A 144,179-nucleotide genomic window follows, 5' to 3' on the forward strand; every position below is an offset into this window, starting at 1 on the left:
TTCAAAAATACAAGGTTCTCAAAAATTATTACTTATGCTATTTTAATAAAACAGTTTATGTGATATAAAGAGAGGTTTATATTGAAGTAAGAATTGGAAAGAGATTAGAAAAATTTAATCTAGCCAAGTTTAGGCTGATTAATTTGTTCACTCAATGGATATTTCTGGAGCCAGAATTTGTGGGGGGAAAAAACCAACAGTGCATTTCATGGTATGTAGAATCACTTAACAAACATTGCTTGAGCCAAGAATATTTATGGTATGATTCAGGATACAGGCACCTCAAGGATTTAGTTTTTTTTTTTTTCCTGTAATGGTAAGAATTGCAAATATATACAAATCGATGCATATGCCAGGAAGTATGCAAAATATTGTGTATGCAAGATCCAAATTAATGCTCTGAATTAAACCAACAAAATGGGTTCAGTGATTACCTATGATTTTTCTGATGAGAAAATTTGAACCTAGAAATTATGTAAATTTCCCAAGGTCACTCTCCTCTTAACAGACATGGATTAGCCCTCATCCAATCAGGCGTCAGAATTTATGCTTCTAGTGAGTACACAACGCCCCTCTGTATCACTGAATTAGATTCAATAATTAAAGGGCACGACACAAGGTCCTGATACTCCGTATGGAAAGACGTACGCTGCCTTGGAGAGAAGACAAAGGTGTCGGAGTGGAAGCGTATTTGAGGTGGATATGGGAGCAAGCCAGTCTGAGCTGGGGCATTGGCACAGAGGAACTGACCACGCTTAGATGCCAAGGCTAGAGAGCAGGATGACCTGTTCAGAAAGGAAAAGGGTCCGGGGCGGTTGACGCTTTACTGAGAACCCCAGCAGGTGAACAGACAGATCGAGACCAGCGTGTGGAAGGCTCTGAAGCCAAGATAAGAAACTTGAATAACTTTCCCAGTAGGCACATTTACAAGCCAGTGAACCTTTTGTAGGGGACAGAAATGAGACGTGACTTGGATTTTAGTGGATGACTTTAGCAGCATCCTCAAGACAGAGAGCTGAGAACTTCTATGCAGGTAGAGCACTTAAAATGTTATAATGTTATTGACAGGGCATAAGCATCAAAGGAAGGGGTCAGAGCTGTGGAAATGGAATCTTTCCAGCCGTAAAAGTGTTATACATTTTTAAGCTCCTAACCCATTTCCAAATTTCTGAAACTATAGTGTTCTCCTTTAGATCTAATTAAAATGTAGCTTTATATAATTTGACAATATTCCATATTTCCTTCTGTGGCAATTTAATGTTCAAGTAGTAGAAATATCTGGAGTGCATATATTAAATTTTGGTTCATCTTTTCATGGTTGAGTTGTAAACGTTCTTTATATACTTTGAATCTATGCCTCACATCAGATGTATGATTTGCGAGTATCTTTTCTTATTCTGCGAGTTGTCTTTTCATTATTTTAGACAATGTTTTACTTCCTATCATGAATTTTATAGCATGGATTTTATAAATTTCAGTTCTTATTTATATTACTCAGATGTTAAACCCCAAATCTAATCTAATTTGGGGGGAGTGTATAGCCCAGTGGTAGAGCACAGGTTGAGCATGTATGAAGTCCTGGGCTCAGTCCCCATACTCTCCACTAAAAACATTTTACACACATAAATTATAAATTCAAATTGGAAACCAAAGAAATTACACTTCAATTGGTACTCCATGTTTGGCAGTCTTTTCTGAGGTCTTTGTGAAATAACATTGTGAGTGTTCTACTGTCAACAGCTGATGAAAATACTTTTAGACTTGTATGCGTTAGTAAAGCTAAGAGAGTGATGAAAGGAAACATCTGTTAATCACTTCCATAATTGATCATCTCAATATTAAATTACAAGATGCATAACTTGGTCTCCACGTATCCTGCAGTACAAAATAAACACCGAAATGCATAAAAATTTCAAAACAGTAAAATCGTGCCCCGATGTGGTCAAGCACCAAATGCAACACAGAGTGTCACTGCAACGGTCATGTTTTCTTTTTTTGATTATTCACACTGTCTTTCTACTCTGTCTCAGGAGGAGTATGAAACATTCCTGAGTCATAAAGCATGTAAAGAAAAATCAGCATCTCCCAGAAGATCAGTTTATCACATTAACATATTTCTTATTCATGAAGTTTGATCTAATTGCCTCAGCATAAAAGTGTATTACTTTTACGGATCATAATGATGCATGAATGTAATTACATTACTGATTTTCACATATTAGCAAAATAATGTCTGTTTTTAGCAGTGAAATAGTGTTTGATTTCTTTGAATTGCAACCTACAAATTACATGCATATTAAAATTATTACATTCATTTCAATAGCTTATGATACTATGACAAGTGTAAATTATAAATATTTTTATATATACTGTTTTCCTCTTAAATACATGGTTCAATGCATTTAGGTGACTTTATAGTTCACATAGTTTACCATCAACATAATTCCTGTTTCCAAATAATTTCCTAGATTACTGTCTTTATTAAGCCTTTAAAATTTCCTGTCCTTCTGTCCAAATTCCAGGCATACGTTATCCAAAAGTCAAATAGCATATTGTCAGTCAACCAAACTGAAAGACATCAACCCTTCCAAAATAGCCTTTCAGATTATTACTTCCATCAGTTGCATTATGATGCCATTTCTCTGAAAAAACAAAAATGTTATAAACGATTATTCCCCTTAACATTTTTATTTGAATCATTTTTTGCTTACTTTTTTCTCCATTATAATTTTATATTATACTTAAAATATAAAGACTTATGATTGATAAAAATTCACTGTTAAATCTTTTATTTGTAAATATTAGAAAAGAAAGTTATTTTTGCTATCTCAACTTTTTTATAATTTTCTTTTAATTGTATCTGTGTTATTAACCATATAATAATCAATAATGCAAATTGATATAAAGTAACATGCATTTACAAAATCAAACAAGTTAGACGGAAGTATCATTTTAAGAATTACTTTTATTTATTGGCATTTATTTTGAAATATTTTCAAAATAGACGTGATCCTTATTTTGTCTACCTGTAGATTCAATACCCTTTAACATAGCATTTATATAATCATATCGTACTTCTTAAATTTTAAAAAATGTATCCTTTACTTAGTATTTATATATATATATTTAGGATAAATATATAGTTACCATTCCTTCTGATTCTTTGAATGTCTTGGTATTACTTTGGCTTAACTACAAACATAACAACATTAGTGGTAACACAATTATAGAATTATAATATTTTTTCTTAAAGCTTTATAGCTATTTCCATAATATTTGGTGGCTAGTCAGTCTTTAATAGAAGAAGACAAGGCTATTCTTTGTTTTCTCTATAGAAGTAATTTTATTTATTTTTTTTTCTGGTCCAATTTTAAATTTAACATTTTGAAATAGATATAGATATATATCTATTTTGCATTATAATTAAGCTTTAAACATGGTATATTCTTTTACTTATCTTGATATGCCTATTTCCCTTCCCTGGGAACAAATCTGGATATCCAACAGTTTGGCACATTTTCTTGGTTGTTCTCTGATTGCTTAGAGTCAGGTCATACCCATGCTTTAGCTACTGCACTGGATGACTGAATTTCTAATGCTATTTCCGTCTTTTGAGCTGCAGTTTCATTAAATTTATGTATTATTTATTGTAGAAGCAAATAAAAGCTTATATTTGTAGGTAAATGGCATAAGTTTTAGTGGAATGTGGAGGTCACAATACAAATGTTTAGTTGATATAGATCTTTACTCTAAATAATGATGTAATTTTTTGATGTTAAGTTGCCTTCCTGCTTTCCTTCCCTCTTCTTTTCTTTCTTTTTGATTGGGTTTTTTGGCTCTAAAATTTATTTTTTTGGCAAAATCTTATTTGAATTGATACAGAGATGAAGGATACACACACACACACATAAATGTCTATATAAGCTCTGCTAAATAATCATAAAATCTGTTTCTCGAATCAATTCAAAATATTTTAAGAATGCTGCTTTCCTTGAATTAAACTTAATTCTTCTCACTTATTTATTAAGCAGCATTCCTTTGTCATGCACTGACTACAGCCTTGTTCTTCCACTAAGTAATTGTGTTTTATAAATTTGCAAGCAACCAGAGTGATTTCAGAATTTGTTAAAGATTTACAAAAAATTGACATGATCTTAACCGCATGCTGCTATTGCCAATATGCCCGTTAGAGTGATGATTTTACTAAAAGCAATGTCTAACTCCTTCACATTCCTACAATAATGGCCTTATTATTATACTACAAAAGATGACATCTTCAAATAAAAATGTCTAACTCTATAACAATATTCCATGAATTCACTTATTACACAATATTAACAAACTACTTAAAGAATGAATCAAAACCATATAAGATATTATTTCACATGTATTGGAAAAATAATACGATGAAGTAAATTAAATCTAATAGTGTTAAAATATTCAAAGCCTTTCTAATGATAAAAACTTTAAATATAAAATATTCTACTTCAAAAATGCTTTCAGAGATGTTATAAATGGTGAGAGGATTATATATCATATAAAGTTTTCTGTTTATGAATTTGATTATAGCAATGGAACAGTGTAATATTAAATTTAAAAAAATGCATATCAATTGAAGATATAAATTAACCTCAAATTTGGGTTGTAAATAATTTTATATTTAGCTTTCAGTTTTCTTTATGCGTTTTTATATAATTTCAGGAAAATAATTATCATATACAAATGTACAGATCTGAGTTTTTATCTAATACGTCTCAATCTCAAGAGTTCTAAAACCCCTCCATTTCCTTCTTTCCTTCCTTCCTCTTTCCTTCCTTGGTATAAAAGTTAATTGTTGGCAATATTTTATCAGAACTTATAATGTGAATGAAGGATGAAAGATATATACATACATACACACACACATATAGTGATGATCCAACTTGGAATAAATATTTCCATATTTCTATGAAAAAAATATGAATGAATTTAACTATAGTATGTAATTCCTTATCATTTTTCATAATATACAGTATATGTACTTATAACTTCATACAGTGAACTTAATTGTTGAATATCAACCTTCATGCATGGAAGAGTTTTTATGTTATTATAAAGTATACTTTAATAATTGTGATAAAGGAGAATTACATGGTGTTAAGGAATTATGTTAATGTAATGGGCTTTATGAATTCACAAATTAGCTGAGCAATGAGAGTGATTGGAATTAGATAGGCAAATCCCTTGAGGGGAGTAGGGGATTGATCTGTAAAAGATTATTTCTAAGAGTGAGAATAGCATGTGTATGACCCTGTAGCATGAGGGAACATAGTTAAGTACGAGGATTGTCAGAAGTATATCTATGGTAATGATCCTGAAGGTGAACAAGGAGTGATTTGAGGCTACTAACAAGGGTAAGGCCAAATATGTAACAGTCAACATATTATAGCAGGCTGTCCGGCGAGCCGGCCCTCCGCCCGCGCCGCGGGGTGAGCAAGCGCCCCGCAGGGGTCTCGGGCTCCCAGCCCACTGCCCGGCCTCCCTGCCACCTGCTATGCGTCATCCAGGGACGCCCCTCGCCGAGAGAGACCCTCAATCACAAGTCACCCGCCCTCCCCACCCTCCTCGCCGTGCCTTGCAACCCCGCCCCCGAACCGCCCTCCCGATCCCCGTGTAGTACCCCCCGTCCCTCGCCGGGAAGAACGGCAGTAACTCCAGCAGCCGTGGCGGCTCTTTGAGCCCAAGGGGCGAGCGAGGCAGCCATTGGCGGAGGCCGCTGCCTTCTGCTGTCAATCCCGCGGCCCGGCCCCGCCCCACCGGCCGAGCGTGGCAGGACGCAGGGCCGCGGGGACTGTCGGGACGGCTCCAAGATGGCCGCGCGCTTGGGGTCCCCACCGGCTGGTGGCCCCGAGCTTCGTTCACTGCCACCGCTGCTGACCGGAGCCGCTGGTCGGGCCGGCGACTCCGGGGGCTGTACACGCGGGGCGGGAGGCCGCCATGGCGACCCTGGAAAACCAGGCGAAAGCCTTCGAGTCCCACAAGTCTTTCCAACAGCCGCTGCCGACGCCTCAGCCCCCTCAGCCGGCACCGCAACCGCCGCCGCTTCAGCCCCTTCAGCCGGCACCGCAGCCGCCGCCGCCTCGGCCCCCTCAGCCGTAACAGCCGCCTCAGCCGGCACCGCAGCCTCTACCGTCACCGCCGACCGCCCAGCCCCCTCAGCTGGCACCGCAGCCGCGGCCGCTTCAGCCGGTACCGCCGCCGATGACGCCTCAGCCCCCTCAGCCGGCACCGCAGCCGCCACCGCTTCGGCCCCCTCAGCCGGAACAGCCGCCTCAGCCGGCACCGCAGCCTCTACCGCCACCGCCGCCCGCCCAGCTGTGGGTCAGGAGCCGCTGCACAGACGGTGAGTCCCTGCGGGCCCCTCCCCAGCCCTGCGCGGGTCTCCGTCCCTCCCTCGGCCTCCCACGAAGGCCCCGAAGCGGTCCGGGCCCCACGCCTCTGCTTTCCCGGCTGCGAAACTTGGGAAGGAAAGGGGCTGTGGTTGTGATCCGAGGCCGCGCGTCCTGTTCGGCTTCCTCTGAGCCACTCCCCACCCCTCTCCTCCTCTGGGCCAGGTGTAACATTTTGTCTTCCCTTTTCAACTGACGGTTTAAAACAGTGTTTCAGATAACTGTCAAAACACTGTACATGCAAAATATTAGGTTAACTTAAGGGAAGGAGTAGGAGAGAAGGGGGAAAGGAGCGAAGTTCACTGGTCACTTCTGTGGGGGAGGGTTAAGTGGTCACAGTGGTGAACGCGTAACTGCTACATGGCCCCGTGCGCTTACCATCATAGTCGTTACTGTTACTAACCCCAGACAGTTCTGGTATTAAGGAGGCATGACCACAGAACATGTGCTCATTGAGCTTAATTTTACACAAACAGTAAGTTTTCCACGGAATCAAGACAGGCAGTAAACGCCAGCTGCAGAGGACAGCTTGTGCAGGGCTGGAAAAGAGCATGGCATGATCAGAACTTTAGTTTGACTGGCTTGAAATGTAGAGGGAAAGGGAAACTTCACACTGATGAATCAGAGAGGAGATAGCTGTTTTTTATTAAACTAAAATGGTTGAATGAGCCTTGTTGATTAATGATTTGCCTTAGCAATTTGAATTTGGATTCTGCAAGTATTTTATAAGTTCTGTAAGAAGCTTGTTTTAAAATTTCAGAACTCTTAAGGTATTAGAAGTTCAGTTTTATTTTATAAGAATTTTTAAAAAGTGTTTATTTAACTCAATTAGAACAGAGTTCCTTTAACATAGGAGACTTTATTATCTCATGTATTAATACCCTCTAGAGGTACACAATGAAAAATGTGATTTATAAACAGATACATACAGACACAAGGAAAACAGAGCATGTAGCTTCAGTAACAGTTTAAGAGAAAAGTCAGAAACAGAAATCTTCCCTGGTCAAAATACCAAAAAAAAGCACCTGGGGCTTATATCCCTTAATTGATTTGAGCTCTAAATGGACAAATACACATTTTTTTTTAAAAAAAAATTGGTAAGAACAAGATTCTTTTTCATGTTGAGTAATAATTTTGGAGTTTAAATAAATACCAACAATAGAGCTATGAGGGAGAAAAAATACAAAATACTGATTTTTTTATTTGATTTCACCGTAAGGTGCATTCTTAAATACATAGGAGACAACTGTCATGATTTGCACAACTCGCTTGCAAATAGTTCAACAGTATTAACAATGATTGAATTTAGGTGGTGGGCATATGGGAATTTATCATCGTATTAAACAGTTTTCTGTACTTCTGAGACTTATAATAAAACATTGGAAGGAACCTGTTAGACATAATGCTCTATGTGAAGTAATTTGTTCCCTTTGTGAAATTCTACGAAGGTTAAAATGCATGTTCATAACTTCAAGAAAGTCACAAGCATTTATGATGTAATCAGAACTACCTGAGGATCTGTGAAACTTGGTGAGTTGGTGAATTTTTTAAAATGTCTTAAAACATTTTGTTTTTACAAAGATTACAGGAGTAAGAGAAGGTAAATCTTAATCAACTCTTAATATTTTTTTCCTGGTTGATGTGATATAATTAAATGTGGGGAAAAAAGGTAAATTCTAAAAGGAGACAGTACCTTGATGGTTTTCTATGGAGGAAACTCAAGCAGGAGGAAGTTTAATTTAAAAACATAAATTACTGCTCTTTATAATACATTCTAAGTTGTCATTCTTTTGAATGCCTTCCTTTCCAGACAGATGTGTTATTCTGGGAGATCATCAGGACTTCTGGGTATTTGGAGGTATTGACCTAACCAGTGGAACTGCTGATTTATAAGAAGTTGTCCAGAATTTTGGAAAACTGATTAGTAGAGGTAAATAATGTTTCCATGGCAAGTGATGACAGAAAGTGACTTCAGTGAATTTTCCTTTGTTTTTAGGCAGATGTACCTAACCATGTATGTTAACAATGATTACAAGCTGAAGACTGAGAAGAACTGCCATTTTTGCCAGCTGGGATGCAGAAAAATTTGGACTTCTGGGTTCCACAAATGGGCTGAGGTAACTAAGACAGTAAACATATCTTCTTGGTCAACATGTATCTCAGGGTAATCACAGATGTGTTCCATTACCTGATACTGTTTTAATTTGGATAAAAACAAGAAAATTTAAGAAATAGAGTTTGTTTTTGCTTTTACATCAGTTTGGCAAAACAGAACAACCTCTTAATTACTAAGCACAAACCAATTTTTTCATTATTTTTAAAATATTTTAGTTTCTATTTATATTGGTTTTGTGATAAGTAAGTAAAATCTGTAAGCTCAGAAAATAGTCAAACCTAGGAAGCTGCTTCTGACAAGTGAATTAGCCTATTGAAAATCTGATTTAGATCCTTGGCATTAATTTTCAAGTTTTTACAGTTTCCTTGGATTTCTTCTATCCAGGAAAACAACATGCTCTTTTTAGATGACTATACTCTGATTATAGTCTCTCCTTTATGGATTCAACACTAAATTGTAACCATAGGTATATTTTACCTTTTACAAAAGTGCCTAGTTGGGAAGTGTAATACAATGATTTTGTAAATTGAATTACTCTAAAATTTCAAGGATTTATTTTTAATTCAAGTATGATTAATTTTCATTTGTCACTGGCTCTTAATGCTTTATTTTAAAGTGTCTCTCATAGACCCCCTTCTTTCATCTTCTTCCCTTAGTCTCTCTTTCCAGTAACTCTAAGTTCTTACATGTTCAAGGTAGGCTTGTGTATTTTTTTAAAGGCAGGCGCACCAAAAAGCACTTTCCTGTGACTATCCTCTGTTTTGTTCATCATTTATGAGTCCAAATTTTATAGAATTGATTTAAAGAATGTCATATCTTTCTTATTATTGTGAATGGTTTTTAAAATGCTTTCCTTCTGACTCATTTCTGCATACTTTAAAATAATAATATGAATCAAATAAGTATGGGAATAAAATCACAGTTACTTGTATCACATTTGATTCCATTTATATGGCAAAGTCTTATTATTATGTTGTTGTTATGAACATGCATTTCATAATACACTTATTTAGATGAATCAGAGCTTATTCATTAAGGTCATTTACTTTTAGAAATATGTAATTTCTTGTGAACACATGTATATAGAAATACATGTGTCTTTTTATAATTTAAGCAGCTTAAAATACAGATAAAATAAATCCAAGATACAAGATAATATGCCTTGCATTAATTTAAATTCATGTGAGTTAAAAGACAATTTGAATATTGTTTCCCATTTTCTACTAGCTTCTTGATCATATTCAGCAGCACATTTACCTTTACATATAATTAAGGAATCTTTTTTATTTCTACTGTAGCTCTGTCATAATGGAAACTCTGCCGCAGAATCAGCTGTCATCTATCCCATGTGGTCAAGTGCAGAGGTGAAAATTCTCATTTGTGGGATGACCACTCACAGCTTTAAATGTTTTTACTGTAACTGCTTTTATAAGGTATCAAGCTAGAGAGAGAGAGAGAAACAAAGAGAAGAAAAGAGTTCTCTCTGCATATTCCCATGTTGTGTGATGGCATTAGTCTTCTTCTGCTGTATTTTTCTAGAATGTGTGTGCGTGTGTGCATGTATGTGTGAGAAATGTCTTGTCTTTGTCCTAATAGCCACTCTTCTCTCCCTCGAGATTTTCTCTATCCTCCCCTCCTATATTTTTCTTTTTCATCAATATCTTCTCTTTCAAAAAATTCTTGATAAATCAAATTTCCAACTTCCTCACTTTTAATATGGTAAAGTTACTTGGATCCCCAACATCAAGGGATCTCATACTTTAATGTCTGTAAGGATTTCCAGAGACACCTTTTAAAAATACAGATTTCCAGGCCTTACTTTGAGCAGTCCTCTTCCAGTAGATCCAGGGTGAGGCTGAGCATCTCCGAGCCTTCCCCCTTCATATTATGGTGCAGGGGATCAGGGGCAGTTTTCCTCTGGGTCTCCCTGCTGTTGCTATGAACAGCGGGTACAGCATCACTAATATTTTTCTTTCTTCTTTTAATTGCATTAATATTATCAACCAGTTAATAGCATTTTCTTAAAATTATGGTCAAAAGCATAGGTGTTTGATTTATAATGGTATCTGCAAACCACTCTTTTACTGAATTAATTTGTTTTGCTTGTATTTCCAAAATTGTAAACGCTGTGAGTTAAGTGACTGCTTTGCTTCAACTACAGGAGAATGTGAAAACACTCCAGGAGAGAGAGGTTGCATATATCAATGCAGACTCATACACAGAAGGTAAATTTTATTTCAGATTGTCATTAAATAGTATACCAGTATTTAAGTCTATCAACTCCAACTCATAAACTAGGATTATCCTCTTTCTATGAGATGCCTCAATAATACCTCCATTTCTCCATTTTACCAGAGAGAACATTATTATGATTCAAATGAATCAATATGATTCATAACTAAGCTATTGATCCTAATTTCTTTAGTATATTTACCATTTGCCTATCTTGGATTACTACTTAAAACTTTAGTACTTTTGACATTCTTCCTGTGGAGCTATTTTTAAAAGTTGGGCTAAAATATTTCATACAGAAATAGTTCCTGTATGTATTGGAACAACTCTGAAATAAGCACCCACTACAAACTTCCTTTTGACCCTGACATGTGGCATGTGCATCTGTAGGCTTTCATCGTATTATGGTTATTTCTAGGTAAGTGTCACAGGACACATGTTAGTTACTGACATGCTCTAGTCTAAAGTCTTCATATTGAATTGAATGAATGAATAAAAACATGAACATTATGGCCTTACCACTTCCTTTGCCAAAGACCCCTAGGTACTGCTGCCGTAATAAGCAATGACCCTTTTACTGCAGGAGCTGCAGCCTTAGCAGCAGAGTCTGCCTCTGCAGTCTCCTATCCTGAGTGTGTGCTGCAGCCTCTCTGGCTCCTGAAGAGTTATTTCCACCTTGTGTTTTAGTTTTAGCCAGACTGTCTGCCTGTCTGTCTATTTATCTCCCTACCTATCTATCTATTCTAAAATTTTATTTATTTCTTTTTACTGAAGTACATTTGATTTGTAATATTAGTTTCAGGTGTACAGCAAAGTTACTCAGTTATATAAATATACATATAAATATACATATACATATACATATACATTGTTTTTAGATTCTTTTCCATTATAGGTTATTATAAGTTACTGAATATAATTCCCTGTACTATACAGTAGGTCCTTGTTGGTTATCTGTTTCATATATAATAGTGTATATCTGTTAATCCTGAACTCCTAACATATCTCTTCCCTTCCCCCTTTCCCCTTGGGTAACCATAGTTTCTTTTCTATGTCATGAGTCTATTTCTGGTTTGTAAATAAGTTCATTTGTATCATTTTTTTGTTTGTTTACATTCCACATATAAGTGATAGAATGTGATATTTTCCTTTCTCTGTCTGACATACTTCACTGAATATGATAATCTGTAAGGTCCACCCTATTTTTAATTCTCCAGGAATGATGCCTTGAATTTGAAATCTGTTATATATTGTTTATAATTAGAAAATAAAGTTAGAATTAAATACAGGTTTGTAGTCCATTTGGAGGTATTAAAATTCTCTCTTATTTATTTTGCAGGCAATTATACTCTCAGAGTTGACTGTACACCCCTTCTTTTCCAGTTGGTATATAAACTGACAGAAGAGGTATGTAAATAGATCTGTTGTAATGATTTCTGATGAGTAGATAAATCAATAACTTTTGTTTTCTAAATTACTAACATTTAAACTGGTGACAGACATAGCTGATTTGTATAAACAAGAAATCAGAACGAGCTTTAATACACTACTTATGTGACATAACTATGAGAACAGTAGTGCTAGTCTCTGTTCTAATAATAGTTCCTAATAATTGTATACATTTGTTAAAATGTGCAGGGTCTATTGTTTCATGGGGCAGAGTCTCTTTGATATAACAGAAAGAATACTGAGCTGGGTTGGGGAAGCCTTGGCTGTGAAGATTGCCTTGGCTATTCATTCATTCATTCATTTATTCATTCAGGAAGTATTTATTGTGTGGTTACTATGTATCAGGTCCTATGAAAGGAACTCTAGCAGCAAAAGTGATAAAAGGACAAGGTTACTGAATCCAAATACTTTGTAATCTAGAGAGGCCACAGACCTGTAAATGAGGACTCATACTTCACTTGAATATTGGATACTATATACAGTGGAGGACAGTTGCAGAAGAGAGAAGTTAAAATCCTAGGGTAGCTGGTGAGGTTGGAAAGCATTAGAAGGTGTTTAGAGAAGGATTAGTGGTTAGGCTGTAAAATGGAAGGATGTGAAAGTGGGGAGAATGTTTCTCCTCAGAGGACACAGGACCTAATAAAGATGTGGATGTGTGAAAGAACATTTCCTGACCTCTGGGTAATGCAATATAACCTCAATGTAAGGTGTTGGTGAAAAAGCTGGTAAGAAACGGGGCCTGACACATAGGCCTAAATGTTCATAAATCTGGTGATGGTGAAATTAAAGAATCTTTAACAAGGTTGTACATTATCATTTTTATTCATTAGAAAAATTACTCTGTATCAGTGCAGTGAATACGTTAAGCTGTAGTAAGTCTAAAAGCAAAATGGAAATAATTCCACATACTTGTTTAGCACACAGGAATTTATAAATACTAGTTATTGATGTAAAAACTACTCTGAAAATGCTACTGCACTCTGAATCTCTAAAAATTATGTGATCTACTCATTGAGTATATTTGTGCTTCATTTAAATAACCCCCCATTATAGAATTTAACTGTAGAAATGTTTCTTTCAAGTAGGTATCACTTAGATGACAGTGGGAAGTAGATGTCACATCTCTGTGGTCCTGTTTCCCAATCACCCTTCATCTTGTCCTGTCCTTTTCACTGTTAGTGTCTTTAACATCTCATCCTCCCAAGTGAGCATCCTCCCATGCCCATCACAACTCCCACCATACTGGGAAGCTTAGGTCCTTGATTCTTTTATTGAAATGTCCCATAAAAACATCTAAAAGCATGCTGTAAAGACAGCCCTTGTTGGGGAATCCTTCTCAGGAGATACATTTACACTCTGTCCTATAGAGGAGGCTCCTGCCTTTATAGGAGGGGTAGTAAGAATTTTAGGGCCAAGAAGGAGAAGCTTAGGTCTATCCCCTTTGTACATTTATTTAATAAGTATTAAATGTGTAAGTGGTTACAATAGTGACAGGATAAATCAAACACAGTTTCTGCTATTAGTGTGTTACCTGTGTAGCCAGGAGAGACTATGATCAAGAATTTTCAAATCCAAGATAGAGATTAAAATCACCAAAGGGTATACAGATAAAAGTGTGGGAAGCAAAAAATAAGTATCTTAGTTTATTATTTTACATGTTGGAATTAAACAGCCTGCTTAATGGGAAATTGCAAACTTTTTTCCCATTTTAAAGCCTCTTTTATGTTAATTTGAATTGAATTTTCATGCCACTTTAGTTACAATATATTTGTCTTTCAGAGTTTTTGTTTTAGGTAGTTTTTTAACAGTTTAACTGGGAAATTAAAATGTATATTTAGAAGTTACATTATCAGGATGAACTACTTAATTGTCCAGAAGAGAAGAGTGAGATTTTATAATCTTGTTTGATTTGATTGTCAGTGGAAGAATCAGACATCATTCATCTGGAGAAATGCTATTGGTTGCTGAGGGCTCAATCCCGAACTGGATGATTTGATTTAGAAACATTTGGCCCATTGCCTTCACCACCAATTCGTCCATCTCTGAGTGAAGGTGGGAATCCTTCTATTTTCTACAAATGTTCTTTCTAAACACGTGAGCCTTGTTCCACCTTTGGAGCCTTGTGTAAGTCGGTTTACCGTTCTGCACCTGAATATTCTCATATATAAAATCAGTTTGAACAAGACAATCTTTATGAAACTGTGCTCCAGTGTGGTGCCTCAGCGTCTGGTGCAGGGTCAGGGTGGTGGACACTGAATAGGCAAAGCTCTAGCTTCCACACTTGACCCCACCTCTTCCTCAGCTGAGGAGTGTCTATTGTATTTCTTTTATATAGAAGAAGGTTCCACTGCTGTATCCTTCCCCCACCCTTAAAAAATTAAAAACCACTGGACTAGACCATCTCTAAGGTCCCCACTTAGCTCTAAACTTTTCACTACTATATATATTAAATGAGGTTTACAAGGAGCAGTTGTGGGTGATAATCACAAAAACTGTATTTGAAATCTGAAAGCTTGGTTTCTTCTTCTGATTCAGAACTTTTTAAAAAAATTTCTTACTTTTAGCAAGTCATTTAACTACTTCTTAGCTTCAATTTTCTGCTCTTTGAGGACACAGAATTAGATTCTTGAAATAGACAGTCTGTATTCTTCAGGTTTCTAGTGTGTTTTAGAAATATTTGTTAGGGGAACTAGAACAGACAGGGCTTCTACTTCAGCAGTGCAGTTATGTTTTTACCTTTTTATAATTAGAGATTGAGAAATCATTTCATTTGAAAATAAAATGATTCCATTTATTTTTTAGGAAAAGTTTAAAAACCACAGGATTAGATTATAAATTGCCCTTTATTTCTGAAATTTAATATATTTAGTTATACAGATTAAGTGGTACAATGAAGACTGCAGTACAGAATTTCTGTCTCTTATAATATAGTGTGTTAGTTTTCTTTGCTTCATGAAGGAGCTGTATGTAGCTCATTAATAACAACACAGTATATCTTTGATACAGTTCAACTTTTCTTCTTCTTTTTTCCTTTTTCTTCTTAGTCTTTCCAAATTAGGATAATTGTGGTCTCTGACTTTTTTCCAGTTAAATTTTTAAAATACATTTTTGTTTTTTACATTCTACAATCACTTTTGACTTTTGGAATTAATATAAGATAGAGACAGGTATGCAGACAAAACCAAACACTAAATGATAGTATTTTCTTCTAGGAAGTTAAATTTTGGTTATAATTATGCTGGGGGGGAAAAAAAAACAAACTTCCTAAGACAGTGGAAACTACTGATAACTTTTAAAAACTAAATCAGTTTATGTGAGTCATGCCTCCTTTCATAAGCATGTCAATATTAACAGGAAGTTTGTTGGCTGTGATTTATTCTGTGTTCCTATTTTACAGGTTTATTTAATGCTTTTGATGAAAATCATGACAGCCACATAGATTTTAAGGAGATATCCTGTGGGCTATCAGCTTGTTGCAGAGGACCTCCGGCTGAAAGACAGAAATGTAAGTGTGTTAAACATCACAAAATTTGGAAGCTATACAGAGAAAAAATTAGCATCCATTCATGTGAAAAATCATCTGATTAAGGCTTGAATTTTCATCCCTTTTGCAAATAGCAATCTCTTGCTAAGGTTTTACTGAGGTCAGTGTAAAAGTTCAATCATCTATTCTTTTTTACTGTGGAGTAATTTAAGATCTTTGTTATTAATAATGGTTGATTTTCCAGATAAATGTGCAATTCATGATAAATGAACTACATCAGTCATGATGTGTTTGAAAATGTTAAGCATATAGAAAATATTTTCTGGTAGTCTATATAGAAAATTTGTCTTGCTTAACTTGAATTGCAACTTATTTTCTATCACTGTGTATATTGATATTTTATTAGCAAAATTAAATTTATGATAAAACAATTTTATTAAATACTAAATTTATCTTTTAAGCCTAGCTAAAATATTATGGCATAATTTATAAGCATATTACATTCCTAAATCTTAACCATATTTGTTTAGAAAAATGCAGCAGTTTACATTTAATTGGAACCTAATTCTTACATATTCACTAGGGTCATTATCTCTGCATCTTTCTAAAATACAGCTTCACAAATACTGCATATTTTGGGTATGATACTTAATAGTTCAATATTCTTTAGTAATGTAGTACTGTGATGCACTCAGTTAACTTAATAGCATAATTATTACATGGGTGTGTGAAGTAGATAATTATTTAATCTTAAAAATTTAGATTTCTTTTATCTTCCCTGATAGTATACCATTACTCTAACCTGGCTTTGTGATACATTATTTGTTCACATTAAAGTTCTGGTATTAAAGAGGCTGAAGTCTTTGTTTCTCAATTGAGGTTAATTGTTGTCTTAAATTTTTTTTAAATTTATTTTTTTGCCAGTGGACTAGTGGAAGTTAACCAACTAGACTAACTAGCAATTTTGCTGATATTGTTGTTAATTAGCAAAGTGCTGATTCTTTGGGTTTTTAGCTTGTTGTATATAAACTTCATTGAAGATTTGAAATTGTTCTTAGGCAAAAATATTGGGTGCACATTAATTACATTGGAGAGGCAAAATCTTTATACAGTCATGTCTCATTATCTGCTGAGGATTGGTTCTGAGACCCCCTCAGATACCAAATCCATGGATGCTCATGTCCTTATGTAAAATGGCATAGTATTTGCATATAAACTATGCACATCCTCCTGTATACTTTAAATCATCTCTAGGTTACTTGTAATACCTAATACAATGTAATTATTTGTAAATACAATTTAAACGATATGTGAATAGTTGTCAGTGCATAGCAAATTCAAGTTTTGCTTTTGAGAACTTTCTGGGAAAATTTATATATATATATATATTTTGATCTATTGTTTATACCTGTGAATGCAGAACCAATGGATACAGGGGGCTGACTGTAGCAGCTTTTTGTTGATTCTTAATGTAGATGGAATATTTTCTGCATTGTAAGAATCAACTCTGAAGTGATCAGTTATAAATATTAGAAATTAATTTAAAAGCTTTAATTACCTTCTCAAAATCTGAGATATTGTATAGTAACTTGGCCCTTCTTTTTCAGTTTGCAAGAAATTTAACTTTAGATTTAGGTGAAGGATAGAGTTCTCTAAGCTGGCTAATTATATAAGGAGAGAGACTTGTGAAGTGTACAGGAATTCCTACAAGTTCAAAGGACTTTAATGACACAATCTCCTCCAAATATGAACTTAATCCAGAATGTAGTTGTTTGAGGAAATAAGTAATTTCATTAGGGCAGCTTGTAATAAAATGTATTATACTTCAGAATATAAAAGTAATTTTCCTCCATAAGAGTTTCTTTTCTTTAGTTTGCTTCAAGGTATTTGATGTTGACGGTGATGGAGTTCTCTGTAGGGTTGAACTGAGAGACACGTGGTTGCACAGAGGTCTGGAAGGACAACTGCACCGATGATACCCTGGTAAAGTCTGATTGTATACATCTTGCATGTAAACTTCCAACAGGAACATAGAGTGAAGAATTTTTTAAAAGAGGTTGAGAAAAAGATTTCTTACTACTTCTAAGTTCTATATTATGCTACTCAAAATATTCATAGCCAAAGATGCAAAATTGGGAAGAGAATTTGCCTTAGAAAATTTAGTAAACTGTATGTATTATGTAAAATTAAAAAATGAAACCACTGGAAAATTGTCATAAATTTTTAAGGCAAACAAGCAATCTATTTCTGGAATTAAAAAAAAAAAAAACTTGACCGAAAATATTTTATACTTCAGCTACTGTCTAATAAAAATGATACCTTCTCTTTCCTAACTACTGATTTGGGTTTCTGGTTTTAAAGGAATTACTTGTGGATCTATCCAACATTGTAGAAGACACATAGAATGCACATGACACCACAAAGGTGAGTCTAGCAGAGACTAATTTATTCTCTTCTAAAAATACATTATATTCTGAATTGGTATACATACCTTACATATACATACTTGAATCTCTTCTACATCATCCCTGCTAAATGCTTATTTGGACCTGTGGTTACAATAACTCCAAGTTGTCCCTAAGGAAAGCCCATTTGACCTTTAAAAAACTCCATTAAGTGTTATTTACATAAAAACATATTTTATAAACTAGGCACTTTGTAAAAATTAAGTAGAGACAGCCCTTGCCATCTGTAGTTTATAATCTTTACTTCTCCCAGTTTAATACATTATGGTAAGACAAAACTTATATTGAGCAAAAGAAGCCACAGAATAAAAGAACACATTGTACAAATTAATTTATATGAAGTTCTAGAAGAGAGACAGAACTAATTTTAATAAGTGTTACAATAGTGATTTTGGAGATGGGTGATTTAACTGGGAAGGACAATAGGATATCTGGGATGTTGGAAATTATTTTTTATCTCAATCTGTGTGGTGTATATAGTTTTTAAATTTTTTTTCAATAATATTGGTGATGGTCTGTCCTAAGTTCTTTAATAGCAGCCAGAATAAGTGTATAATAGTAGAAACAAGCATGTACTTTACAAAGAATAAATCCTTGAATTTTTTTAGTTTCACAACATTTATTAAAGATATTATAATAGGTTTGCCTTAATGTCTATGTATCCCTGTGAAACTGAAGATAATCCATATATGTGAGACACATATGAGTTAATTTGACCCTTTCTATTCAAATGTTGATGTGTACCAAGTTGCAGATGGTAGGATGTAGACCATAGTGGTCTTCCACAGGCTTAGAAAAATAAGTAACTTTTTTTTCAATCACAAATCCAGAAGAAATCATCATAGTCTTATTAACTGACACTCAATAGAAATAAATAATAGAAATGAATTTTTCAGCGCTTGATCTTTGTTTGGCAATTCAGATAACCGTCTTCATTTACTTTTCTGCCCAAATCTAAGGTAGCCATTTCTATTTGATATATATGAAAACAGAAAAACAGGAAAGTTTCTATTAGGAAATACCTTATGTAGAGATACAATTTCCATCGCCTTTCTTCTGGGTGTTTGATAAGTATGGAGGTTATCATTCTTGTCTATTTTTATATAACACCGAGTTTCTTCTTATGGCTGTACTTTTGAACATTAAAAAAAAAGATCATTTAGCTTCTCCATCTCCGTGTAACCATAATAATAAAATGGTAAAAATTTAGAATAGAATTTGGACCTTTCAACCAAACCTATTACCCATATTCACTGGTGACTAGATGGTGACAATATTACCCATTATTTTGTATCATTACATTGGTGTTAATATACTTCAATGGAAGTTGCACCATGAAAGCCAATAATTACCATCACAGTGCTTTAAAATCTTTTCTTGTAATAAATGGTAATATATATTGAATGAATACATGAATGTCATTAATAGTAAATATTATTAAATATCTTTAAATAATAAATCATTAGATAATAAAAATATAATTAAGTTATAAACACAAAGAACATTATTATTCATCTAGGATTGTTAAGGTGATTGTTCAAAACATGAAGTAAGAAGCATTTGGTTATATTTTTGCCTGCCAAGAAATATTGTCTACTGTATATAAATGTAATTTTTGGTACACTTTGACACCAAAAATAAAAGATACTGCTTTACTCAACTTGTGAAAGTAATGTTAAATTTTATTTTGAGGAAATGTTAATATAGATACTCATTTATTATATATATTTAATTCTTTTAAATCTCTTAAGAAGTCTAATAATATTGCCAGATGTTTTAAAGATCTTAGAAAATTGTTAGGGTCAAAGGGCATAATCCAAAGAGTTTGGAAAAATGCTTTCAAAGTTAGTAAATAGTCCTTTTTCTCTACCCAGAGCCTTTTGTGGGTTCTGTTAGTAAACTTCACCTTGAACCGGAAGATACTGTGAGTTATTTCCCAGGTCTTACTGGAGGAAGAAGATTTTTGGTGATAAATTGCCCATGTTATGACTGACTACTTCAGAGTTTGGTTACTTTTGAACTTACTCTTGCTGGCCTACTTTCAGATGAATACACAGCATCTACATTAAATCATTAGTTTTCTTTCAGACAAATGACCATTGCAAGTTTAATAAAACAAATTTAATTCAAATAATATAAGAAAATGAAGATTTAAGGTATTCTTAAATATTGCTTCTCTTTCAGAATGGCCATCTTAACTCTAGAAGAATATCAGATCTGGAGTGTGAAAAATGTTCTTGCCAATGAGTTTTTGAATCTACTTTTCCAGGTATGTTTAAGGTAAATGACAGAGACTGAGGGCAGTGGTACCAGTAGTTCTACATCTTTTCCATTGTGTAGTAGTTAGACAACTAGACTACAAACCGTATATTGTCAAGAGAACTGCATTAACCTGTACACCACCTGCAGATGGTAAGTTAGAACGTGCGTGCTTCTCAGAGTCACAATGTGCATGATAGGAAAGTAGAGTATAGCTGATAATGTTTATCTTAATAACTCATGATAGAGCAGATTGTAGACACATAGAAAAGAATTTAAAATGTAAAAGCCATTATAATTTGCTATTTTTCTTTACTTTTTTTTAAGACCCTTCCTAACAAGTAAGGCAGTGTGGACAGAGACATAGATCATAAGTTGGCAGCTGTAAATTTTTCACAATGTATACCATCTTTCCAGTTAGGAGGTTATTTTAGATGCAGAACTGTTTCTTAATTTTCTTTCTTTCTTTTTTTCTTTTTTGTAATTTAATTCTTTAGAAGGTCCAATAAAGATTGAAGGAGAAAGGAGGAAAGAAAAGCTGTCAGGGGTGAACATGAAATCATAAAACTTGCCAGATTTTAAGTATTTTCCCAGTTAAAGTAGTTCTCTTTGCTCCAATTTAAAGAAACAACTTATAGTTTCCCATTTTTCATAGTTCTTCAAAAATATATGTTGATTTAGTAGTATTTTACAGGGGGGAGGGGTGTGAGTAGGGACAGACTGGAAGTTCAAGATTTGTAAATACTGACAAGTATATATAGAATAGATAAACAAGCTTATACTGTACAGCACAGGGAGATATATTCAAGATTTTGTAGTAGCTCATGGTGAAAAAATATGAAAATAATTATACGTATATTCATAAAGGACTGAAAAATTGTGCTGTACACCAGAAAATGACACATTGTAAATGGACTATAACTCAGTAAAAAAATAAAAGATAAAACTGTTAGAACACTATAAAAAAAGTAGTATTTTAGATTTTCCTTATTTTATTCTCCTTTTCTTATAAAAGCACCCCTATGAAGATCAATAAGGCTTGATATCTTTATATCTATCGTGATCCTCCATTGTAAATAGAGTAACATGCCTGTGGCACAGCTATGTTAGAATAAATGAAAATTGAACTCTTCCTGACAGCTAATAACTAATGTATATTTAAAGCATATGAAATCTGATAAGCCTATGATGCCCATTTAAATCACTCAGTTGCTCCACTGTCAGTTATCAGCCAGGATCTAATTTGATGTCTTTATAAAATATAAATACATATAAAAATAATATAAACCTACTATAAACAGAAATGACTTGGTTAGTAATATGAAAATTGAGCAGCTATTTTTATCTCATTTAAAATGATGCCCTCAATTACTTTAAATTATCATTAATTATATAGACATTTTGACCACTTAAGTTTGTGTTTGAGTCATCTTGCAGCTCTTACATAGCAAAGCATTTTGAACTTTATATTGCCTTTCCTATTTTCTCATGCTTATCAGGGACTTGCATAGGCACTATTTTTTCTATGACTCTATACACAGATGTATGCCTGAAATTTTCTTTTGTGTCTCAGTGTTTCTAGCATTATATTACTGACAGATTTTTTGTTGGTTAGCAATCTAATTTTTTTCTTGGTATATATAGTCCTTTCAGTCCTTTCAAATATATATATATATATATGTAGTCAGTTTACAATGTTGTGTCAATTTCTGGTGTGCAGTACAATGCTTCAGTCATACATGAACATACATATATTCATTTTCATACTCTTTTTCACCATAAGTTACTACAAAACAGTATTGGATATAGTTTCCTGTGCTATACAGTATGAACTTGTTTATGACTTGGGAGTTTGAGATTTGCAGGTACTAAATATTAACATTACATTTTATGATGCTCACTTTATCCCATATTCAGACATGCTTTTAAAACTTTATGTTCACTTAATATATAATTAAGCAGACTTACTCTAAATTGTTTTATTTTCTGTCTGTTTCTAAAATAGAATTAGCTAATAAATTCAGTGATAAAAGCTTGAATTATACTTTTATTTTATTTGCCAAGATCCCACTCCTGGCTGACCATTTTGGGTATTTAAGTATAAAGTAAGTAAATGTCAGTAGAATTAGGAAACCATTCCTGTGGTAATATTATTTTCAGTCCTTTCAAATAAACTCAGTGCCCAATATTTTGCAGAGGAAGCATTCTAAACATGATCAGGATCTTCTATCTTGTACGTTTGTCAGAAAGCGTGAAATGTTAAACAGTTTGATAAACAGAATAGTGCACCACACTGGCCCCTACCTATATCCATGTTCTAATCCTGAAATCTGTGAATATGTTATTTTACATGGCAAAGGGGATTTTGCAGATGTATCAGGTTAAGGACTCTGAGACAGGGAGATTAGCCTGGATTATCTACATGGGCCTAGTCTAACAACAGGAGTCCTTAAAAATTGAAAATCTTTCCCAGATGTGGTCAGAAAGATATGACTTTGGAAGAAGGATTAGAAAGCTGTAAAGCTGTTAGCTTTGAAGATAGAGGAAGGGCCATGGGTAAAGAAATGTGGGTGAACTCTAGAAGCCGGAGAAGAGAAGGAAATATATTCTTCCTTTGACTTACAGAAGGGCATACAGCCCTGCTGACATCTTGATTTTTAGCCAAGTGATACCTGTTCCTGACTTGACCTACAGAACCATAAAATAATGTTTCTGTTGCTTTAAGCTGCAAAATTTGTGATAATTTGTTACAGCAGTGATAAAAACAAGTATAGGGGAAGTAATCCAAATTTATGGATTGGAGGGCTCAACATTTTAAAGATGTCAGTTCCCCTTCAACTGATTCAAAGATTTATATGTGCACATCAAAATCCCCAAAACTTAATTGTTGTTACTGTTTTTTTGTAGAACTTGACAAGCTGATTCTAAATACATAGAGAAGCTTGAAGAGCCAACAATAGCCAAGCTGATATTAAAGAACAATGTTAAAGAACTTATTATAAAACAATATTAAGTCTATGTGATAACTACCTAAAGTTAGACATATAGACCAATGGAACAGTATTGAATTAAACCCTGTACCATACATGAACAGTAATTTTAGATAGATTATAAATCTAATAAATTTGAAACATAAAGCACAGCATCTGGGGGAGGGTAAAGCTCAGGTGGAATGTGTGCTTAGCATGCATAAGGTCTTGGGTTCAACTCCCAGTACCTCCATTAAAATAAATAACCTAATCCTCCACCAAAATAAAGCATCTAGAAAATAGTGTAGGAGATATTTTAATGTCTTTGAAATGGCAAAGAGTTCTTAAATAGGACACAGCACTAAACATAAAAGAAGAATTTTAAGTTGGACTTCAGTAAAATTCAGAATTATTTTTATCAACAGATACCATTAAGAAAGTGAAAAGCCACACGGTGGGAAAATATATTTTCTATACCTATATCCAACAAAAGACTTATATCTAGGGCAAATAGAGAACAAAAACCAGTGGGGAAAAAGGCAAAACCTCAATATTAAAATGTGCAAAAAAATTGAACAGGTGCTTCATAAAAAAAAAAAAAATCCAAATAAGCTATGAAAAGGGGCTGACCTCTTTAGTAATAATAAAAATACATACTAAAACCACACTTGGAACACCATTAGACATCCACTAGAATAGTTAGTTGTTAAGTGATATGAAGCATTGGTGAGGGCAACATGCAATGGGGACTCTTACACATGGCCAGTGGGAATATAAATTCTTACAAATACTTTGAAAATAGGCTTTTTGAAAGTTATATATATATATATATATAACACACACACATATATACATACATACACACACACACACTCCCTGTGTACCCTTCAGAAGCTTCTACATCTGAGCACAAAAGGACATCCAGAAAATTCTCATAATCACTATTTGTTATAGCCCCAAATAGAAAATGACCCAAACACCTGTCAACAATAAATACATAACCATAAGTGGTGGCACATGCATACAAGTTGTATACTTTAAAGCAATAAAAATAAATATACTAGTTTACAGAAAACACTAGTGGATGAATCTTACATAATGTTAAGTGGAATGTACGGGACTAAAAATTTCAAAAGCAAAAAAACCAATCCATGGTGGCTGAATTTAGGATGGTGTATCCATCAAAGGGGTGCCATAGTATCTGGGAAGAAACCCAAAGTGGAACAGCAATGTTCTGTTTCTTGACTGGATGAAGGTTACATAGATTTGTTTACTTTGTGAAAAATCACTGAGCTGTATACTTAAGATATGTTCACATGTAAGCATGTATATTATATTTGCATTTTTAAAAAAAAATGTTTGCTTGCAAAAAAAGATATCCAAAGCCTAAGTATTTATCAGTAGGAGAATGGATAAAACAAATGATAGTATATTCAAACAATGGAATACAATTCAACAATAAAAAAGAATCAACTACTGATACAAGGATGAACCTCAAAAGCCTAATTTATACATTTCATTGTCAGGTAAATTTTAACTCAGAAGGTAAATAAAACTATAAGCAGGCATGTGCCCTGGGGGGAGGGGTGCTGAAGCCTTTGTCTCCTCAGACCTGTGCCATTACTGGCACATCTCGCAAGAAGAGAGGCAGGGCTCAGCCACAGCTACCATCTCCTCCTGTGCATAGTGCCCGGGCGGGTGCAGGGCTGAGACCTGAATCTGCACGTGGGGGCCCCACAACCTTTTAGGCAGGACTGAGACTTGTTTATAGCCTGAGGCAGAGAGGATTTTTCTACCCTGACACCTCAGAGAACTTGTGCCGCCAAGGGAAACAAGGAGCTCAGATTTGGCACAGAGCGTAGGCGGGGCTGTTCCGTGGTCTTCCCTGAGCCCACCTACAGACCACCTACCCGAGGCAGAGCAGGCAGCTGCACAGAGCAGCAGAGCGACCAGCACCAGGAGAGGGCAGGTGGGCAGCCACCCACCTTCCTGGCAGGAACACAGCACCTGACCACAGTGCTGGGACAGGGTGTGATCTGCCCACCTGCTTCCCCCCAAGCACAGCATCTGACTGTGGCATCAGGAGGGGGAGTGACCTGCCCACCCACTGGGTAAGAGCTCAGCTCCTGACCTAGTCTTAGGAGGGGGCACAATCTGCTGGCCAACAGCCACTGAGAGCAGCACAGATGAGGGTGCCAACAGAAGGCCTATGAAACAGCAAGCTGAGTTCATGAAGCAGGGCAAAGACACAAAGACCTCTCGATAAAATCATTAAGGGCACACCATCTCCAGGATAAGTAGGTAACTTCTACTCCTTAAGCCACGGTGCCAGAGAGATATGAGCAATGTGAAGAAGCAGAGAAACCACTCCCAATGAAAAGATCAAGAGAAATCCCCTGAAAGCATGAACAAAGAAATAGACATTGATGGTCTATTAGATCAAGATTTCAAGAAAGAGTGATCAAAGTACTGAAGGAACTAAAAGAAATAGTGTTTAGGTATATAAAATGTATCAAAAATTAAATAGAAACTATAAAGAAGAACTAGGTAGGGTTAGTAAACTCATTGGCTGAGATGAGAGCTGACCTAAAGGCTGTGCAAAGCAGACAAGAAAATACAGAAGAATAAATAAGTGACCTAGAAGACAGGACAACAGAAAGCACCCAATCAGAACAGCTGAGAGAAAAACAAATGAAAAACAAAACAATATACGGGACCTATGGGGTAATATAAACTGTGCCAATGTATGCATAATAGGAGTTCCAGAAGGGGAAAAAGAACAAAGCGGATTGAAAAGGTATGGGAAGGACTCATGACTGAAAATTTCCCAAACCTAAAGAAGGAATCATATCCAAGCACAGGAGGCTCAGAGGGTCCCAAGCAGGAAGAACTGAAACAGACCCACACCAAGGCATATCCTAATCAAGATAGCCAGATTCAAGGATAAAGGAATGATCCTAAAGGTAGCAAGAGAAAAACAAAGATTGAGTTACAAGGGAACCCCCATAAGGTTTTCAGCTGATTTTTCTACACTATTTACAACAGCTAAGACATGGAAACAGCCTAAAATGTCCATCAAAAGATGACTGGATAAAGATGTGGGATATTTATATGATGGGATACTATTCAGCCACAAAAACTGACTACATAACGCCATTTGCAGAGATATGGATGCTCCTGAAGAATGTTATTCAAGGTGGAGTAGTTCAGAAAGAGAAAGAGGAATACCATGTGAGATCACTCATGTGTGGAATCTTAAATATATGCAAGATCTTGTGGTAACTCACAGCAAAAAAAAAAGTGACAATGAATATATGTAAGTTCATGTATAACTGAAAAATTGTGCTCTACACTGGAATTTGTCATAACATTGTAAAATGACTATTACTCAATAAAAAATGTTTAAAAATAAGTAAAATAAAATATAACCTTTAAAATACTGTATAATGAGAGGTGTGATGTTCTAGTATCTGTTCTAAGTAGTACGTTAGAGACACATAAGAATAGCCAATGGTCAGAAAGATCACATATTATCAGCTACCACGCCATGCAAATTAATGGCATTTAGCAGATATTCATATATGTGTGTAAATATATAAAATAGGTATTAGTCTATATGTAAATCAAATAAAATATTATATTATAATCTAATGTAAAATTATATCAGCAAAAGCACTGTGCTGACATAAGTGTCTTGGTGTAAACAGATTACAATTTTTTATTGAGTTGTCATAATGGGATAATATTGTGAACCAAGTGGAAATTGTAAAAAAAAGTTATCCAAAAAAAAAAAAATCCTGACTACATGACAAGATGCAGTTACTATAAGGCCTTTCCCATTATTTACTATCAGTGTCAGAAAGTCTTGGAATAAGTTAGGAGAATTAAAAACTCTAACAAGACACAAGAATGCACTCTCTGTTAAAGAAAATAAACGAAAAGAAAAAAACAAATGAATAGACAATTAAGGTCCTACAGATAAAAATACCAATTTTTATGGGAAATAGCCTTAAAATAAAAAATAAGGAGATTATATTCTAATTTCACCTTTTGAATTAAGATATACAAAATTTAGCTGAATACCTTCGTATTTTGCACTTATGAAGAAAAAATGTATTTGCAATGAAAAAGCAGCCATTACCCTGCCTTTTGAGTATTCTAAAGTTTTATGTTTGAATATATTTCATCTTAAATGATCTTAAGCACTATGCACTGGTTGGTGTTTTAAAAATACCACTGTGTGTGGAACTTCTAAAAGTGCTTCAAAAATTTTATATTTTTGTAATAATTTAGCAATGGCCTGGATATTATTTTTAACAAGACAACTCACCATGGAATACTGCAAGATTTTTTCAATGAGTTTATATTCACACATGTTTAAGATTGTCACTGTATTATGAGAAAATGTCAACCGTGGCAGTATTTTGACTTGAAAATGAGATAAGCTGAGAAGCATATTTTAAGTATAAACTAAATGATTGCATTCCTTTAAAGACAAGAAAGTAAAAGCATGATATACTCTGACTTTGACACACTTAAAATATAAAAATTAACATAATGTAATTTTACACACTTCTCTTTAACTCTCAGTACTTTCTCAGCCCCTTTCCCATTACACCCGCGTCCCCGCTCCTGACCCTTGGTGTACACACCTCCGTTCACACGGGGGAAGGGGGGACCCGGGCGGTGAGGACCAGGGGCGCGGACACCCCAGCGGCCCCGATGGACACAGACACTCACCCGCTCCCGGCGACCGAGGAGAATAGTCGAAGCGGGCCCGCCAGCGCACCCGTCCCCTCCTGCCCTGTTTGCCGGGACCCCAGCTCGGTCAGGTGCACACACACCCCGGCAGGAAGCGGGCTCAGGCCATGGGAAACCGGCGTAACTTCAGACAGAGAGCGGGGAGCATCCTCCCGCAGACACGCAGGCAGCGCTGTCCCGGAGCCTCCTTGGCGCCGCCCTCTCAGCCCTGAGGAAAGCAAGCTCCGCCCCCAGGGAAGACGCTGGCTGCTGACGCGGACTGCGCATGCGCACCGCCACCTAAGGCACGCTGGCTTCGTGCGCCCCCTTCAGGTCCTCGAGGGCGGTGCAGAATACTCGGAACTCAAGTAGAACACATGACCCCTCCCAGCCGTGATGCTAAATCACTGGAAATCTCAGTGCCCTGGCCTCTTTTTTAATGGCACTGGTGATGCTCTCATCCAGCCATGCCTGCTCTCTTGCCTGGCACATGCCTCAGTCCTTGGAATCCCGCCTGATTCAGATTCTGTTCTGGAGGAAGGACAGGTGCAGAAGAATCTCAAAATTCCAGACTTAGAAGATGACCAGGAACCCAAACTCAACTCTGTCAACTCCCTGGGGTCCCCTGAGGAGTGTGGTTTTCTCAGAACCATCTTCCCTGTGTCAGGAGCAGACCAAGCCTCAGGTAGCTTAGAGAGGCTATCATGCAGCACATGCTTTGGATGGTTCTCAGTTCAGACCTGCATGATCTTGAGACCCTTTTGTAACTCCTAACACTCTGTTTTCTCATACCTATAGTGATGGTTATTGATGACTGAGTTAAACCTCTTACAATGCTGAGGTGCTATTGTTCCTTGGATAACAGAATATTTTGAAGGGATCAACTGTTTATCACTTCCCCCTAATGAAGTATGTTTTTAAAACTAGAAATGTTTCAGGGGGCACTCAGGTCCTCCTCTTGCACCAGTTCCTGAGGTGTTGGCAGTTTCTGCTCTGAGCTCCAGATCCTGATCCTGCCGGTGGTCTATGGTGATGCCAGTGTGTACATGCTCTTCCTTTTGCACCGGTGTGGAAAGGAGACAGCCCTTCCCCTACATGAGGCTGCAACATGCTGACACTCAAAGCAGGCACAATGAAGAACCAGCTAGAGTCCCCGGTACCAGCTGTCCCAGGTAGAAACGTCACCTTCACCACAGTGTTCCTGTGCTCCTATCAGGCCTTCACTACTCCCAGCAGGCCATGCATGAGCAGTGTGACAGTGTGACACCTGCACAGCATGGTGGTGATGATCCCACCTTATCTGTTTCTTTTTGGAATGTCCCCACACCTCTCTGAGCTTCACTTTGCTCTTCTCACAGGCAGAGTTGTACAGGCATGAACCTCACAGGGTTATGGTATGTAGTCACGGTAGCTGCTCACCCAGTGGCAGGCTCTGCCGAGAGGGCTGCTGGGAGTGCTGTGTGTCTTCACACTTGTCCTTCACTCTCCCCAGTGAAAACACTCTTGGCCTTATCCTTCCCTGGTCTGCAGCCTTTCTGTGCTTGCAAAAGAGCATGGAAACAATCTGCAAAGAAGTTTTGAGGTTCTGTCCATCTGGTCCAGGAAACGCTGACTCTCCTAGATGTGCTGTTGGGTGGGCTCTCATGGGAGGGGCTTGGGCAGGACTTCCCTTTGCAATAAGCTGCCCCACCCAGGCCTTTCCATGATCCAGACTCCTGGGGCCAGGGTGCAAATCCCCAGCTCCCCACTTGTCAACCATGTGACCTGGGCAACTTTCTCAAACCCAAGCTTTGTCCACCCAAGGTCAGCAGAGATGGGGGATAACAGGATGTCCCGCAAGAGTGTCTGTGCAGATTAAGTGAGGTAGAACAGACAGAACAGTGGTGGGGCCTGGCCCATTGGTTGGCAGAAGGGAGCTTAACATGTGCAGCAAGTTCCACGGGTCACCCAGCAATCTGCCCAGAGGCTTAGCCACTCCATCGCTATCATGCATCTGAAGTCCACTTAACCACATGGGAGAGAAACAAACACATTTTCTGAGTGTAGCTACCACAGGGAAAATTGCATCTGAGCGGGGAGTAATACCAGAGGGTGATCAGAATGTCGGAAGATGCCCCCTGGGTTTGAGCAGACTGGAGCTGCCCTCCAGAGCCTGGGGTTAGTGAGGATGGGCTTGTAGAAATGCCCCTCTCCTTTACCCATCAATGCTGGGTCCTGCGGGTACTGAGTCCCACAATCGGTGTGCTGCTAGGTCCCTCAGCACAGAGAAAAACCCAGGGGTTCCCACAAGGCTTCGGCCACATCCTCTGCTTCCTGAACTCCCACTCTGGTGACCCCACCTGGGATGCAGAGATGAGGTGAGGCAGGGACCTGTGCTGTCAACATCACTGCTCTACCCTGGGAATCTGGCACACAGTAGGTGCTTGGTAAGACATTGTTGAATGAACAGCAATACTGGGCCAAGTTTGTGTGGGTGTCTGTGCCCCCAGATCAGGGACCCCTCAGGGCCCACCTCATAAGTGACATGAAAATAATGATCCCACTAGGAGCAATAACAGTTCCTCAGAATAAATGGGCTTTTCCAAGCACTCTCCACCTGTTGCAAAGGCCTCCCAGCAGGGAAGTGGGCTGTCAGGGGCAGCACTGCACTCTCCACTGTAACAAGGAGAAAGCCAAGGGCCACAGAGAGGAGTGCCTTTCCAGTGTCACTGCTCACTTTCCCACCTTTTGGGAGACCAGGAGGCTTTTCTACTACATTCTGGCTCTGAAGCCCCAATACTGTGTGGACATGCCTCCCTCCCTGGAGCAAGGAACCACTAAGTGACCTGTCACTTGTCACCAAGCAGACAGGCTCATTCCAGCTCATTGTGCCACCAGCAGGTTGTGCTAGAAGCAGAATCCTCTGGGAGACATCACACTCTCCCAAGCTGGAAACAGGTGAACAGCTCACAGGTTTCCTGAAGAGGATGGTCACATGGCCTTGATCTGGCCGATCAGCATTTTCCATCCTCTCTGGCCACTGTGATTGGCTCAAGGCTGGGCACCAGCCCAATCAGGCTCCACGGAGGTCAGGCCTAGTTGCTGGAATCCTGGGAGCAGAGAAGTTCTATTTCAGTTGGGAGTTGAGGGGTGGTGATGTCAGCCTGTGGCAGTTGGTGACTATCTTGCTTTCATAAAGGCAGAGCCATGTGAAGATGACACCAGTGGCAGAGCCCAGAGGTGGGGAAGGATGACTTTTGTTGATGTCACTGAGCACCAGGTACAGACCTGCCTGAAGCTATCTCCCTGTGGACGTCTCAGTTAGGTAAGTCATTCTCTCCTGCCCTGTTTGCTTCTTAAAGCCACTTTGGTTTTCTGACACTGGTTTTAAGAAAAAGTTTGACTATTCCTTCAAGCTGGCTAAATGGAGACCCTGGAACTGCAACAGTGAGGTGACAGGCAACAATGTGGCAAATAGACTCCAGAGGCCTCTGTTCAAACAGGGGATTGTAAATGACAAGGGAGAGTACACATGGCCTCAGTGAACAGATTTGCTACTGGTAGCTCCCAGTTCCTGGATATTAGAGTGCATTCACTCAGCCAAGTCTCAACTCTGCTGTCACACCTGCTAACCCACACCACTCCTCTCCCACCTGCCGGGCCTAGGGGGGCTGGACACCCCCGGGCACCTGAAACAGCCCAGGGCTTTGTGTTGTAATTTACACAGGCTGCCCCTAGTTCTGAGGGTGAGGGTGACTGGGTTCCAGTTTACAGAGAAAACAGACTAGACGTTCTCACTGGTGAGATGTGGGGGTGGGACCCCAATCTACCATCTGACCTATGACTTCGGAGTGGACAGCCTCCCCACCCTCAGCCAGGATGCTTGCTAAGCCTCGGGGCTCAGGAGTCCTGTTCCCTCCATCACCCCTCCTGGAGGTGAGAGTGGGGGGCTCTTCTCTATACAACATTCACCCCTGCAGGGGCACACGTGTGACCTCACAGTCTGTCATCCCTTCCTTATGACCTGGACCTCCTTGATGTGTGAGCACTGCAGATCATGGGTGCACACGTGGGCAGGTGCACCATGACTGAGAGGACAGCACTCCAATTTAAGCCCCCTCCATGCTCAGATGATTACATCCTGGAATTGAGGGGTTCCCAGGGGTCAGGTGGCCAATTCTGGCCTTAGGGGCAAATTCTTATCACCCAGGGGGCTAATGTTTAAATTAAATTACACATTTACAATTCAATAGTCAAGCCTCTTTCTAGGCAGCCTTGTAGCCTCTCAGCTTTTACCCCTCGCTGTGACCATGTTCTAAGCTTCAAATTGAGTGCCATTATGGACATGAACATGTCCCTGTCATGTGTCACCTTCACAGTAAGCGGCCACCCCAAACTCCCCTCCTTTCCCCTTGTCGATATCTCCACACAGGGAGTAGGGCCCTTTTGATGCAGTTGTGCAAATGTGTGAGCTAAGGGTTTAGAATGTCCAGGCTAGGAGGGGTCTGCTCCACATGGCAGGGCAGGTGGGCTGGCAGGGGGTGATGGTTCACTTGTAAAACCTCAGCTGGTTTCAGGCAGTGACAACAGACTGGCAGCCAAGGGCTCACCTGGTGCAGAGTAAACGGATTAAATGTGTTCACCCAGACGCCTTGGGGGTGGCAGCCCTGGAGTACGACTACAAGTGAGGAAGGTGGAGGGTCCCCAGTGCCTGGACCTCCACCTTCTAAAAATCAGGACTGAGATGTGGCTTTGAAATCAGAACACTGGAGTTCAAAGCTTCTCCCACCACTTTGTCAATAATTCAAAGCAAATGAGCCTCAGTTTTCTCATGTGTAAAATGAGAACTTTGAAGCCTCTCCCTCTGAGGGTGTGGAGGGAAGTAAATGCGGTGACAGCAGAGCATAGGAGCTGTCTGGGCTGAGCCTGCATACAGGCAGGCCTTTGTTGCTGCCATGACCACTGTCTTCCAGGGCAGGGTCTGCACTCTCTACCTGTGAAGGTCCAGACAGTAAACATTCCAGGCTTTGAGGGACCTACAGTCTCTGTCACAACTACCACCCTCTGATGTTGGAGGGCAAAGGCAGTTCCTGCAGTAGGTAGTCCAGGCTCGCACCCCCGCTTCCTGACATAAGTATTCCTGAGATACAATTTTCACATAACTTTGTTGGCTTTAGGTGTGCAGCAAAATGACTTGTTACATGTGCATATTGTGAAATGATCAGTTCATTAACTATACTTGACGTCTGTCATCACCCATAGTGACACACTATTTTCCTTGTGATGAGAAATTTTAAGAGGTACTCTCTTAACTAACAAATGCACAACGCAGTGCTGTTAACTACAGTCACCTTGCAGTACATTATGTCCCCAGGACTTGTTTATCTTCTAACTGGAAGTTTGTACATTTTGATTATCTTCCCGAATTTCAATCACCCCCTGACTCACCTCTGGCAACCACCAACCTGATCTCTGTTTCTATGTGTTTCGGTTTATTTTGTAGATTCCACATATAAATGAGATCATAGGTATTTGTCTTTCTGTCTTATTTATTTCACTTAGCATAATACCCTGAAGGTCCACCCAAGTTGTCACAAATGGCAGTATTTCACTTTTTTAATGTCTGAATAAGATTCCATTTTATATACATATATATGCATCACTTTTTCTGTACCCATTCATCTGCTGATGGACACTTAGGTTGTTTACATATCTTGGTTATTGTAAATAATGATACAGTGAACATGAGGGTGCAGTTGTCTCATTGACATAGTGATTTCATTTCCTTTGGATATATTTCCTGCAGTGGACTTGCTGGATCATATGGAAGTTCTAATTTTAAATTTTGGGGGAGCCTTCTTACTCTTTTCCCGAGTGATAGCACCAATTTACATTCCCACCAACATTGCACAAGTTTCCCTTTACTTCACACCACCACCATCACTTGTTATCTCTTGTATTTTGATGACACCCACCCTGACAGGTGAGAGGGGGTATCTCATTGTGGTTTTGATTTGCATTTCCCTGATGGTGAGTGATGTTGAGCACCTTTTCATGTACCTGATAGACATCTGTGTGCCTTCTTTGGAAAAATGTCTATTCAGTTCCTCTGCCCACTTTTTAAATCAGATTGCTTGTTTTTTGCTGTTGAATTGTAAGAGTTTTTTATATGTTTTGGGTGTTAACCCCTTATCAGATATATAGTCTGAAAGTACTTTCTCCCCTTCTGTCTGTTATCCTACCCTCTGCTTTCTGGATGACAGGGGTCCAGGCACTTGGGAATCTCTGCTTCTCACGTGTTTCCAATGGTGGGTGGGTGAGGGCTGTGTTCTGATAAAAGTGTGCACAACCGTGGGTCACTACCCCTTAGTTTAGAAGGTGGGCTCTGAAGAGTGCAGTGTGGGCAGGGATGTTTCCCTGAAGTCATCATTTGGATGGTCATGTGCTCTGGAACTCACATCATCTAGCCCGGGTGTGATGGGGCAATTTGCAAAGGGAGGACCTTGTAGCTAAGACACTGACCAGGTGATCTTGTGTCTTGTTGGAAGGACCTGGAAACAAAGTTGTGTGGAACAGGGACTCCTCCAGGTCACAAGGCTCAGTTCAGACTTCTGGGATGCAGAGACCTGCTCAGAGCCACTGTCACTGAGGAGGGAAGGGCCTCAGGCAGGAGGGAGGAGTTGCTGGATTTCACTTGCCCTGTTTGTCAAGTTTCAGCTCTGGTGATGTGTGGAACATGGGCTTAGCTTTGGGAATGTAAGAGGAGAGGTTCCTGGGGAAGGGCTGGCTTTTTCCTCTGATTGAGGTCCTACTGTGTGCCAATCACAGCAGTCCTCTGAGTCAGGGCTGGAAAGCCAGGCACAGAGAGGTCAGGGAGTTTCCAAGTCACACAACATTAGGGGCATCATTAGGGTCTGATGCAGACCTGACGCCCAGCCCACATTCTCTCTCCTTTCTCAGGACCATCATGATCCCACATGTCAGAATCACCCAGAGAGGCCCAGGTATGGGCACTGGGACCTTTCCTGCCTAACATGCCAGGAGCCTTAAGAGGGACGACAAGACACTTCCTGAGTCCATGATGCCCAGAGGCTGCTCTTAGCAAGAGGCTCAGCACACACTCCTGGATGAATCCTAGCTCTGTCCTGAGTCACTCTGTCCTCCCTGCCTCAGTTCTTCTGCCCACATGGGGCTGCAAACAGCAGCCACTTCACAAGGGTCTATGGAACCTCCAGGATCCCGGAAGCAGCGCCCTCACACAGGGAGCACGGTCTCCTTAACTTTTCCTCACCTCTTTGCTGGATGTAGAGTCCCAGAGGGGCACTGGCTTGTCCCAATTCTCACCCCAGATCAGGGTCCAGCAGGGGGTGGTGTCCAGGCTGGACTCTGTCCTCTGCCCCTTTTGGGGACCCTCATTCATTGCACCTTGGCTGCCTGGACACTGTCTTCCAGGGGCCACTCTGTGCCTCCCACACCTACCTAGCATCCACCCACCCTGGGTTACTCCAGCGCCCTCTGGCCCTTGGCCACACACCTACTCCGTGTTGAGTGGAAATGAGGTGACCGACATGCTGGGCCTCCTGGACAGTCTGGAGGAGCCCGATATCCCCAACCTGCCCACCACACCAGGTGCCCAAGTTGGGGAGAGGGTGTGCCTCCATTCATACTCTGATTTGCTCAGATTCTCAGCACCTACTTTGCTGGGTGGATATGGGGGCAGAGGTATGATGTAAAAGCAGGAGACATGGACAGCAGACCATGAGAAGGGGGCTAGCCCAGGCTGGTCTCATAACCCCCTTAGATTTGACTTTATCATCTTTAAAGTGGGACAGACTCTTGTGAGGTGAGCAGGATCCTGACCCATAGCCAGGCACTGTCCTAAACACCTTAGAGAAGCTTACTGACTCCTCATGAAAATCTGTGGGGCAGGGACAGGCATTATCACCCATTTCTGCAGAAGTAACTGAGGCGCAGAGAGAACAGCTGAGGTGACCACCCCAGATTACAGAGCCCAGGTCATCTGGTTCCAGTGTCCAGGCTCATGGTAATTGCCCATTCTGGGTTTTCCTCCTCCCTTCATCCTCCACTGGGACCCATGGCCGCAGCCTCATCTCAGTGTGATTGTTCATGGGGAGCAGGGTGGTTGCACTGAGGGCCCGTTTCTCTGAGGACTGCTTTCCCAGAAGGCTCAAGGGGTTGACTGTATTCACTACTGGACACCCAGGCCTGGGCCCAGGCCAGCCACACTGCAAAGCCTGAATCAGTGATTGTTGAGTGAATACCTGAACCTCTGCGTGTATCTGCATGTTGCCCCCATTTCCTCATCTCCACAGCTGGCTACCCGGCCAAAACGTTGTGTAATCAGGCCTGGGCCAGGGACAGTCAAGGGGACCAGAGCTGCTCAGCTGGGGACAGGAAGCCTCAGGGGCCCTGTGGCTGTCCCAAGCACCTCCTGGGGCAATTCACAGGGAAACCCAGACAGCTTCCAGGAACAGCAATCAGGTCCCAATCCCAGGGGTATAGGGTAGGTCTTGAGGGGTGTTCCTGAGACTGACTTTGTGTATGAAGGGGGCCTGGGGGTCAGGCTGCTTTCAACGTCCATTCCAGGCCCACACCCCTGCTGGCAGCATGGAGCTAGTCATAAAGGACACAGGTCGTGGGGCCAAGGATATAGCAGGGCTCTGCTCCCTCTCTGTGGCTCAGTGTCCTCATCTGTAACAGAGAACTAGTAACAGGGCCATGGGAGGGCTCACTGAGACCCTCCTCTGTGGCTTTGGTTGGACACTGCCCTCTCTCTGCTCAGTGCCCTTCTCTGTAATAGAGAACTAGTAACATTTTTCTTAGCCCGTTTTGGCCCCATTTTTCTGAGTCTCTTTCTACATTGGGCCCAGGGCTTTCACAGAGATCACAGACTTGGGATGTAATCAGAGTGTGGTCACAGCCCTAGTGGTCTCAATTGAGGCCAGAGGAGCTTCAGGGGGGGTGGGAATCCAGAACTGCTTCATGGAGGAGGTAAGATCTGAGCTGTGTCCCCAAGGATGAGCTGTCATCTAGCTGAGGCCTGGCATTGAGCAGGACCCATGTACATGGTTAATGAGGGTGTGAATGAATGGATGGGCACCCCTCTAACAGAGAGTGAGGGGGGAGTCCCCTAGGCCAAAGCAGGAAACACAGGGCACCCTGGGGGAGCAGAGGGCGGGGCTGCAGTGTGATGCCTGCCTCACCCTTTATGGGTGTCTTGCCACCACTTTAGCGTGTGTTCTGGTGGATTTAGAGCCCTTTCCTCTCCTCTGCTAAAGTATCCTGCTCTTCATTCCCAGCAACATCCGCCTGTGTCACCTCAGTGTCCCCAAGTGGACCTGGACCTGTCTTGTGGGAGATTGTGAAGAGGGATTTGGTGTGCATCCCAAGAATGATGTGGGAGGGAGAGGATAATAGGGACCTCCATAGGGGATCATGGGCTGGGAGACATCGGAGGGGTGGGGAAGGCAGAGCCTCAGAGCTGTAGGATCCTGCTAGTGGTGGCTCCTTCACGAGGGGCTTCACAGGAAGGAAGCAAACATGGGGTAAAGGCAGAGCTCAGTTTGGGGCTTGCTGACATGGAACAGCTCATCACAGAGATGTCCAGAGGAGCTGGATGTAGGGAACGAAGATGCCACTGATGTCAGAGTCAAAGCCTGAGACCCAGATGTGGTGGGGCGGTGGTGCAGGGGAAGGAGCTTGAGGATATCAAGATGTTCATTCATTGGGGTCCTCAGGGTGGGGACCTTCATGTTCATTTCATAGCCACCTGGTGCCTGACAGAGTTAGGCTTAGGGAGGTCACTGAGTAGACACGTGCCGATAACCTAGATTCTCCTCTTTCCACATAAAGTCCCTGGTGTGAAGCCAGCAGGCACTCTTCAGAGTCATACACCCTCACCCATGGGCTCTCTGTGTGCCTAGAGCCCAGTGGCCCCTTACCTCCCACTCCCCACTGCAGGACCCTTTGCACACCTGCATTTCCACAAGCTATAAAACATCTTCTCTTGCTGTGTGTTTACCCTATGAAACCTCATTGCCCCAGGAAGAGAGAACTCACATCCTTCCCTTATTAAATTGGTAAAGCCTTTTGTTCAGAGAAGCCCCTGACAGATCTCACAACCAACAAGGTACCTGTGCATGAATTGATCATGCAGCCCCCTCCTCCTTGTGTGCACAGCACCCCCCCAATAACAGACCCCACACACTCAACATTGGCTCTCGTGTAGGCACCTCTTGCCTGTGTGGCCTGATGTTGCCTATAGCAGTGTCCCTATTGAACTTTCCTAAACCCTTCTCAGACGCTGGTAATTCTTTACCAACCCAAGTAATTAGCCTGCCATTGTGCCCACAACACCTGAAACAGAGTTGACTAAATTATGCAGACTGATGATGCAGGTTAATTTGCTATAAAGGTGAAATCAAGGTTTACAAATGAAAGCAACATACATACTCAAGGCAGGACTAAGAACTCACACGGATAACTAAGACCCTCCACATACATCCCACTTTGCCCTTAGGGCCTTTGGGATGGCTGCTCTTTCAGCCAGGCTCTCTCTCCCCCTGCTTCTTAAACACCTCCAGGAATCTGCTCAAATGTCCTCCCTGACCTTATTTTTCTCCATGGAACATATCACCTCCGGACATTGTATATATTTTACTTAATTTTCTCTGTGTCCCCCACCAGGCTGTCTGCTGCATGTGGATGGAGACCTGACTGCTTCACTACCTGCTGTGCCCGGTATCTGGAACCCACCCAACACAGTAGGACCTCAGAGATTGTGTGACGGGTGTGTGATCACTGTAGGCCACAGACAAAAGCCTTCCCAGCAGTCATGGTAAGAGTCATTCATACTCTACTTACTGAGCCCTACTGTGTGCTGGTTACTGACCTGGGTGGGAGGCATGCAGTGGATTAGACACAGTGAGCACACACAGCATGTTAGGAGGGACCTGTGCTCTGGAGAGCACATAAGGCTGGGGGAAGTCAGGAGTGCAGGAGTGGAGGAGAAGAGGGCCAGGTGGAGACAGTGGTGCCAGAGGAGACAGAGAGGTGGGGCCCAGGTCGTGTAGGGCTTTATGGCTCCTGTGAGGGCTTTTCCTCAGGGCAGCGGAACCATGGCTGGGTACGGAGCAGGGGCCCGTGTCCTGAATGCTATGCAGGAAATGGAGCAGGTGTCTGCTGGGGAGATGTGCTTGGAGGAGGCTGTCCCTGTAGACTGTGCAGGCAGAGAAGGCTCCTCTGAGGAGGTGACATCTGAGCTGAGCCCTTGTATGGACCGTGTTTCCACCTTCTGTAGACTGGATGCTTTCATCTGCCCTGCAGCCCTGTGCAGGACACACCCTGTTCTCAGTCACCTGGACTTGGCCTCCTGCCTCCCTTGTGGGCCCTCCCACCCCAGAAGGAGTCCTTCTAGATCTAACTCACTACCTCCTCCACTGGACTTGGACTCACACTGAGCCACTGTCCACCTGCCCAACTCACCCAGAGTCAAGTCCAGAAACTTGGGGGAGCCCCTCCACCACAGAGCCCATGAACTTACTCAAATGGCCAGTCCTCAGCCTGCTCACATGCCTCACACTCCCCTCCTGCAGAAACCCTGTGACAGATCATGTCCACAGCACCCTGCTCCTCCGATCCTGACCCCAGGCTTTCCCATGGGGTGTGACCCCGCATGGGTTGCAGTCCCCTCCTCCAGTCTGGTGAGTAGAAACTACCTTTTCTTTTTTCTTTTGTTAATATATTTGTTTTTTTAATTTTTATTTTATTGAGTTATAGTCAGTTTGCATTGTTGTGTCAATTTCCAGCATAGAACATAATTTTGTCAATTGTGTTTACTCTTTCAAGAAACCATCTCTTGGCTTGATTTTTTCAAATGTTTCTTATATCTCTATTTTATTTATTTCCTCCCTGATCTTTATTATTTCCTTCCTTCTGCTTACTTTTGTTATTTTTGCTCTTCTTTTTCTAATTCTTTTAGGTGGTAAGTTTGATTGTTTATTGCAGTTGTTCCTCGTTTTTGAGGTAGACCTGATTCTCTCGCTATAAACTTCCCTCTAAGCACTGCCTTTTCTGGATCCCATAGGTTCTGTATGGTTGTGTTTTCATCATCATTTGTCTGAATGTGTTTTTTATTTCTTCTTTGATTTCATCATCCACCCATTTTTTTTTAAAGTAGTATGTTGTTTAACCTCCATACTGTCATTTATTTCTCCTTTATTTTTCTGTAGTTCATTTCTAGTTTCATGGTATTGTGGTCAGAAAAAGTTGCTTCAAATATTTTCTATCTTCTTCAAATTGTTAATACTTCTTTTGTGACAAAGTATATGATCTATCCTAGAAAATGTGGTATGTGCACTTGAGAAGAATGTATGTTCTATTTTAGGGAAATATAATGTTCTGAAAATATTACCCAAGACAAATTGTTCTATTGTATCATTTAATTTCTATGTTGTCTTATTAATTTTATGTATGGAATATCTGTCCAGTGATGTTAATGGATTGTTAAAGTCTTCTACTGTGATTGTGTTCCGATCAAATTTTCCCTTTTTATCTGTTAGTATTTTCTTGTTATCTGTTATGTATTTAGGTGCTCCTATGTTGTGTTCATATATGTTAATGAGTGAAATATCTTCATCTATGACTCCTGTAATCATTATAAAATATCCTTCTTAATCTTTCTTTATAATCTTTGTTTTAAAGTCTATTTTATTTGAAATCACTGTTGATATTCCTGCTTTCTGGTCATTTCCATTTGTGTGGAATATCTTTTTCAATCCTCTCACTTTCAATCTATGTGTGTCCTTCTCCCTAACGTGGGTCTCTTCTATACAGCGTATTGTAGATACTTGCTTTATTATCCACTCTGCACTCTATGTCCTTTGATTAAAGCATTTAGTCCACTGACATTTATATTAATTATTGATAGAAATGTGTTTATTACACTTTGAACTTTGTTTTGCAGTTCATTTTGTATTTCCTCTTTGTTCCTTACTTTTTCTTTTTGTGGTTTGATAATTTTCCTTTTTATTATCTTGGTGTCTTTTTAGTTTTGTGACTCTATTGTAACTTTTTGGCTTGTGGTTAACCTACTTTGTACATATATTAACCCATTACTATATCTGTTTGTTTTAAACAGATAGTAATATAAGCTCAAACCCATCCTACCAAGAACAAAAAAGAGAGAGAGACAGAGAGAAAGAGAGAGAGAGAGAAACCTGTATATTTTCTTGCTCGCCTCTCCCACCCTTAATGATTTAGATGCCCTCTTTTATGATTTCATGTTTATTCTGTTGTAATTCATTGTAGCAATCACCTTTCCAATTATGGTTTTCTCCTTTTTGTAGCATCCTGCTTCTTTTCTATTTAGAGTAGGTCTTTCAATATTTCCTTTAGCATAGGTTTAGTGTTGCTAACTTCTTTTAGTTTTTGCTTGTCTGTGAAGTTCTTTATCTCTCCTTCTATTCTAAAGGATACCCTTGCTGGATAAAGTATCCTAGGCTGCATCATTTTTTCATTCAGGACTTTGAATATACCTTGCTTCTCCCTTCTGGCCTTTACTGTTTTTGTAGAGAAATCAGCTGAAAGTCTTATGGGGGTTCCCTTGTATCTCATTCTTTGTTTTTCTCTTGCTGCCTTTAGAATCATTTCCCATTCTCAACCCTGGTCATCCTGATTGTAATATGTCTTGGTGTGGGTCTGTTTGGGTCCTCCTTGTTTGGGACGCTCTGTGTTTCCTGTACTTGGATATCTGATTCCTTCTTTAGGTTTGGGAAGTTTTCAGTCATGATTCCTTCAAATATCTTTTCAATCTCCTTTGTTCTTTCTTCTCCTTCTGAGACCCCCATTATGAGTAGGTTGGCATGCTTTATGTTATTCCATAGGTCTCTTATATTGCTTTCATTGGTTTTTATTTGTTGTCTCTCAGCTGTTTTGTTGTCCTGTCTTCTAAGTCACATATTCATTCCTCTCAATTATCCAGCCTACATTTTACATCCTTTACCTCAACTCTCATCTCAGCAAATGAGTTTTCCAATTTTCACTGGCTCCTCTTTAGAGTTTCAATTTCGTTATTTGACATATTCTCTGTCTCTATACACAATCTCTTTTAGTTTCTTCAGTACTTTGATCACTCCTTTTTTGAAATCATCTAGTAGACTATCAATGTCTATTTCATTGATTGTTCTTTCAGGGGGTTTATCTTGTTCTTTTAATTGAGACAGGTTGCTCTGCTTTTTTATCTTGCTTATATCTCTCTGGCACTATGGCTTATGGAGTATCAATTATCTACTGTGGTCTTTTAAGAGTTTACTTATTTATATAAAATGGATGCAGAAATAAAACTAAGCACAAAGAAATTAGTTTTAAAAGCAGTATAATCAATAACAGAAGAACATATTGAAACAAGATAACAATTGAGTTGGGATGAATTTTTAAAATATTAAAGGAAGAAAAAATATTTGACAACAGAGTATAATCACAACAGAAGAAAAAAACAAGGATAAAAATGAAATTAGACAAATTGAAAGATAATAATAAAAGTATTTTAAAAGAAAATTTTAAAAGGGATTAAAAATAGAAATATAAAAATTATTTAAGAAGTAACATTTAAAAAGTAAAAGAAAATGGAACAGAAAAAGAAAAGAGTATGTTCCCGTGGAGATTGTGTGCCCTTAGTAATTTTATCAAGAGGTCCTTCTTAAATATGTGTGGTTACCAAGTCTTACTTCTGTGCCTTTTGTCTGTTATCCCTTTGGTTAATGATGTGGCCAATAACCTGTTAACCAGAGCCTACCCTGGCTATTGAATGGGGACTCCTCTTTGTTTTGTGGTTGTCACAGCTCCTGCCCTTGCCTTGCTTCATGAACTCAGCTCGTTGTTTCCAGAGACCCTCTGGTCACACCCTTGGTCTGTGCTGCTCCCAGTGCCTGTAGGTAGACATGTCACATCTCCTCCCAGTGCTGCATCTTGGTGCTGCACTCCTGCATGGTAGGTGGGCAGGTTGTGCCCCTTCCCAATGCCGTGTCCAGGTGCAGCAGTCCTCCACAATAGTTGGGTTGGTTGCTCCCATATTCAGTGCAACTCCCCACTCCACATCTGTTCCACACTCTGTGGGTGGGCTTGAGGCAAATGGCCACACCAGCCCTAGTCCCTGCTCTTTGCCAGAACTTTGCTCCTTGTTCATTTGTCTTAGAGGTGTGAGTTCGTAGAGGCACCAGGACAGAAACTTCCTATATGTCTGGGGATGTAAACAAGTCTCAGTCTCACCTATGAGGTTGCAGAACTGCCAGGTACATATTCAGGTTTCAACCCCATGTCTGCCTGGGTGGGTATGATGGCTGTGGCTGAGCCTCATCTCTCTTATTCTGAGAAATCACCAGTTATGTTGCCATGAGTCAGCAGAAACAAAGGACGAAACACCCCTTCCCCCAGGCAAGCCAGCAATATTGCTTTGCTTTATTTTTTTTCTTATTTTATGGGAGGCCCAGGCTGTTCTGACCTATATACAATCCAAGCAGATGTCCACAGCACACTGCAGTCCCCCAGGGTTACCTATGTACAGTCATCCAGAGTCTGCCTGGATCCAGCAGCCTGTCCCTTCCCATCCCTGATTCACTTCTAGGTTTGGGGGTTGTTGTCACACTTTGTGCCCATTTAACTTAATTCTGTCAGTCAAGGGTGGTTCTGTACACATCTGGGCCTCAGAGGTTCCCTGTCCATCCTGCTGACCTCTCCATTGGAAAGAGGGAGACCCAGTCAACCAGCACTATCCCTCCTTTGCTGCTCCCTCTTCAAAGGACCAACCCCAAGCCATTTTGCATTTTCTTCCTTCTTTTTTCCTTTTCTCCTACCAGATTGGTGGCACATTTTGTCTTTTGAAGATGGCAATGTTTTATCAAAGTTCAGCAGATGTCCTGAGTGGATGGGTGTGTCTGTGAATGTCAGTCTTGGTGAATTTATTGGAGAGGATAAGATACAAGCATCCTTCTACTCCACTATCTTGGCCTTTCTGCAAGAATATACACTCTTAATAATTTTGTCATAAGGTTATTTTTAACTATGGGTGGTTGCCAAGTCTTCCTTCCACGCCTTTTGCCTGTTATCCCCTTTGTTGGTGGTGTGGCTGGTGTTCTGGTGGCCTGAATCTGCCCTGGCTATTGAGCAGGAGCTCCTTTTTTTCCTGTGGTTATCACACTCCTGCCCATATCCTGCTGTGAAAACTCCACTTGCTGGTTCCAGAGGCCGTCTAGTCGTGCCCCTGGTCTGTGTCCCAGCATCGGTAAATGGGTGGTCTGCACCCCCCACCAGATGCCTGGTCCCAGGACCACACTTGTGCAAGGTAGTTGGCAGGTAGCTCCCCTGCCGCATTAGGTCCATGCTTTGTAGGTTGACTCAGAGGAAACAGCTGCACTAGCCCTCACCCCTGCTCTGTTCCAGAACACTGCTTCTTGTGCATTTGTCTTAGAAGAGCCAACTCAGAGAGGCATCGGTGTGTAATGGTCCCTTCTTCTTGGGACTGTAATCAAATCTCAGTCCCACCTATGAGGTTGTGGAGCCCCTAGGTAGGGATTTGGGTTTTGACCCCTCCTCTACCTGGGAACCATGCACCAGAAAATATGGTGGCTATGGCTGTGCCTTGACTCTCTTCTCCCAAGAAGTCTCCAATAATGGCACTGTGGGTCTGCGGACACAAAGGCTATGGCTCCCCTTCCCCCCAGGGCACACCAGCAGTGTTTTCTGCCTTTTTTTTTATTTTATGGGGGACCCAGGCTGTTCTGTATACTCTCCCAGCCATGGCACACAGAACATTGCAGTCCCCCAAGTTTTCCTCTGTAGAGTCAGCCCAAGTCCTCTGCTCAACTCAGACAGCCTGTCCCATCCCACACCTGCTGGTTCGCATCTAGGGCTGGGGATCGTTGGGACCCTTTGTGCCCCATTAACTTATTTCTGTCAGTCAAAGTCTATTCTATACAGATCTGAGCCTGTGAGGTTCCATCTCCATCCTGCTGAACTGGCCAATGGAGTTGGAGAGACCCAGTGTATTAATGCTATTCCTCCTTTGCAGCTCCCTCCCCATTGGAATGGTCCAGAACTATTTTCCTTTTTCTTCTTTTCTCCTGTTCTCCCACCAGATTTGTGGAAAATTTTATCTTTTGAAGAAGCCAATATTCTGTCAAAGTTCAGCAGGTGTTCTGGGTGGTGGGTGTGTCTGTTGATGTCACTCTTGGTGAATTTGTGGGAGAGGGTGAGCTCTGAGCATCTTTTTTACTCCACCATCTTTCCTCCTCCTTCACTCTTTTTCTTTTGATTGGAACATTTAGTCCATTGACATTTATAGTAGCTATTTAATAGATGTGGGTTTATTGCTATTTTGAAATTTGTTTTCCAGTTGATTTTGGTAATTATTTGTTTCTTTCTTTTAATTATTTTTATTTTTGTGGTTTGATAAATTCCTTTTCTATTAGCTTGGTTTCTTTTTGGGTTTTATGACTCTATTATATACTTCTGATTTGTGGTTATCTTGTCATTCAAGTATGGTAACCCCTTACTTCATCTGTTTGGTTTTAGTTGATAGTCATGTGGGCTCAAGTGCATCCTAAAAAGAAAGAAGACAAAGAGAAAAAAGAAAAAAAAAGAGAAAAAATATATATTCTCTTGCTCTCCTCTTCCACCTTTCATGATTTTGCTATTCTCTCTTTCTTGTTTGCCTTCTCGTTTTCTTTATTGACTTACTGACTTATTTATATCCTCATGTTTTCCCTTGCAACTCACTGTATTTATCGCATTTCCAATTATGGTTTCTTAATTTCTATAGCTTCCTGTTTATTTTTTATTTAGATTAGAACTTTCAAATTGTTTTTTAGCATAGATTTAGTACTGCTGAATTCTTTTAGTTTTTGCTTGTCTGTGAAAATCTTTCTCTCTTTCTGTTCTAAAGGATAGTCTTTCTAGATAGAATATCCTAGTTTGCAGCCTTTTTCTTATTCAGGACTTTGAATACATCTTGCCACTCCCTTCTGGCCAGAAGATTTTAGGTAGTGAAATCTGCTGAATGCTTATGGGACTCCCTTGTAACAAACACTTTGTTTTTCTCTCACTGCCTTTAGAATATTTTATTTTACTTTAACCATTTTAACTATAATATGTCTTGGTGTAGGTCTGTTTGGTTTCTCCTTGTTTGGGACCCTGTGTGCCTCCTGTAGTTAGATAATTCTTTCCTTCTTAAGGTTTGGAAAGTTTTCAGTCATGATTTCTTTAACTAACTTTTCAATCCCCCTTTCACTTTCTTCTCCTTTTGGGACTCACCATTATGCATAGGCTGGCACACTTTATATTATCTTGCTTTAATTGGTTTTTATTGACTTTTCTGTCTGCTGTTCTTTTTGGGTTATTTCTTTTATCTTGTCTCCTAAGCCATTTATTCATTCCTCTGCATTATCTAGTCTTCTTTTGATTGCCTGTAGTTGAATTTTCTATTTTTAACTAGCTCTTCTTTATAGTTTAAATTTTCTTTTTAAAGTTTTCTGTCTCTATTGATAGTCTCTTTTATTTCTTTCAGTGAGTTGATCATTTCCTTTTTGAAGTCTAGTAGACTATCAAAGTCTATTTTACTGATTGTTCTTTCAGGGGATTTCTCTTGTTCTTTTAATTGAAAGTGGTTCCTCGGCTTCTTTATTTTACTTATATTTCTCTGGCTCTATGTATTTCTTTTAGACCCGTTTCTGAGCTGTGATATGTAGTAGGCAGGGTTGGAGCAATTCAGTTGTGAAGAAGAATAGGCAGAAGATGTTCACTGGGGAGTTCTCTCTGTGGTGTTGCCTGTCACTTGTTATGCAGACTTACAAAGTACAATTTGTTGATGTTGGCTTTATCCCTGCCTTAGCTATGGGAATGTCAGCCACCTACTCTGGTGCCCCTCAGGTTCTGAGCCCCAGGAAACATCAGTGCAGATCCAGCAGTGTCAGTCCCTTGGACCTGCCTTAGCAAGTGTGCAGTCACACACATGAATTTGTGGTCCACTACAGGTTCAGCTCAAACCCTAATCCCGCACCCACATATGGAACCATACACCACCCTGTTGTAAATACCCTCACTGGCCACCCTTCTTGAGTCAGAACTCCACTCACTGCCTGTAAGTCTCAGAGGTGTGGATCCACAAAGTGACCAGATACAGCAAATCCACCCTCTCTGCCTGGGGCTGTAAACAAATCTCATTCCTGCCTGTGAAGTTGCAATGGCACAGGGTATGGAGTCAACATTCAGCTCTGCCTTTGTGCAGAAGTGTTGCCTATCACCAAGCCCCATTTCTCTTCTCATGAGAACACACCAACAATGGAGCCAAGTGGAGAAAGTGACTTTGGCACAGCTGTGTTTCATTCCTCCCCCATTATACCAACATCGGTGCTTTTTTATGAGAGTTTCAGTCTGTTCTGTTCCACACACACACACACAGCCAGAGCTCACACTGCCCTCTAGTTTCCTGAGGCTGCCTGTCTGCAGTGTGACCCAGCCCTCTGCCTGGGCTCTTCACTGACTCCAGTAGCCAGTTCTGGCTCATCCCTTCTAGCTCATGTCTAGGGCTGGTCATCACAGGGACCCTCTGTGTCAGTTTTCTCCAGTTCTGCCTGCCATGCAGTTGCCACTGTCTCCTCCAAACCTTGGAAGCTCTGCTTCTTTCCTAGCTGATCTCCCAGCTAGAGAGGTTGTGTCCCAGTGTGAGTGTGCCTTTCTTCCTATGCTACTCTTTCCCTGCAGGATCAGTTCTGCACTGAATTTTTCTTTTCTCTTTTTATTCCTTACCATATTTTGTGAGAATCTTCCTGTATTTCAAAATAAAAGACACTCTACCAGAGTTCAGGAGGTTTCTGTGCAATTCAATGTTTTTGTAGATGTAATTCTTTGCGTATTTGTGGGAGAGGTCAAGCTGTGAGTCTGTCTACTCTGCCATTTTGGCTCCTTCAAATTTTAAAATAGTGCTAGGTCTTTCTTAATTACTCTTAACAAGCTGTTGTAGTTTTCAACGTACATGTCTTGTAATTTTTCCTTGCCTCTATTGGATGCTGATTCAGAACATACACAACCTTCTGGAGAAACCTGTCCCACCCTGCCATTTACTGCCAAATAGCTGGCCTGTGTCTGAGTCACCAAAAAGTTTTGTTCTTTATCTGATTCTTAATTCTTTAGAATTTATCATTTTACTCTCATAAATGCTGATTGTACTTGTAACAAATATTTTAAAATAAAAATAATAAACTTTATTCTATAGATGAAATATGAATGAATCTCAAGTAACATATGCTTTTAATACCTTAGAATTAGTAAAGCAATATAGATACATTATAAACGCTTGAAATGTTGCCTAAAGGAAAAGTGCAGAGATTTGCAAATCCCACTCCCAGAAGTGACCGTCATTAATGGTTTGGTGAACATCTCTCAGTCTCTATCTCTCTCATTCTCTCTGCCTCTGTCTCTCACACACCACAAGATTCATTTACATCTATGATGATTTGACACATATGTGGTCATAGAGATGGCATCTTGGATGTAGATGATGGATTAACAGGCATCCAAACTGAGGGCTTCCTTGACATCAGGTAAAGACCTAGCACTCATTTTTCCAGCTGCACAACAATCATTCCTCCATCTGAACCAGAACTGATGAATCCCACCCCCTCTCCATGAACATTAGTGTTGCTTCCATTTCCCTAGTAGTTTAAACAGGACTGTGATGAACATCCTTGAAAAGACATCTTTGAACAATTGTGCAAGAATTTTAGTATGATCAACGGTAAGCATTAGCACTGCTCGAAAAGTGGTGCACTTGTGGAACTGTGATGCATCCTGCATACTGTTCTCCCAGAGAGGAGAGTCTGCTCACTCTTCCCTCCAGGGGATCTACTGTGGCCTCTGTCTCCTCATGTTGTCACTAGAGCTGGTTGTCACCAGGCTAAAGGCCTGCCAGTGTGATGTTGACCAATGCTGTCTCCGAAGTGTGAACATCTTGCATTCTCACTTGAGAGGTCGAGCATCTCTAATATACACTGGCCACCTGCATTGCCTCTTGTTGGAATTGCATGTGTTTGTTCTGTTTCTGTTTAGAACACAGTGTTTCAAGATATTTTTGGACCACAGGGATGTGAAACCTTTCTCTGACTTTAGGTTATGAAAAATGATATTTCCATGTTGTGGTTTGTCTTTCATGGATTTTGATTATTATTTTTTTTTATTTTGTTAGGTTATGTTTTGCCACAGGAAGAGCCAAGCATCTCCCTCCTGGCTCTGGTTTCACACATAGAATAGCAGTGCCTATCTCGAGATTATGCACATAGTTTCTAAAAATATTCATTTTGTATATCTCATATTTAATCCACCTGGATTTCCCTTTGAAATAACCAAAATGCTACTTCAAGTAAAAAAAAAACACCAATCCCTTGTTAAAATATGAGAGCAGACACAAACAGCCATCTTTTGTATGATTTCATTGATAGGGAACATCCAGTGTAGGGAAAAACACACAGAGAGAAAGAGGATTAGGGCTTGTCACGGGTTGGGGGAGGGAGAAAAGAGAATGTGTGCTTTGGATACGGGGTTTTATTTTGAGGAAAGAAACAGTCTGAAACTAGACAGTGACGATGGTTACACAGCATTGTGAATGCACTTAATGCTCCTGAATTGCACAATTTAAAATGGAAAAACATCTAAATTTTATTATGGTAAACTTAAAACATAAAAATAGATGGTACTCTAAATGACATGAAAGAAAACAAGGAAATGACAGAAAAAAGAAACAAAAATGATGCCAGGAGAAGGGAAGTAAAGTTCGGGTCTGAGAGTGGGTTGATTCTTAGAATTAGATGACAGTGTTGGTGGTTGCAGAGACATCTCAGCCCGTAGGGGTGGTGATGCCTGAATTGGCTCTGGGTCTCATAGAAGTATGTGTGTAGGTGCAGGGGGAGCTACAAAATCAGGCTCAGGGTCTCCCTGCAGGACTGGTAATGTAACCTGGTTCTAGGTCTCCTGTAGGGCTAGTCTTACAGTCTGCAAAGCTGGTGGGATGTGACACGGTCCTGTGTGTTTTGCAGGTGCAGGCTCGGGTTCCCCAGCAGGGTTGTTAGAATGGGACACAGTCCTGGGTCTCCTGAAGGAGCCAGCTCAGGATCTCATGCAAGACCAGGCTCAGGGTATCCTTGTAATGCTTGTGGAATGAGACCCCATCATTTTTCTCCTGCAGCAGCAGATTCAGGGTGTCCCTGCAAGGTTTTGCAATTTCACCCTGCTCTATAACTCCTGCAGGAGCAGGCTTGGACTGTCCCTGCTGGGTTGTTGGAATATGACCCATCTCTGATTCTCTTTCAGAAGCAGGCTCAGGGTCCCCCTACAGGGCTAGTCGGTTTTGTTCCAGTCTTAGGTCCTTTGCAGGTGCAGGACTGGGGTCTCCCTTCAGGGCTGGTGAAATGTGACTCAGCTGTTGGTCTCTTGCAGAAACAGGCAGAATTTCTCCCTGCAAGACTTGTGGAATGAGACCCATTGCTGGGTCTCTTACAGGAGCATGCTCGGGGTCTACATGCAGGGCTAGTGGAATTGGACCTGGCTAATGGTGTCCCTGCAGTGCTGCTGGAATTGTTGCAATTCTTGGGTGTCTTGAAGGTGTAGGCTCTAAGTCTCCCTGCATTGCTAGTGAAATGTGACCCAGTTGTGGTTCTCCTGAAGGGACAGTCTCAGGGTTTCCCTGCAGGGCTGGTGGATGGGACATAGTCCTGGGTCTCCTGGAGGAGCAGGCTCATGTTGCAACATGACCAATCTCAGGTTCTCCTGCAGGAGTAGGCTTGGGGCCTTCCTGAAGGGCTAGTGGAATTGGACATGGCTCATGGTCTCCCTGCAGTGCCATTGGAATTGGTCCAATTCTTGGGTCTTTTGAAGGTGTAGGTTGCAGGCTGATAAATTACCTGTAGGGCTGGTGGAATGTGACATGGCTCTTAGTCTAATGCTAGAGCTGATTCAGGGTCTTTCCACAGGGTTGGTAGAATTGGTCCCAGGCCTGGGTCTCCTGCATGTACAGGCTTTGGTATCCCTGTAGGGCTTGTGGAATGTGACTGGGTTTCTGTTTCCTGCAGGGGCAGGCTCAGAGTCTCCTTGCAGTGTTGCTGGAATGGCACATGGTTCTGAGTTTCCTGCAACAGCAGGCTTATGTCCTTCCTGTATGGCTAGTTGAATATGTCTCAGACCTTGGTCACTTGCAGGAGCAGGCTAGTTTTCTCACTGCTGGGATGGTGGAATCAGACCCTGTCCTGAGTCTTCTGCAGAAGCAGCTCCTGGTCTTCCTGCAGGGCTACTGGAACATGACCAATCACTGGTTCTGCTTCAGGAGTAGGCACAGAGTCTCCTTGCAAGGATAGTGTAATTGGTCCCAGCTCAGGGGTCACTACAGGGCTGATGAAATGTGTCCTGGCTCTGTGGTTCCTGCAAGTGTAGATTCTGTGTCTCCCTTCAGGGTTGGTTTAGTGGGACCCATTCCTGGGTCTCCTGTAGTAGTAGGCTCAGAGTCTCCCTGCAGGGCTGGTGGAATGGGCCCCTTCTCTAGGTCACCTGCCAGAACAGATTTGGACTCTGCCTTCAGGCTGGTGGAATTGGGCCTGTTCTTGCATCTCCTGCAGGAGCAGGCCTTGGTTCTTCCTGGAAGAATACTGTAATATGACCCATCTCTGGTTCTCTTGCAGGAGAAGCTCATGGTCTCCCTAGAAGGTTAGCAGAATTTGTCCCATTCCTTGGTCCAAGGCTCAGGGTATCCCTGCAAGGTTGGTGGGATGGGACCTAGTCCTGTGTCTCCTGCAGTAGCAGGTTCTGTTCTCTTTGCAGGGCTGGTGGAATGTGACTCCACCCTGTGGTTCTTTTGCAGATGCAGGCTCAGGGACCCCACCAGAACTGATGGCTCTTAGTCTCCTATGGGAGCAGGTGAGGGATTCCCTGGAGAGCTGTTGGAATTGGTCCCAGTCCTGGGTCTCTTACAATTGCAGGCTCAGTGTCTCCCTGGAGGGTTTGTTGAATATGACTTGGCTGTGGGTATGCTGCAGGAGCAAGCTCAGTGTTTCCATGCAGGGTTGGTGGAATGGGATCTAGTTCTGGCTCTCCTGCAGGAGGAGGCTGGGGTTCTCCCTGGAGAGGCTGATGGAATTGGACTGGGATGTCTGTCTCCTGCAGGAGCAAGCCTATGGATTACCTGCAGAGCTGGTAGAATGTCACACAACTCTTGTTCTTCTGCAGGAGCTGGCTCATATTCTCTGTGAATGGCTTGGTCTCCCCCAGGAGCAGGTTTGTAGTCTCACTACAGGGCTGGTGTTATGTGACCCGCACTGTGTTTTCTGCAGATGCAGTCTTAGTGTTTGACTGCAGGTTTGGTGGAATGGGACTAAGTTCTGGGTTTCCTGGAGTAGCAGGCTCACCGTCTCCCTTCTGGGGTATTGGAATGTGACCTAGTCATGTGTTTCCTGCCGAAGTGGCCTCAGGATATCCCTGCAGGGCTGTTGGAATTGTACCTCACTGTGTATCACCTGCAGGATCAGGTTTGTGCTCTCCCAGCAAGGCTGGCGTATTTGGACCTATTCCTGGGTCTCCTGCAGAAGCAGGCTTTCAGTCTTCCTGCAGGGCTTCTGGAATATGACATATCTCTAATTTTCCTGCAGGATCAGGCTTGTGGGTCACCCAGCAAGGCTAGTGGAATTGGACCCACTTCAAGGTCTTAGTGCATGATTGATGGAATGGGACCCAGTCCTGGGTCTCCTGCAGGAATTGGCTCAGAGTCTTCCTGCAGGACTGGTGAAATTGGACCAATTCCTGAGTCTCCTGCAGGAGGAGGCCCTGCATCTTCCTGGAGGGATGGTGGAATACGACAGAGATCTGTTTCTCCTGCAGGAACAGGCTCAAGGTCTCCCTACAAGGCTAGTGTAATTGGACACATTCCTGGATCCATTGCAAGTGAAGGCATGATGGTCTTCCTACACAGCTGGTGGAATGTGATTCGGCTCTGAGTCTCCAGCAGGAGTAGGCTTAGGGTCTCCTTGAAAGATTGGTGAAATGGGACACAGTGCTGTCTCTCCTGCAGTAGCAGGCTCAGGTTCTCCCTACAGTATTGGTAAAATTGGACCTGGCTCTAATTCTCCTGCAGTAGCAGACTGAGGTTATACCTGCATGGCTGGTTGAGTGTGAAGGAACAGCAAGTCTTAATACATTGGCCCACTCCTGGGAAAAGGATAAACAGGGCTTGGTGCATGGTCTCTTGTATTCTCTGAAAAAGACCCTTGAGATGTGTTGATTCTGATGACCTCTTCCAAGAACTTGAACACTTTTAGAATCTCTGCCCATTCATCTTGATTAGACTGAAGGAATCTGCCTTTCATCAGTTCTTGGAATAGAGATCAACACAAAAGGAAAGAGGGAAGAAAAAAATACCAATCTATCTGTTGAGAAATCAGCTGAAGACATTAAAAAGTTCTCTTGCAATGCACTTGTTTCTATTTTGGTGCATTTAGAATCATTTCCTTATTATCAATTTTTGCCATTTAAATTAGAATACATATTGTTCTAGGCCTACTGGGGTTCATTATGCTTGGACGCTCTGTGCTTGCTGTGTTGAGATAGCCGGTTCTATCTTTGGTTTAAGAAAATTTCAGTCTGATTTCTTCAAATACCTTTTCAAATCATTTGTCTTTATTCTTTTCCATGTGGGATCCCTAGGAGTCATACACTGGTACGTTTTCTCTTATCCCAGGTTTCAGTTGCATTGCTTGCATTGCTTTTCACTAGCTTTTCTATGTCGTGTTCTGACTGAGTGATTGTGATTATCCTGTTTTCTAAGTCATTTATTTGTTCCTGTGCATTATCTAGTCCGATTTGGACTGTCTTTAGCTTAGCTATTCTCACCATTGAGTTTTCTGATTATATTTGGCTCATCTAAAGTGTTTCTCTTTCCATTTATACTAGCCTGCATTTGTATTCATAGACTCAAGATTTCCTTCAGTGTTTTATGTCCTCCCTTTTCAAGTCATGTTCTAGTAAATTTTGGGGGTCTAATACATTGGATGTTCTTTCAGGAGACTCCTGTCTTTTGAAAATTTGGAATAGTTATTTTAACTTTATTATATCTCTCTATCGCTATGGGTTAAGGATTATCAGTTATCTATTATAGAGTTGAACGGCTTTTGTAAGTGAAATCATTTCTGTGCACATTTAGTTTTAATGCTGTGAGGATTGTTTTTGGTATGTAATGATGCCATGCATTCCTTCTGTGTCTGTTGCCTGTTATATCTAAGATTGCTACTGCGGTTTTTGTTGTGGTGAATATAACCTATTCTAGTAAAGTTAGCAGAGTGTCATTTTGGTTAAATATCATAGCTCTGACAGTGCTGGGACTACTAATTTTTGCTGGAATAGAGGTTTCCAAATGGTTTCTGGGCTGCAGGCTGGATATGTGGAGAGGGAATTGTTCCAATACACACTCATGAAAGTGCATTCGTCCTCACTGTTGCCACGGAAAAGTCAAAATTTTATAATGGGTTCCCTCAGGTTCTCTGCAAACAAAGACAAAAGTGGAAACAAATTTAATGATGTCACACATTAGAAACTACTGAAACAATCCTGCAGTGCCACAATTGGGTCCTAAGTGTAGTACTGGGTCAGCACCACAACTATAGTTGCATTAGCATGTGGTAGGCAAGGTTGATGGAAAAGCTTCAAATTCTCCTATTTTTCATCAGATCTCTGCTCCAAGAACTCTTGTCAATAAGGCATGGGAACTCAAAGGCAAGCATGGAGCATTTCAAAAACCTCTGCACTGGACAATAAGAAATTTCAATCCTGCCTATGAAAGTTGCAGATCTTTTGGCTATAGAATCTTATTTCAACACTAAATTGCCCTGGATTCTAGAAACCAGATAAAGATGGCTCTGATTGAGACCATTTCTCCTTTATGGAGAAAATGAGCAATTATACTGTGGATGTGAAAATGCTGTGACTAAGGCCCTGGGTTACTAAGCTAATCCACAACACATATGCCAGCAGATTTAATATTAAGAGAGGACCCAGGCAGATCTGTTCTCTAGATAGTACCAACCACAGCCCAAAACAATCTCCAAACCCCTGGGAATAAATTTGTGCCATCAGCCACACCCCTAACACAGATTCCACAGGCACTCCTAGCTCAAAACTGGCAGATGCAGTCCTGGTCTGGGAATCAATTGCAGAGAAATTTTGTGATTATTGCTTTCAGTTATGTCAATCAAACGTCCACTATGCACTCTTTTAACCCTCAGCGCATCGTCTTCCATCTTAAATGACCTGTCCACTTTAGAGTGTGCATCCCAGTAAAACACAGTTTCCCCTTTACTGCTCCTTCACCAAAGGTCAGGACCTGTACTGATTTCCATTCTCTACTTTGCCTTCTACACTTTCCAGGTTATGTGAGAATTCTTTCTGACTTTTGAAGTAAGAGATGTTTGGCCATTATTCAGCAGGGATCCTGAGCCAAGGGCCAGGAGAGTGGAAGTTTAACTTGCTGTATACATGGGAGAGAGTGAGCGAAGTTTGCACTGGTACTCTGCCAGTTTGGCATGGATAAATTAACACAGTTTAGACATAACTCACAGACACTTGATCCTTGTTTAGCTATTTTTCTCTATATCAATTGTGGAAGGATGTGTTCGAAGATTCCAAGTCTGACAATGTGTACATACCTCCATTGCAGACTTTCAAATAATTAACAGAATTGAATTACATACTATGGGAAGTGTATCAAAATAAAGATAGTTTTAGAAATATACTAAATCTAACTACAAGACAGAGTTGCCATATTTAGGTATCAGCTTGAAATACCCAAATAAGAAAAATACACAGAAAATACTAGTTAGCAGCCAAAATTCATGAAGGAGGCAGGTCAACACTTTTCTCTTGGTGCTTCCAACACTAAGAAAAACAATGAAATAATTCTTAGAATCATTAACAACCACAACCATGAGTTTCCATTGTTCATGTGGTGCCCTTTCCTAATAATGGCACATACTGGTCAATGTTGGTGATTCAAGGGGCAACATTACTATTTAGGAAAGCACAAAGAAATCCAAACAATGTATTTTTATATAGGCTTGGTTTCAATAGCACTTAGAGACATTATAGATACGAGAACACTGCAAAAGTTTTGCTAGGCTATTGAGAATCATGTACTCTTCTATGAAAGATAAGAATGTTTAATCATCCAATTATGTTGAGAAACACAATTAAACCTGACAAATATGGCAGCCACATATTTGCACCCGGTACATGCCTGAAGGGAAAAATGGTCCACAAAAAATTTGTCACTACATATCTATGCCAACAATTACACTTCATTTCAATAAGAGAATTATAATAGTTACAAATACTGTTTTGAAAAACTGAGGATAAATAAATATTCAAATTCAGGCAAAGAATCCACTCACTTACCACACTCCCTTCACCCCAGAGAAGACATAAACCCAGCATTTGCTGAATCTAGCGGAAGGCCATCGTTTCTTTGTGGGAGCTAAGTATTCAATTCCTATCTATTTCATACGAGACTATTTGACCTTTATGGGGTTCCCTGTTGTTCACAGAGGATGAAGCTAGAGGAACTCTGATTCTAGGAGGGGCTTGCTCTTCTCTTACTGGCTTCATTGCAGCTCAGGTACTGATCCCTCAAAATGGATGCCTGAGTGGAGGGGAGGGAAGAGCAAGTGCTTGATAGCTAGGCCCAAACCTGGGAAAAGGCTTACCTGGGCTTGGTGCACTTTGATCTGAATGGCTTGGAATTGCCCCTTGGGTCGTGTGGATTATCTGACCTCTTTCAAGAACATGAGCGTTTTTATCATCTCTGCCATCTCTTCTCTTTAGACGTCAGGGATCTTGGACCCGTTCTTGGAGCAGAGAATTGAGGAACTTCCTCCAGTCCACGGTGGCCCTCCGTATGTTTCTGCTAGTATCAGCGAGGTACAATATGTCTCATGAATGCCTTTCGAGCCTGCTATCCTCTACAGCTGTCTCCAGGCCAGTATTCTCTATTGTAGCAGAACATCTCTCATCAATGTGTTCGCATCTCTCCTCAATCCGTGCAGCCATATTTTCGGCCAGCTTCTCTTCGTGTCTCCCATAAAGTCGACTTCAACAGGACTGGGCAAGTCTGAAAGGACCTCGGAGCCTCTCCAGTAAGCTGAAGACAGGCAGATCTTCCACTGTCTGCCCTTTCAGATTCTGGAAACTGACCCGTGAACTCAGGTCTTTGGGCAGCAGCAGTATCTCGAACTGACACAGCTTCCCGGACCAAACACATAAGCCAAGCTCCACAGAGGGTGGCAGCCCCTCCATCGCACTGATCCACCCACAGAACTCTGCCCGGTTACCTAGGATCCACCAGCCACAACAAGCCTCGCGGTACACACCAACATTCCACCTGGAATCCAACCGCTAACTGCCATCCACAATGGCTGCTGCATCTTGTCAGTGTTGGGGGAGGGGCTGCAGCCGACGAGAGGTTCCTAAGGTAAATGTGATTCTACCCACTAGCGTCCCATGGGCTTTGTTCTTCCCTCTTTCCTTTTGTTCAGATCTGTATGCACTGTAGCAACGGAGGGAAATGTGTCCATTTTCAGTTGATGTTTTCACACGTCTTTAAACTTTCTAAAAGTTCACAGCACACAGAGACCCAATAAAGGAAACGTATGTTCCTGTAATATCCGTACACCCAGAATACATATGCGTCGCCTGATTTCTGCTGAAACACCCGCAATCTCAGGACATGGATCCTTTTGTTTAATGGGGGCTGAAATTCCAAGAAATGAAACCAACCCCAATGTGCACTTTACTGTCTGTCTCTTTTGCTCTTAGTACACTATTGCAGAGCTACTTGTCTTTGTTATAGGCTTATACCATTTCTTATCTACGTAGGGTAGAATATGGCTATCATTCATCCTATTGGAAGACTTGCAACTCTATATCACGGACAAGGACTCCATTTTCTTCCAAATCGGTATTTGGGTTAGGTCACGATATGCTCTTATGAATCAAAATTTACGAATATGTATGCACGCGTCTGATTTCCGAATACAAGTGTGCTGAGTACATGCAAGCCGCGATACTGGGTCAATGCGTGCTGAATGATCCTTGATATCACCTTGAGTATTTACTTTTGAATAATCATGGTTCCCTTTTTATATGTCAGCCAACCATACACTGTTGGTGCTTGTTTGTTGGTTTGATTCTTTGTTGGTCTACATCCCATTAGTTTTGCAAACACATCAGGACATGCATCTATCCTTTCGCTTAAACAGAGAGTCAAATAAGCTGATTCACTTAAGAGAGTGCTTCCAATCACCTATGATTTCCTGCTTCCCTCTCCCATCTTTAGGGTTTTGATGTCATCCTTGCCTTCTTCTTGTTTCTTCTTTGCCACTCATGCTCTTTTTGCATTTGCAATGATGGTTCTCTTCTTTCCATTTCATCTTGCTGCTTTTCTATTCAGGGGAGTATTCTCAACCATCCTTTTAGAAGAAGTTTTGAACTGCTGAATTCTTTTAAGATTTGCCGGTTTGTGGAATTCTCTAGCACTGCCATTATTAGAAATGGTGGTCATGGGGCATAGGCTACCCTAGGTGGCAGCATTTGGCTATTCAGGATAAGGTCTGTGTCCTGGCACTCCTCCCTGTCCTGCAATATTGCTGCCGAGATATCAGCTGAAACCCCTCTGGAGGTTTCCTTGTGACTATGTTGTTTCCTCCAGGTGCATTTTTAATCACTGGGATATTCGTGAACTTGTTGATTTGAATCATACAGCTGCTGGTAGGTCTATTGGGATTCCTCCTAATTTGGATGCTGTGTAATTCCTGAATTCGCATAGATGATACTTTCCTGGCTTTCAGCAATTTTCAGTCTGATTTTTCTACAGATAAATTTTCAGACTTTTTTTGTTTCTTTATCTCTTGCTTTTCCATCTGGGACTCTTATGAATTCTAGTCTTTCATGCCCTGTCTTAACCCAGTATGCAACAGCAATGTTTTCATTGGTTTGCACTTGCATTGCTATGTCCGCTTCTGACCGAAGGATTTCTCTTCCCCTGTCTTCACAGTCATTCACGCGTCCCTCTGCATTATCAAGTCTGCTAAGGCCTGAATTTTGGCCTGATATTATCACATCCATTGAGTTTTCTGACATTTTTTGGCTCGACTTTAGACTTTCTCTTCCCCTTTTCTGGTATTCTGCCTTTTGTGATTCTGATACACTGTTATTCTTCAGGGATTTCCTAACCTCCATTTTCAACACTTGGTCTGGAAAGCATTTTGCAGTCTAGTTGTTTGAAAGCTTAACTCTTGGGCCTTCAATATCTTTGGAAGTGAAAATGGAACTTCCTGTATCTTTTACTGTACATCTTGAAATATTCTGGTCATGTAATATCATATATCTAATGTAAAATCCAGGGCTTTGTTAAGTGAAAATTTTAGACTCTTGGCTCTACACAATTCCATGGGATTTCTGTGAGGCCAATTTCTCCTAGACATTGAAGCCATATCGTGTTCCTGTGTGTGTTGTCTGGTATATCTCCAATTGCTGGTGTTGCATTTGTTGTGATGAACAACCCATACTATTTCAATTAGCATAACTTCAATTTGATTACACTTATCTCACAATTCTGGAAGTGCGCAGGACACTTACTCTTGTGGAAATGAGGCTTCAAAAGGATCTCAGCTCTGCATTCTGCACTATGTCATTTTGGAGTGTTTCCAAAAGAGCAAACTGAGAGTGCGCTTGTGCTTTGTAGTGCCACGGGAATGTTCCAAAGAAAGCAGTTCGTCTCAGAGCTTCTCTGTCTACTGAAACACCAGTGGAAGCACAACCATGGATGTCACACATCAGGGCCTGCTGGAATGATCCCGCAGACGGACCTTGGTGTCCTCGGTGCCGTACCGTGCCGGTGCCATCCAAAATGAAGCATCCGCTTTTGGGAGATAGTGCTGAAGGAAATGCTTCCCTTCTCATGCTGTGGACTTGGACCACTTTTAGTTGTCCTCTCATCCTTGTGGCACGGGTGCACGAAGGCCACCACAGAGCTGTTGCGCATCCTGTGCCTCAAAACAAACCATAATCCCAGCCCAGGTTATGAATGAAGCATATCCTATGGCTTTTCATTCTGATTTCAAACACAAGGGCCCCTGGATACTTCAGAACAGATGCACGATAGCTCTGATTCAGCCCCACACGTGCTCTATTGGCAAAATGCCCAATTGGTCCCAGGTCCTGCAGATGCACTGGGTGTGGCCATGGGACATATCAGTAATCTCAACCGCGCGACAAGTGTGGTTGCTTTATCATAGGTACACAGTTCGGTTTGCTCTATTGATTCGACCCACCACATCCCACAATGCACTCCAGATCCCTGAGACTCAGCATGTGCCATCATCCGTATCCCTATCCCTCACTGACCGTTGCCTCTGCTACCTCAAATTTTGCAGCTGGGATCTTGGTCTCAGAATCAACTGTGGGGATATTTTGCGCTGGTTTCTTTGAGTTCTGTCAGCAAAGCATCTGCTGTGCACTCTTGTAAATCTCAGCACATCACCTTCTATTCCATGTCTCCTGTTCGCTTGAGAGTGTGCGTCCAAGTTAAACAGAGTTTCACCCTTGTTGCAACATATCCAGGGGTCAGACCATGCACTGGTTTCCATTCCCTGCTTTGCATTCTCCTGCTGTAGGGGTTCTGAGGCCTCATCCTATCTTTGGAAGTAACAGACCTCTCTTCGGCAAGTGTCCTGTGCCAAGGTCTGTGTGAGTGTTTGTTTCCATTGTTCTGTACATGGGAGTGAGTGAGTGCAGGTTGCACTTCTTCTCTGCCAACTGGGCATCGATGAATCAACACTATCCAGATACATTTCACAGAAATGTGATATTTGCTTAGCTCTTTGTTTCTATACAGCCGTGGTGGGAGGGATTTTCCGAAGACACTTGTTTGACATTGTGTTGATACCTCTTTTGCAGTCTTTAAGAAGTTTAAAAGAATTCATTTACATGTTTTGGGAGTTATACGAAAATGAAATTATTTTTTGAAACACACTCAATCGACCTAGAAGCCTGAATGGTCAATTTTGGTAACATTGTGTCAGCTCTATGGAAAACCTTGACAGATTGAATGCAAACTAGCAGTCCAAACTCTTAATGGGTTCATGTCAGCTCTTTACGGTTGAAGACTCCGAAACCAACAGGAACCATGAAATAACTATTGGAAACATGAAATAACCCCCAACCATGAATAAACTTGTGAATGTGGTGCCCTTTATTCCCAATGACACCTACTGGCCAGTGTTGGCATTTCAAGGGGTTACATCCCTCTCTAGGAAAATACAAGAGGAAACAACCCAAATATATACATTTAGGTTTGAATCCAAAAGCACCTAGAGGCATTCTAGCTAGGAGAATCCTGCTGCAGTTATGCTAGTCTATTGAGAACCAGGTGTTTTTCTATCAGTGTTGAGAACGCTTAATCATCCGATCCTGTAGTTTAAAGCCATTTAACGCAACCAAGTCTGCACCCCCATGATATAGTGCCCCCGGGGGCTTGACTCAAGTGAAAGACGATCCACATAAGCTGTGTCTTTAATGTCATTGGCGACTTTTACAGTTCAGTTCACTTTCTGACTTGTACTATTTAACTTCACTGTCTTGAAAAACTGAAGCCTAATACAGATTCATGTTCAGTCAAAGATTCCCCTCACTTACCACACTCCCTTCACCCCAGGGAAGACATACAAACATTTGCTGAATCTAGCGGAAGGACATCGTTTCTAGGTGTGAGCTAAGTATTCAAATTTATCTATTTCAGCCGAGACTATTTGACCTTTAAGGTGTTCACTGTTGTTCACAGAGAGTGAAGCTGGAGGAACTCTGATTCTAGGAGGGGCTTGCTCTTCTCGTAATGGCTTCATTGCAGCTCAGGTACTGATCCTTCAAAATGGATGCCTGAGTGGAGGGGAGGCAAGGGCAAGTGCTCACTAGCTAGGCCCAAACCTGGGAAAAGGCTTACCTGGGCTTGTTGAATTTTGGTCTGAATGGCTTGGGAATGCCCCTTGGGACGTGTGGATTCTCACGACCTCTTCCAAGAACAGGAGCGTTTTGATCATCTCTGCCATTTCTTCTCCTTCAGACGTCAGGGACCTTGGACCCGTTATTGGAGAAGAGAATTGAGGAACTTCCTCAAGTCCACGTTGGCACTCCGTATGTTTCTGCCTGTATCAGTGAGTTTCAATATGTCTCATGAATGTCTTTTGAGCCTGGTATCCTCTACAGCTGTCTCCACGCCAGTATTCTCCATTGTAGCAGAACATCTCTCATCCATGTGTTCGCATCTCTCCTCAATCCGTGCAGCCAGCTTATCGGCCAGCTTCTCTTCGTGTCTCCCCTAAAGTCGACTTCACCAGGACTGGGCAAGTCTGAAAGTACCTCGGAGCCTGACCAGTAAGCTGATGACAGGCAGATCTTCCACTGTCTGCCCTTTCAGGTTCTGGAAACTGACCTGTGACCTCAGGTCTTTGGGCAGCAGCAGTATCTCGAACTTACACAGCTTCCCGGACCAAACACCTAAGCCAAGCTCCACAGAGGGCGGCAGCCCCTCCATCACACTGATCCACCCACAGAACTCTGCCCGGTTACCTAGGATCCAACAGCCACAACAAGCCTCGCGGTACACACCAACATTCCACCTGGAATCCAACCGCTAACTGCCATCCCCAATGGCTGCTGCATCTTGTCAGTGTTGGGGGAGGGGCTGCAACCGACGAGAGGTTCCTAAGGTAAATGTGATTCTACCCACTAGCGTCCCATGGGCCTTTCTTCTTCCCTCTTTCCTTTTGTTCAGAGCTCTATGCACCGTACCAATGGAGGGAAGTGTGTCCCTTTTCAGTTGATGGTTTCACACGTCTTTAAACTTTCTAACAGTTCACAGTACACAGGGACCCACTAAAGGAGACTTATGTTCCTATAATATCCGTACACCCGGAATACATATGCGTCGCCTGATTTCTGCTGAAACACCCACACTCCCAGGACATGGATCCATTGGATTCATGGGGGCTGAAATTCCAAGAAATGAAACCAACCCCAATGTGCACTTTGCTGTCGGTCTCTTTTGCACTTAGTACACTTTGGCAGAGCTACTTGCCTTTGTTATAGGCTTCTTACATTTCTTCTCTACGTAGCCTAGAATATGGCATTCCTTCATCCTGTTGGAAGACATACAAGTCTACATCACGGACTAGGAAACCATTTGATTCCAAATCGGCATTAGTGTTAGGTCACGATATGCTCTTATGAATCAAAATTTACGAATATGAATGCACGCTTCTGATTTCCGAATACAAGTGTGCTGAGTACATGCAAGCCACGATACTGGGTCGATGCGTTCTGAATGACCCTTGACCTCACCTTGAGTATTTTCTTTTGAATACTCATGGTTCCCTTTGTATATGTCAGCCAACCATACCATTTTGGTGCTTGTTTGTTGGTTTGATTCTTTGTTGGTCTTCTTCTCGCTTGTTTTGCAAACACGTCAGGCCATGCATCTCTCCTTTCGCTTCAAACAGAGTCAAATAAGCTGATTCACTTAAGAGAGTGCTTCCAATCACCTATGATTTCCTGCTTCCCTCTCCCATCTTTAGGGTTTTGATGTCCTCCTTAAGTTCTTCTTCTTTCTTCTCTGCCACACATGCTCTTCTTGCATTTCCAATAATGGTTTCTTCTTTCCATTCCATCTTGCTGCTTTTCTATTCAGGGGAGTTTTCTCAACCTTTCTTTTAGAAAAACTTTTGAACTGCTGAATTCTTTTAAGATTTGCCGGTCTGTAGAATTCTCTAGCTCTGCCGTTATTTGAAATGGTGTTCATGTGGCATAGGCTACCCTAGGTGGCAGCATTTGTCCATTCAGGATATGGTCTGTGTCCTGGCACTCCTCCCTGTCCTGCAATATTGCTGCCGAGATATCAGCTGAAACCCCTCTGGAGGTTTCCTTGTGACTATGTTGTTTCCTCCAGGTGCATTTTAAATCACTCGGATATTCGTGAACTTTGTTGATTTGAATCATACAGCTGCTGGTAGGTCTATTGGGATTCCACCTCCTTCGGATGCTGTGTAATTCCTGAATTCGCATAGATGATTCTTTCTTGGCTTTCAGCAAGTTTCAGTCTGATTTTTCTACAGATAAATTTTCAGACATTTTTTGTTTCTTTATCTCTTGCTTTTCCATCTGGGACTCATGATTTCTATTCTTTCATGCCCTGTCTTAACCCAGGGTTCAACTGCAATGTTTTCATTTGTTTGCACTTGCTTTCCTATGTCTGCTTCTGACCGAGGTTTTTCTCTTCCCCTGTCTTCACAGTCATTCACGCGTCCCTCTGCATTATCTAGTCTGCTAAGGACTGAATTTTAGCCCTGATATTATCACAACCATTGAGTTTCCTGATATTTTTGGCTCGTGTTGAGACTTTCTCTTCCCCTTTTCTGGTATTCTGCCTTTTGTGATTCTGAGACACTGGTGTTCTTCAGTGTTTTCCTGACCTTCATTTTCAACACTTGTTCTGGATAGCGTTTTGCAGACTAGTTGTTTGAAAGCTTATCTTTTGCGCCTTCAATATCTTTGGAACTGAAAATGGTACTTCCTGTTTCTTTTACTGTTCTTCTTCATCTCTACTGGTCAGGTAATATCAGGTATCTAATGTAGACTTCTAGGGCTTTGTTAATTGAAAATTTTAGACTCTTGTCTCTACGCAATTCCATGGGATTTCTGTGAGGACAATTTCTCCTAGGCATTGATGCCATAACCTGTACCTGTGTGTGTTGTTTGGTATATCTCCAATTGCTGGTGTTGCATTAGTTGTGATGAACAACCCATACTACTTCGATTAGCATAACTTCATTTTGATTATACTTATCTCACACTTCTGAAAGTGCACAGGACACTTCCTCTTGTGGAAATGAAGCTTCTAAAAGTTCTCAGCTCTGCATTCTTCTCTATGTCATTTTGGAGTGTTTCCAAAACAGCAAACTGAGAGTGCTCTGCTGCTTTTTATTGCCACGGGAATGTCCCAATGAAATCAGTTCTTTCCAGAGCTTCTCTGTCTACAGAAACACCAGTGGAAGCATATCTATGGATGTCACATATCAGGGCCTGCTGGAATGATCCCGCAGACCTTCCTTGTTGTCCTAGGTGCCGTACCGTGCCGGTGCCATCCAAAATGTAGCATCCGCTTTTGGGAGATAGTGCTGAAGGGAATGCTTCCTCTTCTCACGCTGTGGACTTGGACCACTCTTCCTTGTCCTCTCATCCTTGTGGCACGGGTGCACGAAGGCAACCACAGAGTTGTTGCGCATCCTGTGACTCAAACCAAACCATAATCCCAGCCCAGGTTATGAATGTAGCATATCCTAAGGCTTTTCATTCTGATTTCAAATTCAAGGCCCCCTGGATCCCTCAGACCAGATGCACGATATCTCTGATTCAGCCCCACACGTGCTCTATTGGCAAAATTCCCAATTGGTCCCTGGTCCTGCAGATGTACTGGGTGTGGCCATGGGACATATCGGTAATGGCAACCGCGCGACCAGTGTGGTTGATTTATTATTGGTACACAGTTCGGTTTGCTCTCTTGATTCGACCCACCACATCCCACAACGCACTCCAGATCCCTGAGACTCAGCGTGTGCCATCATCCGTAGCTCTATGCCTCACTGACCATTGCCTCTGCTACCTCAAATTTGGCAGCTGGGATCTTGGTCTCAGAATTAACTGTGGGGATATTTTGCGCTGGTTTCTTTGAGTTCTCTCAGCCAAGCATCTGCTGTGCACTCTTGTAAATCTCAGCACATCACCTTCAAACCCATGTCTCCTGTCCGCTTGAGAGTGTGCGTCCAAGTTAAACAGAGTTTCACCCTTGTTGCTCCATCACCAGGGGTCCGAACCTGCACTGGTTTCCATTCCCTGCTTTGCATTCTCCTGCTTCCATGTGTCCTGAGGCCTCATCCTGTCTTTGGGAGTAACAGACCTCTCTTCGGCCAGTGTCCTATGCTAAGGGCTGGGTGAGTGGATGTTTCCATTGCTCTGTACATGGGAGCGAGTGAGTGCAGGTTGCACTTCTTCTCTGCCAACTGGGCATCGATGAATCAACACTATCCAGATACATTTCACAGAAATGTGATATTTGCTTAGCTCTTTGTTTCTATACAGCCGTGGTGGGAGGGATTGTCCGAAGACAACTATTTTGACATTGTGTTGATATCCCATTTGCAGTCTTTAAGAAGTTTAACAGATCTCATTTACATGTTTTGGGAGTTATACGAAAATGGAGTTATTTTTTGAAACACACTAAATCGACCTAGAAGCCAGACTTGTCAATTTTGGTAACATTGTGTCAGCTCTACGGAAAAGCTAGACAGATAGAATGCAAACTAGCAGTCCAAACTGTTCAAGGGGTCATGTCAGCTCTTTAAGGTTGAAGCCTCCGAAACCAACAGGAAACATGAAATAACTTTTGGAAACATGGAATAACCCCCAACCTTGGATACACTTGTGCATGTGGTGCCCTGTATCCCAATGACACCTACTGGCCAATGTTGGCATTTCAAGGGGTAACATCCCTCTCTAGGAAAATACAAGAGGAAACAACCCAAATATATACATTTAGGTTTGAATCCAAAAGCACCTAGAGGCATTCTAGCTAGGAGAATCCTGCTGCAGTTATGCTAGTCTATTGAGAACCAGGTGTTTTTCTATCAGTGTTGAGAACGCTTAATCATCCGACCCTGTAGTTTAAAGCCATTTAACGCAACCAAGTCTGCACCCCCATGATATAGTGCCCCCGGGGGCTTGACTCAAGTGAAAGACGATCCACATAAGCTGTGTCTTTAATGTCATTGGCGACTTTTACAGTTCAGTTCACTTTCTGACTGGCACTATTTACCTTCACTGTCTTGAAAAACTGAAGCCTAATACAGATTCATGTTCAGTCAAAGATGCCCCTCACTTACCACACTCCCTTCACCCCAGGGAAGACATAAACACAACATTTGCTGAATCTAGCGGAAGGACATCGTTTCTAGGTGTGAGCTAAGTATTCAATTTTATCTATTTCAGCCGAGACTATTTGACCTTTAAGGTGTTCACTGTTGTTCACAGAGAGTGAAGCTGGAGGAACTCTGATTCTAGGAGGGGCTTGCTCTTCTCGTAATGGCTTCATTGCAGCTCAGGTACTGATCCTTCAAAATGGATGCCTGAGTGGAGGGGAGGCAAGGGCAAGTGCTCACTAGCTAGGCCCAAACCTGGGAAAAGGCTTACCTGGGCTTGTTGAATTTTGGTCTGAATGGCTTGGGAATGCCCCTTGGGACGTGTGGATTCTCACGACCTCTTCCAAGAACAGGAGCGTTTTGATCATCTCTGCCATTTCTTCTCCTTCAGACGTCAGGGACCTTGGACCCGTTATTGGAGAAGAGAATTGAGGAACTTCCTCAAGTCCACGTTGGCACTCCGTATGTTTCTGCCTGTATCAGTGAGTTTCAATATGTCTCATGAATGTCTTTTGAGCCTGGTATCCTCTACAGCTGTCTCCACGCCAGTATTCTCCATTGTAGCAGAACATCTCTCATCCATGTGTTCGCATCTCTCCTCAATCCGTGCAGCCAGCTTATCGGCCAGCTTCTCTTCGTGTCTCCCCTAAAGTCGACTTCACCAGGACTGGGCAAGTCTGAAAGTACCTCGGAGCCTGACCAGTAAGCTGATGACAGGCAGATCTTCCACTGTCTGCCCTTTCAGGTTCTGGAAACTGACCTGTGACCTCAGGTCTTTGGGCAGCAGCAGTATCTCGAACTTACACAGCTTCCCGGACCAAACACCTAAGCCAAGCTCCACAGAGGGCGGCAGCCCCTCCATCACACTGATCCACCCACAGAACTCTGCCCGGTTACCTAGGATCCAACAGCCACAACAAGCCTCGCGGTACACACCAACATTCCACCTGGAATCCAACCGCTAACTGCCATCCCCAATGGCTGCTGCATCTTGTCAGTGTTGGGGGAGGGGCTGCATCCGACGAGAGGTTCCTAAGGTAAATGTGATTCTACCCACTAGCGTCCCATGGGCCTTTCTTCTTCCCTCTTTCCTTTTGTTCAGAGCTCTATGCACCGTACCAATGGAGGGAAGTGTGTCCCTTTTCAGTTGATGGTTTCACACGTCTTTAAACTTTCTAACAGTTCACAGTACACAGGGACCCACTAAAGGAGACTTATGTTCCTATAATATCCGTACACCCGGAATACATATGCGTCGCCTGATTTCTGCTGAAACACCCACACTCTCAGGACATGGATCCATTGGATTCATGGGGGCTGAAATTCCAAGAAATGAAACCAACCCCAATGTGCACTTTGCTGTCGGTCTCTTTTGCACTTAGTACACTTTGGCAGAGCTACTTGCCTTTGTTATAGGCTTCTTACATTTCTTCTCTACGTAGTCTAGAATATGGCATTCCTTCATCCTGTTGGAAGACATACAAGTCTACATCACGGACTAGGAAACCATTTGATTCCAAATCGGCATTAGTGTTAGGTCACGATATGCTCTTATGAATCAAAATTTACGAATATGAATGCACGCTTCTGATTTCCGAATACAAGTGTGCTGAGTACATGCAAGCCACGATACTGGGTCGATGCGTTCTGAATGACCCTTGACCTCACCTTGAGTATTTTCTTTTGAATACTCATGGTTCCCTTTGTATATGTCAGCCAACCATACCATTTTGGTGCTTGTTTGTTGATTTGATTCTTTGTTGGTCTTCTTCTCGCTTGTTTTGCAAACACGTCAGGCCATGCATCTCTCCTTTCGCTTCAAACAGAGTCAAATAAGCTGATTCACTTAAGAGAGTGCTTCCAATCACCTATGATTTCCTGCTTCCCTCTCCCATCTTTAGGGTTTTGATGTCCTCCTTAAGTTCTTCTTCTTTCTTCTCTGCCACACATGCTCTTCTTGCATTTCCAATAATGGTTTCTTCTTTCCATTCCATCTTGCTGCTTTTCTATTCAGGGGAGTTTTCTCAACCTTTCTTTTAGAAAAACTTTTGAACTGCTGAATTCTTTTAAGATTTGCCGGTCTGTAGAATTCTCTAGCTCTGCCGTTATTTGAAATGGTGTTCATGTGGCATAGGCTACCCTAGGTGGCAGCATTTGTCCATTCAGGATATGGTCTGTGTCCTGGCACTCCTCCCTGTCCTGCAATATTGCTGCCGAGATATCAGCTGAAACCCCTCTGGAGGTTTCCTTGTGACTATGTTGTTTCCTCCAGGTGCATTTTAAATCACTCGGATATTCGTGAACTTTGTTGATTTGAATCATACAGCTGCTGGTAGGTCTATTGGGATTCCACCTCCTTCGGATGCTGTGTAATTCCTGAATTCGCATAGATGATTCTTTCTTGGCTTTCAGCAAGTTTCAGTCTGATTTTTCTACAGATAAATTTTCAGACATTTTTTGTTTCTTTATCTCTTGCTTTTCCATCTGGGACTCATGATTTCTATTCTTTCATGCCCTGTCTTAACCCAGGGTTCAACTGCAATGTTTTCATTTGTTTGCACTTGCTTTCCTATGTCTGCTTCTGACCGAGGTTTTTCTCTTCCCCTGTCTTCACAGTCATTCACGCGTCCCTCTGCATTATCTAGTCTGCTAAGGACTGAATTTTAGCCCTGATATTATCACAACCATTGAGTTTCCTGATATTTTTGGCTCGTGTTGAGACTTTCTCTTCCCCTTTTCTGGTATTCTGCCTTTTGTGATTCTGAGACACTGGTGTTCTTCAGTGTTTTCCTGACCTTCATTTTCAACACTTGTTCTGGATAGCGTTTTGCAGACTAGTTGTTTGAAAGCTTATCTTTTGCGCCTTCAATATCTTTGGAACTGAAAATGGTACTTCCTGTTTCTTTTACTGTTCTTCTTCATCTCTACTGGTCAGGTAATATCAGGTATCTAATGTAGACTTCTAGGGCTTTGTTAATTGAAAATTTTAGACTCTTGTCTCTACGCAATTCCATGGGATTTCTGTGAGGACAATTTCTCCTAGGCATTGATGCCATAACCTGTACCTGTGTGTGTTGTTTGGTATATCTCCAATTGCTGGTGTTGCATTAGTTGTGATGAACAACCCATACTACTTCGATTAGCATAACTTCATTTTGATTATACTTATCTCACACTTCTGAAAGTGCACAGGACACTTCCTCTTGTGGAAATGAAGCTTCTAAAAGTTCTCAGCTCTGCATTCTTCTCTATGTCATTTTGGAGTGTTTCCAAAACAGCAAACTGAGAGTGCTCTGCTGCTTTTTATTGCCACGGGAATGTCCCAATGAAATCAGTTCTTTCCAGAGCTTCTCTGTCTACAGAAACACCAGTGGAAGCATATCTATGGATGTCACATATCAGGGCCTGCTGGAATGATCCCGCAGACCTTCCTTGTTGTACTAGGTGCCGTACCGTGCCGGTGCCATCCAAAATGTAGCATCCGCTTTTGGGAGATAGTGCTGAAGGGAATGCTTCCTCTTCTCACGCTGTGGACTTGGACCACTCTTCCTTGTCCTCTCATCCTTGTGGCACGGGTGCACGAAGGCAACCACAGAGTTGTTGCGCATCCTGTGACTCAAACCAAACCATAATCCCAGCCCAGGTTATGAATGTAGCATATCCTAAGGCTTTTCATTATGATTTCAAATTCAAGGCCCCCTGGATCCCTCAGACCAGATGCACGATATCTCTGATTCAGCCCCACACGTGCTCTATTGGCAAAATTCCCAATTGGTCCCTGGTCCTGCAGATGTACTGGGTGTGGCCATGGGACATATCGGTAATGGCAACCGCGCGACCAGTGTGGTTGATTTATTATTGGTACACAGTTCGGTTTGCTCTCTTGATTCGACCCACCACATCCCACAACGCACTCCAGATCCATGAGACTCAGCGTGTGCCATCATCCGTAGCTCTATGCCTCACTGACCATTGCCTCTGCTACCTCAAATTTGGCAGCTGGGATCTTGGTCTCAGAATTAACTGTGGGGATATTTTGCGCTGGTTTCTTTGAGTTCTCTCAGCCAAGCATCTGCTGTGCACTCTTGTAAATCTCAGCACATCACCTTCAAACCCATGTCTCCTGTCCGCTTGAGAGTGTGCGTCCAAGTTAAACAGAGTTTCACCCTCGTTGCTCCATCACCAGGGGTCCGAACCTGCACTGGTTTCCATTCCCTGCTTTGCATTCTCCTGCTTCCATGTGTCCTGAGGCCTCATCATGTCTTTGGGAGTAACAGACCTCTCTTCGGCCAGTGTCCTATGCTAAGGGCTGGGTGAGTGGATGTTTCCATTGCTCTGTACATGGGAGCGAGTGAGTGCAGGTTGCACTTCTTCTCTGCCAACTGGGCATCGATGAATCAACACTATCCAGATACATTTCACAGAAATGTGATATTTGCTTAGCTCTTTGTTTCTATACAGCCGTGGTGGGAGGGATTGTCCGAAGACAACTATTTTGACATTGTGTTGATATCCCATTTGCAGTCTTTAAGAAGTTTAACAGATCTCATTTACATGTTTTGGGAGTTATACGAAAATGGAGTTATTTTTTGAAACACACTAAATCGACCTAGAAGCCAGACTTGTCAATTTTGGTAACATTGTGTCAGCTCTACGCAAAAGCTAGACAGATAGAATGCAAACTAGCAGTCCAAACTGTTCAAGGGGTCATGTCAGCTCTTTAAGGTTGAAGCCTCCGAAACCAACAGGAACCATGAAATAACTTTTGGAAACATGGAATAACCCCCAACCTTGGATACACTTGTGCATGTGGTGCCCTGTATCCCAATGACACCTACTGGCCAATGTTGGCATTTCAAGGGGTAACATCCCTCTCTAGGAAAATACAAGAGGAAACAACCCAAATATATACATTTAGGTTTGAATCCAAAAGCACCTAGAGGCATTCTAGCTAGGAGAATCCTGCTGCAGTTATGCTAGTCTATTGAGAACCAGGTGTTTTTCTATCAGTGTTGAGAACGCTTAATCATCCGATCCTGTAGTTTAAAGCCATTTAACGCAACCAAGTCTGCACCCCCATGATATAGTGCCCCCGGGGGCTTGACTCAAGTGAAAGACGATCCACATAAGCTGTGTCTTTAATGTCATTGGCGACTTTTACAGTTCAGTTCACTTTCTGACTGGCACTATTTACCTTCACTGTCTTGAAAAACTGAAGCCTAATACAGATTCATGTTCAGTCAAAGATTCCCCTCACTTACCACACTCCCTTCACCCCAGGGAAGACATAAACACAACATTTGCTGAATCTAGCGGAAGGACATCGTTTCTAGGTGTGAGCTAAGTATTCAATTTTATCTATTTCAGCCGAGACTATTTGACCTTTAAGGTGTTCACTGTTGTTCACAGAGAGTGAAGCTGGAGGAACTCTGATTCTAGGAGGGGCTTGCTCTTCTCGTAATGGCTTCATTGCAGCTCAGGTACTGATCCTTCAAAATGGATGCCTGAGTGGAGGGGAGGCAAGGGCAAGTGCTCACTAGCTAGGCCCAAACCTGGGAAAAGGCTTACCTGGGCTTGTTGAATTTTGGTCTGAATGGCTTGGGAATGCCCCTTGGGACGTGTGGATTCTCACGACCTCTTCCAAGAACAGGAGCGTTTTGATCATCTCTGCCATTTCTTCTCCTTCAGACGTCAGGGACCTTGGACCCGTTATTGGAGAAGAGAATTGAGGAACTTCCTCAAGTCCACGTTGGCACTCCGTATGTTTCTGCCTGTATCAGTGAGTTTCAATATGTCTCATGAATGTCTTTTGAGCCTGGTATCCTCTACAGCTGTCTCCACGCCAGTATTCTCCATTGTAGCAGAACATCTCTCATCCATGTGTTCGCATCTCTCCTCAATCCGTGCAGCCAGCTTATCGGCCAGCTTCTCTTCGTGTCTCCCCTAAAGTCGACTTCACCAGGACTGGGCAAGTCTGAAAGTACCTCGGAGCCTGACCAGTAAGCTGATGACAGGCAGATCTTCCACTGTCTGCCCTTTCAGGTTCTGGAAACTGACCTGTGACCTCAGGTCTTTGGGCAGCAGCAGTATCTCGAACTTACACAGCTTCCCGGACCAAACACCTAAGCCAAGCTCCACAGAGGGCGGCAGCCCCGCCATCACACTGATCCACCCACAGAACTCTGCCCGGTTACCTAGGATCCAACAGCCACAACAAGCCTCGCGGTACACACCAACATTCCACCTGGAATCCAACCGCTAACTGCCATCCCCAATGGCTGCTGCATCTTGTCAGTTTTGGGGGAGGGGCTGCATCCGACGAGAGGTTCCTAAGGTAAATGTGATTCTACCCACTAGCGTCCCATGGGCCTTTCTTCTTCCCTCTTTCCTTTTGTTCAGAGCTCTATGCACCGTACCAATGGAGGGAAGTGTGTCCCTTTTCAGTTGATGGTTTCACACGTCTTTAAACTTTCTAACAGTTCACAGTACACAGGGACCCACTAAAGGAGACTTATGTTCCTATAATATCCGTACACCCGGAATACATATGCGTCGCCTGATTTCTGCTGAAACACCCACACTCCCAGGACATGGATCCATTGGATTCATGGGGGCTGAAATTCCAAGAAATGAAACCAACCCCAATGTGCACTTTGCTGTCGGTCTCTTTTGCACTTAGTACACTTTGGCAGAGCTACTTGCCTTTGTTATAGGCTTCTTACATTTCTTCTCTACGTAGCCTAGAATATGGCATTCCTTCATCCTGTTGGAAGACATACAAGTCTACATCACGGACTAGGAAACCATTTGATTCCAAATCGGCATTAGTGTTAGGTCACGATATGCTCTTATGAATCAAAATTTACGAATATGAATGCACGCTTCTGATTTCCGAATACAAGTGTGCTGAGTACATGCAAGCCACGATACTGGGTCGATGCGTTCTGAATGACCCTTGACCTCACCTTGAGTATTTTCTTTTGAATACTCATGGTTCCCTTTGTATATGTCAGCCAACCATACCATTTTGGTGCTTGTTTGTTGGTTTGATTCTTTGTTGGTCTTCTTCTCGCTTGTTTTGCAAACACGTCAGGCCATGCATCTCTCCTTTCGCTTCAAACAGAGTCAAATAAGCTGATTCACTTAAGAGAGTGCTTCCAATCACCTATGATTTCCTGCTTCCCTCTCCCATCTTTAGGGTTTTGATGTCCTCCTTAAGTTCTTCTTCTTTCTTCTCTGCCACACATGCTCTTCTTGCATTTCCAATAATGGTTTCTTCTTTCCATTCCATCTTGCTGCTTTTCTATTCAGGGGAGTTTTCTCAACCTTTCTTTTAGAAAAACTTTTGAACTGCTGAATTCTTTTAAGATTTGCCGGTCTGTAGAATTCTCTAGCTCTGCCGTTATTTGAAATGGTGTTCATGTGGCATAGGCTACCCTAGGTGGCAGCATTTGTCCATTCAGGATATGGTCTGTGTCCTGGCACTCCTCCCTGTCCTGCAATATTGCTGCCGAGATATCAGCTGAAACCCCTCTGGAGGTTTCCTTGTGACTATGTTGTTTCCTCCAGGTGCATTTTAAATCACTCGGATATTCGTGAACTTTGTTGATTTGAATCATACAGCTGCTGGTAGGTCTATTGGGATTCCACCTCCTTCGGATGCTGTGTAATTCCTGAATTCGCATAGATGATTCTTTCTTGGCTTTCAGCAAGTTTCAGTCTGATTTTTCTACAGATAAATTTTCAGACATTTTTTGTTTCTTTATCTCTTGCTTTTCCATCTGGGACTCATGATTTCTATTCTTTCATGCCCTGTCTTAACCCAGGGTTCAACTGCAATGTTTTCATTTGTTTGCACTTGCTTTCCTATGTCTGCTTCTGACCGAGGTTTTTCTCTTCCCCTGTCTTCACAGTCATTCACGCGTCCCTCTGCATTATCTAGTCTGCTTAGGACTGAACTTTAGCCTTGATATAATCACATTAATTGAGTTTCCTGATATTTTTTGGCTCGTCTTTAGACATTCTCTTCCCCTTTTCTGGTATTCTGCCTTTTGTGATTCTGAGACACTGGTGTTCTTCAGTGTTTTCCTGACCTTCATTTTCAACACTTGTTCTGGATAGCGTTTTGCAGACTAGTTGTTTGAAAGCTTATCTTTTGCGCCTTCAATATCTTTGGAACTGAAAATGGTACTTCCTGTTTCTTTTACTGTTCTTCTTCATCTCTACTGGTCAGGTAATATCAGGTATCTAATGTAGACTTCTAGGGCTTTGTTAATTGAAAATTTTAGACTCTTGTCTCTACGCAATTCCATGGGATTTCTGTGAGGACAATTTCTCCTAGGCATTGATGCCATAACCTGTACCTGTGTGTGTTGTTTGGTATATCTCCAATTGCTGGTGTTGCATTAGTTGTGATGAACAACCCATACTACTTCGATTAGCATAACTTCATTTTGATTATACTTATCTCACACTTCTGAAAGTGCACAGGACACTTCCTCTTGTGGAAATGAAGCTTCTAAAAGTTCTCAGCTCTGCATTCTTCTCTATGTCATTTTGGAGTGTTTCCAAAACAGCAAACTGAGAGTGCTCTGCTGCTTTTAAATGCCACGGGAATGTCCCAATGAAATCAGTTCTTTCCAGAGCTTCTCTGTCTACAGAAACACCAGTGGAAGCATATCTATGGATGTCACATATCAGGGCCTGCTGGAATGATCCCGCAGACCTTCCTTGTTGTACTAGGTGCCGTACCGTGCCGGTGCCATCCAAAATGTAGCATCCGCTTTTGGGAGATAGTGCTGAAGGGAATGCTTCCTCTTCTCACGCTGTGGACTTGGACCACTCTTCCTTGTCCTCTCATCCTTGTGGCACGGGTGCACGAAGGCAACCACAGAGTTGTTGCGCATCCTGTGACTCAAACCAAACCATAATCCCAGCCCAGGTTATGAATGTAGCATATCCTAAGGCTTTTCATTCTGATTTCAAATTCAAGGCCCCCTGGATCCCTCAGACCAGATGCACGATATCTCTGATTCAGCCCCACACGTGCTCTATTGGCAAAATTCCCAATTGGTCCCTGGTCCTGCAGATGTACTGGGTGTGGCCATGGGACATATCGGTAATGGCAACCGCGCGACCAGTGTGGTTGATTTATTATTGGTACACAGTTCGGTTTGCTCTCTTGATTCGACCCACCACATCCCACAACGCACTCCAGATCCATGAGACTCAGCGTGTGCCATCATCCGTAGCTCTATGCCTCACTGAGCATTGCCTCTGCTACCTCAAATTTGGCAGCTGGGATCTTGGTCTCAGAATTAACTGTGGGGATATTTTGCGCTGGTTTCTTTGAGTTCTCTCAGCCAAGCATCTGCTGTGCACTCTTGTAAATCTCAGCACATCACCTTCAAACCCATGTCTCCTGTCCGCTTGAGAGTGTGCGTCCAAGTTAAACAGAGTTTCACCCTCGTTGCTCCATCACCAGGGGTCCGAACCTGCACTGGTTTCCATTCCCTGCTTTGCATTCTCTTGCTTCCATGTGTCCTGAGGCCTCATCCTGTCTTTGGGAGTAACAGACCTCTCTTCGGCCAGTGTCCTATGCTAAGGGCTGGGTGAGTGGATGTTTCCATTGCTCTGTACATGGGAGCGAGTGAGTGCAGGTTGCACTTCTTCTCTGCCAACTGGGCATCGATGAATCAACACTATCCAGATACATTTCACAGAAATGTGATATTTGCTTAGCTCTTTGTTTCTATACAGCCGTGGTGGGAGGGATTGTCCGAAGACAACTATTTTGACATTGTGCTGATATCCCATTTGCAGTCTTTAAGAAGTTTAACAGATCTCATTTACATGTTTTGGGAGTTATACGAAAATGGAGTTATTTTTTGAAACACACTAAATCGACCTAGAAGCCAGACTTGTCAATTTTGGTAACATTGTGTCAGCTCTACGCAAAAGCTAGACAGATAGAATGCAAACTAGCAGTCCAAACTGTTCAAGGGGTCATGTCAGCTCTTTTAGGTTGAAGCCTCCGAAACCAACAGGAACCATGAAATAACTTTTGGAAACATGGAATAACCCCCAACCTTGGATACACTTGTGCATGTGGTGCCCTGTATCCCAATGACACCTACTGGACAATGTTTGCATTTCAAGGGGTAACATCCCTCTCTAGGAAAATACAAGAGGAACCAAACCAAATATATACATTTAGGTTTGAATCCAAAAGCACCTAGAGGCATTCTAGCTAGGAGAATCCTGCTGCAGTTATGCTAGTCTATTGAGAACCAGGTGTTTTTCTATCAGTGTTGAGAACGCTTAATCATCCGATCCTGTAGTTTAAAGCCATTTAACGCAACCAAGTCTGCACCCCCATGATATAGTGCCCCCGGGGGCTTGACTCAAGTGAAAGACGATCCACATAAGCTGTGTCTTTAATGTCATTGGCGACTTTTACAGTTCAGTTCACTTTCTGACTGGCACTATTTACCTTCACTGTCTTGAAAAACTGAAGCCTAATACAGATTCATGTTCAGTCAAAGATTCCCCTCACTTACCACACTCCCTTCACCCCAGGGAAGACATAAACACAACATTTGCTGAATCTAGCGGAAGGACATCGTTTCTAGGTGTGAGCTAAGTATTCAATTTTATCTATTTCAGCCGAGACTATTTGACCTTTAAGGTGTTCACTGTTGTTCACAGAGAGTGAAGCTGGAGGAACTCTGATTCTAGGAGGGGCTTGCTCTTCTCGTAATGGCTTCATTGCAGCTCAGGTACTGATCCTTCAAAATGGATGCCTGAGTGGAGGGGAGGCAAGGGCAAGTGCTCACTAGCTAGGCCCAAACCTGGGAAAAGGCTTACCTGGGCTTGTTGAATTTTGGTCTGAATGGCTTGGGAATGCCCCTTGGGACGTGTGGATTCTCACGACCTCTTCCAAGAACAGGAGCGTTTTGATCATCTCTGCCATTTCTTCTCCTTCAGACGTCAGGGACCTTGGACCCGTTATTGGAGAAGAGAATTGAGGAACTTCCTCAAGTCCACGTTGGCACTCCGTATGTTTCTGCCTGTATCAGTGAGTTTCAATATGTCTCATGAATGTCTTTTGAGCCTGGTATCCTCTACAGCTGTCTCCACGCCAGTATTCTCCATTGTAGCAGAACATCTCTCATCCATGTGTTCGCATCTCTCCTCAATCCGTGCAGCCAGCTTATCGGCCAGCTTCTCTTCGTGTCTCCCCTAAAGTCGACTTCACCAGGACTGGGCAAGTCTGAAAGTACCTCGGAGCCTGACCAGTAAGCTGATGACAGGCAGATCTTCCACTGTCTGCCCTTTCAGGTTCTGGAAACTGACCTGTGACCTCAGGTCTTTGGGCAGCAGCAGTATCTCGAACTTACACAGCTTCCCGGACCAAACACCTAAGCCAAGCTCCACAGAGGGCGGCAGCCCCTCCATCACACTGATCCACCCACAGAACTCTGCCCGGTTACCTAGGATCCAACAGCCACAACAAGCCTCGCGGTACACACCAACATTCCACCTGGAATCCAACCGCTAACTGCCATCCCCAATGGCTGCTGCATCTTGTCAGTGTTGGGGGAGGGGCTGCATCCGACGAGAGGTTCCTAAGGTAAATGTGATTCTACCCACTAGCGTCCCATGGGCCTTTCTTCTTCCCTCTTTCCTTTTGTTCAGAGCTCTATGCACCGTACCAATGGAGGGAAGTGTGTCCCTTTTCAGTTGATGGTTTCACACGTCTTTAAACTTTCTAACAGTTCACAGTACACAGGGACCCACTAAAGGAGACTTATGTTCCTATAATATCCGTACACCCGGAATACATATGCGTCGCCTGATTTCTGCTGAAACACCCACACTCTCAGGACATGGATCCATTGGATTCATGGGGGCTGAAATTCCAAGAAATGAAACCAACCCCAATGTGCACTTTGCTGTCGGTCTCTTTTGCACTTAGTACACTTTGGCAGAGCTACTTGCCTTTGTTATAGGCTTCTTACATTTCTTCTCTACGTAGCCTAGAATATGGCATTCCTTCATCCTGTTGGAAGACATACAAGTCTACATCACGGACTAGGAAACCATTTGATTCCAAATCGGCATTAGTGTTAGGTCACGATATGCTCTTATGAATCAAAATTTACGAATATGAATGCACGCTTCTGATTTCCGAATACAAGTGTGCTGAGTACATGCAAGCCACGATACTGGGTCGATGCGTTCTGAATGACCCTTGACCTCACCTTGAGTATTTTCTTTTGAATACTCATGGTTCCCTTTGTATATGTCAGCCAACCATACCATTTTGGTGCTTGTTTGTTGGTTTGATTCTTTGTTGGTCTTCTTCTCGCTTGTTTTGCAAACACGTCAGGCCATGCATCTCTCCTTTCGCTTCAAACAGAGTCAAATAAGCTGATTCACTTAAGAGAGTGCTTCCAATCACCTATGATTTCCTGCTTCCCTCTCCCATCTTTAGGGTTTTGATGTCCTCCTTAAGTTCTTCTTCTTTCTTCTCTGCCACACATGCTCTTCTTGCATTTCCAATAATGGTTTCTTCTTTCCATTCCATCTTGCTGCTTTTCTATTCAGGGGAGTTTTCTCAACCTTTCTTTTAGAAAAACTTTTGAACTGCTGAATTCTTTTAAGATTTGCCGGTCTGTAGAATTCTCTAGCTCTGCCGTTATTTGAAATGGTGTTCATGTGGCATAGGCTACCCTAGGTGGCAGCATTTGTCCATTCAGGATATGGTCTGTGTCCTGGCACTCCTCCCTGTCCTGCAATATTGCTGCCGAGATATCAGCTGAAACCCCTCTGGAGGTTTCCTTGTGACTATGTTGTTTCCTCCAGGTGCATTTTAAATCACTCGGATATTCGTGAACTTTGTTGATTTGAATCATACAGCTGCTGGTAGGTCTATTGGGATTCCACCTCCTTCGGATGCTGTGTAATTCCTGAATTCGCATAGATGATTCTTTCTTGGCTTTCAGCAAGTTTCAGTCTGATTTTTCTACAGATAAATTTTCAGACATTTTTTGTTTCTTTATCTCTTGCTTTTCCATCTGGGACTCATGATTTCTATTCTTTCATGCCCTGTCTTAACCCAGGGTTCAACTGCAATGTTTTCATTTGTTTGCACTTGCTTTCCTATGTCTGCTTCTGACCGAGGTTTTTCTCTTCCCCTGTCTTCACAGTCATTCACGCGTCCCTCTGCATTATCTAGTCTGCTTAGGACTGAACTTTAGCCTTGATATAATCACATTAATTGAGTTTCCTGATATTTTTTGGCTCGTCTTTAGACATTCTCTTAAAGTTTTCTGGTATTCTGCCTTTTGTGATTCTGAGACACTGGTGTTTTTCAGTGTTTTCCTGACCTTCATTTTCAACACTTGTTCTGGATAGCGTTTTGCAGACTAGTTGTTTGAAAGCTTATCTTTTGCGCCTTCAATATCTTTGGAACTGAAAATGGTACTTCCTGTTTCTTTTACTGTTCTTCTTCATCTCTACTGGTCAGGTAATATCAGGTATCTAATGTAGACTTCTAGGGCTTTGTTAATTGAAAATTTTAGACTCTTGTCTCTACGCAATTCCATGGGATTTCTGTGAGGACAATTTCTCCTAGGCATTGATGCCATAACCTGTACCTGTGTGTGTTGTTTGGTATATCTCCAATTGCTGGTGTTGCATTAGTTGTGATGAACAACCCATACTACTTCGATTAGCATAACTTCATTTTGATTTTACTTATCTCACACTTCTGAAAGTGCACAGGACACTTCCTCTTGTGGAAATGAAGCTTCTAAAAGTTCTCAGCTCTGCATTCTTCTCTATGTCATTTTGGAGTGTTTCCAAAACAGCAAACTGAGAGTGCTCTGCTGCTTTTTATTGCCACGGGAATGTCCCAATGAAATCAGTTCTTTCCAGAGCTTCTCTGTCTACAGAAACACCAGTGGAAGCATATCTATGGATGTCACATATCAGGGCCTGCTGGAATGATCCCGCAGACCTTCCTTGTTGTCCTAGGTGCCGTACCGTGCCGGTGCCATCCAAAATGTAGCATCCGCTTTTGGGAGATAGTGCTGAAGGGAATGCTTCCTCTTCTCACGCTGTGGACTTGGACCACTCTTCCTTGTCCACTCATCCTTGTGGCACGGGTGCAAGAAGGCAACCACAGAGTTGTTGCGCATCCTGTGACTCAAACCAAACCATAATCCCAGCCCAGGTTATGAATGTAGCATATCCTAAGGCTTTTCATTCTGATTTCAAATTCAAGGCCCCCTGGATCCCTCAGACCAGATGCACGATATCTCTGATTCAGCCCCACACGTGCTCTATTGGCAAAATTCCCAATTGGTCCCTGGTCCTGCAGATGTACTGGGTGTGGCCATGGTACATATCGGTAATCGCAACCGCGCGACCAGTGTGGTTGATTTATTATTGGTACACAGTTCGGTTTGCTCTCTTGATTCGACCCACCACATCCCACAACGCACTCCAGATCCCTGAGACTCAGCGTGTGCCATCATCCGTAGCTCTATGCCTCACTGAGCATTGCCTCTGCTACCTCAAATTTGGCAGCTGGGATCTTGGTCTCAGAATTAACTGTGGGGATATTTTGCGCTGGTTTCTTTGAGTTCTCTCAGCCAAGCATCTGCTGTGCACTCTTGTAAATCTCAGCACATCACCTTCAAACCCATGTCTCCTGTCCGCTTGAGAGTGTGCGTCCAAGTTAAACAGAGTTTCACCCTTGTTGCTCCATCACCAGGGGTCCGAACCTGCACTGGTTTCCATTCCCTGCTTTGCATTCTCCTGCTTCCAGGTGTCCTGAGGCCTCATCCTGTCTTTGGGAGTAACAGACCTCTCTTCGGCCAGTGTCCTATGCTAAGGGCTGGGTGAGTGGATGTTTCCATTGCTCTGTACATGGGAGCGAGTGAGTGCAGGTTGCACTTCTTCTCTGCCAACTGGGCATCGATGAATCAACACTATCCAGATACATTTCACAGAAATGTGATATTTGCTTAGCTCTTTGTTTCTATACAGCCGTGGTGGGAGGGATTGTCCGAAGACAACTATTTTGAAATTGTGTTGATATCCCATTTGCAGTCTTTAAGAAGTTTAACAGATCTCATTTACATGTTTTGGGAGTTATACGAAAATGGAGTTATTTTTTGAAACACACTAAATCGACCTAGAAGCCAGACTTGTCAATTTTGGTAACATTGTGTCAGCTCTACGGAAAAGCTAGACAGATAGAATGCAAACTAGCAGTCCAAACTGTTCAAGGGGTCATGTCAGCTCTTTAAGGTTGAAGCCTCCGAAACCAACAGGAACCATGAAATAACTTTTGGAAACATGGAATAACCCCCAACCTTGGATACACTTGTGCATGTGGTGCCCTGTATCCCAATGACACCTACTGGCCAATGTTGGCATTTCAAGGGGTAACATCCCTCTCTAGGAAAATACAAGAGGAAACAACCCAAATATATACATTTAGGTTTGAATCCAAAAGCACCTAGAGGCATTCTAGCTAGGAGAATCCTGCTGCAGTTATGCTAGTCTATTGAGAACCAGGTGTTTTTCTATCAGTGTTGAGAACGCTTAATCATCCGACCCTGTAGTTTAAAGCCATTTAACGCAACCAAGTCTGCATCCCCATGATATAGTGCCCCCGGGGGCTTGACTCAAGTGAAAGACGATCCACATAAGCTGTGTCTTTAATGTCATTGGCGACTTTTACAGTTCAGTTCACTTTCTGACTGGCACTATTTACCTTCACTGTCTTGAAAAACTGAAGCCTAATACAGATTCATGTTCAGTCAAAGATTCCCCTCACTTACCACACTCCCTTCACCCCAGGGAAGACATAAACACAACATTTGCTGAATCTAGCGGAAGGACATCGTTTCTAGGTGTGAGCTAAGTATTCAATTTTATCTATTTCAGCCGAGACTATTTGACCTTTAAGGTGTTCACTGTTGTTCACAGAGAGTGAAGCTGGAGGAACTCTGATTCTAGGAGGGGCTTGCTCTTCTCGTAATGGCTTCATTGCAGCTCAGGTACTGATCCTTCAAAATGGATGCCTGAGTGGAGGGGAGGCAAGGGCAAGTGCTCACTAGCTAGGCCCAAACCTGGGAAAAGGCTTACCTGGGCTTGTTGAATTTTGGTCTGAATGGCTTGGGAATGCCCCTTGGGACGTGTGGATTCTCACGACCTCTTCCAAGAACAGGAGCGTTTTGATCATCTCTGCCATTTCTTCTCCTTCAGACGTCAGGGACCTTGGACCCGTTATTGGAGAAGAGAATTGAGGAACTTCCTCAAGTCCACGTTGGCACTCCGTATGTTTCTGCCTGTATCAGTGAGTTTCAATATGTCTCATGAATGTCTTTTGAGCCTGGTATCCTCTACAGCTGTCTCCACGCCAGTATTCTCCATTGTAGCAGAACATCTCTCATCCATGTGTTCGCATCTCTCCTCAATCCGTGCAGCCAGCTTATCGGCCAGCTTCTCTTCGTGTCTCCCCTAAAGTCGACTTCACCAGGACTGGGCAAGTCTGAAAGTACCTCGGAGCCTGACCAGTAAGCTGATGACAGGCAGATCTTCCACTGTCTGCCCTTTCAGGTTCTGGAAACTGACCTGTGACCTCAGGTCTTTGGGCAGCAGCAGTATCTCGAACTTACACAGCTTCCCGGACCAAACACCTAAGCCAAGCTCCACAGAGGGCGGCAGCCCCTCCATCACACTGATCCACCCACAGAACTCTGCCCGGTTACCTAGGATCCAACAGCCACAACAAGCCTCGCGGTACACACCAACATTCCACCTGGAATCCAACCGCTAACTGCCATCCCCAATGGCTGCTGCATCTTGTCAGTGTTGGGGGAGGGGCTGCATCCGACGAGAGGTTCCTAAGGTAAATGTGATTCTACCCACTAGCGTCCCATGGGCCTTTCTTCTTCCCTCTTTCCTTTTGTTCAGAGCTCTATGCACCGTACCAATGGAGGGAAGTGTGTCCCTTTTCAGTTGATGGTTTCACACGTCTTTAAACTTTCTAACAGTTCACAGTACACAGGGACCCACTAAAGGAGACTTATGTTCCTATAATATCCGTACACCCGGAATACATATGCGTCGCCTGATTTCTGCTGAAACACCCACACTCCCAGGACATGGATCCATTGGATTCATGGGGGCTGAAATTCCAAGAAATGAAACCAACCCCAATGTGCACTTTGCTGTCGGTCTCTTTTGCACTTAGTACACTTTGGCAGAGCTACTTGCCTTTGTTATAGGCTTCTTACATTTCTTCTCTACGTAGCCTAGAATATGGCATTCCTTCATCCTGTTGGAAGACATACAAGTCTACATCACGGACTAGGAAACCATTTGATTCCAAATCGGCATTAGTGTTAGGTCACGATATGCTCTTATGAATCAAAATTTACGAATATGAATGCACGCTTCTGATTTCCGAATACAAGTGTGCTGAGTACATGCAAGCCACGATACTGGGTCGATGCGTTCTGAATGACCCTTGACCTCACCTTGAGTATTTTCTTTTGAATACTCATGGTTCCCTTTGTATATGTCAGCCAACCATACCATTTTGGTGCTTGTTTGTTGGTTTGATTCTTTGTTGGTCTTCTTCTCGCTTGTTTTGCAAACACGTCAGGCCATGCATCTCTCCTTTCGCTTCAAACAGAGTCAAATAAGCTGATTCACTTAAGAGAGTGCTTCCAATCACCTATGATTTCCTGCTTCCCTCTCCCATCTTTAGGGTTTTGATGTCCTCCTTAAGTTCTTCTTCTTTCTTCTCTGCCACACATGCTCTTCTTGCATTTCCAATAATGGTTTCTTCTTTCCATTCCATCTTGCTGCTTTTCTATTCAGGGGAGTTTTCTCAACCTTTCTTTTAGAAAAACTTTTGAACTGCTGAATTCTTTTAAGATTTGCCGGTCTGTAGAATTCTCTAGCTCTGCCGTTATTTGAAATGGTGTTCATGTGGCATTCGCTACCCTAGGTGGCAGCATTTGGCCATTCAGGATATGGTCTGTGTCCTGGCACTCCTCCCTGTCCTGCAATATTGCTGCCGAGATATCAGCTGAAACCCCTCTGGAGGTTTCCTTGTGACTATGTTGTTTCCTCCAGGTGCATTTTAAATCACTCGGATATTCGTGAACTTTGTTGATTTGAATCATACAGCTGCTGGTAGGTCTATTGGGATTCCACCTCCTTCGGATGCTGTGTAATTCCTGAATTCGCATAGATGATTCTTTCTTGGCTTTCAGCAAGTTTCAGTCTGATTTTTCTACAGATAAATTTTCAGACATTTTTTGTTTCTTTATCTCTTGCTTTTCCATCTGGGACTCATGATTTCTATTCTTTCATGCCCTGTCTTAACCCAGGGTTCAACTGCAATGTTTTCATTTGTTTGCACTTGCTTTCCTATGTCTGCTTCTGACCGAGGTTTTTCTCTTCCCCTGTCTTCACAGTCATTCACGCGTCCCTCTGCATTATCTAGTCTGCTTAGGACTGAACTTTAGCCTTGATATAATCACATTAATTGAGTTTCCTGATATTTTTTGGCTCGTCTTTAGACATTCTCTTAAAGTTTTCTGGTATTCTGCCTTTTGTGATTCTGAGACACTGGTGTTCTTCAGTGTTTTCCTGACCTTCATTTTCAACACTTGTTCTGGATAGCGTTTTGCAGACTAGTTGTTTGAAAGCTTATCTTTTGCGCCTTCAATATCTTTGGAACTGAAAATGGTACTTCCTGTTTCTTTTACTGTTCTTCTTCATCTCTACTGGTCAGGTAATATCAGGTATCTAATGTAGACTTCTAGGGCTTTGTTAATTGAAAATTTTAGACTCTTGTCTCTACGCAATTCCATGGGATTTCTGTGAGGACAATTTCTCCTAGGCATTGATGCCATAACCTGTACCTGTGTGTGTTGTTTGGTATATCTCCAATTGCTGGTGTTGCATTAGTTGTGATGAACAACCCATACTACTTCGATTAGCATAACTTCATTTTGATTATACTTATCTCACACTTCTGAAAGTGCACAGGACACTTCCTCTTGTGGAAATGAAGCTTCTAAAAGTTCTCAGCTCTGCATTCTTCTCTATGTCATTTTGGAGTGTTTCCAAAACAGCAAACTGAGAGTGCTCTGCTGCTTTTAATTGCCACGGGAATGTCCCAATGAAATCAGTTCTTTCCAGAGCTTCTCTGTCTACAGAAACACCAGTGGAAGCATATCTATGGATGTCACATATCAGGGCCTGCTGGAATGATCCCGCAGACCTTCCTTGTTGTCCTAGGTGCCGTACCGTGCCGGTGCCATCCAAAATGTAGCATCCGCTTTTGGGAGATAGTGCTGAAGGGAATGCTTCCTCTTCTCACGCTGTGGACTTGGACCACTCTTCCTTGTCCTCTCATCCTTGTGGCACGGGTGCACGAAGGCAACCACAGAGTTGTTGCGCATCCTGTGACTCAAACCAAACCATAATCCCAGCCCAGGTTATGAATGTAGCATATCCTAAGGCTTTTCATTCTGATTTCAAATTCAAGGCCCCCTGGATCCCTCAGACCAGATGCACGATATCTCTGATTCAGCCCCACACGTGCTCTATTGGCAAAATTCCCAATTGGTCCCTGGTCCTGCAGATGTACTGGGTGTGGCCATGGGACATATCGGTAATCGCAACCGCGCGACCAGTGTGGTTGATTTATTATTGGTACACAGTTCGGTTTGCTCTCTTGATTCGACCCACCACATCCCACAACGCACTCCAGATCCATGAGACTCAGCGTGTGCCATCATCCGTAGCTCTATGCCTCACTGACCATTGCCTCTGCTACCTCAAATTTGGCAGCTGGGATCTTGGTCTCAGAATTAACTGTGGGGATATTTTGCGCTGGTTTCTTTGAGTTCTCTCAGCCAAGCATCTGCTGTGCACTCTTGTAAATCTCAGCACATCACCTTCAAACCCATGTCTCCTGTCCGCTTGAGAGTGTGCGTCCAAGTTAAACAGAGTTTCACCCTTGTTGCTCCATCACCAGGGGTCCGAACCTGCACTGGTTTCCATTCCCTGCTTTGCATTCTCCTGCTTCCATGTGTCCTGAGGCCTCATCCTGTCTTTGGGAGTAACAGACCTCTCTTCGGCCAGTGTCCTATGCTAAGGGCTGGGTGAGTGGATGTTTCCATTGCTCTGTACATGGGAGCGAGTGAGTGCAGGTTGCACTTCTTCTCTGCCAACTGGGCATCGATGAATCAACACTATCCAGATACATTTCACAGAAATGTGATATTTGCTTAGCTCTTTGTTTCTATACAGCCGTGGTGGGAGGGATTGTCCGAAGACAACTATTTTGACATTGTGTTGATATCCCATTTGCAGTCTTTAAGAAGTTTAACAGATCTCATTTACATGTTTTGGGAGTTATACGAAAATGGAGTTATTTTTTGAAACACACTAAATCGACCTAGAAGCCAGACTTGTCAATTTTGGTAACATTGTGTCAGCTCTACGGAAAAGCTAGACAGATAGAATGCAAACTAGCAGTCCAAACTGTTCAAGGGGTCATGTCAGCTCTTTAAGGTTGAAGCCTCCGAAACCAACAGGAACCATGAAATAACTTTTGGAAACATGGAATAACCCCCAACCTTGGATACACTTGTGCATGTGGTGCCCTGTATCCCAATGACACCTACTGGCCAATGTTGGCATTTCAAGGGGTAACATCCCTCTCTAGGAAAATACAAGAGGAAACAACCCAAATATATACATTTAGGTTTGAATCCAAAAGCACCTAGAGGCATTCTAGCTAGGAGAATCCTGCTGCAGTTATGCTAGTCTATTGAGAACCAGGTGTTTTTCTATCAGTGTTGAGAACGCTTAATCATCCGATCCTGTAGTTTAAAGCCATTTAACGCAACCAAGTCTGCACCCCCATGATATAGTGCCCCCGGGGGCTTGACTCAAGTGAAAGACGATCCACATAAGCTGTGTCTTTAATGTCATTGGCGACTTTTACAGTTCAGTTCACTTTCTGACTGGCACTATTTACCTTCACTGTCTTGAAAAACTGAAGCCTAATACAGATTCATGTTCAGTCAAAGATTCCCCTCACTTACCACACTCCCTTCACCCCAGGGAAGACATAAACACAACATTTGCTGAATCTAGCGGAAGGACATCGTTTCTAGGTGTGAGCTAAGTATTCAATTTTATCTATTTCAGCCGAGACTATTTGACCTTTAAGGTGTTCACTGTTGTTCACAGAGAGTGAAGCTGGAGGAACTCTGATTCTAGGAGGGGCTTGCTCTTCTCGTAATGGCTTCATTGCAGCTCAGGTACTGATCCTTCAAAATGGATGCCTGAGTGGAGGGGAGGCAAGGGCAAGTGCTCACTAGCTAGGCCCAAACCTGGGAAAAGGCTTACCTGGGCTTGTTGAATTTTGGTCTGAATGGCTTGGGAATGCCCCTTGGGACGTGTGGATTCTCACGACCTCTTCCAAGAACAGGAGCGTTTTGATCATCTCTGCCATTTCTTCTCCTTCAGACGTCAGGGACCTTGGACCCGTTATTGGAGAAGAGAATTGAGGAACTTCCTCAAGTCCACGTTGGCACTCCGTATGTTTCTGCCTGTATCAGTGAGTTTCAATATGTCTCATGAATGTCTTTTGAGCCTGGTATCCTCTACAGCTGTCTCCACGCCAGTATTCTCCATTGTAGCAGAACATCTCTCATCCATGTGTTCGCATCTCTCCTCAATCCGTGCAGCCAGCTTATCGGCCAGCTTCTCTTCGTGTCTCCCCTAAAGTCGACTTCACCAGGACTGGGCAAGTCTGAAAGTACCTCGGAGCCTGACCAGTAAGCTGATGACAGGCAGATCTTCCACTGTCTGCCCTTTCAGGTTCTGGAAACTGACCTGTGACCTCAGGTCTTTGGGCAGCAGCAGTATCTCGAACTTACACAGCTTCCCGGACCAAAGACCTAAGTCAAGCTCCACAGAGGGCGGCAGCCCCTCCATCACACTGATCCACCCACAGAACTCTGCCCGGTTACCTAGGATCCAACAGCCACAACAAGCCTCGCGGGACACACCAACATTCCACCTGGAATCCAACCGCTAACTGCCATCCCCAATGGCTGCTGCATCTTGTCAGTGTTGGGGGAGGGGCTGCATCCGACGAGAGGTTCCTAAGGTAAATGTGATTCTACCCACTAGCGTCCCATGGGCCTTTCTTCTTCCCTCTTTCCTTTTGTTCAGAGCTCTATGCACCGTACCAATGGAGGGAAGTGTGTCCCTTTTCAGTTGATGGTTTCACACGTCTTTAAACTTTCTAACAGTTCACAGTACACAGGGACCCACTAAAGGAGACTTATGTTCCTATAATATCCGTACACCCGGAATACATATGCGTCGCCTGAGTTCTGCTGAAACACCCACACTCTCAGGACATGGATCCATTGGATTCATGGGGGCTGAAATTCCAAGAAATGAAACCAACCCCAATGTGCACTTTGCTGTCGGTCTCTTTTGCACTTAGTACACTTTGGCAGAGCTACTTGCCTTTGTTATAGGCTTCTTACATTTCTTCTCTACGTAGCCTAGAATATGGCATTCCTTCATCCTGTTGGAAGACATACAAGTCTACATCACGGACTAGGAAACCATTTGATTCCAAATCGGCATTAGTGTTAGGTCACGATATGCTCTTATGAATCAAAATTTACGAATATGAATGCACGCTTCTGATTTCCGAATACAAGTGTGCTGAGTACATGCAAGCCACGATACTGGGTCGATGCGTTCTGAATGACCCTTGACCTCACCTTGAGTATTTTCTTTTGAATACTCATGGTTCCCTTTGTATATGTCAGCCAACCATACCATTTTGGTGCTTGTTTGTTGGTTTGATTCTTTGTTGGTCTTCTTCTCGCTTGTTTTGCAAACACGTCAGGCCATGCATCTCTCCTTTCGCTTCAAACAGAGTCAAATAAGCTGATTCACTTAAGAGAGTGCTTCCAATCACCTATGATTTCCTGCTTCCCTCTCCCATCTTTAGGGTTTTGATGTCCTCCTTAAGTTCTTCTTCTTTCTTCTCTGCCACACATGCTCTTCTTGCATTTCCAATAATGGTTTCTTCTTTCCATTCCATCTTGCTGCTTTTCTATTCAGGGGAGTTTTCTCAACCTTTCTTTTAGAAAAACTTTTGAACTGCTGAATTCTTTTAAGATTTGCCGGTCTGTAGAATTCTCTAGCTCTGCCGTTATTTGAAATGGTGTTCATGTGGCATAGGCTACCCTAGGTGGCAGCATTTGTCCATTCAGGATATGGTCTGTGTCCTGGCACTCCTCCCTGTCCTGCAATATTGCTGCCGAGATATCAGCTGAAACCCCTCTGGAGGTTTCCTTGTGACTATGTTGTTTCCTCCAGGTGCATTTTAAATCACTCGGATATTCGTGAACTTTGTTGATTTGAATCATACAGCTGCTGGTAGGTCTATTGGGATTCCACCTCCTTCGGATGCTGTGTAATTCCTGAATTCGCATAGATGATTCTTTCTTGGCTTTCAGCAAGTTTCAGTCTGATTTTTCTACAGATAAATTTTCAGACATTTTTTGTTTCTTTATCTCTTGCTTTTCCATCTGGGACTCATGATTTCTATTCTTTCATGCCCTGTCTTAACCCAGGGTTCAACTGCAATGTTTTCATTTGTTTGCACTTGCTTTCCTATGTCTGCTTCTGACCGAGGTTTTTCTCTTCCCCTGTCTTCACAGTCATTCACGCGTCCCTCTGCATTATCTAGTCTGCTAAGGACTGAATTTTAGCCCTGATATTATCACAACCATTGAGTTTCCTGATATTTTTGGCTCGTGTTGAGACTTTCTCTTCCCCTTTTCTGGTATTCTGCCTTTTGTGATTCTGAGACACTGGTGTTCTTCAGTGTTTTCCTGACCTTCATTTTCAACACTTGTTCTGGATAGCGTTTTGCAGACTAGTTGTTTGAAAGCTTATCTTTTGCGCCTTCAATATCTTTGGAACTGAAAATGGTACTTCCTGTTTCTTTTACTGTTCTTCTTCATCTCTACTGGTCAGGTAATATCAGGTATCTAATGTAGACTTCTAGGGCTTTGTTAATTGAAAATTTTAGACTCTTGTCTCTACGCAATTCCATGGGATTTCTGTGAGGACAATTTCTCCTAGGCATTGATGCCATAACCTGTACCTGTGTGTGTTGTTTGGTATATCTCCAATTGCTGGTGTTGCATTAGTTGTGATGAACAACCCATACTACTTCGATTAGCATAACTTCATTTTGATTATACTTATCTCACACTTCTGAAAGTGCACAGGACACTTCCTCTTGTGGAAATGAAGCTTCTAAAAGTTCTCAGCTCTGCATTCTTCTCTATGTCATTTTGGAGTGTTTCCAAAACAGCAAACTGAGAGTGCTCTGCTGCTTTTAATTGCCACGGGAATGTCCCAATGAAATCAGTTCTTTCCAGAGCTTCTCTGTCTACAGAAACACCAGTGGAAGCATATCTATGGATGTCACATATCAGGGCCTGCTGGAATGATCCCGCAGACCTTCCTTGTTGTCCTAGGTGCCGTACCGTGCCGGTGCCATCCAAAATGTAGCATCCGCTTTTGGGAGATAGTGCTGAAGGGAATGCTTCCTCTTCTCACGCTGTGGACTTGGACCACTCTTCCTTGTCCTCTCATCCTTGTGGCACGGGTGCACGAAGGCAACCACAGAGTTGTTGCGCATCCTGTGACTCAAACCAAACCATAATCCCAGCCCAGGTTATGAATGTAGCATATCCTAAGGCTTTTCATTCTGATTTCAAATTCAAGGCCCCCTGGATCCCTCAGACCAGATGCACGATATCTCTGATTCAGCCCCACACGTGCTCTATTGGCAAAATTCCCAATTGGTCCCTGGTCCTGCAGATGTACTGGGTGTGGCCATGGGACATATCGGTAATCGCAACCGCGCGACCAGTGTGGTTGATTTATTATTGGTACACAGTTCGGTTTGCTCTCTTGATTCGACCCACCACATCCCACAGCGCACTCCAGATCCCTGAGACTCAGCGTGTGCCATCATCCGTAGCTCTATGCCTCACTGACCATTGCCTCTGCTACCTCAAATTTGGCAGCTGGGATCTTGGTCTCAGAATTAACTGTGGGGATATTTTGCGCTGGTTTCTTTGAGTTCTCTCAGCCAAGCATCTGCTGTGCACTCTTGTAAATCTCAGCACATCACCTTCAAACCCATGTCTCCTGTCCGCTTGAGAGTGTGCGTCCAAGTTAAACAGAGTTTCACCCTCGTTGCTCCATCACCAGGGGTCCGAACCTGCACTGGTTTCCATTCCCTGCTTTGCATTCTCCTGCTTCCATGTGTCCTGAGGCCTCATCCTGTCTTTGGGAGTAACAGACCTCTCTTCGGCCAGTGTCCTATGCTAAGGGCTGGGTGAGTGGATGTTTCCATTGCTCTGTACATGGGAGCGAGTGAGTGCAGGTTGCACTTCTTCTCTGCCAACTGGGCATCGATGAATCAACACTATCCAGATACATTTCACAGAAATGTGATATTTGCTTAGCTCTTTGTTTCTATACAGCCGTGGTGGGAGGGATTGTCCGAAGACAACTATTTTGACATTGTGTTGATATCCCATTTGCAGACTTTAAGAAGTTTAACAGAACTCATTTACATGTTTTGGGAGTTATACGAAAATGGAGTTAATTTTTGAAACACACTAAATCGACCTAGAAGCCAGACTTGTCAATTTTGGTAACATTGTGTCAGCTCTACGGAAAAGCTAGACAGATAGAATGCAAACTAGCAGTCCAAACTGTTCAAGGGGTCATGTCAGCTCTTTAAGGTTGAAGCCTCCGAAACCAACAGGAACCATGAAATAACTTTTGGAAACATGGAATAACCCCCAACCTTGGATACACTTGTGCATGTGGTGCCCTGTATCCCAATGACACCTACTGGCCAATGTTGGCATTTCAAGGGGTAACATCCCTCTCTAGGAATATACAAGAGGAACCAAACCAAATATATACATTTAGGTTTGAATCCAAAAGCACCTTGAGGCATTCTAGCTAGGAGAATCCTGCTGCAGTTATGCTAGTCTATTGAGAACCAGGTGTTTTTCTATCAGTGTTGAGAACGCTTAATCATCCGATCCTGTAGTTTAAAGCCATTTAACGCAACCAAGTCTGCACCCCCATGATATAGTGCCCCCGGGGGTTTGACTCAAGTGAAAGACGATCCACATAAGCTGTGTCTTTAATGTCATTGGCGACTTTTACAGTTCAGTTCACTTTCTGACTGGCACTATTTACCTTCACTGTCTTGAAAAACTGAAGCCTAATACAGATTCATGTTCAGTCAAAGATTCCCCTCACTTACCACACTCCCTTCACCCCAGGGAAGACATAAACACAACATTTGCTGAATCTAGCGGAAGGACATCGTTTCTAGGTGTGAGCTAAGTATTCAATTTTATCTATTTCAGCCGAGACTATTTGACCTTTAAGGTGTTCACTGTTGTTCACAGAGAGTGAAGCTGGAGGAACTCTGATTCTAGGAGGGGCTTGCTCTTCTCGTAATGGCTTCATTGCAGCTCAGGTACTGATCCTTCAAAATGGATGCCTGAGTGGAGGGGAGGCAAGGGCAAGTGCTCACTAGCTAGGCCCAAACCTGGGAAAAGGCTTACCTGGGCTTGTTGAATTTTGGTCTGAATGGCTTGGGAATGCCCCTTGGGACGTGTGGATTCTCACGACCTCTTCCAAGAACAGGAGCGTTTTGATCATCTCTGCCATTTCTTCTCCTTCAGACGTCAGGGACCTTGGACCCGTTATTGGAGAAGAGAATTGAGGAACTTCCTCAAGTCCACGTTGGCACTCCGTATGTTTCTGCCTGTATCAGTGAGTTTCAATATGTCTCATGAATGTCTTTTGAGCCTGGTATCCTCTACAGCTGTCTCCACGCCAGTATTCTCCATTGTAGCAGAACATCTCTCATCCATGTGTTCGCATCTCTCCTCAATCCGTGCAGCCAGCTTATCGGCCAGCTTCTCTTCGTGTCTCCCCTAAAGTCGACTTCACCAGGACTGGGCAAGTCTGAAAGTACCTCGGAGCCTGACCAGTAAGCTGATGACAGGCAGATCTTCCACTGTCTGCCCTTTCAGGTTCTGGAAACTGACCTGTGACCTCAGGTCTTTGGGCAGCAGCAGTATCTCGAACTTACACAGCTTCCCGGACCAAACACCTAAGCCAAGCTCCACAGAGGGCGGCAGCCCCGCCATCACACTGATCCACCCACAGAACTCTGCCCGGTTACCTAGGATCCAACAGCCACAACAAGCCTCGCGGTACACACCAACATTCCACCTGGAATCCAACCGCTAACTGCCATCCCCAATGGCTGCTGCATCTTGTCAGTGTTGGGGGAGGGGCTGCATCCGACGAGAGGTTCCTAAGGTAAATGTGATTCTACCCACTAGCGTCCCATGGGCCTTTCTTCTTCCCTCTTTCCTTTTGTTCAGAGCTCTATGCACCGTACCAATGGAGGGAAGTGTGTCCCTTTTCAGTTGATGGTTTCACACGTCTTTAAACTTTCTAACAGTTCACAGTACACAGGGACCCACTAAAGGAGACTTATGTTCCTATAATATCCGTACACCCGGAATACATATGCGTCGCCTGAGTTCTGCTGAAACACCCACACTCTCAGGACATGGATCCATTGGATTCATGGGGGCTGAAATTCCAAGAAATGAAACCAACCCCAATGTGCACTTTGCTGTCGGTCTCTTTGCACTTAGTACACTTTGGCAGAGCTACTTGCCTTTGTTATAGGCTTCTTACATTTCTTCTCTACGTAGCCTAGAATATGGCATTCCTTCATCCTGTTGGAAGACATACAAGTCTACATCACGGACTAGGAAACCATTTGATTCCAAATCGGCATTAGTGTTAGGTCACGATATGCTCTTATGAATCAAAATTTACGAATATGAATGCACGCTTCTGATTTCCGAATACAAGTGTGCTGAGTACATGCAAGCCACGATACTGGGTCGATGCGTTCTGAATGACCCTTGACCTCACCTTGAGTATTTTCTTTTGAATAATCATGGTTCCCTTTGTATATGTCAGCCAACCATACCATTTTGGTGCTTGTTTGTTGGTTTGATTCTTTGTTGGTCTTCTTCTCGCTTGTTTTGCAAACACGTCAGGCCATGCATCTCTCCTTTCGCTTCAAACAGAGTCAAATAAGCTGATTCACTTAAGAGAGTGCTTCCAATCACCTATGATTTCCTGCTTCCCTCTCCCATCTTTAGGGTTTTGATGTCCTCCTTAAGTTCTTCTTCTTTCTTCTCTGCCACACATGCTCTTCTTGCATTTCCAATAATGGTTTCTTCTTTCCATTCCATCTTGCTGCTTTTCTATTCAGGGGAGTTTTCTCAACCTTTCTTTTAGAAAAACTTTTGAACTGCTGAATTCTTTTAAGATTTGCCGGTCTGTAGAATTCTCTAGCTCTGCCGTTATTTGAAATGGTGTTCATGTGGCATAGGCTACCCTAGGTGGCAGCATTTGTCCATTCAGGATATGGTCTGTGTCCTGGCACTCCTCCCTGTCCTGCAATATTGCTGCCGAGATATCAGCTGAAACCCCTCTGGAGGTTTCCTTGTGACTATGTTGTTTCCTCCAGGTGCATTTTAAATCACTCGGATATTCGTGAACTTTGTTGATTTGAATCATACAGCTGCTGGTAGGTCTATTGGGATTCCACCTCCTTCGGATGCTGTGTAATTCCTGAATTCGCATAGATGATTCTTTCTTGGCTTTCAGCAAGTTTCAGTCTGATTTTTCTACAGATAAATTTTCAGACATTTTTTGTTTCTTTATCTCTTGCTTTTCCATCTGGGACTCATGATTTCTATTCTTTCATGCCCTGTCTTAACCCAGGGTTCAACTGCAATGTTTTCATTTGTTTGCACTTGCTTTCCTATGTCTGCTTCTGACCGAGGTTTTTCTCTTCCCCTGTCTTCACAGTCATTCACGCGTCCCTCTGCATTATCTAGTCTGCTTAGGACTGAACTTTAGCCTTGATATAATCACATTAATTGAGTTTCCTGATATTTTTTGGCTCGTCTTTAGACATTCTCTTAAAGTTTTCTGGTATTCTGCCTTTTGTGATTCTGAGACACTGGTGTTCTTCAGTGTTTTCCTGACCTTCATTTTCAACACTTGTTCTGGATAGCGTTTTGCAGACTAGTTGTTTGAAAGCTTATCTTTTGCGCCTTCAATATCTTTGGAACTGAAAATGGTACTTCCTGTTTCTTTTACTGTTCTTCTTCATCTCTACTGGTCAGGTAATATCAGGTATCTAATGTAGACTTCTAGGGCTTTGTTAATTGAAAATTTTAGACTCTTGTCTCTACGCAATTCCATGGGATTTCTGTGAGGACAATTTCTCCTAGGCATTGATGCCATAACCTGTACCTGTGTGTGTTGTTTGGTATATCTCCAATTGCTGGTGTTGCATTAGTTGTGATGAACAACCCATACTACTTCGATTAGCATAACTTCATTTTGATTATACTTATCTCACACTTCTGAAAGTGCACAGGACACTTCCTCTTGTGGAAATGAAGCTTCTAAAAGTTCTCAGCTCTGCATTCTTCTCTATGTCATTTTGGAGTGTTTCCAAAACAGCAAACTGAGAGTGCTCTGCTGCTTTTAAATGCCACGGGAATGTCCCAATGAAATCAGTTCTTTCCAGAGCTTCTCTGTCTACAGAAACACCAGTGGAAGCATATCTATGGATGTCACATATCAGGGCCTGCTGGAATGATCCCGCAGACCTTCCTTGTTGTCCTAGGTGCCGTACCGTGCCGGTGCCATCCAAAATGTAGCATCCGCTTTTGGGAGATAGTGCTGAAGGGAATGCTTCCTCTTCTCACGCTGTGGACTTGGACCACTCTTCCTTGTCCTCTCATCCTTGTGGCACGGGTGCACGAAGGCAACCACAGAGTTGTTGCGCATCCTGTGACTCAAACCAAACCATAATCCCAGCCCAGGTTATGAATGTAGCATATCCTAAGGCTTTTCATTCTGATTTCAAATTCAAGGCCCCCTGGATCCCTCAGACCAGATGCACGATATCTCTGATTCAGCCCCACACGTGCTCTATTGGCAAAATTCCCAATTGGTCCCTGGTCCTGCAGATGTACTGGGTGTGGCCATGGGACATATTGGTAATCGCAACCGCGCGACTAGTGTGGTTGATTTATTATTGGTACACAGTTCGGTTTGCTCTCTTGATTCGACCCACCACATCCCACAACGCACTCCAGATCCCTGAGACTCAGCGTGTGCCATCATCCGTAGCTCTATGCCTCACTGACCATTGCCTCTGCTACCTCAAATTTGGCAGCTGGGATCTTGGTCTCAGAATTAACTGTGGGGATATTTTGCGCTGGTTTCTTTGAGTTCTCTCAGCCAAGCATCTGCTGTGCACTCTTGTAAATCTCAGCACATCACCTTCAAACCCATGTCTCCTGTCCGCTTGAGAGTGTGCGTCCAAGTTAAACAGAGTTTCACCCTCGTTGCTCCATCACCAGGGGTCCGAACCTGCACTGGTTTCCATTCCCTGCTTTGCATTCTCCTGCTTCCAGGTGTCCTGAGGCCTCATCCTGTCTTTGGGAGTAACAGACCTCTCTTCGGCCAGTGTCCTATGCTAAGGGCTGGGTGAGTGGATGTTTCCATTGCTCTGTACATGGGAGCGAGTGAGTGCAGGTTGCACTTCTTCTCTGCCAACTGGGCATCGATGAATCAACACTATCCAGATACATTTCACAGAAATGTGATATTTGCTTAGCTCTTTGTTTCTATACAGCCGTGGTGGGAGGGATTGTCCGAAGACAACTATTTTGACATTGTGTTGATATCCCATTTGCAGACTTTAAGAAGTTTAACAGAACTCATTTACATGTTTTGGGAGTTATACGAAAATGGAGTTAATTTTTGAAACACACTAAATCGACCTAGAAGCCAGACTTGTCAATTTTGGTAACATTGTGTCAGCTCTACGGAAAAGCTAGACAGATAGAATGCAAACTAGCAGTCCAAACTGTTCAAGGGGTCATGTCAGCTCTTTAAGGTTGAAGCCTCCAAAACCAACAGGAACCATGAAATAACTTTTGGAAACATGGAATAACCCCCAACCTTGGATACACTTGTGCATGTGGTGCCCTGTATCCCAATGACACCTACTGGCCAATGTTGGCATTTCAAGGGGTAACATCCCTCTCTAGGAATATACAAGAGGAACCAAACCAAATATATACATTTAGGTTTGAATCCAAAAGCACCTTGAGGCATTCTAGCTAGGAGAATCCTGCTGCAGTTATGCTAGTCTATTGAGAACCAGGTGTTTTTCTATCAGTGTTGAGAACGCTTAATCATCCGATCCTGTAGTTTAAAGCCATTTAACGCAACCAAGTCTGCACCCCCATGATATAGTGCCCCCGGGGGTTTGACTCAAGTGAAAGACGATCCACATAAGCTGTGTCTTTAATGTCATTGGCGACTTTTACAGTTCAGTTCACTTTCTGACTGGCACTATTTACCTTCACTGTCTTGAAAAACTGAAGCCTAATACAGATTCATGTTCAGTCAAAGATTCCCCTCACTTACCACACTCCCTTCACCCCAGGGAAGACATAAACACAACATTTGCTGAATCTAGCGGAAGGACATCGTTTCTAGGTGTGAGCTAAGTATTCAATTTTATCTATTTCAGCCGAGACTATTTGACCTTTAAGGTGTTCACAGTTGTTCACAGAGAGTGAAGCTGGAGGAACTCTGATTCTAGGAGGGGCTTGCTCTTCTCGTAATGGCTTCATTGCAGCTCAGGTACTGATCCTTCAAAATGGATGCCTGAGTGGAGGGGAGGCAAGGGCAAGTGCTCACTAGCTAGGCCCAAACCTGGGAAAAGGCTTACCTGGGCTTGTTGAATTTTGGTCTGAATGGCTTGGGAATGCCCCTTGGGACGTGTGGATTCTCACGACCTCTTCCAAGAACAGGAGCGTTTTGATCATCTCTGCCATTTCTTCTCCTTCAGACGTCAGGGACCTTGGACCCGTTATTGGAGAAGAGAATTGAGGAACTTCCTCAAGTCCACGTTGGCACTCCGTATGTTTCTGCCTGTATCAGTGAGTTTCAATATGTCTCATGAATGTCTTTTGAGCCTGGTATCCTCTACAGCTGTCTCCACGCCAGTATTCTCCATTGTAGCAGAACATCTCTCATCCATGTGTTCGCATCTCTCCTCAATCCGTGCAGCCAGCTTATCGGCCAGCTTCTCTTCGTGTCTCCCCTAAAGTCGACTTCACCAGGACTGGGCAAGTCTGAAAGTACCTCGGAGCCTGACCAGTAAGCTGATGACAGGCAGATCTTCCACTGTCTGCCCTTTCAGGTTCTGGAAACTGACCTGTGACCTCAGGTCTTTGGGCAGCAGCAGTATCTCGAACTTACACAGCTTCCCGGACCAAAGACCTAAGCCAAGCTCCACAGAGGGCGGCAGCCCCGCCATCACACTGATCCACCCACAGAACTCTGCCCGGTTACCTAGGATCCAACAGCCACAACAAGCCTCGCGGTACACACCAACATTCCACCTGGAATCCAACCGCTAACTGCCATCCCCAATGGCTGCTGCATCTTGTCAGTGTTGGGGGAGGGGCTGCATCCGACGAGAGGTTCCTAAGGTAAATGTGATTCTACCCACTAGCGTCCCATGGGCCTTTCTTCTTCCCTCTTTCCTTTTGTTCAGAGCTCTATGCACCGTACCAATGGAGGGAAGTGTGTCCCTTTTCAGTTGATGGTTTCACACGTCTTTAAACTTTCTAACAGTTCACAGTACACAGGGACCCACTAAAGGAGACTTATGTTCCTATAATATCCGTACACCCGGAATACATATGCGTCGCCTGATTTCTGCTGAAACACCCACACTCTCAGGACATGGATCCATTGGATTCATGGGGGCTGAAATTCCAAGAAATGAAACCAACCCCAATGTGCACTTTGCTGTCGGTCTCTTTTGCACTTAGTACACTTTGGCAGAGCTACTTGCCTGTGTTATAGGCTTCTTACATTTCTTCTCTACGTAGCCTAGAATATGGCATTCCTTCATCCTGTTGGAAGACATACAAGTCTACATCACGGACTAGGAAACCATTTGATTCCAAATCGGCATTAGTGTTAGGTCACGATATGCTCTTATGAATCAAAATTTACGAATATGAATGCACGCTTCTGATTTCCGAATACAAGTGTGCTGAGTACATGCAAGCCACGATACTGGGTCGATGCGTTCTGAATGACCCTTGACCTCACCTTGAGTATTTTCTTTTGAATACTCATGGTTCCCTTTGTATATGTCAGCCAACCATACCATTTTGGTGCTTGTTTGTTGGTTTGATTCTTTGTTGGTCTTCTTCTCGCTTGTTTTGCAAACACGTCAGGCCATGCATCTCTCCTTTCGCTTCAAACAGAGTCAAATAAGCTGATTCACTTAAGAGAGTGCTTCCAATCACCTATGATTTCCTGCTTCCCTCTCCCATCTTTAGGGTTTTGATGTCCTCCTTAAGTTCTTCTTCTTTCTTCTCTGCCACACATGCTCTTCTTGCATTTCCAATAATGGTTTCTTCTTTCCATTCCATCTTGCTGCTTTTCTATTCAGGGGAGTTTTCTCAACCTTTCTTTTAGAAAAACTTTTGAACTGCTGAATTCTTTTAAGATTTGCCGGTCTGTAGAATTCTCTAGCTCTGCCGTTATTTGAAATGGTGTTCATGTGGCATAGGCTACCCTAGGTGGCAGCATTTGTCCATTCAGGATATGGTCTGTGTCCTGGCACTCCTCCCTGTCCTGCAATATTGCTGCCGAGATATCAGCTGAAACCCCTCTGGAGGTTTCCTTGTGACTATGTTGTTTCCTCCAGGTGCATTTTAAATCACTCGGATATTCGTGAACTTTGTTGATTTGAATCATACAGCTGCTGGTAGGTCTATTGGGATTCCACCTCCTTCGGATGCTGTGTAATTCCTGAATTCGCATAGATGATTCTTTCTTGGCTTTCAGCAAGTTTCAGTCTGATTTTTCTACAGATAAATTTTCAGACATTTTTTGTTTCTTTGTCTCTTGCTTTTCCATCTGGGACTCATGATTTCTATTCTTTCATGCCCTGTCTTAACCCAGGGTTCAACTGCAATGTTTTCATTTGTTTGCACTTGCTTTCCTATGTCTGCTTCTGACCGAGGTTTTTCTCTTCCCCTGTCTTCACAGTCATTCACGCGTCCCTCTGCATTATCTAGTCTGCTAAGGACTGAATTTTAGCCCTGATATTATCACAACCATTGAGTTTCCTGATATTTTTGGCTCGTGTTGAGACTTTCTCTTCCCCTTTTCTGGTATTCTGCCTTTTGTGATTCTGAGACACTGGTGTTCTTCAGTGTTTTCCTGACCTTCATTTTCAACACTTGTTCTGGATAGCGTTTTGCAGACTAGTTGTTTGAAAGCTTATCTTTTGCGCCTTCAATATCTTTGGAACTGAAAATGGTACTTCCTGTTTCTTTTACTGTTCTTCTTCATCTCTACTGGTCAGGTAATATCAGGTATCTAATGTAGACTTCTAGGGCTTTGTTAATTGAAAATTTTAGACTCTTGTCTCTACGCAATTCCTTGGGATTTCTGTGAGGACAATTTCTCCTAGGCATTGATGCCATAACCTGTACCTGTGTGTGTTGTTTGGTATATCTCCAATTGCTGGTGTTGCATTAGTTGTGATGAACAACCCATACTACTTCGATTAGCATAACTTCATTTTGATTATACTTATCTCACACTTCTGAAAGTGCACAGGACACTTCCTCTTGTGGAAATGAAGCTTCTAAAAGTTCTCAGCTCTGCATTCTTCTCTATGTCATTTTGGAGTGTTTCCAAAACAGCAAACTGAGAGTGCTCTGCTGCTTTTTATTGCCACGGGAATGTCCCAATGAAATCAGTTCTTTCCAGAGCTTCTCTGTCTACAGAAACACCAGTGGAAGCATATCTATGGATGTCACATATCAGGGCCTGCTGGAATGATCCCGCAGACCTTCCTTGTTGTCCTAGGTGCCGTACCGTGCCGGTGCCATCCAAAATGTAGCATCCGCTTTTGGGAGATAGTGCTGAAGGGAATGCTTCCTCTTCTCACGCTGTGGACTTGGACCACTCTTCCTTGTCCTCTCATCCTTGTGGCACGGGTGCACGAAGGCAACCACAGAGTTGTTGCGCATCCTGTGACTCAAACCATACCATAATCCCAGCCCAGGTTATGAATGTAGCATATCCTAAGGCTTTTCATTCTGATTTCAAATTCAAGGCCCCCTGGATCCCTCAGACCAGATGCACGATATCTCTGATTCAGCCCCACACGTGCTCTATTGGCAAAATTCCCAATTGGTCCCTGGTCCTGCAGATGTACTGGGTGTGGCCATGGGACATATCGGTAATCGCAACCGCGCGACTAGTGTGGTTGATTTATTATTGGTACACAGTTCGGTTTGCTCTCTTGATTCGACCCACCACATCCCACAACGCACTCCAGATCCCTGAGACTCAGCGTGTGCCATCATCCGTAGCTCTATGCCTCACTGACCATTGCCTCTGCTACCTCAAATTTGGCAGCTGGGATCTTGGTCTCAGAATTAACTGTGGGGATATTTTGCGCTGGTTTCTTTGAGTTCTCTCAGCCAAGCATCTGCTGTGCACTCTTGTAAATCTCAGCACATCACCTTCAAACCCATGTCTCCTGTCCGCTTGAGAGTGTGCGTCCAAGTTAAACAGAGTTTCACCCTCGTTGCTCCATCACCAGGGGTCCGAACCTGCACTGGTTTCCATTCCCTGCTTTTCATTCTCCTGCTTCCAGGTGTCCTGAGGCCTCATCCTGTCTTTGGGAGTAACAGACCTCTCTTCGGCCAGTGTCCTATGCTAAGGGCTGGGTGAGTGGATGTTTCCATTGCTCTGTACATGGGAGCGAGTGAGTGCAGGTTGCACTTCTTCTCTGCCAACTGGGCATCGATGAATCAACACTATCCAGATACATTTCACAGAAATGTGATATTTGCTTAGCTCTTTGTTTCTATACAGCCGTGGTGGGAGGGATTGTCCGAAGACAACTATTTTGACATTGTGTTGATATCCCATTTGCAGTCTTTAAGAAGTTTAACAGAACTCATTTACATGTTTTGGGAGTTATACGAAAATGGAGTTAATTTTTGAAACACACTAAATCGACCTAGAAGCCAGACTTGTCAATTTTGGTAACATTGTGTCAGCTCTACGGAAAAGCTAGACAGATAGAATGCAAACTAGCAGTCCAAACTGTTCAAGGGGTCATGTCAGCTCTTTAAGGTTGAAGCCTCCAAAACCAACAGGAACCATGAAATAACTTTTGGAAACATGGAATAACCCCCAACCTTGGATACACTTGTGCATGTGGTGCCCTGTATCCCAATGACACCTACTGGCCAATGTTGGCATTTCAAGGGGTAACATCCCTCTCTAGGAATATACAAGAGGAACCAAACCAAATATATACATTTAGGTTTGAATCCAAAAGCACCTTGAGGCATTCTAGCTAGGAGAATCCTGCTGCAGTTATGCTAGTCTATTGAGAACCAGGTGTTTTTCTATCAGTGTTGAGAACGCTTAATCATCCGATCCTGTAGTTTAAAGCCATTTAACGCAACCAAGTCTGCACCCCCATGATATAGTGCCCCCGGGGGTTTGACTCAAGTGAAAGACGATCCACATAAGCTGTGTCTTTAATGTCATTGGCGACTTTTACAGTTCAGTTCACTTTCTGACTGGCACTGTTTACCTTCACTGTCTTGAAAAACTGAAGCCTAATACAGATTCATGTTCAGTCAAAGATTCCCCTCACTTACCACACTCCCTTCACCTCAGGGAAGACATAAACACAACATTTGCTGAATCTAGCGGAAGGACATCGTTTCTAGGTGTGAGCTAAGTATTCAATTTTATCTATTTCAGCCGAGACTATTTGACCTTTAAGGTGTTCACAGTTGTTCACAGAGAGTGAAGCTGGAGGAACTCTGATTCTAGGAGGGGCTTGCTCTTCTCGTAATGGCTTCATTGCAGCTCAGGTACTGATCCTTCAAAATGGATGCCTGAGTGGAGGGGAGGCAAGGGCAAGTGCTCACTAGCTAGGCCCAAACCTGGGAAAAGGCTTACCTGGGCTTGTTGAATTTTGGTCTGAATGGCTTGGGAATGCCCCTTGGGACGTGTGGATTCTCACGACCTCTTCCAAGAACAGGAGCGTTTTGATCATCTCTGCCATTTCTTCTCCTTCAGACGTCAGGGACCTTGGACCCGTTATTGGAGAAGAGAATTGAGGAACTTCCTCAAGTCCACGTTGGCACTCCGTATGTTTCTGCCTGTATCAGTGAGTTTCAATATGTCTCATGAATGTCTTTTGAGCCTGGTATCCTCTACAGCTGTCTCCACGCCAGTATTCTCCATTGTAGCAGAACATCTCTCATCCATGTGTTCGCATCTCTCCTCAATCCGTGCAGCCAGCTTATCGGCCAGCTTCTCTTCGTGTCTCCCCTAAAGTCGACTTCACCAGGACTGGGCAAGTCTGAAAGTACCTCGGAGCCTGACCAGTAAGCTGATGACAGGCAGATCTTCCACTGTCTGCCCTTTCAGGTTCTGGAAACTGACCTGTGACCTCAGGTCTTTGGGCAGCAGCAGTATCTCGAACTTACACAGCTTCCCGGACCAAAGACCTAAGCCAAGCTCCACAGAGGGCGGCAGCCCCGCCATCACACTGATCCACCCACAGAACTCTGCCCGGTTACCTAGGATCCAACAGCCACAACAAGCCTCGCGGTACACACCAACATTCCACCTGGAATCCAACCGCTAACTGCCATCCCCAATGGCTGCTGCATCTTGTCAGTGTTGGGGGAGGGGCTGCATCCGACGAGAGGTTCCTAAGGTAAATGTGATTCTACCCACTAGCGTCCCATGGGCCTTTCTTCTTCCCTCTTTCCTTTTGTTCAGAGCTCTATGCACCGTACCAATGGAGGGAAGTGTGTCCCTTTTCAGTTGATGGTTTCACACGTCTTTAAACTTTCTAACAGTTCACAGTACACAGGGACCCACTAAAGGAGACTTATGTTCCTATAATATCCGTACACCCGGAATACATATGCGTCGCCTGATTTCTGCTGAAACACCCACACTCTCAGGACATGGATCCATTGGATTCATGGGGGCTGAAATTCCAAGAAATGAAACCAACCCCAATGTGCACTTTGCTGTCGGTCTCTTTTGCACTTAGTACACTTTGGCAGAGCTACTTGCCTTTGTTATAGGCTTCTTACATTTCTTCTCTACGTAGCCTAGAATATGGCATTCCTTCATCCTGTTGGAAGACATACAAGTCTACATCACGGACTAGGAAACCATTTGATTCCAAATCGGCATTAGTGTTAGGTCACGATATGCTCTTATGAATCAAAATTTACGAATATGAATGCACGCTTCTGATTTCCGAATACAAGTGTGCTGAGTACATGCAAGCCACGATACTGGGTCGATGCGTTCTGAATGACCCTTGACCTCACCTTGAGTATTTTCTTTTGAATACTCATGGTTCCCTTTGTATATGTCAGCCAACCATACCATTTTGGTGCTTGTTTGTTGGTTTGATTCTTTGTTGGTCTTCTTCTCGCTTGTTTTGCAAACACGTCAGGCCATGCATCTCTCCTTTCGCTTCAAACAGAGTCAAATAAGCTGATTCACTTAAGAGAGTGCTTCCAATCACCTATGATTTCCTGCTTCCCTCTCCCATCTTTAGGGTTTTGATGTCCTCCTTAAGTTCTTCTTCTTTCTTCTCTGCCACACATGCTCTTCTTGCATTTCCAATAATGGTTTCTTCTTTCCATTCCATCTTGCTGCTTTTCTATTCAGGGGAGTTTTCTCAACCTTTCTTTTAGAAAAACTTTTGAACTGCTGAATTCTTTTAAGATTTGCCGGTCTGTAGAATTCTCTAGCTCTGCCGTTATTTGAAATGGTGTTCATGTGGCATAGGCTACCCTAGGTGGCAGCATTTGGCCATTCAGGATATGGTCTGTGTCCTGGCACTCCTCCCTGTCCTGCAATATTGCTGCCGAGATATCAGCTGAAACCCCTCTGGAGGTTTCCTTGTGACTATGTTGTTTCCTCCAGGTGCATTTTAAATCACTCGGATATTCGTGAACTTTGTTGATTTGAATCATACAGCTGCTGGTAGGTCTATTGGGATTCCACCTCCTTCGGATGCTGTGTAATTCCTGAATTCGCATAGATGATTCTTTCTTGGCTTTCAGCAAGTTTCAGTCTGATTTTTCTACAGATAAATTTTCAGACATTTTTTGTTTCTTTATCTCTTGCTTTTCCATCTGGGACTCATGATTTCTATTCTTTCATGCCCTGTCTTAACCCAGGGTTCAACTGCAATGTTTTCATTTGTTTGCACTTGCTTTCCTATGTCTGCTTCTGACCGAGGTTTTTCTCTTCCCCTGTCTTCACAGTCATTCACGCGTCCCTCTGCATTATCTAGTCTGCTAAGGACTGAATTTTAGCCCTGATATTATCACAACCATTGAGTTTCCTGATATTTTTGGCTCGTGTTGAGACTTTCTCTTCCCCTTTTCTGGTATTCTGCCTTTTGTGATTCTGAGACACTGGTGTTCTTCAGTGTTTTCCTGACCTTCATTTTCAACACTTGTTCTGGATAGCGTTTTGCAGACTAGTTGTTTGAAAGCTTATCTTTTGCGCCTTCAATATCTTTGGAACTGAAAATGGTACTTCCTGTTTCTTTTACTGTTCTTCTTCATCTCTACTGGTCAGGTAATATCAGGTATCTAATGTAGACTTCTAGGGCTTTGTTAATTGAAAATTTTAGACTCTTGTCTCTACGCAATTCCATGGGATTTCTGTGAGGACAATTTCTCCTAGGCATTGATGCCATAACCTGTACCTGTGTGTGTTGTTTGGTATATCTCCAATTGCTGGTGTTGCATTAGTTGTGATGAACAACCCATACTACTTCGATTAGCATAACTTCATTTTGATTATACTTATCTCACACTTCTGAAAGTGCACAGGACACTTCCTCTTGTGGAAATGAAGCTTCTAAAAGTTCTCAGCTCTGCATTCTTCTCTATGTCATTTTGGAGTGTTTCCAAAACAGCAAACTGAGAGTGCTCTGCTGCTTTTTATGGCCACGGAAATGTCCCAATGAAATCAGTTCTTTCCAGAGCTTCTCTGTCTACAGAAACACCAGTGGAAGCATATCTATGGATGTCACATATCAGGGCCTGCTGGAATGATCCCGCAGACCTTCCTTGTTGTCCTAGGTGCCGTACCGTGCCGGTGCCATCCAAAATGTAGCATCCGCTTTTGGGAGATAGTGCTGAAGGGAATGCTTCCTCTTCTCACGCTGTGGACTTGGACCACTCTTCCTTGTCCTCTCATCCTTGTGGCACGGGTGCACGAAGGCAACCACAGAGTTGTTGCGCATCCTGTGACTCAAACCAAACCATAATCCCAGCCCAGGTTATGAATGTAGCATATCCTAAGGCTTTTCATTCTGATTTCAAATTCAAGGCCCCCTGGATCCCTCAGACCAGATGCACGATATCTCTGATTCAGCCCCACACGTGCTCTATTGGCAAAATTCCCAATTGGTCCCTGGTCCTGCAGATGTACTGGGTGTGGCCATGGGACATATCGGTAATCGCAACCGCGCGACCAGTGTGGTTGATTTATTATTGGTACACAGTTCGGTTTGCTCTCTTGATTCGACCCACCACATCCCACAACGCACTCCAGATCCCTGAGACTCAGCGTGTGCCATCATCCGTAGCTCTATGCCTCACTGACCATTGCCTCTGCTACCTCAAATTTGGCAGCTGGGATCTTGGTCTCAGAATTAACTGTGGGGATATTTTGCGCTGGTTTCTTTGAGTTCTCTCAGCCAAGCATCTGCTGTGCACTCTTGTAAATCTCAGCACATCACCTTCAAACCCATGTCTCCTGTCCGCTTGAGAGTGTGCGTCCAAGTTAAACAGAGTTTCACCCTCGTTGCTCCATCACCAGGGGTCCGAACCTGCACTGGTTTCCATTCCCTGCTTTGCATTCTCCTGCTTCCAGGTGTCCTGAGGCCTCATCCTGTCTTTGGGAGTAACAGACCTCTCTTCGGCCAGTGTCCTATGCTAAGGGCTGGGTGAGTGGATGTTTCCATTGCTCTGTACATGGGAGCGAGTGAGTGCAGGTTGCACTTCTTCTCTGCCAACTGGGCATCGATGAATCAACACTATCCAGATACATTTCACAGAAATGTGATATTTGCTTAGCTCTTTGTTTCTATACAGCCGTGGTGGGAGGGATTGTCCGAAGACAACTATTTTGGCATTGTGTTGATATCCCATTTGCAGTCTTTAAGAAGTTTAACAGAACTCATTTACATGTTTTGGGAGTTATACGAAAATGGAGTTAATTTTTGAAACACACTAAATCGACCTAGAAGCCAGACTTGTCAATTTTGTTAACATTGTGTCAGCTCTACGGAAAAGCTAGACAGATAGAATGCAAACTAGCAGTCCAAACTGTTCAAGGGGTCATGTCAGCTCTTTTAGGTTGAAGCCTCCGAAACCAACAGGAACCATGAAATAACTTTTGGAAACATGGAATAAACCCCAACCTTGGATACACTTGTGCATGTGGTGCCCTGTATCCCAATGACACCTACTGGACAATGTTTGCATTTCAAGGGGTAACATCCCTCTCTAGGAAAATACAAGAGGAACCAAACCAAATATATACATTTAGGTTTGAATCCAAAAGCACCTAGAGGCATTCTAGCTAGGAGAATCCTGCTGCAGTTATGCTAGTCTATTGAGAACCAGGTGTTTTTCTATCAGTGTTGAGAACGCTTAATCATCCGATCCTGTAGTTTAAAGCCATTTAACGCAACCAAGTCTGCACCCCCATGATATAGTGCCCCCGGGGGCTTGACTCAAGTGAAAGACGATCCACATAAGCTGTGTCTTTAATGTCATTGGCGACTTTTACAGTTCAGTTCACTTTCTGACTGGCACTATTTACCTTCACTGTCTTGAAAAACTGAAGCCTAATACAGATTCATGTTCAGTCAAAGATTCCCCTCACTTACCACACTCCCTTCACCCCAGGGAAGACATAAACACAACATTTGCTGAATCTAGCGGAAGGACATCGTTTCTAGGTGTGAGCTAAGTATTCAATTTTATCTATTTCAGCCGAGACTATTTGACCTTTAAGGTGTTCACTGTTGTTCACAGAGAGTGAAGCTGGAGGAACTCTGATTCTAGGAGGGGCTTGCTCTTCTCGTAATGGCTTCATTGCAGCTCAGGTACTGATCCTTCAAAATGGATGCCTGAGTGGAGGGGAGGCAAGGGCAAGTGCTCACTAGCTAGGCCCAAACCTGGGAAAAGGCTTACCTGGGCTTGTTGAATTTTGGTCTGAATGGCTTGGGAATGCCCCTTGGGACGTGTGGATTCTCACGACCTCTTCCAAGAACAGGAGCGTTTTGATCATCTCTGCCATTTCTTCTCCTTCAGACGTCAGGGACCTTGGACCCGTTATTGGAGAAGAGAATTGAGGAACTTCCTCAAGTCCACGTTGGCACTCCGTATGTTTCTGCCTGTATCAGTGAGTTTCAATATGTCTCATGAATGTCTTTTGAGCCTGGTATCCTCTACAGCTGTCTCCACGCCAGTATTCTCCATTGTAGCAGAACATCTCTCATCCATGTGTTCGCATCTCTCCTCAATCCGTGCAGCCAGCTTATCGGCCAGCTTCTCTTCGTGTCTCCCCTAAAGTCGACTTCACCAGGACTGGGCAAGTCTGAAAGTACCTCGGAGCCTGACCAGTAAGCTGATGACAGGCAGATCTTCCACTGTCTGCCCTTTCAGGTTCTGGAAACTGACCTGTGACCTCAGGTCTTTGGGCAGCAGCAGTATCTCGAACTTACACAGCTTCCCGGACCAAACACCTAAGCCAAGCTCCACAGAGGGCGGCAGCCCCTCCATCACACTGATCCACCCACAGAACTCTGCCCGGTTACCTAGGATCCAACAGCCACAACAAGCCTCGCGGTACACACCAACATTCCACCTGGAATCCAACCGCTAACTGCCATCCCCAATGGCTGCTGCATCTTGTCAGTGTTGGGGGAGGGGCTGCATCCGACGAGAGGTTCCTAAGGTAAATGTGATTCTACCCACTAGCGTCCCATGGGCCTTTCTTCTTCCCTCTTTCCTTTTGTTCAGAGCTCTATGCACCGTACCAATGGAGGGAAGTGTGTCCCTTTTCAGTTGATGGTTTCACACGTCTTTAAACTTTCTAACAGTTCACAGTACACAGGGACCCACTAAAGGAGACTTATGTTCCTATAATATCCGTACACCCGGAATACATATGCGTCGCCTGATTTCTGCTGAAACACCCACACTCTCAGGACATGGATCCATTGGATTCATGGGGGCTGAAATTCCAAGAAATGAAACCAACCCCAATGTGCACTTTGCTGTCGGTCTCTTTTGCACTTAGTACACTTTGGCAGAGCTACTTGCCTGTGTTATAGGCTTCTTACATTTCTTCTCTACGTAGCCTAGAATATGGCATTCCTTCATCCTGTTGGAAGACATACAAGTCTACATCACGGACTAGGAAACCATTTGATTCCAAATCGGCATTAGTGTTAGGTCACGATATGCTCTTATGAATCAAAATTTACGAATATGAATGCACCCTTCTGATTTCCGAATACAAGTGTGCTGAGTACATGCAAGCCACGATACTGGGTCGATGCGTTCTGAATGACCCTTGACCTCACCTTGAGTATTTTCTTTTGAATAATCATGGTTCCCTTTGTATATGTCAGCCAACCATACCATTTTGGTGCTTGTTTGTTGGTTTGATTCTTTGTTGGTCTTCTTCTCGCTTGTTTTGCAAACACGTCAGGCCATGCATCTCTCCTTTCGCTTCAAACAGAGTCAAATAAGCTGATTCACTTAAGAGAGTGCTTCCAATCACCTATGATTTCCTGCTTCCCTCTCCCATCTTTAGGGTTTTGATGTCCTCCTTAAGTTCTTCTTCTTTCTTCTCTGCCACACATGCTCTTCTTGCATTTCCAATAATGGTTTCTTCTTTCCATTCCATCTTGCTGCTTTTCTATTCAGGGGAGTTTTCTCAACCTTTCTTTTAGAAAAACTTTTGAACTGCTGAATTCTTTTAAGATTTGCCGGTCTGTAGAATTCTCTAGCTCTGCCGTTATTTGAAATGGTGTTCATGTGGCATAGGCTACCCTAGGTGGCAGCATTTGGCCATTCAGGATATGGTCTGTGTCCTGGCACTCCTCCCTGTCCTGCAATATTGCTGCCGAGATATCAGTTGAAACCCCTCTGGAGGTTTCCTTGTGACTATGTTGTTTCCTCCAGGTGCATTTTAAATCACTCGGATATTCGTGAACTTTGTTGATTTGAATCATACAGCTGCTGGTAGGTCTATTGGGATTCCACCTCCTTCGGATGCTGTGTAATTCCTGAATTCGCATAGATGATTCTTTCTTGGCTTTCAGCAAGTTTCAGTCTGATTTTTCTACAGATAAATTTTCAGACATTTTTTGTTTCTTTATCTCTTGCTTTTCCATCTGGGACTCATGATTTCTATTCTTTCATGCCCTGTCTTAACCCAGGGTTCAACTGCAATGTTTTCATTTGTTTGCACTTGCTTTCCTATGTCTGCTTCTGACCGAGGTTTTTCTCTTCCCCTGTCTTCACAGTCATTCACGCGTCCCTCTGCATTATCTAGTCTGCTAAGGACTGAATTTTAGCCCTGATATTATCACAACCATTGAGTTTCCTGATATTTTTGGCTCTTGTTGAGACTTTCTCTTCCCCTTTTCTGGTATTCTGCCTTTTGTGATTCTGAGACACTGGTGTTCTTCAGTGTTTTCCTGACCTTCATTTTCAACACTTGTTCTGGATAGCGTTTTGCAGACTAGTTGTTTGAAAGCTTATCTTTTGCGCCTTCAATATCTTTGGAACTGAAAATGGTACTTCCTGTTTCTTTTACTGTTCTTCTTCATCTCTACTGGTCAGGTAATATCAGGTATCTAATGTAGACTTCTAGGGCTTTGTTAATTGAAAATTTTAGACTCTTGTCTCTACGCAATTCCATGGGATTTCTGTGAGGACAATTTCTCCTAGGCATTGATGCCATAACCTGTACCTGTGTGTGTTGTTTGGTATATCTCCAATTGCTGGTGTTGCATTAGTTGTGATGAACAACCCATACTACTTCGATTAGCATAACTTCATTTTGATTATACTTATCTCACACTTCTGAAAGTGCACAGGACACTTCCTCTTGTGGAAATGAAGCTTCTAAAAGTTCTCAGCTCTGCATTCTTCTCTATGTCATTTTGGAGTGTTTCCAAAACAGCAAACTGAGAGTGCTCTGCTGCTTTTTATTGCCACGGGAATGTCCCAATGAAATCAGTTCTTTCCAGAGCTTCTCTGTCTACAGAAACACCAGTGGAAGCATATCTATGGATGTCACATATCAGGGCCTGCTGGAATGATCCCGCAGACCTTCCTTGTTGTCCTAGGTGCCGTACCGTGCCGGTGCCATCCAAAATGTAGCATCCGCTTTTGGGAGATAGTGCTGAAGGGAATGCTTCCTCTTCTCACGCTGTGGACTTGGACCACTCTTCCTTGTCCTCTCATCCTTGTGGCACGGGTGCACGAAGGCAACCACAGAGTTGTTGCGCATCCTGTGACTCAAACCAAAATATAATCCCAGCCCAGGTTATGAATGTAGAATATCCTAAGGCTTTGCATTCTGATTTCAAATTCAAGGCCCCCTGGATCCCTCAGACCAGATGCACGATATCTCTGATTCAGCCCCACACGTGCTCTATTGGCAAAATTCCCAATTGGTCCCTGGTCCTGCAGATGTACTGGGTGTGGCCATGGGACATATCGGTAATGGCAACCGCGCGACCAGTGTGGTTGATTTATTATTGGTACACAGTTCGGTTTGCTCTCTTGATTCGACCCACCACATCCCACAACGCACTCCAGATCCATGAGACTCAGCGTGTGCCATCATCCGTAGCTCTATGCCTCACTGAGCATTGCCTCTGCTACCTCAAATTTGGCAGCTGGGATCTTGGTCTCAGAATTAACTGTGGGGATATTTTGCGCTGGTTTCTTTGAGTTCTCTCAGCCAAGCATCTGCTGTGCACTCTTGTAAATCTCAGCACATCACCTTCAAACCCATGTCTCCTGTCCGCTTGAGAGTGTGCGTCCAAGTTAAACAGAGTTTCACCCTTGTTGCTCCATCACCAGGGGTCCGAACCTGCACTGGTTTCCATTCCCTGCTTTACATTCTCCTGCTTCCAGTTGTCCTGAGGCCTCATCCTGTCTTTGGGAGTAACAGACCTCTCTTCGGCCAGTGTCCTATGCTAAGGGCTGGGTGAGTGGATGTTTCCATTGCTCTGTACATGGGAGCGAGTGAGTGCAGGTTGCACTTCTTCTCTGCCAACTGGGCATCGATGAATCAACACTATCCAGATACATTTCACAGAAATGTGATATTTGCTTAGCTCTTTGTTTCTATACAGCCGTGGTGGGAGGGATTGTCCGAAGACAACTATTTTGACATTGTGTTGATATCCCATTTGCAGTCTTTAAGAAGTTTAACAGATCTCATTTACATGTTTTGGGAGTTATACGAAAATGGAGTTATTTTTTGAAACACACTAAATCGACCTAGAAGCCAGACTTGTCAATTTTGGTAACATTGTGTCAGCTCTACGGAAAAGCTAGACAGATAGAATGCAAACTAGCAGTCCAAACTGTTCAAGGGGTCATGTCAGCTCTTTAAGGTTGAAGCCTCCGAAACCAACAGGAACCATGAAATAACTTTTGGAAACATGGAATAACCCCCAACCTTGGATACACTTGTGCATGTGGTGCCCTGTATCCCAATGACACCTACTGGCCAATGTTGGCATTTCAAGGGGTAACATCCCTCTCTAGGAAAATACAAGAGGAAACAACCCAAATATATACATTTAGGTTTGAATCCAAAAGCACCTAGAGGCATTCTAGCTAGGAGAATCCTGCTGCAGTTATGCTAGTCTATTGAGAACCAGGTGTTTTTCTATCAGTGTTGAGAACGCTTAATCATCCGATCCTGTAGTTTAAAGCCATTTAACGCAACCAAGTCTGCACCCCCATGATATAGTGCCCCCGGGGGCTTGACTCAAGTGAAAGACGATCCACATAAGCTGTGTCTTTAATGTCATTGGCGACTTTTACAGTTCAGTTCACTTTCTGACTGGCACTATTTACCTTCACTGTCTTGAAAAACTGAAGCCTAATACAGATTCATGTTCAGTCAAAGATTCCCCTCACTTACCACACTCCCTTCACCCCAGGGAAGACATAAACACAACATTTGCTGAATCTAGCGGAAGGACATCGTTTCTAGGTGTGAGCTAAGTATTCAATTTTATCTATTTCAGCCGAGACTATTTGACCTTTAAGGTGTTCACTGTTGTTCACAGAGAGTGAAGCTGGAGGAACTCTGATTCTAGGAGGGGCTTGCTCTTCTCGTAATGGCTTCATTGCAGCTCAGGTACTGATCCTTCAAAATGGATGCCTGAGTGGAGGGGAGGCAAGGGCAAGTGCTCACTAGCTAGGCCCAAACCTGGGAAAAGGCTTACCTGGGCTTGTTGAATTTTGGTCTGAATGGCTTGGGAATGCCCCTTGGGACGTGTGGATTCTCACGACCTCTTCCAAGAACAGGAGCGTTTTGATCATCTCTGCCATTTCTTCTCCTTCAGACGTCAGGGACCTTGGACCCGTTATTGGAGAAGAGAATTGAGGAACTTCCTCAAGTCCACGTTGGCACTCCGTATGTTTCTGCCTGTATCAGTGAGTTTCAATATGTCTCATGAATGTCTTTTGAGCCTGGTATCCTCTACAGCTGTCTCCACGCCAGTATTCTCCATTGTAGCAGAACATCTCTCATCCATGTGTTCGCATCTCTCCTCAATCCGTGCAGCCAGCTTATCGGCCAGCTTCTCTTCGTGTCTCCCCTAAAGTCGACTTCACCAGGACTGGGCAAGTCTGAAAGTACCTCGGAGCCTGACCAGTAAGCTGATGACAGGCAGATCTTCCACTGTCTGCCCTTTCAGGTTCTGGAAACTGACCTGTGACCTCAGGTCTTTGGGCAGCAGCAGTATCTCGAACTTACACAGCTTCCCGGACCAAAGACCTAAGCCAAGCTCCACAGAGGGCGGCAGCCCCGCCATCACACTGATCCACCCACAGAACTCTGCCCGGTTACCTAGGATCCAACAGCCACAACAAGCCTCGCGGTACACACCAACATTCCACCTGGAATCCAACCGCTAACTGCCATCCCCAATGGCTGCTGCATCTTGTCAGTGTTGGGGGAGGGGCTGCATCCGACGAGAGGTTCCTAAGGTAAATGTGATTCTACCCACTAGCGTCCCATGGGCCTTTCTTCTTCCCTCTTTCCTTTTGTTCAGAGCTCTATGCACCGTACCAATGGAGGGAAGTGTGTCCCTTTTCAGTTGATGGTTTCACACGTCTTTAAACTTTCTAACAGTTCACAGTACACAGGGACCCACTAAAGGAGACTTATGTTCCTATAATATCCGTACACCCGGAATACATATGCGTCGCCTGAGTTCTGCTGAAACACCCACACTCTCAGGACATGGATCCATTGGATTCATGGGGGCTGAAATTCCAAGAAATGAAACCAACCCCAATGTGCACTTTGCTGTCGGTCTCTTTGCACTTAGTACACTTTGGCAGAGCTACTTGCCTTTGTTATAGGCTTCTTACATTTCTTCTCTACGTAGCCTAGAATATGGCATTCCTTCATCCTGTTGGAAGACATACAAGTCTACATCACGGACTAGGAAACCATTTGATTCCAAATCGGCATTAGTGTTAGGTCACGATATGCTCTTATGAATCAAAATTTACGAATATGAATGCACGCTTCTGATTTCCGAATACAAGTGTGCTGAGTACATGCAAGCCACGATACTGGGTCGATGCGTTCTGAATGACCCTTGACCTCACCTTGAGTATTTTCTTTTGAATACTCATGGTTCCCTTTGTATATGTCAGCCAACCATACCATTTTGGTGCTTGTTTGTTGGTTTGATTCTTTGTTGGTCTTCTTCTCGCTTGTTTTGCAAACACGTCAGGCCATGCATCTCTCCTTTCGCTTCAAACAGAGTCAAATAAGCTGATTCACTTAAGAGAGTGCTTCCAATCACCTATGATTTCCTGCTTCCCTCTCCCATCTTTAGGGTTTTGATGTCCTCCTTAAGTTCTTCTTCTTTCTTCTCTGCCACACATGCTCTTCTTGCATTTCCAATAATGGTTTCTTCTTTCCATTCCATCTTGCTGCTTTTCTATTCAGGGGAGTTTTCTCAACCTTTCTTTTAGAAAAACTTTTGAACTGCTGAATTCTTTTAAGATTTGCCGGTCTGTAGAATTCTCTAGCTCTGCCGTTATTTGAAATGGTGTTCATGTGGCATAGGCTACCCTAGGTGGCAGCATTTGGCCATTCAGGATATGGTCTGTGTCCTGGCACTCCTCCCTGTCCTGCAATATTGCTGCCGAGATATCAGCTGAAACCCCTCTGGAGGTTTCCTTGTGACTATGTTGTTTCCTCCAGGTGCATTTTAAATCACTCGGATATTCGTGAACTTTGTTGATTTGAATCATACAGCTGCTGGTAGGTCTATTGGGATTCCACCTCCTTCGGATGCTGTGTAATTCCTGAATTCGCATAGATGATTCTTTCTTGGCTTTCAGCAAGTTTCAGTCTGATTTTTCTACAGATAAATTTTCAGACATTTTTTGTTTCTTTATCTCTTGCTTTTCCATCTGGGACTCATGATTTCTATTCTTTCATGCCCTGTCTTAACCCAGGGTTCAGCTGCAATGTTTTCATTTGTTTGCACTTGCTTTCCTATGTCTGCTTCTGACCGAGGTTTTTCTCTTCCCCTGTCTTCACAGTCATTCACGCGTCCCTCTGCATTATCTAGTCTGCTTAGGACTGAACTTTAGCCTTGATATAATCACATTAATTGAGTTTCCTGATATTTTTTGGCTCGTCTTTAGACATTCTCTTAAAGTTTTCTGGTATTCTGCCTTTTGTGATTCTGAGACACTGGTGTTCTTCAGTGTTTTCCTGACCTTCATTTTCAACACTTGTTCTGGATAGCGTTTTGCAGACTAGTTGTTTGAAAGCTTATCTTTTGCGCCTTCAATATCTTTGGAACTGAAAATGGTACTTCCTGTTTCTTTTACTGTTCTTCTTCATCTCTACTGGTCAGGTAATATCAGGTATCTAATGTAGACTTCTAGGGCTTTGTTAATTGAAAATTTTAGACTCTTGTCTCTACGCAATTCCTTGGGATTTCTGTGAGGACAATTTCTCCTAGGCATTGATGCCATAACCTGTACCTGTGTGTGTTGTTTGGTATATCTCCAATTGCTGGTGTTGCATTAGTTGTGATGAACAACCCATACTACTTCGATTAGCATAACTTCATTTTGATTATACTTATCTCACACTTCTGAAAGTGCACAGGACACTTCCTCTTGTGGAAATGAAGCTTCTAAAAGTTCTCAGCTCTGCATTCTTCTCTATGTCATTTTGGAGTGTTTCCAAAACAGCAAACTGAGAGTGCTCTGCTGCTTTTTATTGCCACGGGAATGTCCCAATGAAATCAGTTCTTTCCAGAGCTTCTCTGTCTACAGAAACACCAGTGGAAGCATATCTATGGATGTCACATATCAGGGCCTGCTGGAATGATCCCGCAGACCTTCCTTGTTGTCCTAGGTGCCGTACCGTGCCGGTGCCATCCAAAATGTAGCATCCGCTTTTGGGAGATAGTGCTGAAGGGAATGCTTCCTCTTCTCACGCTGTGGACTTGGACCACTCTTCCTTGTCCTCTCATCCTTGTGGCACGGGTGCACGAAGGCAACCACAGAGTTGTTGCACATCCTGTGACTCAAACCAAAACATAATCCCAGCCCAGGTTATGAATGTAGCATATCCTAAGGCTTTTCATTCTGATTTCAAATTCAAGGCCCCCTGGATCCCTCAGACCAGATGCACGATATCTCTGATTCAGCCCCACACGTGCTCTATTGGCAAAATTCCCAATTGGTCCCTGGTCCTGCAGATGTACTGGGTGTGGCCATGGGACATATCGGTAATGGCAACCGCGCGACCAGTGTGGTTGATTTATTATTGGTACACAGTTCGGTTTGCTCTCTTGATTCGACCCACCACATCCCACAACGCACTCCAGATCCATGAGACTCAGCGTGTGCCATCATCCGTAGCTCTATGCCTCACTGACCATTGCCTCTGCTACCTCAAATTTGGCAGCTGGGATCTTGGTCTCAGAATTAACTGTGGGGATATTTTGCGCTGGTTTCTTTGAGTTCTCTCAGCCAAGCATCTGCTGTGCACTCTTGTAAATCTCAGCACATCACCTTCAAACCCATGTCTCCTGTCCGCTTGAGAGTGTGCGTCCAAGTTAAACAGAGTTTCACCCTTGTTGCTCCATCACCAGGGGTCCGAACCTGCACTGGTTTCCATTCCCTGCTTTACATTCTCCTGCTTCCAGGTGTCCTGAGGCCTCATCCTGTCTTTGGGAGTAACAGACCTCTCTTCGGCCAGTGTCCTATGCTAAGGGCTGGGTGAGTGGATGTTTCCATTGCTCTGTACATGGGAGCGAGTGAGTGCAGGTTGCACTTCTTCTCTGCCAACTGGGCATCGATGAATCAACACTATCCAGATACATTTCACAGAAATGTGATATTTGCTTAGCTCTTTGTTTCTATACAGCCGTGGTGGGAGGGATTGTCCGAAGACAACTATTTTGACATTGTGTTGATATCCCATTTGCAGTCTTTAAGAAGTTTAACAGATCTCATTTACATGTTTTGGGAGTTATACGAAAATGGAGTTATTTTTTGAAACACACTAAATCGACCTAGAAGCCAGACTTGTCAATTTTGGTAACATTGTGTCAGCTCTACGGAAAAGCTAGACAGATAGAATGCAAACTAGGAGTCCAAACTGTTCAAGGGGTCATGTCAGCTCTTTAAGGTTGAAGCCTCCGAAACCAACAGGAACCATGAAATAACTTTTGGAAACATGGAATAACCCCCAACCTTGGATACACTTGTGCATGTGGTGCCCTGTATCCCAATGACACCTACTGGACAATGTTGGCATTTCAAGGGGTAACATCCCTCTCTAGGAAAATACAAGAGGAAACAACCCAAATATATACATTTAGGTTTGAATCCAAAAGCACCTAGAGGCATTCTAGCTAGGAGAATCCTGCTGCAGTTATGCTAGTCTATTGAGAACCAGGTGTTTTTCTATCAGTGTTGAGAACGCTTAATCATCCGATCCTGTAGTTTAAAGCCATTTAACGCAACCAAGTCTGCACCCCCATGATATAGTGCCCCCGGGGGCTTGACTCAAGTGAAAGACGATCCACATAAGCTGTGTCTTTAATGTCATTGGCGACTTTTACAGTTCAGTTCACTTTCTGACTGGCACTATTTACCTTCACTGTCTTGAAAAACTGAAGCCTAATACAGATTCATGTTCAGTCAAAGATTCCCCTCACTTACCACACTCCCTTCACCCCAGGGAAGACATAAACACAACATTTGCTGAATCTAGCGGAAGGACATCGTTTCTAGGTGTGAGCTAAGTATTCAATTTTATCTATTTCAGCCGAGACTATTTGACCTTTAAGGTGTTCACTGTTGTTCACAGAGAGTGAAGCTGGAGGAACTCTGATTCTAGGAGGGGCTTGCTCTTCTCGTAATGGCTTCATTGCAGCTCAGGTACTGATCCTTCAAAATGGATGCCTGAGTGGAGGGGAGGCAAGGGCAAGTGCTCACTAGCTAGGCCCAAACCTGGGAAAAGGCTTACCTGGGCTTGTTGAATTTTGGTCTGAATGGCTTGGGAATGCCCCTTGGGACGTGTGGATTCTCACGACCTCTTCCAAGAACAGGAGCGTTTTGATCATCTCTGCCATTTCTTCTCCTTCAGACGTCAGGGACCTTGGACCCGTTATTGGAGAAGAGAATTGAGGAACTTCCTCAAGTCCACGTTGGCACTCCGTATGTTTCTGCCTGTATCAGTGAGTTTCAATATGTCTCATGAATGTCTTTTGAGCCTGGTATCCTCTACAGCTGTCTCCACGCCAGTATTCTCCATTGTAGCAGAACATCTCTCATCCATGTGTTCGCATCTCTCCTCAATCCGTGCAGCCAGCTTATCGGCCAGCTTCTCTTCGTGTCTCCCCTAAAGTCGACTTCACCAGGACTGGGCAAGTCTGAAAGTACCTCGGAGACTGACCAGTAAGCTGATGACAGGCAGATCTTCCACTGTCTGCCCTTTCAGGTTCTGGAAACTGACCTGTGACCTCAGGTCTTTGGGCAGCAGCAGTATCTCGAACTTACACAGCTTCCCGGACCAAAGACCTAAGCCAAGCTCCACAGAGGGCGGCAGCCCCGCCATCACACTGATCCACCCACAGAACTCTGCCCGGTTACCTAGGATCCAACAGCCACAACAAGCCTCGCGGTACACACCAACATTCCACCTGGAATCCAACCGCTAACTGCCATCCCCAATGGCTGCTGCATCTTGTCAGTGTTGGGGGAGGGGCTGCATCCGACGAGAGGTTCCTAAGGTAAATGTGATTCTACCCACTAGCGTCCCATGGGCCTTTCTTCTTCCCTCTTTCCTTTTGTTCAGAGCTCTATGCACCGTACCAATGGAGGGAAGTGTGTCCCTTTTCAGTTGATGGTTTCACACGTCTTTAAACTTTCTAACAGTTCACAGTACACAGGGACCCACTAAAGGAGACTTATGTTCCTATAATATCCGTACACCCGGAATACATATGCGTCGCCTGAGTTCTGCTGAAACACCCACACTCTCAGGACATGGATCCATTGGATTCATGGGGGCTGAAATTCCAAGAAATGAAACCAACCCCAATGTGCACTTTGCTGTCGGTCTCTTTGCACTTAGTACACTTTGGCAGAGCTACTTGCCTTTGTTATAGGCTTCTTACATTTCTTCTCTACGTAGCCTAGAATATGGCATTCCTTCATCCTGTTGGAAGACATACAAGTCTACATCACGGACTAGGAAACCATTTGATTCCAAATCGGCATTAGTGTTAGGTCACGATATGCTCTTATGAATCAAAATTTACGAATATGAATGCACGCTTCTGATTTCCGAATACAAGTGTGCTGAGTACATGCAAGCCACGATACTGGGTCGATGCGTTCTGAATGACCCTTGACCTCACCTTGAGTATTTTCTTTTGAATAATCATGGTTCCCTTTGTATATGTCAGCCAACCATACCATTTTGGTGCTTGTTTGTTGGTTTGATTCTTTGTTGGTCTTCTTCTCGCTTGTTTTGCAAACACTTCAGGCCATGCATCTCTCCTTTCGCTTCAAACAGAGTCAAATAAGCTGATTCACTTAAGAGAGTGCTTCCAATCACCTATGATTTCCTGCTTCCCTCTCCCATCTTTAGGGTTTTGATGTCCTCCTTAAGTTCTTCTTCTTTCTTCTCTGCCACACATGCTCTTCTTGCATTTCCAATAATGGTTTCTTCTTTCCATTCCATCTTGCTGCTTTTCTATTCAGGGGAGTTTTCTCAACCTTTCTTTTAGAAAAACTTTTGAACTGCTGAATTCTTTTAAGATTTGCCGGTCTGTAGAATTCTCTAGCTCTGCCGTTATTTGAAATGGTGTTCATGTGGCATAGGCTACCCTAGGTGGCAGCATTTGGCCATTCAGGATATGGTCTGTGTCCTGGCACTCCTCCCTGTCCTGCAATATTGCTGCCGAGATATCAGCTGAAACCCCTCTGGAGGTTTCCTTGTGACTATGTTGTTTCCTCCAGGTGCATTTTAAATCACTCGGATATTCGTGAACTTTGTTGATTTGAATCATACAGCTGCTGGTAGGTCTATTGGGATTCCACCTCCTTCGGATGCTGTGTAATTCCTGAATTCGCATAGATGATTCTTTCTTGGCTTTCAGCAAGTTTCAGTCTGATTTTTCTACAGATAAATTTTCAGACATTTTTTGTTTCTTTATCTCTTGCTTTTCCATCTGGGACTCATGATTTCTATTCTTTCATGCCCTGTCTTAACCCAGGGTTCAACTGCAATGTTTTCATTTGTTTGCACTTGCTTTCCTATGTCTGCTTCTGACCGAGGTTTTTCTCTTCCCCTGTCTTCACAGTCATTCACGCGTCCCTCTGCATTATCTAGTCTGCTTAGGACTGAACTTTAGCCTTGATATAATCACATTAATTGAGTTTCCTGATATTTTTTGGCTCGTCTTTAGACATTCTCTTAAAGTTTTCTGGTATTCTGCCTTTTGTGATTCTGAGACACTGGTGTTCTTCAGTGTTTTCCTGACCTTCATTTTCAACACTTGTTCTGGATAGCGTTTTGCAGACTAGTTGTTTGAAAGCTTATCTTTTGCGCCTTCAATATCTTTGGAACTGAAAATGGTACTTCCTGTTTCTTTTACTGTTCTTCTTCATCTCTACTGGTCAGGTAATATCAGGTATCTAATGTAGACTTCTAGGGCTTTGTTAATTGAAAATTTTAGACTCTTGTCTCTACGCAATTCCTTGGGATTTCTGTGAGGACAATTTCTCCTAGGCATTGATGCCATAACCTGTACCTGTGTGTGTTGTTTGGTATATCTCCAATTGCTGGTGTTGCATTAGTTGTGATGAACAACCCATACTACTTCGATTAGCATAACTTCATTTTGATTATACTTATCTCACACTTCTGAAAGTGCACAGGACACTTCCTCTTGTGGAAATGAAGCTTCTAAAAGTTCTCAGCTCTGCATTCTTCTCTATGTCATTTTGGAGTGTTTCCAAAACAGCAAACTGAGAGTGCTCTGCTGCTTTTTATTGCCACGGGAATGTCCCAATGAAATCAGTTCTTTCCAGAGCTTCTCTGTCTACAGAAACACCAGTGGAAGCATATCTATGGATGTCACATATCAGGGCCTGCTGGAATGATCCCGCAGACCTTCCTTGTTGTCCTAGGTGCCGTACCGTGCCGGTGCCATCCAAAATGTAGCATCCGCTTTTGGGAGATAGTGCTGAAGGGAATGCTTCCTCTTCTCACGCTGTGGACTTGGACCACTCTTCCTTGTCCTCTCATCCTTGTGGCACGGGTGCACGAAGGCAACCACAGAGTTGTTGCGCATCCTGTGACTCAAACCAAACCATAATCCCAGCCCAGGTTATGAATGTAGCATATCCTAAGGCTTTTCATTCTGATTTCAAATTCAAGGCCCCCTGGATCCCTCAGACCAGATGCACGATATCTCTGATTCAGCCCCACACGTGCTCTATTGGCAAAATTCCCAATTGGTCCCTGGTCCTGCAGATGTACTGGGTGTGGCCATGGGACATATCGGTAATCGCAACCGCGCGACCAGTGTGGTTGATTTATTATTGGTACACAGTTCGGTTTGCTCTCTTGATTCGACCCACCACATCCCACAACGCACTCCAGATCCATGAGACTCAGCGTGTGCCATCATCCGTAGCTCTATGCCTCACTGACCATTGCCTCTGCTACCTCAAATTTGGCAGCTGGGATCTTGGTCTCAGAATTAACTGTGGGGATATTTTGCGCTGGTTTCTTTGAGTTCTCTCAGCCAAGCATCTGCTGTGCACTCTTGTAAATCTCAGCACATCACCTTCAAACCCATGTCTCCTGTCCGCTTGAGAGTGTGCGTCCAAGTTAAACAGAGTTTCACCCTTGTTGCTCCATCACCAGGGGTCCGAACCTGCACTGGTTTCCATTCCCTGCTTTGCATTCTCCTGCTTCCAGGTGTCCTGAGGCCTCATCCTGTCTTTGGGAGTAACAGACCTCTCTTCGGCCAGTGTCCTATGCTAAGGGCTGGGTGAGTGGATGTTTCCATTGCTCTGTACATGGGAGCGAGTGAGTGCAGGTTGCACTTCTTCTCTGCCAACTGGGCATCGATGAATCAACACTATCCAGATACATTTCACAGAAATGTGATATTTGCTTAGCTCTTTGTTTCTATACAGCCGTGGTGGGAGGGATTGTCCGAAGACAACTATTTTGACATTGTGTTGATATCCCATTTGCAGTCTTTAAGAAGTTTAACAGATCTCATTTACATGTTTTGGGAGTTATACGAAAATGGAGTTATTTTTTGAAACACACTAAATCGACCTAGAAGCCAGACTTGTCAATTTTGGTAACATTGTGTCAGCTATACAGAAAAGCTAGACAGATAGAATGCAAACTAGGAGTCCAAACTGTTCAAGGGGTCATGTCAGCTCTTTAAGGTTGAAGCCTCCGAAACCAACAGGAACCATGAAATAACTTTTGGAAACATGGAATAACCCCCAACCTTGGATACACTTGTGCATGTGGTGCCCTGTATCCCAATGACACCTACTGGCCAATGTTGGCATTTCAAGGGGTAACATCCCTCTCTAGGAAAATACAAGAGGAAACAACCCAAATATATACATTTAGATTTGAATCCAAAAGCACCTAGAGGCATTCTAGCTAGGAGAATCCTGCTGCAGTTATGCTAGTCTATTGAGAACCAGGTGTTTTTCTATCAGTGTTGAGAACGCTTAATCATCCGATCCTGTAGTTTAAAGCCATTTAACGCAACCAAGTCTGCACCCCCATGATATAGTGCCCCCGGGGGCTTGACTCAAGTGAAAGACGATCCACATAAGCTGTGTCTTTAATGTCATTGGCGACTTTTACAGTTCAGTTCACTTTCTGACTGGCACTATTTACCTTCACTGTCTTGAAAAACTGAAGCCTAATACAGATTCATGTTCAGTCAAAGATTCCCCTCACTTACCACACTCCCTTCACCCCAGGGAAGACATAAACACAACATTTGCTGAATCTAGCGGAAGGACATCGTTTCTAGGTGTGAGCTAAGTATTCAATTTTATCTATTTCAGCCGAGACTATTTGACCTTTAAGGTGTTCACTGTTGTTCACAGAGAGTGAAGCTGGAGGAACTCTGATTCTAGGAGGGGCTTGCTCTTCTCGTAATGGCTTCATTGCAGCTCAGGTACTGATCCTTCAAAATGGATGCCTGAGTGGAGGGGAGGCAAGGGCAAGTGCTCACTAGCTAGGCCCAAACCTGGGAAAAGGCTTACCTGGGCTTGTTGAATTTTGGTCTGAATGGCTTGGGAATGCCCCTTGGGACGTGTGGATTCTCACGACCTCTTCCAAGAACAGGAGCGTTTTGATCATCTCTGCCATTTCTTCTCCTTCAGACGTCAGGGACCTTGGACCCGTTATTGGAGAAGAGAATTGAGGAACTTCCTCAAGTCCACGTTGGCACTCCGTATGTTTCTGCCTGTATCAGTGAGTTTCAATATGTCTCATGAATGTCTTTTGAGCCTGGTATCCTCTACAGCTGTCTCCACGCCAGTAATCTCCATTGTAGCAGAACATCTCTCATCCATGTGTTCGCATCTCTCCTCAATCCGTGCAGCCAGCTTATCGGCCAGCTTCTCTTCGTGTCTCCCCTAAAGTCGACTTCACCAGGACTGGGCAAGTCTGAAAGTACCTCGGAGCCTGACCAGTAAGCTGATGACAGGCAGATCTTCCACTGTCTGCCCTTTCAGGTTCTGGAAACTGACCTGTGACCTCAGGTCTTTGGGCAGCAGCAGTATCTCGAACTTACACAGCTTCCCGGACCAAACACCTAAGCCAAGCTCCACAGAGGGCGGCAGCCCCTCCATCACACTGATCCACCCACAGAACTCTGCCCGGTTACCTAGGATCCAACAGCCACAACAAGCCTCGAGGTACACACCAACATTCCACCTGGAATCCAACCGCTAACTGCCATCCCCAATGGCTGCTGCATCTTGTCAGTGTTGGGGGAGGGGCTGCATCCGACGAGAGGTTCCTAAGGTAAATGTGATTCTACCCACTAGCGTCCCATGGGCCTTTCTTCTTCCCTCTTTCCTTTTGTTCAGAGCTCTATGCACCGTACCAATGGAGGGAAGTGTGTCCCTTTTCAGTTGATGGTTTCACACGTCTTTAAACTTTCTAACAGTTCACAGTACACAGGGACCCACTAAAGGAGACTTATGTTCCTATAATATCCGTACACCCGGAATACATATGCGTCGCCTGAGTTCTGCTGAAACACCCACACTCTCAGGACATGGATCCATTGGATTCATGGGGGCTGAAATTCCAAGAAATGAAACCAACCCCAATGTGCACTTTGCTGTCGGTCTCTTTTGCACTTAGTACACTTTGGCAGAGCTACTTGCCTTTGTTATAGGCTTCTTACATTTCTTCTCTACGTAGCCTAGAATATGGCATTCCTTCATCCTGTTGGAAGACATACAAGTCTACATCACGGACTAGGAAACCATTTGATTCCAAATCGGCATTAGTGTTAGGTCACGATATGCTCTTATGAATCAAAATTTACGAATATGAATGCACGCTTCTGATTTCCGAATACAAGTGTGCTGAGTACATGCAAGCCACGATACTGGGTCGATGCATGCTGAATGACCCTTGACCTCACCTTGAGTATTTTCTTTTGAATACTCATGGTTCCCTTTGTATATGTCAGCCAACCATACCATTTTGGTGCTTGTTTGTTGGTTTGATTCTTTGTTGGTCTTCTTCTCGCTTGTTTTGCAAACACGTCAGGCCATGCATCTCTCCTTTCGCTTCAAACAGAGTCAAATAAGCTGATTCACTTAAGAGAGTGCTTCCAATCACCTATGATTTCCTGCTTCCCTCTCCCATCTTTAGGGTTTTGATGTCCTCCTTAAGTTCTTCTTCTTTCTTCTCTGCCACACATGCTCTTCTTGCATTTCCAATAATGGTTTCTTCTTTCCATTCCATCTTGCTGCTTTTCTATTCAGGGGAGTTTTCTCAACCTTTCTTTTAGAAAAACTTTTGAACTGCTGAATTCTTTTAAGATTTGCCGGTCTGTAGAATTCTCTAGCTCTGCCGTTATTTGAAATGGTGTTCATGTGGCATAGGCTACCCTAGGTGGCAGCATTTGGCCATTCAGGATATGGTCTGTGTCCTGGCACTCCTCCCTGTCCTGCAATATTGCTGCCGAGATATCAGCTGAAACCCCTCTGGAGGTTTCCTTGTGACTATGTTGTTTCCTCCAGGTGCATTTTAAATCACTCGGATATTCGTGAACTTTGTTGATTTGAATCATACAGCTGCTGGTAGGTCTATTGGGATTCCACCTCCTTCGGATGCTGTGTAATTCCTGAATTCGCATAGATGATTCTTTCTTGGCTTTCAGCAAGTTTCAGTCTGATTTTTCTACAGATAAATTTTCAGACATTTTTTGTTTCTTTATCTCTTGCTTTTCCATCTGGGACTCATGATTTCTATTCTTTCATGCCCTGTCTTAACCCAGGGTTCAACTGCAATGTTTTCATTTGTTTGCACTTGCTTTCCTATGTCTGCTTCTGACCGAGGTTTTTCTCTTCCCCTGTCTTCACAGTCATTCACGCGTCCCTCTGCATTATCTAGTCTGCTAAGGACTGAATTTTAGCCCTGATATTATCACAACCATTGAGTTTCCTGATATTTTTGGCTCGTGTTGAGACTTTCACTTCCCCTTTTCTGGTATTCTGCCTTTTGTGATTCTGAGACACTGGTGTTCTTCAGTGTTTTCCTGACCTTCATTTTCAACACTTGTTCTGGATAGCGTTTTGCAGACTAGTTGTTTGAAAGCTTATCTTTTGCGCCTTCAATATCTTTGGAACTGAAAATGGTACTTCCTGTTTCTTTTACTGTTCTTCTTCATCTCTACTGGTCAGGTAATATCAGGTATCTAATGTAGACTTCTAGGGCTTTGTTAATTGAAAATTTTAGACTCTTGTCTCTACGCAATTCCATGGGATTTCTGTGAGGACAATTTTTCCTAGGCATTGATGCCATAACCTGTACCTGTGTGTGTTGTTTGGTATATCTCCAATTGCTGGTGTTGCATTAGTTGTGATGAACAACCCATACTACTTCGATTAGCATAACTTCATTTTGATTTTACTTATCTCACACTTCTGAAAGTGCACAGGACACTTCCTCTTGTGGAAATGAAGCTTCTAAAAGTTCTCAGCTCTGCATTCTTCTCTATGTCATTTTGGAGTGTTTCCAAAACAGCAAACTGAGAGTGCTCTGCTGCTTTTTATTGCCACGGGAATGTCCCAATGAAATCAGTTCTTTCCAGAGCTTCTCTGTCTACAGAAACACCAGTGGAAGCATATGTATGGATGTCACATATCAGGGCCTGCTGGAATGATCCCGCAGACCTTCCTTGTTGTCCTAGGTGCCGTACCGTGCCGGTGCCATCCAAAATGTAGCATCCGCTTTTGGGAGATAGTGCTGAAGGGAATGCTTCCTCTTCTCACGCTGTGGACTTGGACCACTCTTCCTTGTCCTCTCATCCTTGTGGCACGGGTGCACGAAGGCAACCACAGAGTTGTTGCGCATCCTGTGACTCAAACCAAACCATAATCCCAGCCCAGGTTATGAATGTAGCATATCCTAAGGCTTTTCATTCTGATTTCAAATTCAAGGCCCCCTGGATCCCTCAGACCAGATGCACGATATCTCTGATTCAGCCCCACACGTGCTCTATTGGCAAAATTCCCAATTGGTCCCTGGTCCTGCAGATGTACTGGGTGTGGCCATGGGACATATCGGTAATGGCAACCGCGCGACCAGTGTGGTTGATTTATTATTGGTACACAGTTCGGTTTGCTCTCTTGATTCGACCCACCACATCCCACAACGCACTCCAGATCCATGAGACTCAGCGTGTGCCATCATCCGTAGCTCTATGCCTCACTGACCATTGCCTCTGCTACCTCAAATTTGGCAGCTGGGATCTTGGTCTCAGAATTAACTGTGGGGATATTTTGCGCTGGTTTCTTTGAGTTCTCTCAGCCAAGCATCTGCTGTGCACTCTTGTAAATCTCAGCACATCACCTTCAAACCCATGTCTCCTGTCCGCTTGAGAGTGTGCGTCCAAGTTAAACAGAGTTTCACCCTCGTTGCTCCATCACCAGGGGTCCGAACCTGCACTGGTTTCCATTCCCTGCTTTGCATTCTCCTGCTTCCAGGTGTCCTGAGGCCTCATCCTGTCTTTGGGAGTAACAGACCTCTCTTCGGCCAGTGTCCTATGCTAAGGGCTGGGTGAGTGGATGTTTCCATTGCTCTGTACATGGGAGCGAGTGAGTGCAGGTTGCACTTCTTCTCTGCCAACTGGGCATCGATGAATCAACACTATCCAGATACATTTCACAGAAATGTGATATTTGCTTAGCTCTTTGTTTCTATACAGCCGTGGTGGGAGGGATTGTCCGAAGACAACTATTTTGACATTGTGTTGATATCCCATTTGCAGTCTTTAAGAAGTTTAACAGAACTCATTTACATGTTTTGGGAGTTATACGAAAATGGAGTTATTTTTTGAAACACACTAAATCGACCTAGAAGCCAGACTTGTCAATTTTGGTAACATTGTGTCAGCTCTACGGAAAAGCTAGACAGATAGAATGCAAACTAGCAGTCCAAACTGTTCAAGGGGTCATGTCAGCTCTTTAAGGTTGAAGCCTCCGAAACCAACAGGAACCATGAAATAACTTTTGGAAACATGGAATAACCCCCAACCTTGGATACACTTGTGCATGTGGTGCCCTGTATCCCAATGACACCTACTGGCCAATGTTGGCATTTCAAGGGGTAACATCCCTCTCTAGGAAAATACAAGAGGAACCAAACCAAATATATACATTTAGGTTTGAATCCAAAAGCACCTAGAGGCATTCTAGCTAGGAGAATCCTGCTGCAGTTATGCTAGTCTATTGAGAACCAGGTGTTTTTCTATCAGTGTTGAGAACGCTTAATCATCCGATCCTGTAGTTTAAAGCCATTTAACGCAACCAAGTCTGCACCCCCATGATATAGTGCCCCCGGGGGCTTGACTCAAGTGAAAGACGATCCACATAAGCTGTGTCTTTAATGTCATTGGCGACTTTTACAGTTCAGTTCACTTTCTGACTGGCACTATTTACCTTCACTGTCTTGAAAAACTGAAGCCTAATACAGATTCATGTTCAGTCAAAGATTCCCCTCACTTACCACACTCCCTTCACCCCAGGGAAGACATAAACACAACATTTGCTGAATCTAGCGGAAGGACATCGTTTCTAGGTGTGAGCTAAGTATTCAATTTTATCTATTTCAGCCGAGACTATTTGACCTTTAAGGTGTTCACTGTTGTTCACAGAGAGTGAAGCTGGAGGAACTCTGATTCTAGGAGGGGCTTGCTCTTCTCGTAATGGCTTCATTGCAGCTCAGGTACTGATCCTTCAAAATGGATGCCTGAGTGGAGGGGAGGCAAGGGCAAGTGCTCACTAGCTAGGCCCAAACCTGGGAAAAGGCTTACCTGGGCTTGTTGAATTTTGGTCTGAATGGCTTGGGAATGCCCCTTGGGACGTGTGGATTCTCACGACCTCTTCCAAGAACAGGAGCGTTTTGATCATCTCTGCCATTTCTTCTCCTTCAGACGTCAGGGACCTTGGACCCGTTATTGGAGAAGAGAATTGAGGAACTTCCTCAAGTCCACGTTGGCACTCCGTATGTTTCTGCCTGTATCAGTGAGTTTCAATATGTCTCATGAATGTCTTTTGAGCCTGGTATCCTCTACAGCTGTCTCCACGCCAGTATTCTCCATTGTAGCAGAACATCTCTCATCCATGTGTTCGCATCTCTCCTCAATCCGTGCAGCCAGCTTATCGGCCAGCTTCTCTTCGTGTCTCCCCTAAAGTCGACTTCACCAGGACTGGGCAAGTCTGAAAGTACCTCGGAGCCTGACCAGTAAGCTGATGACAGGCAGATCTTCCACTGTCTGCCCTTTCAGGTTCTGGAAACTGACCTGTGACCTCAGGTCTTTGGGCAGCAGCAGTATCTCGAACTTACACAGCTTCCCGGACCAAAGACCTAAGCCAAGCTCCACAGAGGGCGGCAGCCCCGCCATCACACTGATCCACCCACAGAACTCTGCCCGGTTACCTAGGATCCAACAGCCACAACAAGCCTCGCGGTACACACCAACATTCCACCTGGAATCCAACCGCTAACTGCCATCCCCAATGGCTGCTGCATCTTGTCAGTGTTGGGGGAGGGGCTGCATCCGACGAGAGGTTCCTAAGGTAAATGTGATTCTACCCACTAGCGTCCCATGGGCCTTTCTTCTTCCCTCTTTCCTTTTGTTCAGAGCTCTATGCACCGTACCAATGGAGGGAAGTGTGTCCCTTTTCAGTTGATGGTTTCACACGTCTTTAAACTTTCTAACAGTTCACAGTACACAGGGACCCACTAAAGGAGACTTATGTTCCTATAATATCCGTACACCCGGAATACATATGCGTCGCCTGAGTTCTGCTGAAACACCCACACTCTCAGGACATGGATCCATTGGATTCATGGGGGCTGAAATTCCAAGAAATGAAACCAACCCCAATGTGCACTTTGCTGTCGGTCTCTTTTGCACTTAGTACACTTTGGCAGAGCTACTTGCCTTTGTTATAGGCTTCTTACATTTCTTCTCTACGTAGCCTAGAATATGGCATTCCTTCATCCTGTTGGAAGACATACAAGTCTACATCACGGACTAGGAAACCATTTGATTCCAAATCGGCATTAGTGTTAGGTCACGATATGCTCTTATGAATCAAAATTTACGAATATGAATGCACGCTTCTGATTTCCGAATACAAGTGTGCTGAGTACATGCAAACCACGATACTGGGTCGATGCGTTCTGAATGACCCTTGACCTCACCTTGAGTATTTTCTTTTGAATACTCATGGTTCCCTTTGTATATGTCAGCCAACCATACCATTTTGGTGCTTGTTTGTTGGTTTGATTCTTTGTTGGTCTTCTTCTCGCTTGTTTTGCAAACACGTCAGGCCATGCATCTCTCCTTTCGCTTCAAACAGAGTCAAATAAGCTGATTCACTTAAGAGAGTGCTTCCAATCACCTATGATTTCCTGCTTCCCTCTCCCATCTTTAGGGTTTTGATGTCCTCCTTAAGTTCTTCTTCTTTCTTCTCTGCCACACATGCTCTTCTTGCATTTCCAATAATGGTTTCTTCTTTCCATTCCATCTTGCTGCTTTTCTATTCAGGGGAGTTTTCTCAACCTTTCTTTTAGAAAAACTTTTGAACTGCTGAATTCTTTTAAGATTTGCCGGTCTGTAGAATTCTCTAGCTCTGCCGTTATTTGAAATGGTGTTCATGTGGCATAGGCTACCCTAGGTGGCAGCATTTGTCCATTCAGGATATGGTCTGTGTCCTGGCACTCCTCCCTGTCCTGCAATATTGCTGCCGAGATATCAGCTGAAACCCCTCTGGAGGTTTCCTTGTGACTATGTTGTTTCCTCCAGGTGCATTTTAAATCACTCGGATATTCGTGAACTTTGTTGATTTGAATCATACAGCTGCTGGTAGGTCTATTGGGATTCCACCTCCTTCGGATGCTGTGTAATTCCTGAATTCGCATAGATGATTCTTTCTTGGCTTTCAGCAAGTTTCAGTCTGATTTTTCTACAGATAAATTTTCAGACATTTTTTGTTTCTTTATCTCTTGCTTTTCCATCTGGGACTCATGATTTCTATTCTTTCATGCCCTGTCTTAACCCAGGGTTCAACTGCAATGTTTTCATTTGTTTGCACTTGCTTTCCTATGTCTGCTTCTGACCGAGGTTTTTCTCTTCCCCTGTCTTCACAGTCATTCACGCGTCCCTCTGCATTATCTAGTCTGCTAAGGACTGAATTTTAGCCCTGATATTATCACAACCATTGAGTTTCCTGATATTTTTGGCTCCTGTTGAGACTTTCTCTTCCCCTTTTCTGGTATTCTGCCTTTTGTGATTCTGAGACACTGGTGTTCTTCAGTGTTTTCCTGACCTTCATTTTCAACACTTGTTCTGGATAGCGTTTTGCAGACTAGTTGTTTGAAAGCTTATCTTTTGCGCCTTCAATATCTTTGGAACTGAAAATGGTACTTCCTGTTTCTTTTACTGTTCTTCTTCATCTCTACTGGTCAGGTAATATCAGGTATCTAATGTAGACTTCTAGGGCTTTGTTAATTGAAAATTTTAGACTCTTGTCTCTACGCAATTCCTTGGGATTTCTGTGAGGACAATTTCTCCTAGGCATTGATGCCATAACCTGTACCTGTGTGTGTTGTTTAGTATATCTCCAATTGTTGGTGTTGCATTAGTTGTGATGAACAACCCATACTACTTCGATTAGCATAACTTCATTTTGATTATACTTATCTCACACTTCTGAAAGTGCACAGGACACTTCCTCTTGTGGAAATGAAGCTTCTAAAAGTTCTCAGCTCTGCATTCTTCTCTATGTCATTTTGGAGTGTTTCCAAAACAGCAAACTGAGAGTGCTCTGCTGCTTTTTATTGCCACGGGAATGTCCCAATGAAATCAGTTCTTTCCAGAGCTTCTCTGTCTACAGAAACACCAGTGGAAGCATATCTATGGATGTCACATATCAGGGCCTGCTGGAATGATCCCGCAGACCTTCCTTGTTGTCCTAGGTGCCGTACCGTGCCGGTGCCATCCAAAATGTAGCATCCGCTTTTGGGAGATAGTGCTGAAGGGAATGCTTCCTCTTCTCACGCTGTGGACTTGGACCACTCTTCCTTGTCCTCTCATCCTTGTGGCACGGGTGCACGAAGGCAACCACAGAGTTGTTGCGCATCCTGTGACTCAAACCAAACCATAATCCCAGCCCAGGTTATGAATGTAGCATATCCTAAGGCTTTTCATTCTGATTTCAAATTCAAGGCCCCCTGGATCCCTCAGACCAGATGCACGATATCTCTGATTCAGCCCCACACGTGCTCTATTGGCAAAATTCCCAATTGGTCCCTGGTCCTGCAGATGTACTGGGTGTGGCCATGGGACATATCGGTAATGGCAACCGCGCGACCAGTGTGGTTGATTTATTATTGGTACACAGTTCGGTTTGCTCTCTTGATTCGACCCACCACATCCCACAACGCACTCCAGATCCATGAGACTCAGCGTGTGCCATCATCCGTAGCTCTATGCCTCACTGACCATTGCCTCTGCTACCTCAAATTTGGCAGCTGGGATCTTGGTCTCAGAATTAACTGTGGGGATATTTTGCGCTGGTTTCTTTGAGTTCTCTCAGCCAAGCATCTGCTGTGCACTCTTGTAAATCTCAGCACATCACCTTCAAACCCATGTCTCCTGTCCGCTTGAGAGTGTGCGTCCAAGTTAAACAGAGTTTCACCCTCGTTGCTCCATCACCAGGGGTCCGAACCTGCACTGGTTTCCATTCCCTGCTTTGCATTCTCCTGCTTCCTGGTGTCCTGAGGCCTCATCCTGTCTTTGGGAGTAACAGACCTCTCTTCGGCCAGTGTCCTATGCTAAGGGCTGGGTGAGTGGATGTTTCCATTGCTCTGTACATGGGAGCGAGTGAGTGCAGGTTGCACTTCTTCTCTGCCAACTGGGCATCGATGAATCAACACTATCCAGATACATTTCACAGAAATGTGATATTTGCTTAGCTCTTTGTTTCTATACAGCCGTGGTGGGAGGGATTGTCCGAAGACAACTATTTTGACATTGTGTTGATATCCCATTTGCAGTCTTTAAGAAGTTTAACAGAACTCATTTACATGTTTTGGGAGTTATACGAAAATGGAGTTATTTTTTGAAACACACTAAATCGACCTAGAAGCCAGACTTGTCAATTTTGGTAACATTGTGTCAGCTCTACGGAAAAGCTAGACAGATAGAATGCAAACTAGCAGTCCAAACTGTTCAAGGGGTCATGTCAGCTCTTTAAGGTTGAAGCCTCCGAAACCAACAGGAACCATGAAATAACTTTTGGAAACATGGAATAACCCCCAACCTTGGATAAACTTGTGCATGTGGTGCCCTGTATCCCAATGACACCTACTGGACAATGTTGGCATTTCAAGGGGTAACATCCCTCTCTAGGAAAATACAAGAGGAACCAAACCAAATATATACATTTAGGTTTGAATCCAAAAGCACCTAGAGGCATTCTAGCTAGGAGAATCCTGCTGCAGTTATGCTAGTCTATTGAGAACCAGGTGTTTTTCTATCAGTGTTGAGAACGCTTAATCATCCGATCCTGTAGTTTAAAGCCATTTAACGCAACCAAGTCTGCACCCCCATGATATAGTGCCCCCGGGGGCTTGACTCAAGTGAAAGACGATCCACATAAGCTGTGTCTTTAATGTCATTGGCGACTTTTACAGTTCAGTTCACTTTCTGACTGGCACTATTTACCTTCACTGTCTTGAAAAACTGAAGCCTAATACAGATTCATGTTCAGTCAAAGATGCCCCTCACTTACCACACTCCCTTCACCCCAGGGAAGACATAAACACAACATTTGCTGAATCTAGCGGAAGGACATCGTTTCTAGGTGTGAGCTAAGTATTCAATTTTATCTATTTCAGCCGAGACTATTTGACCTTTAAGGTGTTCACTGTTGTTCACAGAGAGTGAAGCTGGAGGAACTCTGATTCTAGGAGGGGCTTGCTCTTCTCGTAATGGCTTCATTGCAGCTCAGGTACTGATCCTTCAAAATGGATGCCTGAGTGGAGGGGAGGCAAGGGCAAGTGCTCACTAGCTAGGCCCAAACCTGGGAAAAGGCTTACCTGGGCTTGTTGAATTTTGGTCTGAATGGCTTGGGAATGCCCCTTGGGACGTGTGGATTCTCACGACCTCTTCCAAGAACAGGAGCGTTTTGATCATCTCTGCCATTTCTTCTCCTTCAGACGTCAGGGACCTTGGACCCGTTATTGGAGAAGAGAATTGAGGAACTTCCTCAAGTCCACGTTGGCACTCCGTATGTTTCTGCCTGTATCAGTGAGTTTCAATATGTCTCATGAATGTCTTTTGAGCCTGGTATCCTCTACAGCTGTCTCCACGCCAGTATTCTCCATTGTAGCAGAACATCTCTCATCCATGTGTTCGCATCTCTCCTCAATCCGTGCAGCCAGCTTATCGGCCAGCTTCTCTTCGTGTCTCCCCTAAAGTCGACTTCACCAGGACTGGGCAAGTCTGAAAGTACCTCGGAGCCTGACCAGTAAGCTGATGACAGGCAGATCTTCCACTGTCTGCCCTTTCAGGTTCTGGAAACTGACCTGTGACCTCAGGTCTTTGGGCAGCAGCAGTATCTCGAACTTACACAGCTTCCCGGACCAAACACCTAAGCCAAGCTCCACAGAGGGCGGCAGCCCCTCCATCACACTGATCCACCCACAGAACTCTGCCCGGTTACCTAGGATCCAACAGCCACAACAAGCCTCGCGGTACACACCAACATTCCACCTGGAATCCAACCGCTAACTGCCATCCCCAATGGCTGCTGCATCTTGTCAGTGTTGGGGGAGGGGCTGCATCCGACGAGAGGTTCCTAAGGTAAATGTGATTCTACCCACTAGCGTCCCATGGGCCTTTCTTCTTCCCTCTTTCCTTTTGTTCAGAGCTCTATGCACCGTACCAATGGAGGGAAGTGTGTCCCTTTTCAGTTGATGGTTTCACACGTCTTTAAACTTTCTAACAGTTCACAGTACACAGGGACCCACTAAAGGAGACTTATGTTCCTATAATATCCGTACACCCGGAATACATATGCGTCGCCTGAGTTCTGCTGAAACACCCACACTCTCAGGACATGGATCCATTGGATTCATGGGGGCTGAAATTCCAAGAAATGAAACCAACCCCAATGTGCACTTTGCTGTCGGTCTCTTTTGCACTTAGTACACTTTGGCAGAGCTACTTGCCTTTGTTATAGGCTTCTTACATTTCTTCTCTACGTAGCCTAGAATATGGCATTCCTTCATCCTGTTGGAAGACATACAAGTCTACATCACGGACTAGGAAACCATTTGATTCCAAATCGGCATTAGTGTTAGGTCACGATATGCTCTTATGAATCAAAATTTACGAATATGAATGCACGCTTCTGATTTCCGAATACAAGTGTGCTGAGTACATGCAAGCCACGATACTGGGTCGATGCGTTCTGAATGACCCTTGACCTCACCTTGAGTATTTTCTTTTGAATACTCATGGTTCCCTTTGTATATGTCAGCCAACCATACCATTTTGGTGCTTGTTTGTTGGTTTGATTCTTTGTTGGTCTTCTTCTCGCTTGTTTTGCAAACACGTCAGGCCATGCATCTCTCCTTTCGCTTCAAACAGAGTCAAATAAGCTGATTCACTTAAGAGAGTGCTTCCAATCACCTATGATTTCCTGCTTCCCTCTCCCATCTTTAGGGTTTTGATGTCCTCCTTAAGTTCTTCTTCTTTCTTCTCTGCCACACATGCTCTTCTTGCATTTCCAATAATGGTTTCTTCTTTCCATTCCATCTTGCTGCTTTTCTATTCAGGGGAGTTTTCTCAACCTTTCTTTTAGAAAAACTTTTGAACTGCTGAATTCTTTTAAGATTTGCCGGTCTGTAGAATTCTCTAGCTCTGCCGTTATTTGAAATGGTGTTCATGTGGCATAGGCTACCCTAGGTGGCAGCATTTGTCCATTCAGGATATGGTCTGTGTCCTGGCACTCCTCCCTGTCCTGCAATATTGCTGCCGAGATATCAGCTGAAACCCCTCTGGAGGTTTCCTTGTGACTATGTTGTTTCCTCCAGGTGCATTTTAAGTCACTCGGATATTCGTGAACTTTGTTGATTTGAATCATACAGCTGCTGGTAGGTCTATTGGGATTCCACCTCCTTCGGATGCTGTGTAATTCCTGAATTCGCATAGATGATTCTTTCTTGGCTTTCAGCAAGTTTCAGTCTGATTTTTCTACAGATAAATTTTCAGACATTTTTTGTTTCTTTATCTCTTGCTTTTCCATCTGGGACTCATGATTTCTATTCTTTCATGCCCTGTCTTAACCCAGGGTTCAACTGCAATGTTTCCATTTGTTTGCACTTGCTTTCCTATGTCTGCTTCTGACCGAGGTTTTTCTCTTCCCCTGTCTTCACAGTCATTCACGCGTCCCTCTGCATTATCTAGTCTGCTTAGGACTGAACTTTAGCCTAGATATAATCACATCCATTGAGTTTCCTGATATTTTTTGGTTCGTCTTTAGACATTCTCTTAAACTATTCTGGTATTCTGCCTTTTGTGATTCTGAGACACTGGTGTTCTTCAGTGTTTTCCTGACTTTCATTTTCAACACTTGTTCTGGATAGCGTTTTGCAGACTAGTTGTTTGAAAGCTTATCTTTTGCGCCTTCAATATCTTTGGAACTGAAAATGGTACTTCCTGTTTCTTTTACTGTTCTTCTTCATCTCTACTGGTCAGGTAATATCAGGTATCTAATGTAGACTTCTAGGGCTTTGTTAATTGAAAATTTTAGACTCTTGTCTCTACGCAATTCCTTGGGATTTCTGTGAGGACAATTTCTCCTAGGCATTGATGCCATAACCTGTACCTGTGTGTGTTGTTTAGTATATCTCCAATTGTTGGTGTTGCATTAGTTGTGATGAACAACCCATACTACTTCGATTAGCATAACTTCATTTTGATTTTACTTATCTCACACTTCTGAAAGTGCACAGGACACTTCCTCTTGTGGAAATGAAGCTTCTAAAAGTTCTCAGCTCTGCATTCTTCTCTATGTCATTTTGGAGTGTTTCCAAAACAGCAAACTGAGAGTGCTCTGCTGCTTTTTATTGCCACGGGAATGTCCCAATGAAATCAGTTCTTTCCAGAGCTTCTCTGTCTACAGAAACACCAGTGGAAGCATATCTATGGATGTCACATATCAGGGCCTGCTGGAATGATCCCGCAGACCTTCCTTGTTGTCCTAGGTGCCGTACCGTGCCGGTGCCATCCAAAATGTAGCATCCGCTTTTGGGAGATAGTGCTGAAGGGAATGCTTCCTCTTCTCACGCTGTGGACTTGGACCACTCTTCCTTGTCCTCTCATCCTTGTGGCACGGGTGCACGAAGGCAACCACAGAGTTGTTGCGCATCCTGTGACTCAAACCAAACCATAATCCCAGCCCAGGTTATGAATGTAGCATATCCTAAGGCTTTTCATTCTGATTTCAAATTCAAGGCCCCCTGGATCCCTCAGACCAGATGCACGATATCTCTGATTCAGCCCCACACGTGCTCTATTGGCAAAATTCCCAATTGGTCCCTGGTCCTGCAGATGTACTGGGTGTGGCCATGGGACATATCGGTAATCGCAACCGCGCGACCAGTGTGGTTGATTTATTATTGGTACACAGTTCGGTTTGCTCTCTTGATTCGACCCACCACATCCCACAACGCACTCCAGATCCATGAGACTCAGCGTGTGCCATCATCCGTAGCTCTATGCCTCACTGACCATTGCCTCTGCTACCTCAAATTTGGCAGCTGGGATCTTGGTCTCAGAATTAACTGTGGGGATATTTTGCGCTGGTTTCTTTGAGTTCTCTCAGCCAAGCATCTGCTGTGCACTCTTGTAAATCTCAGCACATCACCTTCAAACCCATGTCTCCTGTCCGCTTGAGAGTGTGCGTCCAAGTTAAACAGAGTTTCACCCTCGTTGCTCCATCACCAGGGGTCCGAACCTGCACTGGTTTCCATTCCCTGCTTTGCATTCTCCTGCTTCCTGGTGTCCTGAGGCCTCATCCTGTCTTTGGGAGTAACAGACCTCTCTTCGGCCAGTGTCCTATGCTAAGGGCTGGGTGAGTGGATGTTTCCATTGCTCTGTACATGGGAGCGAGTGAGTGCAGGTTGCACTTCTTCTCTGCCAACTGGGCATCGATGAATCAACACTATCCAGATACATTTCACAGAAATGTGATATTTGCTTAGCTCTTTGTTTCTATACAGCCGTGGTGGGAGGGATTGTCCGAAGACAACTATTTTGACATTGTGTTGATATCCCATTTGCAGTCTTTAAGAAGTTTAACAGAACTCATTTACATGTTTTGGGAGTTATACGAAAATGGAGTTATTTTTTGAAACACACTAAATCGACCTAGAAGCCAGACTTGTCAATTTTGGTAACATTGTGTCAGCTCTACGGAAAAGCTAGACAGATAGAATGCAAACTAGCAGTCCAAACTGTTCAAGGGGTCATGTCAGCTCTTTAAGGTTGAAGCCTCCGAAACCAACAGGAACCATGAAATAACTTTTGGAAACATGGAATAACCCCCAACCTTGGATACACTTGTGCATGTGGTGCCCTGTATCCCAATGACACCTACTGGACAATGTTGGCATTTCAAGGGGTAACATCCCTCTCTAGGAAAATACAAGAGGAACCAAACCAAATATATACATTTAGGTTTGAATCCAAAAGCACCTAGAGGCATTCTAGCTAGGAGAATCCTGCTGCAGTTATGCTAGTCTATTGAGAACCAGGTGTTTTTCTATCAGTGTTGAGAACGCTTAATCATCCGATCCTGTAGTTTAAAGCCATTTAACGCAACCAAGTCTGCACCCCCATGATATAGTGCCCCCGGGGGCTTGACTCAAGTGAAAGACGATCCACATAAGCTGTGTCTTTAATGTCATTGGCGACTTTTACAGTTCAGTTCACTTTCTGACTGGCACTATTTACCTTCACTGTCTTGAAAAACTGAAGCCTAATACAGATTCATGTTCAGTCAAAGATGCCCCTCACTTACCACACTCCCTTCACCCCAGGGAAGACATAAACACAACATTTGCTGAATCTAGCGGAAGGACATCGTTTCTAGGTGTGAGCTAAGTATTCAATTTTATCTATTTCAGCCGAGACTATTTGACCTTTAAGGTGTTCACTGTTGTTCACAGAGAGTGAAGCTGGAGGAACTCTGATTCTAGGAGGGGCTTGCTCTTCTCGTAATGGCTTCATTGCAGCTCAGGTACTGATCCTTCAAAATGGATGCCTGAGTGGAGGGGAGGCAAGGGCAAGTGCTCACTAGCTAGGCCCAAACCTGGGAAAAGGCTTACCTGGGCTTGTTGAATTTTGGTCTGAATGGCTTGGGAATGCCCCTTGGGACGTGTGGATTCTCACGACCTCTTCCAAGAACAGGAGCGTTTTGATCATCTCTGCCATTTCTTCTCCTTCAGACGTCAGGGACCTTGGACCCGTTATTGGAGAAGAGAATTGAGGAACTTCCTCAAGTCCACGTTGGCACTCCGTATGTTTCTGCCTGTATCAGTGAGTTTCAATATGTCTCATGAATGTCTTTTGAGCCTGGTATCCTCTACAGCTGTCTCCACGCCAGTATTCTCCATTGTAGCAGAACATCTCTCATCCATGTGTTCGCATCTCTCCTCAATCCGTGCAGCCAGCTTATCGGCCAGCTTCTCTTCGTGTCTCCCCTAAAGTCGACTTCACCAGGACTGGGCAAGTCTGAAAGTACCTCGGAGCCTGACCAGTAAGCTGATGACAGGCAGATCTTCCACTGTCTGCCCTTTCAGGTTCTGGAAACTGACCTGTGACCTCAGGTCTTTGGGCAGCAGCAGTATCTCGAACTTACACAGCTTCCCGGACCAAACACCTAAGCCAAGCTCCACAGAGGGCGGCAGCCCCGCCATCACACTGATCCACCCACAGAACTCTGCCCGGTTACCTAGGATCCAACAGCCACAACAAGCCTCGCGGTACACACCAACATTCCACCTGGAATCCAACCGCTAACTGCCATCCCCAATGGCTGCTGCATCTTGTCAGTGTTGGGGGAGGGGCTGCATCCGACGAGAGGTTCCTAAGGTAAATGTGATTCTACCCACTAGCGTCCCATGGGCCTTTCTTCTTCCCTCTTTCCTTTTGTTCAGAGCTCTATGCACCGTACCAATGGAGGGAAGTGTGTCCCTTTTCAGTTGATGGTTTCACACGTCTTTAAACTTTCTAACAGTTCACAGTACACAGGGACCCACTAAAGGAGACTTATGTTCCTATAATATCCGTACACCCGGAATACATATGCGTCGCCTGAGTTCTGCTGAAACACCCACACTCTCAGGACATGGATCCATTGGATTCATGGGGGCTGAAATTCCAAGAAATGAAACCAACCCCAATGTGCACTTTGCTGTCGGTCTCTTTTGCACTTAGTACACTTTGGCAGAGCTACTTGCCTTTGTTATAGGCTTCTTACATTTCTTCTCTACGTAGCCTAGAATATGGCATTCCTTCATCCTGTTGGAAGACATACAAGTCTACATCACGGACTAGGAAACCATTTGATTCCAAATCGGCATTAGTGTTAGGTCACGATATGCTCTTATGAATCAAAATTTACGAATATGAATGCACGCTTCTGATTTCCGAATACAAGTGTGCTGAGTACATGCAAGCCACGATACTGGGTCGATGCGTTCTGAATGACCCTTGACCTCACCTTGAGTATTTTCTTTTGAATACTCATGGTTCCCTTTGTATATGTCAGCCAACCATACCATTTTGGTGCTTGTTTGTTGGTTTGATTCTTTGTTGGTCTTCTTCTCGCTTGTTTTGCAAACACGTCAGGCCATGCATCTCTCCTTTCGCTTCAAACAGAGTCAAATAAGCTGATTCACTTAAGAGAGTGCTTCCAATCACCTATGATTTCCTGCTTCCCTCTCCCATCTTTAGGGTTTTGATGTCCTCCTTAAGTTCTTCTTCTTTCTTCTCTGCCACACATGCTCTTCTTGCATTTCCAATAATGGTTTCTTCTTTCCATTCCATCTTGCTGCTTTTCTATTCAGGGGAGTTTTCTCAACCTTTCTTTTAGAAAAACTTTTGAACTGCTGAATTCTTTTAAGATTTGCCGGTCTGTAGAATTCTCTAGCTCTGCCGTTATTTGAAATGGTGTTCATGTGGCATAGGCTACCCTAGGTGGCAGCATTTGGCCATTCAGGATATGGTCTGTGTCCTGGCACTCCTCCCTGTCCTGCAATATTGCTGCCGAGATATCAGCTGAAACCCCTCTGGAGGTTTCCTTGTGACTATGTTGTTTCCTCCAGGTGCATTTTAAATCACTCGGATATTCGTGAACTTTGTTGATTTGAATCATACAGCTGCTGGTAGGTCTATTGGGATTCCACCTCCTTCGGATGCTGTGTAATTCCTGAATTCGCATAGATGATTCTTTCTTGGCTTTCAGCAAGTTTCAGTCTGATTTTTCTACAGATAAATTTTCAGACATTTTTTGTTCCTTTATCTCTTGCTTTTCCATCTGGGACTCATGATTTCTATTCTTTCATGCCCTGTCTTAACCCAGGGTTCAACTGCAATGTTTTCATTTGTTTGCACTTGCTTTCCTATGTCTGCTTCTGACCGAGGTTTTTCTCTTCCCCTGTCTTCACAGTCATTCACGCGTCCCTCTGCATTATCTAGTCTGCTAAGGACTGAATTTTAGCCCTGATATTATCACAACCATTGAGTTTCCTGATATTTTTGGCTCGTGTTGAGACTTTCTCTTCCCCTTTTCTGGTATTCTGCCTTTTGTGATTCTGAGACACTGGTGTTCTT

At 43.2% G+C, this 144,179-nt stretch overlaps 1 protein-coding gene across 1 annotated transcript; it reads left to right on the forward strand.

Annotated features, from left to right (window-relative positions):
* Nucleotides 1-5,838: 5,838 nt before the first annotated feature.
* LOC140693729 (uncharacterized) lies at nucleotides 5,839-67,931 on the forward strand. The gene is made up of 18 exons (XM_072957412.1): nucleotides 5,839-6,382; nucleotides 8,425-8,545; nucleotides 9,843-9,977; nucleotides 10,706-10,769; nucleotides 12,116-12,183; nucleotides 14,146-14,277; nucleotides 15,623-15,730; nucleotides 17,582-17,692; nucleotides 18,071-18,133; nucleotides 20,359-20,443; nucleotides 29,070-29,314; nucleotides 31,321-31,446; nucleotides 35,082-35,125; nucleotides 36,079-36,165; nucleotides 38,829-38,979; nucleotides 39,737-39,844; nucleotides 57,039-57,109; nucleotides 67,850-67,931. Exons 1-6 carry the CDS (start codon nucleotides 5,850-5,852, stop codon nucleotides 14,191-14,193), a joined length of 969 nt encoding a protein of 322 aa, XP_072813513.1. The 5' UTR covers nucleotides 5,839-5,849; the 3' UTR covers nucleotides 14,194-14,277; nucleotides 15,623-15,730; nucleotides 17,582-17,692; nucleotides 18,071-18,133; nucleotides 20,359-20,443; nucleotides 29,070-29,314; nucleotides 31,321-31,446; nucleotides 35,082-35,125; nucleotides 36,079-36,165; nucleotides 38,829-38,979; nucleotides 39,737-39,844; nucleotides 57,039-57,109; nucleotides 67,850-67,931.
* The last annotated feature ends 76,248 nt before the right edge of the window (nucleotides 67,932-144,179 follow it).

This window comes from Vicugna pacos, unplaced genomic scaffold (assembly GCF_048564905.1).
Source record: "Vicugna pacos unplaced genomic scaffold, VicPac4 scaffold_20, whole genome shotgun sequence".
NCBI classification, from domain to species: Eukaryota; Metazoa; Chordata; class Mammalia; order Artiodactyla; family Camelidae; genus Vicugna; species Vicugna pacos.

What these genes read in the sequence shown, in the direction of transcription:
- LOC140693729 (XM_072957412.1), top strand. Translation starts at nt 5,850, where the DNA reads ATGGCCGCGCGCTTGGGGTCCCCACCGGCTGGTGGCCCCGAGCTTCGT. An exon ending in TGCAGACTCATACACAGAAG is followed by an intron (nt 10,770 to 12,115) that starts GTAAATTTTATT and finishes TTTATTTTGCAG; the next exon opens with GCAATTATACTCTCAGAGTT. An exon ending in TATATAAACTGACAGAAGAG is followed by an intron (nt 12,184 to 14,145) that starts GTATGTAAATAG and finishes TTTGATTGTCAG; the next exon opens with TGGAAGAATCAGACATCATT.